The 135,344-nt window shown below is 41.1% G+C and overlaps 2 protein-coding genes and 1 long non-coding RNA gene across 3 annotated transcripts; 1 reads left to right on the forward strand and 2 right to left on the reverse strand.

Annotated features, from left to right (window-relative positions):
* The first annotated feature begins 16,798 nt into the window (after positions 1 to 16,798).
* LOC124288879 lies at positions 16,799 to 70,013 on the forward strand. Its single transcript, XM_046725456.1, has 3 exons — positions 16,799 to 17,118; positions 54,525 to 54,686; positions 68,152 to 70,013. The coding sequence occupies exons 1-3, from the start codon at positions 17,061 to 17,063 to the stop codon at positions 68,364 to 68,366; spliced, it is 435 nt and encodes a 144-aa protein (XP_046581412.1). The 5' UTR covers positions 16,799 to 17,060; the 3' UTR covers positions 68,367 to 70,013.
* A 10,715-nt stretch (positions 70,014 to 80,728) lies between these two features.
* On the reverse strand, positions 80,729 to 111,441 carry LOC124288880. The gene is made up of 3 exons (XM_046725457.1): positions 111,027 to 111,441; positions 84,250 to 84,402; positions 80,729 to 83,683 (listed from the first exon to the last, which is right to left on the reverse strand). The coding sequence occupies exons 1-3, from the start codon at positions 111,097 to 111,099 to the stop codon at positions 83,466 to 83,468; spliced, it is 444 nt and encodes a 147-aa protein (XP_046581413.1). The 5' UTR covers positions 111,100 to 111,441; the 3' UTR covers positions 80,729 to 83,465.
* Positions 84,871 to 99,821, reverse strand: LOC124288881. The gene is made up of 3 exons (XR_006901539.1): positions 99,810 to 99,821; positions 96,870 to 96,872; positions 84,871 to 84,960 (listed from the first exon to the last, which is right to left on the reverse strand). It is a non-coding gene; the product is annotated as an uncharacterized LOC124288881 (long non-coding RNA).
* Positions 111,442 to 135,344: the final 23,903 nt, after the last annotated feature.

Genomic DNA, 135,344 nt, shown 5'->3' on the forward strand with positions numbered 1-135,344 from the left:
GAGCGCCAGCACTGTAAAACTCCGCATCGTTAATTTCTTGCTTTAATGTCATGATTTCCCCCGTTGTCCAAAAACAATTTCAAACATCTGACATTGGGATATATTTTCATATAATTTTATTTCAAAAGGCATTTACAATTCTTTCAGTGGCATTTAGAAGCTGGTACGATGAAGAGGAACTTCAGCCATGCAATAGATGCTAATAAAGATCCATAAAATCTTGTCCCTCTTCATCATTCCAGCTTCTAAACGCCACTTAAAGAAGTGTAAATGCCCTTGGAAATAAAAATGAATGATCATTCTTAAAGGCCTTAAAGCAGTTTTAACCTCTTATCGAGAATAAAACATACCAAACATATCACCAGAACATTTGTAAAGCATCTTACATGGCAATTCAGAATTTGAATTAAATTTAATCTTTGGAAACCATCTTGGTCCTTCATCAAAGGCAAACAGAGTTTTGTGACAACCTTTCCTGTTTTTCTCGATGTACTAAATATGAAGCTGTCTTCATGCTTGCCGATGTCCCCATTTTCTTTGACGCTTTATTCCAGCGACCTAATTAACTACTGTGAGCGTGTAATTGGCCAGAGTGAAGATTAATCGATAGGTTAAGACAGCGGTGATAAGGGCATCATTTAGTACATTGTTCAATCAGGATGGTCGCTCAGTAGACACCATGGTAACTATCGATAGAAGATACCCACATAGTTAGGATAGTTTAGAGTAGGGAGAAGGACATGTTTATTCCATGATGGCCTAGTATGCTAAAGACCTCTTTATTCTAAAGTGACCTAGCTTATTTCGACCAAATTGACTTGGTTAAAATGTCCCCTATTACATCTCGGCTGACTGAATCTTCCATTCCTTTGGGCTTGGGGACTTCAATCTTCCCGTCAAGACTATAGGCTCATTGTACACTAAACCGGCAAGCGTTTGTGTGTTCTAGGGTGTTGGAATAAGAGGCACACAATCTTTTCCGTATTCATAAGAATTCTTTTCTACAATCTTACCATTCCGACTGTATCACAGTTTAGGAATCACTATACGAATAGCGGCTCGACTATACTGAAGACTTAGCAGTAGTATACAGTGGTAGTACACGAATTTAAAGAATGCCAAATTTAGTCTGTATTAGCCTTCACCAGCCTAATTTGGAATCGAAGCAATTCGGTGTATTGTTGTGCGACGTTGAATGGCATCGAAGAAGCTCCCAAATATAAAACCTCATCGCCATGGAGCTATGAGTCTTAACCTCTACTGAAACATACTCCATTGGCCGTACAACGCAATAGCGACGAGGACTAAATGGATGGATCACTGGAAAAAAGATATGACCAACACGATCTTTAAATGATGGCTTCCAGTCAGCGCTTGACACTGTTTACCACCATGAGAATTAAGCACAGTTCGTGAATAAATACCTGCTCTTTAAGAGAGCATGTTGTATTTTCACACCTTATTTCTCAACAAATTATCCGTCTTCAGAGCATTACCCTACTCTCCTGGTACTGTATGTAGGCGAGAGAATGCGAAAGGTCAAACAGTTTGATCACGGCTAGTTAGTTTGATGTAGGAGAAAAGTCCGAAGAGACATTTACCTCATCTCGTGATGTGATGTTTTTTTCGTAAGAAATGACGGTGTCCGCGACAACGTTACGACATCGTTGCGACAAAACAGATCCAATGCTCGTGCCCAGTTGATACAGAAAAAAGAAACTGAATTCAATTCGAATACCTCCTCTGCGTGTTAATGACATTTGATTTGATAATGTGAAGTAAACGTGATTATACAGAATTACCTCCGTTCCTTAATAACAACAAAGACATACATGCACGCCCGCACATCACCTCGGCGACCTTCACGAGGCTGGAGAGTATGTGATAATTCGATTTCACCATCGGTGCCAGGAGCCCCCGAGCGAAACAAACATTTGCAAAACAAACTATTTCTCATCTACTGAAATCTCGATTCATTATGAACATGTGTAGGCGTAATAGTTTTCTATTCAAAGGAAAGTAGGAAGTTTTGTCTCTTATTGAGACTGTGCTATATAATGTCTTCATTTATACAACGGCCCGACCTACCAATACCAATTCCTAATACGCACTGTTGGACTTACTTGGAACTTAACATTCTAGGTTCAGGGATTTTCGCTATGATGTATTGTGATATGTTCTTTGCCAATATTTTTTAATATAGCCAGGTTGTTTATTGCCACCTAATACGTAATGTCACTTCCGACGGAGCTGACGTACAGAACGATATATCATACTAGTGCTCTCAAACAGCTATTTCTGATGGACTCAAGCAGGATACCACACCAGTGACCTTGAAATGCTGCTCCTTCACTGGCAGAATGTGATTTTACTGAAAAAGTCAATGAGAATATTGTCCACTTGAGAAATGATACTTCATATCGAAAATTTAGAATCGTATCGTTTAAACTGAAACTACAGTAAAAACAGAAGATACAATAGAAGTCTAAAGATGTGAAGCTCAGTAAAGCAATGTGATTGGAGCACGATCCACAAAAGTGAGTGAGTGAGTTTAGTTTTACGCCGCTTTTAGCAGTATTCACGCATTATCACGGCGGCGGGAACCAGAAATGGGCTTCGCACATTGTACCCATGTGGGGAATCGAACCCGGGTCTTCGGCTTGACGAGTGAACGCTTTAACCACTAGCCTACACTCACCGCCTCGCTCAATTATTTTGACTGAGATATGTTGATGTCGTTAAGTAACTTCCCAATGTGATACAGCACGTAGTCACTCAGGAAACATAAAACAGGCACAGTTAAGTAACCCCGACAGAGAGGCGTTAGATGTGTGCCGTGCTAGAAAAGAGTAACTCAGGGGCGTTTCTTGGGCTTCCTTCCTGCTCAACACTGAAACAGTTATTTCCTAATTCTAAATGGAAATCTGTTCACTTAGCAATGGGTACCTCGTGGGAGTAGATGGAAATGTGAAAGGTGTAGCCTTTAAACACTGGCTATGAATATGTGTTGTGTTGGAGTTAAGGCTCTGGAAACTTACACATTGTTGTCATAACTCTTACCAATATCTTGCAGAGTATAATCACATCTGCTGTTGTTTCTGGAGACAAATACTGTCCCTCTTCCTGGGCTTGCTTCTGTTGCAGATATTTGCAAGCACTGTTGTAGTGGAGGTTGTGACATCCGCATGATGTCATGGTGCTGTCACCTGACCTGTCAGCTTTCATGATCAGAAGACATAATTAGATACAGACACATAGATATACATGGTTATTTGTACAATTACATTGTTGAGGCAATAATGGACATACAGGAATAGCATGGCCGATCTGGTTGTAAATGTATGTTTTAGTTGACATCGAAAGCTTTCACTGACAATTTCAGCCATGAACATGAGATATGGTCGGTTAAACCACTCACACTTACAAACCCTCATTACCTATTAGCAGCTGTCCACACACCCAATGTACACATGGGATCTCGTCCGGCAGCCCTCGTGATTCGGGATTACGCGAGACCGCGTTGATACCGCTGAGACAGGCACGACAGTTTCAGTCGTGTTGGAAGCCGCAGTGAACAGACTGTGTGCTCAAGTCGGATTGAAGTACTTTTTATGGACCATTGGTTGTGGGAAATGAGTCGACTGGGATATAGTGTTGACAGGTCGGACTTTATGCGCTGTAAGTCCACAGATCCGCTTTATATGTTCAGCAAGATTTCTGTCTGCCGTACACAAACGCCGTCCGCGTGATCGCACTGCTAACGTGTCCAACGCAACTTGTGTCGTTATAAAATCGAACTTGGTGTGAGCGATGGTAAACATCCGTTGTTAGATATGTGTGTATATGTCGCCAATAGACACAAAACAAATGAACGGCTGAGCAGTTCAGATATACAATATTAACAAATCTTCAAAAGGTAGTCAACGAATAATAAATTACTAACCAATATTCTCTCTAGTAATCGAAAAGGGTGAAAAGCGTAAACTCTAAATTATTACATTCCGAATTCAGAATCTGACACACTTATTAAAGAATTATTGCAACGTAAATAAAACAAAGACACCCAACAAGAGACACTGGTAAGCAGATTCTTCTATTTCGGTGCACCAACAATCCAAGTAACAGTAAAACCATTACCCATTTAAAAGTCTGTCTTCCAGTATACAGCAACGTTGAACTAAATGTTCATCTAAGCGTTAACTTATATACACTGCACGAGACAACCTAAAATCATTTGTCCATGTAAATACTCACCCCGATATTCCTCAGTGTCGATCGTGCACAGACAAATGGTGACTAAGCTAGTTCCTTTCATACGTTCAAAAGTATCATGAACTGCCTTAGTAAAGATGCTATTATGTTAGACTGACTGACTGACTGACTGACTGACTGAGTTTGGTTTACGCCGCTTTTAGCAATATTCCAGCAACATCACGGCTGGGGACACCAGAAATGGGCTTCACACATTGTGCCCATGTGGGGATTCGAACCCGGGTCTTCGGCGTGACGAGCCAACGCTTTAACCATTAGGCTACCCCACCGCCCTATTATGTTAGAACATCTGTGCGATGCGGTGAGCATATTATTGGTGAAACTGTCATCCATATACAAGACAATCCTTGCAAATTTAAGATTTATCATGTTGTATAAATGCAAGCCATCACCTTGATGAATGCGGATGTGGCAATTTTTAAATCTTTCTGTTTGTTCGAATTTGTTAAACCACGATGAACACTTGCAAATAGAGGCTGATTATGTCCGTAAACCCACGTTTAACGCTGAAGTGTAATAGTGGAAACTTCCCGAAGTAGTTCAATATATAATTGTGCACTCATACCATGAATCATGCTTGTGTTTCTAATGATGACGTCATATGCATTGTGACGACTCATGTACTGATGTTTTGCGTCATCTGTGACTACCTTAGCGTTTTCATACAAGCATAGGTATCTGAACTGTATTTGGTTATGTTTAATGTTTACACACCTGAAGACATCACAACCAACTCCTTCCAACGAAGCTGTATACAATGTCTGAACTAAATGTGTCACAGCACCGTCATAATGTCTACAAACTATTTCTATTCTAAAACGATCATATTTATTCTTACACTACAGTAGGCAATATACACATCTCGTGAGACGCGCGGAGCTTGTGCTCAACTATCTGAATGTATTGCGATGTGAACGAACGCCTACTTTCTCAAGGTACGCGAGCCATGAGATCAATTACAGTCAGCATTGCATCATGGTAGCTCGCAAAGCCAGGTAGCCACATGTTCTTGTATCCAAGGTGTCAATCGATTGATTAACAAAAAACAACTATAAAATACATGTAGGACCTGAAAGCATCTTGGAAATGCTTCCCCAAGTTTAAGTGCTTATCTGGATTGTACGATTGTAGTGTATGATCACGTGGATGTGAATTTTCAGAACTCTAGTGAAATGGGTTTATTTTCAAAGGGGACTGATGAAAGTGTACGTGTTCTGATGCAATAAATATTCCGTACAGAACATTACTCAGCTGGTGGTGGTGTCAAGTTTCATTTTTTTACGTACGCGATGGGTTTTCAATGCCGTATTTGAATAAACTGATTTTCATTTACAGCATGCTTTTATCGAGAGTTTTCATTAGAGGGAGGCTAGAGGCAAGAGTGGCCCACTGACTAACAATCAAACATCAACACTGTAAGTACTGTAAAGTGGGTACTCGACGAAGAATGAGCAAAATTACTTACAAAGTTTCACATCGAAACCTTTTTAAAGTCTCTTTGAAGAGTCAGTGATGACAATAGGTGTTCAGAACACATTCAGCCTTTCTGGCATCAGTCACGTGTGACTGTCATGGCATTATTCAGTTGGCTTTTTCAAAACTGAAAAGTAAAACCAGGTCATTGAGAGAGCCCTGGCGACATTCACCGGAGGAACTCCGAAGTAGGACTCAGCGTCAATTAGCATATATATCCTTGATCACAAAGTGTAAGATGTTGCAATGGCAGGTAGGTCCTACGCTGTGGAGAAGGTAGAGTGACAGTCATGAATTTCCAAATTGAAACAAAAACTTGCCCCAGAAAATCTCTACGCAAAATAATTCAGTGGGAAACCAACAAACGATACAAATACTATACAATTCACAATTGTATCATAAAAGTCACTAAGTTTGCTAAATTCTTAAAGTAAAAATATTAACAAACTCACAAATTAACTTCTGACGATAAAACCAATTATTACAAAATTTCTCATCACGATTCATAAAAGGTAAATAAGACTTACGTGTTTTCGTAAGGACTTAAGTTGATAGTGACATAATGTTTTTTTCACTTCAGGATATGCCAGTTGTTTCTCTGGAAGGAACAGCTAATTCCCAGGGTGATGACGATTCTTGAAGCTGTACATGTTGCAGCGTTTAATAATTGATGGGATGCACAATAGTCAGTTTACTTAGTGTGCAAGGGCGGAATATATCAACGATGTCAAGATTCGACGTTTAATTAGGCCAAGAAATAGAAATGTAACATTGTTAGATTTTCCCGGTTACATCATTCAGTTCTTAATGTAATGGTTCTAGGTCCATTATTTCCACGTGAGTCGCTTGAAGTGTCTCCGTGGCACCGTTGCGCACGGAACTGTGCGTTAACGACATTCCTGCCAGAACAGGATAAACCTTCAATAGACAGGAAGTCTCACAAAACCAAAACCACTGCAAACTTTAAGTATTGATTTTAGCTTTATCAAGTTTTAATTTCCATGTTTTCTAATGACCAAATATGACCATGTCTAGGAACAATACTCTTAGGGCACCATTTATCCAAAGTGCAAAGAATGAATGCGAATATCTCATAGTGATGAAACTGAATAATAGAACAGTAATGTTAAGAGTATGACTTATGAATGACCTAATGTAGTCTTTAAGAGGCCTCAATGAAATTAGAAGAGATGCATTTCATCAAACTCGGGTTCTTTTAGTGAGTGGGTATTGATCTCTATAGCCAAATGATTCCAAGGACGAAACTGGTATTGGCAGCCTGGCAGCTACTGAGACGGTCTTCAAGACTGACATCTTTGCCCCAGAATGTCACTGTTTACTCGGTCTGCTTGACATTGCTGAGATGGCGTGCTAGACTGTGTACAGGGCCCCGTTCCACCGAGCGATCGTAGAGTTAAGATGATCGTACCTCCCATACTTTAACATAGACTTAGATGGCCGTAGTGCTGCGGTCGCTTTGTGGAACAGGACCCAGGTCTATTGTACGGTGGGGAGAGGTAACCGCTCTTTCACAGAGGCAATACGTTAGTAGACTTTATGTAATAAGTTTATCCATCTTTACTACCATTCAATGAGAAGCTTCCGGATCAGTCACAAATACAGCATCCTTGTCATTGTAACCCGACTAGATCAGGTATATACTACCCATCAAAAGTTTAGACTCACTAGTGTAAATGTAGCCACTTACTTGTCCACTGTTCTAAACTAGCTTTTTGCAAAATATTCCATACTGTTTAAAGGTACTGTTTAGTTATGAACTGGTGTATTGTAAAACATATTCGTAACATTGAAAAGATTATTGTCATGAGTTCAGTAAATGATTAAAATCTGTGAAAATTGGCGAATTCTTAACAAAACTTTACACCAAAACGAATCTGTTCACATGCACGACATTTGCTCATGCCTTTCGCAATTTGAAGCATCATCCTTGTGCAATTCATCTGCATAAGGTTTTCAGTTGGTTCCCCCAATTTGGTGGAGAAATTCATCTTCGATGTAACCACATACATATACATAACATATAGTGAGTGCTTTAAGTGAGTCTAAACTTTTGATGGGTAGTATAGATTGGCGCAAACTGATGTTTAGTCCCAGAAATATTGTTACCAGATTCAAACATATAACTGCACAATTAATAATGACAGTAAGATCCGAAAGGACCCAAGGACTAGTATTCCTTAAATTCTAGACTTGCCTAATTACACTAGACTTGATTTTGACTCGTTATAGAATATTTTCGGGGATCTGGGAGACAGCTAAAGGTTGATCAGGAGCTCTTGCGTGGCTGACAGTGTACACTGTAACCTGGTGAATTGTTGCTCTTGATTGTCACGACACAAATGGATTCATACCTGTTCACGAACCTTCACGTCTTCAGTAGTATGGCTGCTGCTACTACTATTTTAGGCTGCCATGGAATAAGTGAACTTCCTGAGAGTTATCAATTTGATATCCATGACGTCAGCATTTCATTAGCTGACAGCAGCTCCTGGATAATTCTCAAATGTCTCCATGGATGTGCACGTCGAAAGAGTCGACTGAACCGGTTCAGGTGACTTGGTTGATAAGACTTCATAATTATTGGACTGCATTGTACTTCTCTCCTCTGCATAAAACAGCAAACAAAGAACATGTGATGTCGTTCAAGTGTGGAGAGGAGACAGGTGGCAACAACAACCGAACCATGCACATTTATAGAACCTCAACATTAAACAAAATTTGATATTAGCGAATGTCCCAGACAGACACAGAGGGAATCATACACATCAGTTATTGGTTCTCACCTAGTTAGCGCCACACAATTCCCTACTAGCTTCTCAGTGTCCCTCCATTCCTGGTGTCCCCCGCCGTGATATTGCTTGAATATTCCTAAAAGCGGCGTAAAACCCCACTCACTCACTCAGTGTACCTTGTTCAGTTGTTTTTACCGTGAGTGTGTATTTAAGCCTATTTTATGAAGTTTCCTGTATCTCTATATTCATGAAAGCAGAAAATAATCATAAAACATATATTGCACGATTCGGACTACATCATAATCTGGCTGTATTAATAAAAAAAGTTAAATAGTGATGATGCCAGTTTTTCACGAAATAGTGGCTATGTCTTAGTCTGCGGTGGCACCGTCACAAACAAACACATGTATATGCTGGTTACTTGTTATCACTTATCGTTGACTCTATGACTCTCCTTCAGACCTCCGTAGACAAGCCACCCGTCAAGGTCCGGGTTAGAATGAACCTTCATGCTTGTCGTAAGAGGCGACTAACGGGATCGGGTGGTCAGGCTCGCTGGCTTGGTTGACACATGTCATCGGTTCCCAATTGCGCAGATCGATGCTCATGCTGTTGATCACTGGATTGTCTGATCCAGATTCGATTATTTACAGACCGCCGCCATATAGCTAGAATATTGCTGAGTGCGGCGTAAAACTTAACTCACTCACTCACGTAGACAAGCATGCTCAATTGCACCTCCAAAGTTGTGATATGTAGACACCAAATGTTAGAGCAGCTGGAATATATTTCGACATAAAGGAAGAGTTGACTTCATCCTTGTTGTCAAACTGTCTTGTGTGTTTATTTGGTCATTCTTAATGTTAAAGCATTGATCTAACTATGACTAAATGAAGCAGTTCAGTCAAGTATCTTGTAATTCTAGCTCAGTTGGGTAGATCAGTGAAAAGTAATTAACTACTTGGACATTATTGAACGATATCAGATCATCTATATGTACCTGAAGTTGAAGCTTAACCATCACATTTTCAGTTTGTTGTGATTGATTTGTCAGCCGAGTGGAAATTCTGACTCATATGTCTAAAGAAACAAATCAGCATGAAGGGAAAACAAGATGGCTTCCACTGGGATACCGGGATGTTCTTTCCCCAAACTCCACACAGATTGCTTCCAAGAGGAAGTGCCACATTTGGCATATTGATTTCTATGTAAACTTCAATGACATTTGCTTTCATTTTGAAAGAAATCTTGAACCTTTGAAGATAGAAATGAAACTATATGTCCGGTCATCACGTGACGACTTCCCCATGGAAGAAGGGATGAAGTCACTGTGTTGTTTGTGATGTTGTTTAAGTCTTTGTGGGCTATATGGGCTTATCCCCAGTGAATCGAATTAGTAGCAATGTAATGTATTATGAATGTGTGACCATGTTCGCAGACAACATAAAGTCATAATAAATTCGTAAGTTAAGGTTTTACTAACAGACTGTAAGATATAAATTATTATTGCTCCACTACTGAATCATAGCTTCCATATATATTCGGAACGTATTGTCAACCTCTTTACAAAGAATTAAAGTGAAAGAATCTACCCAGAATTGTGCTGCAGTGATGATTCAAACGGACATAATTATGTTTTATAACTTTCCTATACGTTTTATTACATATATACGTAAATTAGAAGGATTTAAACGTTTTACGCATATTGGATATTTTTTATAACGCAGTGTTAAGAAGCTTTTAGACGTTGCAACCAGGTCAAGCAAACAACTGAAGTTAGGACAACCCGGAAGCGCCTGCAAGAGTAATGTCGTCACTGCTGGAATTGATCGGCATGGCTTACATGTATATAGGGCACAAATGTGCCCCACTAGGGGCAGGACATGCGTACCCTTATCGCAAGTAATTTTCACAGTTCTTTTGCCATTTCCTCCAAAAGGAATCTGTTTCTGATGATGGGTATTCTTTTGCAATGCCGTTGGATGTTCGACATGACATGCCTCCTCAGTAGTATCCATACTTACAGACGTTTACGAAACCTAGATCATACCATAACATGAAAAATTGAGGCAGCGTCAGAAAACTAGCACAAACGCTTGCACCAACTTCTGCCGTTCAGCCTGCTGTTAAGCAACGCATTCACATTGTCAATTACCCTAATTAATCTTCTATACAGACAAACGCCCTGCAAGATGGTCCATTGCCAATACCAAGTAATGTATTGACGTCAGTGGTGATACAAGTGTATTTTACTACATACAATTCATCCTTTGGCTCCATGTAGAAGATGTCATTAAGCGAGTGTTGTTACATTCAATATAGGCTATATCAAAGCAGTGACGATTCTTGAGGATACTTCACACATCTATGAAGACGATGCCATAGCTCACATAGACTCCGGCAGATGAGACACCGCAATCTTCATCAGGTTAACGTCATTAGTTTCTGTGAAAAAACATTGCTGTCGTTTTCTTTCTGAAATAAATGGTTTGAACGAAAATTACTTCCCTATTCGCCACTCGTTATCCATGGTTCCAGATTTCAAAGTCATCTCTGTGGCAAGGCTTTGCGGATCAAACCTGATTAATTAAATGTAAATCCGCTCTGCTCCCATCCATGCTTTGATGAGCGAGCTTGTAGGGGAATGAAGGAGAACTTGGCACGAGCACTCATACCATATAATGCCTACATAATAATACGGTGACTGATTAAGACATATCTATACGACGCTTGAAGCACGCATATAGGTTAATGTTCAATGAACTTTATTAGGTATGTCAAATAGATGACATTCTGGTGAATCGGATGGGTCTATTTCTTAACATCATTCCACAACTGGTGACATTTTAAGATGAAGTGGAAGATGAAATTAAGGATTTTTTTCCATTTGCAAATTTCTTTAACTGAATTATTGCTCATTAGTAATATGATCATTTCAGAAAGGATCATTTTGTGTAACCCTATTTGAATAATTCAAAGATGATAGAGATGTATTTTTACTTTTGAAATTTAGATAGTATATCATGATTATGTCTGTTGGGGCGAGCAGCCATTTCTTTTAGTGATGATTCTTACACGTGCCATTTTTCATCCATTTGTGCTCGGAGATTGTAAAGATGTACAATTAGCTCATTAATGAATACGTAACTGATAAGTAGCAGTCATGAGACTTTGCGATATCTGTTTAAGGTAGACGGACTGGCAGAAAGCTAGACAGATTGACAGCCTGATGCTTGATAGATTGATAGACTGACAAAAACTAGATACACTTACCAAACCAACAGAAGCTAGAGAGATTGATTGACTGAGAGAATGCTTGACATATTGACAGACCGACAATGGCTTGACATACTAAAAGAATGCTACATACGTTGCCAGAATGACAGAAGACAGATAGGCAGATGCTTGACCAGAAAACACACCTGCAAACATGTATTTATCGATATTTACTTATAGACGAAATCGACACAGAAACACTATTGCAATATGTGTGTTCTGATATTTGGTGCATGTGCCAGTGCAGTATAATTAAGAAATGTCTGATGTTTATGTATGCAACATTAACATAAAAACAGTAAGTACGGCAACTCATTATCCACAACGTATTACTATATAATAATTAGTTTATGGCAAATACTTGTACCTTCCTTTAATAACGATGAAGATGAAAGTTTCAAACTTCCGTCGATCTGGGACTGATTAAAGTGGCTGTGTTTTTGGAAGACGTGCTAATTCCTCATGTGATGAATTAACCTCGTCGTACCACGGCCGAAACACCCAATTTCCACACTGAGTGACTATGATAGCATGTACGTTTGAAGATTGCATCGTTACCGAGCTGCTATACCCGGATGGCCAGGTCTGTTAGTTTTGGAAAAGAGCAAGTGAATGGTATTATATTATATGCTACTTACATAAATGCAGGTAAATACAACCTGACAATCGAGTATCACAAACCGATCAAGGCACATACTTTCAAATGACAATAGACCACGGATAACTTTGGCATCCTTTGGAACTATGTCGAGGTACCCGTAGTTGGACACAAGCGGAGTAGCAATTCAGACTATATTCCCAAACCGAAATCTTAAGACCGTGATATTAGATATTTTTTTGTGCTCCATGTCTTTGGGGTTCTGAGATGCCACTCTATTGCTAAAAACTGGTCAGCCAAGGCGCTTCAGATGTGATGATTGCCAGGCACTTTAATGTGCATCCATCCACTGTAAGTCGACTCAGACAACGTTTTCGGGCTACCGGAAGTGTTGCTGATCGTCCGCGACCTGGTGCACCACCTGTGATAACAGCTCGACAAAACCGCAATATCCGAGTTTCACACTTGTGAAATCGGTTCCAAACAGCTAATGATTAGGCAAGGAGGACAATTGGGACAAGTCAACGTCATTTCAGCGCCCAAAAGGTGCAAGGACGCCTTGCTGCCTTCAACATCCGGTGTCGTCACCCGTACCGTGGTCAAACCTTATTGCATCGCCACAGACTTGCCAGACAGCGATGGGAAGCAAATGGGGCCAATCTTGGCAACAGGACATGGCCAGATGTCATTTTTTCAGATGAATCCAGGTTTAACTTATCCTTTGCAGTTGGACGTCAACAGATTTATCGACGTAAAGGAGATAGACTTGCGCCAAACTGTGTCCTTGAACATGATCGTTTTGGAGGGGGTGGTGTCATGATCAGACAACAGACCATCAGAGGCTGCAGACCATCCAACAGCTGTTCCTGAGAAATGTGTGTCTTCCAATGCCCCAAAGACTGCGAGCATGTCTTGCAGCGCACGGTGGACACACACGATATTGACTGCAAGTAACCCCTCCTTTGTTTGATGTCGTTGTTGCGTCACTGATGTTGTTGTTGACTGGACATTTTCAGATGAAATTATTCACAGATGTTCACTTAAAACCTATCTGTCAGTTAGATTTATATATGTTGAAATTAGTTTGAGTAAAGTAAGTATGAATGTCAAATTGCGTTTTTAATGGCTTACAGTATAAGATGGAAAAACTGCATTGCGTTTACGTCTAATGTAAGATGGAAAAACTGCAATAGTGTGTGTGTTGTTGCGTTTACGTCTAATGTAAGATGAAAAAACTGCAATAGTGTGTGTGTTGTTGCGTTTACTTCTAACGTAAGATGGAAAATCTGCGATAGTGTGTGTGTTGTTGCGTGTACGTCTAATGTAAGATGGAAAATCTGCAATAGTGTGTGTGTTGTTGCGTTTACGTCTAACGTAAGATGGAAAATCTGCAATAATGTGTGTGTTGTTGCGTTTACGTCTAATGTAAGATGGAAAAACTGCAATAGTGTGTGTGTTGTTGCGTTTACGTCTAATGTAAGATGGAAAAACTGCAATAGTGTGTGTGTTGTTGCGTTTACGTCTAATGTAAGATGGAAAATCTGCAATAATGTGTGTGTTGTTGTTGCGTTTACGTCTAATGTAAGATGGAAAAACTGCAATAGTGTGTGTGTTGTTCCGTTAACGTCTAACGTAAGATGGAAAATCTGCAATAGTACGTCTCATGTAAGATGTGAAAATCTATAGTGTGTGTGTGTTGTTGCGTTTACGTCTAATGTAAGATGGAAAATCTGCAATAATGTGTGTGTGTTGTTGCGTTTACGTCTAATGTAAGATGGAAAAACTGCAATAGTGTGTGTGTTGTTGCGTTTACGTCTCATGTAAGATGGAAAAACTGCAATAGTGTGTGTGTTGTTGCGTTTACGTCTAATGTAAGATGGAAAAACTGCAATAGTGTGTGTGTTGTTGCGTTTACGTCTAATGTAAGATGGAAAAACTGCAATAGTGTGTGTGTTGTTGCGTTTACGTCTAATGTAAGATGGAAAATCTGCAATAATGTGTGTGTTGTTGCGTTTACGTCTAATGTAAGATGGAAAAACTGCAATAGTGTGTGTGTTGTTCCGTTTACTTCTAACGTAAGATGGAAAATCTGCAATAGTGCAATGGTGTGTGTTGTTGCGTTTACGTCTAATGTAAGATGGTGCGTTTACGTCTAATGTGTTGCGTGTTTGTGTTGTTGCGTTTACGTCTAATGTAAGATGGAAAAACTGCAATAGCGTGTGTGTTGTTGCGTTTACGTCTGGAAAATGTAAGATGGAAAAACTGCAATAGCGTGTGTGTTGTTGCGTTTACGTCTAATGTAAGATGGAAAAACTGCAATAATGTGTGTGTGTTGTTGCGTTTACGTGGAAAATGTAAGATGGTAAAAACTGCAATAGCGTGTGTGTTGTTGCGTTTACGTCTAATGTAAGATGGAAAATCTGCAATAGTGTGTGTGTTGTTGCGTTTACGTCTAATGTAAGATGGAAAAACTGCAATAGTGTGTGTGTTGTTGCGTTTACGTCTAATGTAAGATGGAAAATCTGCAATAGTGTGTGTGTTGTTGCGTTTACGTCTAATGTAAGATGAAAATATCAGTTTTTGTTAACCGTATGGAATCTGTGTATTAGTAAAGATGATTGACTGCTGAAAAATAGCTTCCTTATTAACAGTCAGAAACTTCAGATCGGCTATTGTCTCATTATTATTGTACTCCTGGTCAATTGGCATCACCTCAAGCATCTATATCGCCTGACTATGGTTAAATAGCTCATACATAGCCAGTCACGTTATGATATTGTCCCACAATAGGCTGCATACAGAGGATAATTGAAATTGATCCATTAATCCCGAGATAATTAACCCTGAAGGTACCATTGTTTCTCGAACAAGTTCTTTCCTCCCGAGGGTTCTAGCTCTCTGCATGTTCATGTATATCATGTATCGACACCTCGTCGCGGCTTGCTTCTGGAGTCGAATGTGAGAATGGCATCAAAGTGATGCATAATTTATTCCTCCGGCAATATAAGCAAAACGGTTGTTACTCCCCTCATACTAATGGAGCATGAAAGCTTATGACGTCATAGGGTAGCATGCTTTAATACCTTTTCGTACAGACCGCCTCCGTGGTGTAGTGGTTAGAGCGTCCGCCTGGAGAGCAGAAGGTCGCGACCGCGCCATACCAAAAGACGTTAAAATATGGTACTTGTTGGCCCCTGCCTGGCGCTCGGCATTCATGGGTACAGCAAGGACTGTATAATGTGTCTGAGTGGGGTATTCATGCTTCACTGAGGCATGGTATCTCAGTGAGCTAGCACGATAAAACCAGCTTAAGTCTGGGCTAGTACAAGTAGCCGCACATACACATACATACGCATGCACGTCGTCATATGAGCGAAATATTCTCAAGCACGACGTTAAAAGCCAATTTCACCTCACGTCACCTTTTCGTACAACATATTGGTACCAACCGCAACAGTTGTTGCTGTTAAAGGTCGCCCTGATGGTAGGTAACTTTCAGATATGTTTTGCATAATTCGTCTGGCTTTGACAAAGCACAACTAGCTTTAATATTCCCCTTGAATTATTGGCTGTGTCCGGAATGCCTTTCGGTCGCACTGGAGATTAAATACGTTTTGCAGTGCAGAGTGGGTAATTTAGCCGTGCTTAATTAAATGAACAGACAGACTGACGATCCCCAAGTGTCTGCGAGTGGAATAGTTACCTTATCTTGAAGAATTACACCCACTGTGGCGGCGATGGGTACATCTCCATGAACAGGCATGACGTCACTGACAACTTCCCTTCCGCATTCAGTACACTATTTTTGTTCTGTCTGTGAATTATTTAAAATTTGGTAATCAACGTCGCACAGATGGTTATAGGGACATTCTCTGAAATTGCAGTTGGATGGTTGGGTGAATGCATGGATGGGCGGGTGAATGTATGGATGGGTGGGTGGATAAAGCTTATAGTTTTATGATTGTGTTATTATATTTTATGTTTTTGGCGATCCTCTACCATTTGATCTCAAACAATGGTATCATTATCACAGTTAGATGCGCTAGGCATTAGAACTATGTATTGTGGTTTTCTTTGAGATGATAGCATTTATTAAATTAAATCATCATTTTTCGTGGTTTAATTTTACACCGAGGCGTTTGTTTGATTTTACTTGTATCACGTGAGTTCGTTATGGCAAAGGAAATTAAGACGCACGAAAACAGTGATTGTATCTGGCGTGACTTCAAGTCTGAGCTTAATGAGATTTCTCGAATATAATTGAATGAAGGGCGAAAGGGAAAACCAAACTGTCGCTTGAAATAAACTTTATCTTTTCACAGAAGCAGGTTCTAGATTCCACATATTTCGGGAAGTAAAATGGTTGATCACGCGAGACGTAGAATGTGTCGTCTGCGAGAGCACGCGGGTTGTCAGAGCAGACGAGAATTGATCGCTTTGAAAGCGAGGCTGAGGAGCGACATCACATCCCAGAGTCTGAAACATTCACCTAGGAGCTTGTGAGCCAGGCATGGTCTGGAACAGCCAAAGGATATACCAGCTGAAATGTTAATATAAACATCTTTCCTGGCTTCGCCGTAATTGTCGATGCTGGTGTAACTGATTTGAAGCAGCAGTGGAGGAGTGAATCGTTCAGCTGATGAAGAGAGCGTGACGGCTGGTAAAGTGGAACATGCTACCAAACAACAATGGGTTCGATAATTGATAGCAGAGTGCTGTGTTTCCTGGTGACAACGATAGCTTCAGGTAGGAACAGTTTCTGAATCTCCCCACATAAACCCCTCGTCCCCATCCTCCCACCAAGGCGGGGTCACACCCGCCAACAAACACTTGTGGTACATGCCATTGATGCCCAAACTGTATCCGTTCCAATACATACGCACTGTTGCCGTTCTGGTAGGGTGTGATACTTCTTTAAGTAATATAGGCCACGATATTGAGCGTATAATAACTGACTGTATTGTATTATTGTCTCTCAGGTGCTTTCCTTGATTACTAGTCAGAGTAAACTGATTTTGAGTTGCGTGATTAATATAAAGGTCTGCAGGGATGTGAGCGAGAATTGATTTTGTGTTGTATAATCCATGTTTACACTTGTCGTTCTGCCAGAATAGCAAAGCTGGAATCTCAACCTGTACAGCTAACACAAAACCGAGTGCTCAATTAGGGCTGGTCATCTTCATAGCACACATGTCAGTCAGATAGAAATCATCAGATGTCGATCGTGATGCAGATGCGTTGTTTCATAGCCGTTAGTCATAGCTCATCACAGAAAAAATATCAAACGTTATAACTTCATTCCTCTCACATCAGGGGGGGACTATGGAAGGTCACCATATTCCATACTGTGAGCACCTTGTAATGTTGTTTGCAAAATGGATTGTCCTTTATTGAATTGTTCGTAACTCACAACGCTCGATTGTACACCTTTCAGATGCACTGTTAATAACGGGATTGTTGTAGTCCCCAAACGCCCCAAATCACACCGCGTTAAGCTGTCTCAGTAGATGCAGCGGTATTGGCCATTCGGAGTCTGTCGGAATTCTTCCACAGTTTCCGGACTGGATATCGTGTAAACTAGGGATGATCAATCGAATTGGATTGTTATTTTGCTTTAGATGAATACTTCCTTGAATGAGATACCCTGTACTTGAATTAGATCGCTGAAATAGGTTTAGTTTTTCAATCATGATACCACATTTAATGCCGAAGGGCTTGGAGAATTATATCTCGGTCGAATGTAATACATGTAAAAAAGCACTGGAGTGTATTAGCTCGTGAAGCAGACAATGTTCGTTTTTTTGTAGTCCTATTGTTAACAGGGGCTTTAAAGAATACCATGTATTTGATGAAACATTTAGTAGACAGTATTGTCTCATGAATATTTGATGAGGATGTTCGCGTTCGTCGTGAAGTAACGACTAACGAACATTTAATATTCCGTGGAGCTCGGCACAGCACAGATATACTTGACTCCCCGAGTTCATGACAGAATGTAAGTGCTTTTTGCTCGCCCCGCCCCCTGCTATAGTTGACTGGTGAGTTGGTTTATTCACCTTATCATTGCTCGGTATCGAGGACACATACTACACTTTACACACAATCGCTCACACATTATCAATTATTCATGTGATTACTGTGCTAGTTATCGTGGTGGATTGTGGAGCTGTCGTTGGGTTGATTGTCGTGTTTGTATGCTTATTAGCTACAGCTGGTTGAAATTCTGTTTCAAAGTGAAAAGAAGTGAAACATGAATTTAGTCGAAACACTTTTATGTATAAAAATGTAAAGGCAGTTGAAATGATGGAAGACACGTGAGTTTCTTGTATATTGAAGTAGCCAGTAATGAAGTTTTATGCATGTGCTTCAATTTCATATTGATATAGTTACACCATCGTCGTTCAGCAAGAATAGTGCGACAAATAAACGAAAATAGTTAAAATACAGAGATATGAGCTTCAGTGTAGGTATGGGCTGTAATGAAGAATAAGTATAGGATCCTTAAACAATACCTCCTTGTGTGAAAGTATAATACAGACGGCAGACAACCACCACACTCTCTCTCTCTCTCTCTCTCTCTCTCTCTCTCTCTCTCTCTCTCTCTCTCTCTCTCTCTCTCTCTCTCTCTCTCTCTCTCTCTCTCTCTCTCTCTCTCTCTCTCTCTCTCTCTCTCTCTCTCTCTCTCTCTCTCTCGCTCTCTCTCGCTCTCTTGTGATAATTATACTGCTTATACACCGATACTACGGTCATGTTTCATCATGGAGTAAAGTAGATGCAAAATGGCATCTGTGATGCTGAAGCCACCACTGGAAAGTACAGGCCGGACAATACGGCATACTGACAATGCAGTGTACGCACAATACGATTTCTGAAGCTAAGATATTACAAAGTTCGTCACAACTCATCGATCGAAAAATCTTTACTTTTCAAAGTTGACTGCTTGTCTGTGAAATACGAACACAAACGTTAGTAAACATTGTATGCTGGCTTATTGTTTGACATTTGAGTATGAACGCTTTGAATATCAAGGTTGTTTATGTTCCTGTGCCGTCTGCCCGCATCATCTGGTCCATGTGTTCTCTCCGCGTCTCCCACTTCTAGAGTTTACATCTGCAGGTGAAGTTACCTCAAGATGTCTTCATGCTGAGTCCATTACTTGTAGAGTGATGGCGCTAGATATGTCTGTTCCATAGCTATTTGATAACGGTATAACCTGCAGATAACACGCATGTTATATAGACCAATAACACGTATGTTGTTGAGAGAACATGTATATTTACTACGTAGGTTCTTTACATCGGCATTCTTTGACATGATGTGTTGTTGATACAGATGACACGCATACTAATTAGACATATCACACGTGTACTTTTTGCACATATAAGACGTGTACGGATCGGATATACAACACGTATACTGGTCGGATATATAACACGTATACTGGTCGGATATATAACACGTATACTGATCGGATGTGCAACACGTATACTGATCGGATATACAACACGTATACTGATCGGATGTGCAACACGTATACTGATCGGATATACAACACGTATACTGATCGGATATACAACACGTATACTGATCGGATATACAACACGTATACTGATCGGATATACAACACGTATACTGATCGGATGTGCAACACGTATACTGATCGGATATACAACACACTAATGATATTGAAGACGAGTACTTTTTTGTCTTGACACGCCATTGTATAAACAGTTACGACGTCATCATATTAAGCAACAGTATGACTTAACACCGTCAATGCTAAACTATACAATTACATGTATATCAATGTGAAAGTATGCACATAAAAAGAAAATTAACGAAATATGCTTATAAGGCGTCGAAGTTAAAAAACAAAACAAGTCATAATAATTGTTAAAACATATCCCCTCCAAGTAAATATTTGTAATGTTAATCTTGTCTGTCCATCCCAAATCAACTACAGATATAACCAATGACACTGTACTGCGGCCAGAGGCCAATTAAGGATTAAGCCAATTAAATTTGTCTGTCTATTACTCGAGTACTGATCGGATATATAACACGTCCTGTGCTGTTTGGAGATATAACACGTATGTTGTTTGGAGATATAACACGTATGTGTTGTTTGGCGATATAACAACGTATGTTGTTTGGAGATATAACACGTATGTTGTTTGGAGATATAACACGTATGTTGTTTGGAGATATAACACGTATGTTGTTTAGAGAAATAACACGTGTGTTGTTTGGAGAAATAACACGTATGTTGTTTGGAGATATAACACGTATGTTGTTTGGAGATATAACACGTATGTTGTTTGGAGATATAACACGTATGTTCATACGGATAACGCGTATGTGACTTAAATGGACAACCTGTATGTTGTTAAACCAGCTGTACCTTTGTATGCGGCGAAAATGACGCGTCATCAGATCATTACATTATACACGATGTACAGTCATGGGACATAAGTAATCGTCAGTCGGAAAAATTCTCATTGACTTGCATGTTATTTTAGTGTAGCTGTAATAATTTTCATTACTTCAGTTTTCGTTATTTGCTTGTCAAATTTTGCAGGTTGTTAGGAAATCATCTTGGTCACAGATACATAATTTCCATGTAATGTTCCCTCAAGTATTTTCCGCATTGTAGTTACATGAACAACATATATACAACATTGTGTATTCTTTCCCCATAGACCGCCATGTTAAAATTGTCTTAACCATGACACGCATCAATCAAAGTGCAGTCATTCTTGAAATACTAAATGGAAAATAAAATGGAAATTATGTCTTTGCAGCTGAGATGATTCATGACACATGTGCAAAATATAAACAAGATCAAACGACAAATAAATTCAAGATAATTTTTCTAGCTGCACCAAATTAACATGTAAGTGTATGGAAATTATGCACAGTGACGAATACTTATGTCCAATGACTGTATGACTTGCGGCAATGATGACGCGACTTACCAGTCAATTGCATGTGACAGACACGATGACAGTGAGAGTTTTATGAAAACGCATGTTTAAAACCGAGCTTCTATGGATGGTGAGATTAGCAGAATGATACAGCACTGTAATATTTAGTAAACACCGAATCCACAGACAGGCGAGAACACTGTCCCAGAAAGCAGTTATCTGAGAGATACTTCTGCACCGGATAACCCCACATCGTGTCTTTGCGAGGATTACTGATTAAAAAATATTGTTTTTGAGATGACCCCCGACTCGAAATGTCGACTCAAAAACTCGAGTCGGGGGTCATCTCAAATTTTTGTATATATTTTATAAAATGCGTTTGAAAGGATTTTATTTTATAAAATCTTTAAACCTCGCAAAGACACGAGTGGTTAACCCCTCTTTTTTCCCCATGTCTTTAAGCCTGCTCTTATACTTTGTTTGTTATTACTTACCTAAATTAACATTTCATGATCTTAATAACATGATATATAGTCACTGCCTCTCACTATTTCTGAGAATACAATATGTCCAAATACCAAAATCGCGGTGGCTGAGCGGGTTAGGCGGCTGACTTTCTGTGCTGGCGATTTGGTGCCTGCTGGCGAATTTGGTGCCTGTGGGTTCGAATCCCGCATGGGAAAGTACTAGAATTTGTACTTTACTAAGAAAGTGTAATCCCAAATATAACATATGTTACATTTGACCACTTTCTAAATGACATTGTGTAATCACCAAAATTACAAGTTTATGTAGTATGCAAGCTGAGGTGAGACGAAGTAGGTGGAACTGGGTTAAACATCGGGTTCAGGATTGTTGCAGTGTCATAGCGACGTTGATGAACTTGGCTGAGTGTTTAAGTCAGGTACCAGGGCGGTTGTACAGTGCTACGTATACAGTTTAACATCGATGACCCTATTCAGACAGTGTACTAACTCCATGCTTACAAGTTCATATTTTCCGAAATCATACATTGGAACAGGTCATTAATTTAATTTAGTTTAGTTTAACAATGAAATTACCCATTATGAATACAATAAATTATTACAGATGCTACAAATTGATTAGCTGAAGCCATAATATATATGAAACAGTTTTGAAGATATTACAATTAAAGTGAACTATATAGTAATGGATGTAGTGGGTGCAAATTTCAGATATCTTAAAAGACCCGTCTGGTTATAAATATGTAAAATTTAGGAAGCAGCTGACAGCAACATAGCGCTTCCAAGAAGGGACATCTTTTATAATATCAATATATTGAGGTCAGTCCTCTCAAACGCATTTCATGATATCATGAACTGTTATATTGATGACATCAGTATCTCATTTCACGATATCATGAACTGTTATATTGATGACATCAGTATCTCATTTCATGATATCATGAACTGTTATATTGATGACATCAGTATCTCATTTCACGATATCATTTGATATTATTAAACCATCAGCAAATCTTATAGGAATATAATCTTTATCATTCCATAGATCTATTATATATATGGCTGTAATATTTCCAATGTGACGTCGACCCGTGAAGATCCGGGTTAGAATTGATCTTCAACGAGATATGCTTGTCGTAAGAGGCGACTAACGGGATCGGGTGGTCAGACTCACTGGTTGACACATGTCATCGTATCCCAGTTGCGTAGATCGATGCTCATGCTGTTGATCACTGGATTGTCTGGTCCAGACTTGATTATTTACAAACCACGGTCATATAGCTGGAATAGTGCCGAGTGCGGCGTAAAACTAAACTCACTTACTCCAATGCGACGTCAAATGTTACCTGATGCACCCTCTTGGAAAAAAATAGAAAATAGAAAACTATCTACGATAGTACTTATCACGTAAAACTATCCTTAAATACTGCTGTACAGCTTGCATGCATTCGTGTAATCATTAATGATGCACAAAAAGTAAGGATGACATATACAGATAGCTCTTAAGGTGAAAATTGATTGCCTTGATTTCGAACTCGACAGATGGGATAGATCTGGTCTTCATGACTCAACCCAAGCTGGGTTACCAGGCAGCGCTTTACCTTCCAGCTACACGTGATACATATCCTGCCGTCCAAACTTCAATAGCTATGTTTATATGTGTGCACATGAGACTCCAGAGGTACGCATTCAACCTTTTCACTGCCATATGCCGAAACCTCTGCCTAATTTGATATAGAGTATTGGATTGTGACTCGTTGCATATAGTGTGGAATTCAATCGGATTTAAGCGATTCAATTTGTGAATCCGTGAGGCGATCACTTTTAAATGTGATGAATATCAATAATTTGACAGGGATGTTCTTTCGGCCGTATGTATAAACACGCATACACGCACGCAGAGGCACCTTTGAGCTGTCAACACCATGTACTTGGAAGACGGCTTAAAACCTCCAACCAGACAATACAGATAAATCGATCGTGAAAGTTGACCTTGACCTATCTACTCATCAAAACACCACTTTGCACATGTCCCTGTGGAAGTTTTGACTTTAAAAAAACCCACTTTGGCAGCTCATCATGGCCAAGCAGTGCCAAAACACAATCGGAAAACGTTTTGCGTGTATTAACGACCTCGTCCGCTCGGGAATTAACGGATTAACGGAGTCCAAAGAAGACAGCTTTACGACAACCAGAGGTGAACACGCTTTGAAACCGTTCCAGAACCACTGCAACAAGTGTCGATAAGTTTCCTCCGAGCGAAACAATATTGAATTACCTGAAGAGGAAGCGATCAAGAAGGACAACGTTAAGGAATCGCCCCCCTGACACATGACATCTCATTGATTGCCTGTCACCGATGGAACGGTTCCAGTGTGGATGCCGAGTCTGTTGATGGTATCAGACACGATGATGCACACCGATACCCAAGCTTCTAGAGACCATGGCTTCTGGAAGGAGTCAATAGATGTCGTAAAAAGAATTAACGTAACATTTCCACCCTTATCGTAATAATTTGAAGGTTATCTGTTTTCCGTCAGTTCACAAACTTCTTAACCACTGTGGAGGAGTTGAGGTTGATCACTCCGTCACACTGAAAGGTCAACAGTCCTGAATTCATGTGCTGGTCAGCGATGTCTGTGACGGTTATTTTTATAAAATGCCTGTGGTTACGAAGGTGACTCAGATAGCAGTATTTATTAATGGGCAACGCACAAATACATTCACTATGACTGGAAGGAAACATCATGACTACCACCATGTAAAGGTTGCGGTTAGCACCTGTCTGCAATGCTCTTTCAGCTGTGAGTGAGCTTTAAGAACTTCCCAAAGGGTTTTACAAGATTCCCCTCTCTGTCTGTGTCAGCATCAGTGCCCTGTGGGGAGTCTCACAGTACCCAGTGACGGGTCAACATGCCTAGGCAAGTTTCGGTCCCACAGATGAAACGCCATCGCAAGTAACCTACTGACATTTCAGCCTCCGACGGCTATACGTATATAGACGTACGTATGTTGTTGCAAGTGGATACTAACTTATAAATATACATTTTGAATGACTTAAGAATATTGTAGTGTTTACCATCTTCCTGAAAAGATAGGATAAACATCGTAAAAAATATCACCTAAAGCAACGCAGGCGCTCTTTGTGAGAAATCATCACTGGCGTTGTCCGATGAAAATTATCACTGGTGGTGTTTGTGAGAGATTATTGCAGGAGTGGGTTAAAGTGAAGGTGTGCAAAGTGATACTGAAGAAAGATCTGTCACCAACAACTATGGCATTCCGCAGACAATAGAACTACTCTCTGAGAATCATAGAACCATAGTTATTGAAACATGATGGATCAGAAAACCAAAACCTTTTTTATCCGTCAGTGACTGATATTTCCACACAACTGGGTGAATTGCTCTCTATGTTATAAAAACCAAAGCCAGTTTCATTGAAACCACTTTTTTTAAAATCAAGGAACACCACAGCACATTCCCCTAAACCAGAATGTACCTTTCTAGTAATATCGTCGACAGACGTTTAGATTGCCATGAGGATTAACGAACCATTAGAATGGAGTAATGCCTTCATTGTAGAGACTGTCGTCGATGAGGTTTGGGTTTGGGGTCAAGGTTAATGGGGTATAATCTTCGACATTCTAAAACGATTGCTATACAGTCTAGTATTCATAGTTTTTGTAAAGGAATGTTTTGGCATGGACGCGGTTTATTATAGAAAAGATTCACTTCACAAATCAGGGGTTTTAAATGGAAGGATTTATGAGAATCCACGTGCTTTGTGAAAAGTCCATATAAACCCACACTGACGAGTTACAACAATGACACCGGGTGTTGTGAAAGCTGATTAGCAAGTCTTAGTTTCAAACTCCATCTTGATGTAGAAGCAGGAGGTGCATTAGATAGACCAGATCCCGTGGATAAATGAAGAGTTCTTGGTGTGGGTGAGGGCGTAGAGGAGGGTGTCACGCCATTCAGTTTCACGCAAGTTAATAAATGTTATCCGTGTACGGTCCAGTCGTCCTATTGGTTTAACTATGGTTATATTTAAAATCATCAAAGATGGTTCCTGTAGAACCGCACTAGTTCACAAGTGGTAATCAAGGAAAGGACGTTTTATTTCCCCAGTGCTCGTGAAGTACAGACAGACTTGGTGGAATATTTTATTTATTTGTCTATGGCTTGTATCAGTGTTTACCTGTTTTATTCGATAAGGCATTGTGCGCTATCCCGTCGCTGTGAGCGGCCGAGTACATTGATGTCCCGAAGTTTCACATGAAACGAGATTGGGAAGAAACTGGTGAGATTGGAATTTGGAAAGCCGCACACGATGACCACACCAAGCGGCAGATGACGTAGTTTTTACTCTAATTTATCAAACATACCGTTATTTTAAATGTTCCTTTTTCATATACTTTGTAAATACAAGTTGAATTTCCTATCGAAGGACTCATCAGACTATATAGCCATTCAATATGATACTTGGACGAATCAATTAAATATTTAATTTAATTAAACAAAGTTAAGAGGATCTGCACAGCACTTCGGCAAATACAAACGTTCTAATCAAAATCAATATCACTAAATCCACATGTCTTACTTGGCTTGAGATCCGGAAGTAATGGCCCATTAAATCTTATAATTTTCATAGTGTAAAAGTATTTTCACGTTGAGATGAAAATGACATGGCATCGTTCCAGATCTGCCAGAATGAACGTAAGCATTTACTGTATTAATCCATCTCCAAATGTACAGCACTGAGTGGGAGTTCAGACAGATTCTGTACATTTTGGTTGTCATGCCATTCACCTTTTCCGTAAAATGGAACTTATTGGTTTTTTTATTTTTGTAAATTGCTACAAACAATTTTGTTACAAAATAAGCAGAAACAATGCTACATATTGTTTGAATAAAATATAGAAATAATATTTAAAATCACATTTCCGAAGGTAAACTCTGATCATATAAAAATGCTATCAAATTGTAATCATACATCGTCGGTTGTTGCATCTGTAATTTGCGTTCCTTCACCATCCCATGATACCTGTGGGTATCCGCTGATACCGATGTAAATGTCTTGGATGTGAGCATCACTTCGGCGTCCCCTCCTACGTGTAACTGCTATGAGGCATTACGCGAATACAGAGGCTAAAACTGACAAACTAAACTGACTCGCTGCAGGCACTATTCATTCGGCCTGACAGACGAGTTGATGGTCTGCCATGCGACATTACGGGGAATTAAGCAAATTTGATAGGTTCCATACCCTCAACATGTCTCCTGAAACGAGATATATTTGTGAAGCTGATACAGAACAGGACGCTGGAAATGTATACACGGACATATCAATCTGGGATCTGTATGCAAAACACAGTTAGCTTCTAATTTGGATCAGAAGACACGTGTCGCCCAAGAAATGACGCCATTTTGGATCAAGGTTTACAAACTGTATTTTATTCCTTTTACAATGGCAGTAAGTAAGGATCGGAACTTAGCAACAAATATTGCCCTATAAGTCACCTGAACATAAACATCCCATTAAGTAAATCTGACGACGTCGCCAGCTGGTCGCCAACGTGTCTTTACCTGTCTGTCATCAGTAATGAGTAATGGCCAAGGCCACGGTGCAATTAGGCAAAGGAAACAAACGGATGTCAACGTCATGTGAAATACCTCCTGAGTCCAGAAATCGAAATTCAGAAGTCTGCGGGAAACAATTGTCAATATCCTCAGTACAGAATAATATCGGTACTTGAGACTGGAGGTCTTCATTATAAACCATACCCATCTGTATCAATATGTACAATACTTTCTTACTTGGATTCACGTGCACGCCCGTATTAATTAGCAGCATGACTTTCACTGTACTGCTACCTTGGCTAATGAGGGTGAATATGCAAAAACTACAATAACATACTGTCATTAAGACGATTTAATTACAGACACCTAAGTATTATTTCCCTAACCGGCCCGAGTTCCATTGAATCGTCTCAGCACTACGACTGCCGTAAGCATGAGAGGAAGCTCAGACAGTCTGAGGAATACGATCACTTTCTTGCCCGGAACACTGATCATGTTTCTCATGATAGACAATATCTTAATATCTGACCTATTGTTAATGTTATCTATTGTATTACAATATGAAAAACCCACACATGTCTATCATTATCTTTCGCAAGTACAGGGTTAGCAACAAACAACGCATGACAAATGTCCTACGTGTTATATATACACAGACACCTGGTTAATTCCGAAAGAACACAATCCGAACTTTTCAATGCATTTGAAGAGCAGCGCTTTCTATGATTCGTAAATATGGCAAGTCCTTGTAGTGAATTTAACACGTTGACTGCCACCGTAGTATACTCGTAGTATCAATGGCCGGATTTGCCACTACCAGTTATATCTCGTAGCTGCATCAATGATATTTTGAAACAAGTTTCACATGTTGGCAAAACAGGCACAAGAAGCAATCGTCTCCTGGCGGTAACAAAGCAGGCCAGGAGACGTTTGTTTCTTGTGCCTATTTTGCCAAAATGTGAAACTTGTTTCAAAATACCATTTTGCCACTACGAGATATAACTGGTAGTGGCACATTCGCCCAGAATGGATACTACGAGTATACTTCTGATAGGCAGTCAACGTGTAAAGTTCTATATACAGTTCTGAATAGTGAAATATCGTTAATCTGGACGACTTCAGTGGAACGGCACTGTCGGAATTAACCAGGTTTTACTACACACGCAATGACACTGAACAAAGACAGACAATTGTTTATTTGCATGTAACTTGAGTGTAACAACTGCCTTAATTCTGTTACATGTACACATATATTACAGAACAGATTAAGACACGCAAGTGATATGTATGAAATAGTTCAAAGTAGTTGTGTTGTGTATACAATTCCTCCTCCTAGGTTCAGTATTAATGAACAGCTTTGGGAAAATTCAGAAACAAAACACTTTCTAGATGGTGGTAGTAGTGCGGACAACTGACAGCAAAATTAACTTTGTCTGATAACGTCATCATGGGAAGAACAGCTAAGTCACCCAAGCTCCTCGTGTTCGACATGGTATAAACAATGACCGCACTTTCTGCTACCTACTTTCGACTACATCGCCCAGTTCTGCACTCAGTGGCGCTACCCCAAAATAGATCAACAACATCTGGTCATTCTGCATTCTGCATATAGATCCTGTTTCGATGTTCTTAGTTTGTTGGAACCTTAAGCTTGTCGACAACCATCTCTTTTCAAAAGATATTTCCAGTTCTGTACATAATCGCCCCTACTCTCTGTTTTCATGTGCCTACGTTTTGGTAAAATAACGGGATGCGTTGAATACACCTAACATAGCAAATAATCTTAATTCCGTCTTTAGCATTCATATCAATTTATAGATATAAATCGATTTCACCTTTATGGCACACGTCACTGTCGAACTTAAGGTGGTACCCAACCCATTCCCCAGTGTAGGTTATACATACCCCTAAAGATCAGGGTTAGAATTGATCTTCATAAAACCCATGCTTGTCCTACGAGGCAACAAACGGGATCAGGTGGTCACTGTCAGGCTCGCTGACTTGGTTGACACATGTCATCTTATCCAATTGCGTAGATCTTTATATTGATCACTGGTCCAGACTCGGATATTTACTGCCGCCATATAGCTGGAATATTGGTGAGTGCGGTTTTAACAACAAACCAACCAACCAACACAATGTATATCAACATATGTTTCGAGGTAAAATCTAATGGCTGTCATTAATGGCAGAAATCTCAGCATCAAATTCAGGTTTTCACACCACAGGCGGCAATAAACAGGTGTGTGTTAACAGAATTGTGCTATACAAAGCAACTCAATTCCAGAATCCCGATCAATTGTGTTTAAGATGCTGCAGCCAACAATCCATGAAGTCTCGAAGGAACCTGTGTGCGAGAATGACGTGTCGGTGTATAATGAAAGAAGTTGGTTTGACTTTACTTCCGACTGCTGCTTACTGTACCGGACCAGACACATAAAGACGGATCTGCTTCCTATACTCACACAGTTGTTTCATGTACCACAGGGCATATGCATCCAAGGCTTGTCTTATCAAAGATCTGTTTTTTACATCTCCATAAACATCAAAGGCAATGAATTCCTGTCTTAATTACATTCCTTTCAGTAGATGTCGGCTTTATGTGCGCAATATCAACTTTAATGTTCTCCAGTGCATTAGTATCGCTGATATACGGCACTGGACAGCCAAATAAGGTTTTCGTGTTTCCAGATGTTCCCAGCGTGGTCTTATTGCATCCTGGTTTACGCATACATATATTATATAATATGTGCATAACAGTGATAACCAATCGTATTTATCACAACAGCGATCAGTAACACGAAAACACATGATACAGGTTTATTTTAGGCTTAAAACTTGAAATACGATTGAAGTGATGAACGGTCGTCTCGAGGAACCAAGACCAATATACATATACACGACACAATCCTTACCACATCCACAAGCCAAGAGCAGAATCGACTATATCGTGAGCATGCGATTATGAATCTCTATCAAATAGGGATGATACTAGGTGTTCGCGGAAGGGTGAGCGCATCCTGCCCCACCGGTGGCATCAGTCACAAACACATGCAAAGGCAAGGCAAGTTTCTCCTGCAAAAGAAAAACGGGAACCTGTGCTTCAAGTCCAGATAATGAACGGCATTGGACATAATCGGAGCAACAACCTTAGTGTTAATGAAACATTGGTATGGGGTAATATCCCTTTGTTTATATGGAGTTTGATGTGGTCGACCGGGACAAATTGTTTCCTGGCTACAAGGTCCGAACTCCGAATGGGTTTTGAGAATCACAGAACGCTGTGTGACAATTGAACAAAATGAGACAGAAGTACGATAGTGAGCTTGCTGTATTATGCTTTGAACTGAGAGTAAATTTCATCAAATACCGTAACTGTTACCTATTCGCTTGGCTTACCTTCACCACGACGAGTCTACAGTCCCACTTTCACGTGTTTTGTCCATTTGTAGTTAAATGTGGATTCAGAAAAATAACCCAAATTAACTACGCGTCCATTGCGTAGACGTGTAAAAGTAAAGATTATGTTACAACAAGCAGCCTCGCTACCTCTTGGTCCAGGAGCATATATTCCCCCTTCCTTGGCATTATGGGGTAGTATGCATGACCACTAGACAGCTGATCGCCTCTCGGACATATTGTTCTCAGGAGTCGAACAATTACCCATGTCGAATTAGACTCAGAGGTGTTTTTCGAATCCTGGAACGAGCAAAAAGGTTAACAATTCTATAATTCCTCGATGCCACTTAAACACTCCTATTTAGCTAAATACGAGTGTTTTTGAAAGTCTGGAATGAACAAGAAATTCGAAACTCTCCAATTTTACCATATATACATGTACCACAAACGACATGTGATGGATGTTGTCAAACTTTGTTAAACAGCTAAACTACCTGCGAAAGACGATGGCCAAAGAAATCGATCAATGTGAAGAAGGTCAAAGATCGTAAGACCAGACCACAGCTTATTTCCGGACAATAACTTAAACTATTGATGTATCTGAACCATATTCTGTTCGTGGACATGGTATGCGACGTCGGCAAATTGTGGCAATATATAAGTCTAAAGGTCATGAGATAAGTGGCAAAAGTCGACTCTGTTCTTCATGGAGTTTCCAATACTTACCCTTTAGTGTCTGAACGGAGTAGGAATCCAACATTCTGATAAATGGTATATGGGCACCATACCCGTGGGTTTCATCAACACGTTAGCGTCCTGTCTGTCTTTGGATTCAAATGAGGCGCTCTTACATTGTCCTGATTCATGCCATAAACAATCCTAAGAAAATAGTTAAAAAATATATTATAACGTTAAATGGTCTCTGCTTTCTCAGGGTATATGCTGCATAGAATTAACTTAGTCGTGTTGAGACACCAGAGGAAGCTCACACACGTTGTCATTGATGTGCTTGGGGGCTTCATTAGGGTTCTCAGAATTAACGGGAGTTACTACAATGGCTCACCATCGTCCAATTACACGTCTACTTTATTGATTTTCTTGCATCGTAGACAGAGAATTAATTTGAAATTGTCTTAATGGCTGTTAGTTGTATATTTTTTACTTTAACCCTTCCGCATATATCAACAGATTATGTCTACAAGACGACAAATGGTATAGGAATGATCTGATGACAAAAACCTTTTTTTAACTTGTTTATGTGAAAAGTGTTTATTTTAGATTATAACAAAATGAATAGTGATACATGAAAAAGGAGGACAATGGGTACTCCCGTAGACATCCAAACATAGGAGTGTGTGTCATTGACAGTTAGCATTCCTTCATAACTGCCTCAGTGAAGTAAGCGCTGGATGCAGATAATGGGCTCATTATATCGTAATTATCCCGTATGCCACAATGTATTGATTACTGCCTCACTGGTAAATAGTAAAGACACTAAATCGACATATCTGTTTATAACAGAATATTACATTTGATATTCAACTGGAACCGTTTATATACTCTTCTGTTGTGGTAGTGTTGTTGCTGGGGAACATGCTTAAGTTTGCGATGTTTACAAATAGTTTTTCCTTCAATTAGGTATGTAGTGAAAACAAAGAATTATACTTTACGGGTATTAAAGCTTCAGATTCCTGGTCTGACTGAATGCATGTCAAGGGTTGGGGTCGTGGATAGTTAGCTGTACTTTCGGTCACCAGTTGGTCCAATTGTCCAGGGGCTGAATATTATTAGCCTCTCAATATGAGCAACCGTTAATTATGATGCACTTGATTAAAATGTATTAGTGCTCTCTCTCTCTCTCTCTCTCTCTCTCTCTCTCTCTCTCTCTCTCTCTCTCTCTCTCTCTCTCTCTCTCCTCTCTCTCTCTCACACACACACACACACACGCGATGACTCACTCAGAGACACGCGCGAGGACACACACGCATCCGTTTCAAACGTGATAGTAAAACTCATTTAACTTCACTTCATACCACAAGTATTTCAAAAGTTCTTACATAATTAGATTTGTATTCATCACCAAATATATTGGTCACCCAAAATATCGGTGTCATTCAGCTGTACTGAAGAAGTAATGCCACCAGTTTTAGATCACACCTCTCCACAAGTGATGTAACACCCGGTGGAATCACACAAATGATACGGGACACAAGATTCAACACCGCTATATGTCGAGTTTCTTTTGACATGCACACCATGGAGGGTCTTAAAGTCTTTGAAGATCTATCAGATGTATGTACTGACAACCAAACAAGGTCTGAAAGAACAGAACACGGGTTCTGGCACACAGAACATGTATACATTGAGCCACTTTGACAAACTACTGGGATCTAGATCGATGGAAGCTCGCCCATTTAAAAGAGAGACCAAATAAGACTTTGGCCCAGGAGAGGCATTTAAATGCACAGTGAATGCCGGAACGGTGAAACTAGAGACCACTGTTGATTAAACTTCTCCTTTTATGAAGTAGGATGTGTACATGTTATTCATTTAGAGACAGCAACAATTGGCATCTCTACAGATTGGGCGTTTACAGCATCCTCAGATGTTAATAGCGTTATAGCCCTTGACCTTTCTCTAAATGTGGGAGTTTGGCGTCTTTGAATAATTCGACAATGTGTGACAGAAATGCTGACTCACCAATAACTTAATAAATGCAATCAATAATCACTTAATGGCCAGCTTTCTTTGGTAATTTTATTTAAGCAGTTAAGCTATTTGAAATTATGTTGAAAATGGAATAATTACTATTAACCTTGAATTCCCTAAACGACTAATGCAGCAGAACAAAGAATGTCGTGGATCAAATTTCTATTGACTGCTACTTAAATGTTATTTACAACATAGCTCATCGATACATTGAACCTGTGAGGACGGGTCTCATGCATGGCCAAACTTTAATCTAACCCCAGTGTAGAAGAAGTGATTCGGGTAAAGTTGCGTACAAATATGTGGAGCTCGACTCTCTTCTCTCTTCTATGTATAATGCATTCATCACAGTTTGGAGTGTTCTCCTCGCACGTCTAATTAAGCAAACAACATATGAATTATCAAACACGATTGGCTAATATGTGAAAATGTCGAGGCGTACCGACATTATTTTGCCAGCAATGTTTGTATGGACGTGATGCGCTGGCTGATCAAGTATGTCTCAAACAGGTTTTGACAGCTACGTCATATTGATTCAGTGGTAAATCTGCCGAATAACCTCAGCGAAAATAAATTGCTTCCAGAGTCTCTTCCTAGGCGAACAGCATGCACTATCGGTTCCACTATAGAGCACAAATAGTTCCGGGAACGAGAAAGTCTCCAAATGACATTTAATTAGATACATGTAGATCTATGTGTGCAGTTTTTTTAATTCAGTTATCTGCCGCAGAGAGATGATCTTGTCGAGATAATATGTCCCTCCCGATTTACCCCCTCCTCCTCCAAGGTGAAGCTGGGTTGAGCAAAACCAGAATCAAGGGGGCGGAATTAGTCCGAGACTTCGCTTCAAAGGCCATGGTTCTCTAAGGCGTATCATGGCTCAGTTGTTGATTTTCAATCCCACCAAGTTCCAACTTCTAGGGGGGTGATAATGATGTCCCTCTTTTCTTAGACGTTAAAAGCAACAGAAGAATGTAATACTGTTCAGAATACATTGCCACCGACAGTTCTTGGGGTGTTAGGACGGGTTCACGGGGATGAGGCTGGTAATCTGATTTCAAGCAGGAAGAAGAGTGAGACTATCACAATAATCATTAAACCATCTCCCCTCGTTTGCTTGTTGATGAACTGAATGGTTCATTCACTTGTAACATGGGTAATGGAGACAAACATTGCTGTAAGAAATGTCTTCATTTCGAGAACTGGCATCTACAGAATAGTCTATTAATAGTGTAGTTTGAAAGCTTAGTGCTAGTTGCTTTTTGAGATGCCAGTCTTTGAAAGAAAAACAGTCCGACTAGGAGTCCCCCATCCAAATTGTGCACGACGTATATTAAACTAATGACACCATTACACATTATGAAGCATTATTCCTAATATAAAGCGTACAGCTTTTAAGAATTGATTGATGATGCTTAATCGGTCCTAGTCGGATCCCTTGTCTGTAATTTCGGTACACAATTACTATATGTCTAAACTCGCGGCATTTTATGAGTTTGGTCCCTTTTCGGATGTTTCTATTCCCTTTAGCATTAAAAGAATTATTACTAATATTTGTAAGTTGGTGGTTAAAACATAATTGGTAGGGGTGACTATTGAGGGGGGAAACAACTATTGCAATAGCGATTTTCTATTGCAACATACTATTGCGATAGCGATAGTCTATTACAACATACTATTGCAATAGCGATTGTCTATTGCAGCATACTATTGCAATAGCGATAGTCTATTACAACATACTATTGCGATAGCGATAGTCTATTACAACATACTATTGCGATAGCGATTGTCTATTGCAGCATACTATTGCAATAGCGATTGTCTATTGCAGCATACTATTGCGATAGCGATAGTCTATTACAACATACTATTGCGATAGCGATTGTCTATTGCAGCATACTATTGCAATAGCGATTGTCTATTGCAACATACTATTGCGATAGCGATAGTCTATTACAACATACTATTGCGATAGCGATTGTCTATTGCAGCATACTATTGCAATAGCGATTGTCTATTGCAACATACTATTGCGATAGCGATAGTCTATTACAACATACTATTGCGATAGCGATTGTCTATTGCAGCATACTATTGCAATAGCGATTGTCTATTGCAACATACTATTGCGATAGCGATTGTCTATTACAACATACTATTGCGATAGCGATTGTCTATTGCAACATACTATTGCAATAGCGATAGTCTATTACAACATACTATTGCGATAGCGATTGTCTATTGCAACATACTATTGCGATAGCGATAGTCTATTACAACATACTATTGCGATAGCGATAGTCTATTACAACATACTATTGCGATAGCAATTGTCTATTGCAACATACTATTGCGATAGCGATAGTCTATTACAACATACTATTGCGATAGCGATTGTCTATTGCAACATACTATTGCGATAGCGATAGTCTATTACAACATACTATTGCAATAGCGATTTTCTATTGCAACATACTATTGCGATAGCGATAGTCTATTACAACATACTATTGCGATAGCGATAGTCTATTTCAACATACTATTGCGATAGCGATTGTCTATTGCAACATACTATTGCGATAGCGATTGTCTATTGCAACAGACTATTGCGATAGCGATTGTCTATTGCAACAGACTATTGCGATAGCGATAGTCTATTACAACATACTATTGCGATAGCGATTGTCTATTGTAACATACTATTGCGATAGCGATAGTCTATTACAACATACTATTGCAATAGCGATTGTCTATTGCAACATACTATTGCGATAGCGATAGTCTATTACAACATACTATTGCGATAGCGATAGTCTATTACAACATACTATTGCGATAGCGATTGTCTATTGCAACATACTATTTCGATAGCGATTGTCTATTGCAACATACTATTGCGATAGCGATAGTCTATTACAACATACTATTGTGATAGCGATTGTCTATTGCAGCATACTATTGCGATAGCGATTGTCTATTGCAGCATACTATTGCAATAGCGATTGTCTATTGCAACACACTATTGCGATAGCGATTGTCTATTGCAGCATACTATTGCAATAGCGATTGTCTATTGCAGCATACTATTGTGATAGCGATTGTCTATTGCAGCATACTATTGTGATAGCGATTGTCTATTGCAGCATACTATTGTGATAGCGATTGTCTATTGCAGCATACTATTGCAATAGCGATTGTCTATTGCAGCATGCTATTGTGATAGCGATGGTCTATTGCAACATACTATTGCGATAGCGATTGTCTATAGCAGCATAATATTGCGACAGTCTATTGCGACCAACTATTCCAATACTATTGCAACAGGGGTTTTTTCTTCTTGAATTGTCTCATTTGAAGTCATTTCCCAAATGAATGTATAGTTTATATGAAATAAAAAAGTTGAAGTAGCCATAGTCTATTTTAATAACTGACAAGAAACTTGAAACCCAGATCAAGTAAACAGTTAAAATATATTCTCCCAAAAAAGAAACGCATCATGAATATAGCAATTTCATGTAGCAATGAATTAAAACGTGATTCATTTTACAAAAGGTTTTGCTCTGTTTATGAGTCCTATGGTGTTTAAGGTTTTGAAACATCACAACAAAACGCACCATCCGTAAAATACCCGTATTTAACAGCATGATTTTCAATTTCGGCGTGTAGTGTCACAGAATACACAATTCACATGCAATGCACGTGAAAGTTGGGGATCAGATAGTCTCAATGATGGGTATAAAAGGTTGATCGCTGTCTGTCGATTATTCACTGTATTTGGAATATTGTTGACGAACGCAAAATGCCACGTCTAAGTGAAGCCAACCGTCATATCGCCATTGGTTTGCTTGAAGCTGGCCAGTCTCAACGTGCAGTTGCCCGACGCATGAATGTTCACCAAAGCACCATTTCACGGCTCTGGGAGGGATATCGCCGGCAGAATTCGGTAGCAGATGCCCCTCGTAGTGGGCGACCTCGAACGACCACTGCAGCGCAGGATCGCTACATCCGGGTACATCGCCTGCGTCATCGAACAGCTACGGCGACCAGTACCGCTCGACAAATACCCGGATTGAGGAGGCTTTCTGCACAGACCGTCAGGAACAGGTTGAGAGAGGCTGGTTTACGTACCTTATTTTGGCCCTGTGCTTCGACAACAACATTGTCGACATCGAGTTCAATGGTGCACCAACGTTCAGGCCTGGAACCTACCGAATTGGCGCTGAATCTGGTTCAGTGATGAATCACGATTTCTATTGGAACGACGCGATGGAAGAATGCGGGTGTACAGACGTCGACGTGAACGTTTCGCCGACGCTTGCGTTCCCCAGGTGGACAGATTCGGCCGGGGAGGTGTTATGATGTGGGGAGCGATCGCCTGCCGTAGGAGATTTGGTGATGATCCATGGCAACCTGACAGCTCAACGGTACTGTGACGAAATCCTACGCCCACACCTCCTTCCAATCATTGATCGCCAGAGGGACAATGCCAGGCCCCACACAGCACGTCACACTAGAGACTTCCTCCAGAACCACAACATCAATGTGCTCCCCTGGCCCTCAAGATCACCGGACTTAAACCCGATCGAACATCTGTGGGATGTCCTGGACAGACGGGTGCGACGCCGTAACCCTCAGCCCCAGACACTTCAGCAACTCGCACAGGCACTACAGGTAGAGTGGGCTGCGATTGGGCAACATGAGATTCTGAGACTTATTCGTTCGAAGCCGAGGCGATGCCGTGCAGTTCTGGATGCCCATGGTGGTCACACGAGGTATTGACTTCAGCGCCACCACACGTCTCCATGTGACACTCAAACTGACTCTCCTCGAGTTGGTGCCAAAGACGGATAAGTCTGCATTCCCAGTGTGCAATTTCGCTATATTTCATTGACTCATAAAGCCTACAAGATGTTTCAAAATAAACATAAAAATACAGTTGAAATTCCTATATGCCTTTCTTTTTGGGAGAGTATATAACCTTATTGTTATACACAATTTCAAACTCCCAGTCGCAGGTCGTGTTTACCGCCATGTTTGTTTAATAGGTAACAGGGGCGGATAACTCTCAATCAAAGTGAACGAATCTGGTACTTCCTGTATTTTGCGGTGCGCATTTATCAACGGAAGTCAATTACTAAACCATCACACATACTATCGATGCATCGATAGTTTTTCGTTTCTACAATCGATTAATTGCTATCGGGGACTCAACAATTGCAATCCATCGATAGTTCCATTCATCGTTACAACATCACTAATAATTGGGCCATCCATGATAAACTGTTGGATGGTATCAGATTGGCTAGCACACACACGCGCGCACACACACACGCAATCACAAACATACACACACACACGCTCCCACAAACACCCACACACATGCGCGCGTTATAATCGTACGTGAAGTAGCATCTTTTTCAGTTTGTCATTGAGCCTAATGTATTAATTCACTGGTGACTTTATGAAAGAATGCACAATTAAGTAATGCACGATCAAGTCACACACATACATTGTAGCGCTACGACAGTCGTAAGTCGATATTAAAGTATGGGAGTTACGATCATCTTACTGCTACGATCGCTTTGTGGAACGGACCATTAATGTGTAGAAGGTTTCCAGATTGTCGTGACCCCTGTCCGGTGCGAGTCCTCAATATACCGACATTGTCGTCCAGTATTCAGGAACAGCTTCTCACTAACGTGTTCTTTTATTGTAGCGTAGTATTGCTGTGGCTCTGGAGACAGTATGTCAGTTTGTTTAAAGAGTTTCCCTGTTTAATATTGACGCAGATAACAGAACCTAATCACTTTGAACTATACCGAACACATCTGGCTTATTTCAAATCCTAAAAAACGTTTTACAGTTCGAAGTGAAAAAAAATCCCAGCCAGGCAGATTCGGAAAGTACCTATTTTCAGTGTCTAAAACCACTTCAAAAGACAACACTGCATAAATGATGAAAATGACACGATTTGGAAACACTGATAAAAAATATCATTTATATTGATTTTAGAAATAAAACAACAATACCTACTGCAGAGGTAACTTAAAGTTAATAAAGGTGATAGTAGAGGTTCTCAGAACGAATGAATGAATGAATTAATTAGTGAACGGTGGCAACGCTTTGGTAATGATCACAGCAACCATAAACAGGCTTCAATACTTTTAAGATTACAAGATTTCAAGATTGATTACAGCCACAATTGTCTTAATTAATTACTTCATCATTGACAGCAAGACATGAAAGTGATGCACTATCTAGTGCATTGTTGCACGGGTGTGAGAAAGTCCTAGAGAGTCCTTTCCTTGGCTGAAGCTCTAAACGCAAGAATTAAAGGGTCAATTGGTCTAAAGCATTGTGAAAATCCTGAAGTGTGCTCTATAACCCAGACTGAAGAAGATATACTGAAATCGTCGGTAACATACATGACCAAAGTTTTCTCCGATCTCCGGGAACATCCGGGCGGTGATATTGCTGGAATATTGCTAAAAGCGGCGTAAAACTCACTCACTCCGGGAACGTTCATTACTCACTGAAGCGATATGGTGCTCTGAGGATATTATTGCTCCAGTCAGCTGATCAGTGCGCCCTAGATTTACATTCTTGTCTACCTGGGGAGTATACAACCTGAGATGGAAGGATATCAGGTTTCATCTCATCCTACCGGGTACCCGTTCACTGCAGGGTGAACAGACACACTTCAAACAAAGTCACTTGCCTAAAGAGACACAGCATGTAACATTTGCTTCAGTGTGGGGCATGGCACTACAGGCGTCAGTTACTGATGAGTCATCTGATCATAAGGAACTATATAATAGGAGATATTGCACTTACATACAAACAGAATTCAATAGTTTGATAAATGGTCGCCAAATGACGAGAATCCAAAGTGGAAGATTGTCTGTAATGAGTTTGAGCAAATGGTTTTGAACGTGAAGGACTCGACCTCTGTCGGAATGACAAAGAAACCATTACTGCTGGAGAAAATTGATTAGAACAAATGTTCAAATTAATTGAAGAAGCCAGACAAAATCGGACATAAACAGGGAAAGTGACGTTTTCATGACCAAATGACGCAATTGTAGATAAAAACAACAGATATGTTTTTAACGATGTTTCCTCGTGAAGGCAGCTTATGGCAACATAGCAAAACCACTAAAATACCAGAGCTGTGCCGAACATAAGCATCCCGTTCAAAATACTTTTAATATGTTTACCTTACATTTACTGAGAATGTTTCTGGTCTCAAGAGTTGCTTTTCATGTCATTTATATTAGTTTATTTCATTTTGAACATCAGCATCATTATCGTGCCATTGTGAAACAATATGATGTGGTCTTTTGTGGTCATTATCGTTGCAGATGACATATTATAATAAGATTCCTCCCGTCCTACACGAACGATTTTGAAGGTGGTGAAATGTATCTAAGACATTGCTTCATGACGGGTAGATGGACAAGACACCAGCTATCTTTGTTTCTTAAGTTTGGTTACCAAAACATGGAGTCTGTCGCTGTCATTTGGACTCCATTTACTCATGGAACATATATATAGTATGAATAGACAGACACTGTTGATTGAATATACTTTACTATTTGACACACGGTTAGTGTTAAGGATAAGTAGATAGTGTAACGTATCAGGTTGTTGACTCCTCAACGTGATAAGCTTAGCTGAGAAGCTCGTGTGTGGAGAAATCATCCGCTAGTTTACCTGGCTTCTATCAGTATATTCTAGCTGTATATATGGTCCTCAGTAATAAACACATTTCCAACCTCCCTCCATGTCTTACTCATTGAAGCCAACTACCTGAATTGGTAGACTAAGTATAGATACGTGTATCAATACATGTAGACCACGTGTCAAATTATGTTATGTTTGATGCACACCCCACGTACTAAACAACAGATATGACTCATTTCTCCAAGGACTATGATACAATCATACGGCTCTCTACAACAGATATAACACAAGCCTGCCTTCTTTCTCTACATGTATAAGCCAACCTTGGTTGGAGTCTGCCTTCCTCTACAACTGATATAATGCAAATAACTTTCCTCTACAACATATATGACACAAGTCTACCTTTCTCTACAACAGATATGACACAAGTCTACCTTCCTCTACAACTGATATAATGCAAATAACTTTCCTCTACAACATATATGACACAAGTCTACCTTTCTCTACAACAGATATAATAACAAGTCTACCTTCCTCTACAACTGATATGACACAAATATACCTTCCTCTACAACATATATGACACAAGTCTACCTTCCTCTACAACATATATGACACAAGTCTACCTTCCTCTAAAGCAGAAATGACGCAATTCTAAATTCCTCTACACCAGAACTAGCAAGTATAGTTTCGTCTACAGCAAATATGTCCCGTGGGTGCCTTCTTCTAAAAAAAGAAGTGACGGAATCCTACATTCGTCAAAACTATGACACAAGCTTAACTTCCTCTACAGTTAGCATGACACAAGCCTACGTTCCTGTTCAGTAATGTGTAACAACCTTATCTTTCTTTTAGATAATATAAGAAACCTTACTATATCTAAAATGAATACGTGTTAAGCCTTCGTTTTAGATGATTTGGCCACATCCTACTTCTGACCGAAGATAAGACTCGGGCTATGGTACTCCTTACTTATTAAATGATATGACACTCGCCCATTTTTGGATATGAAACTTTTGAGTCTTCTTTTACTCTCCGAAGACTCGACACTGGTCCAAGTGGAACAGTTAGTTAAGTTCCATGATTATCAAGGTCTAAACTGTCAGTCATTTCAAGTTTGAACAAAGAAATGATGAAAGTCTCTGGTATTATGGCTGTTTGTAGTGTTACAGACACTTATTTACACAGCGGACAAAGTCTGTAGGTGTAATTTGAAATATGTTTACCTAAGCAGCACATGGTAAACCTCAAACAGTTTGTTTAACTTAATGACCCAACCCACGCCGGGGACAATGCCATGCTCCTTGCATATAATTCTTCTGTAATATTTACTTATTACGATGCTTGGGGACGTTTGTTGGATGTCTGTGGTCATGGCAACATATGATTATGATTAATAAGGAATGACTTTTGGTATTTACCGACGACGGAAGAGTTCGCTTGCGTTGTTTACGCTGCCGTCGTTCCCACCGCCGTCACCAAATGCTCGAGAACAAACACCGCTATGCCGTTCGCCGTGCATTCGCCCGATCATGTACTGTCCGTGGCAAGAACTGATATGGTGTTAATATTGAGAGTGGCAAAACATCGCTCTCTGCTTGTAGCTTCGCCGTGTTGATAGGGTTAACATACTATTACCACTACATTTCCATTAAACGAAATTAGGTTCTAAATCATATCTAGAATGCCTTATATTTCATAGGAAAGAAATACATTGTGTGCTCCGATTACCCGTAAGTCAAAGCATTTTTAATAATCAATTGGATGGATACTTCAGCGTATAGAACACAGAATTGAACTGTAACACAAGTGCGGAATGATATGAAGATCTATAAATAATGAAGACAATATTTTAATTGAATGTGCCAGTGAGACTGCTGCAGATGATGGTGTATACAAAAGATATATGATGTATAGCTTAGTGACCATTGGCAAGCTGTAGAGACCATTAACAACTACACAGAAGGTTACTTGACAAAACAGATGGACATGTGTTGGTGTGTAAGTGGATAAGAGAACGATAGAACGGAATAGTAATATGGATAGACAGAATAATTATAATGTGTAGGTTATGTTAGACTTTGGATAGCTAGAAGGAAGTGTTGATGGTCGGACAGTTAGAGGGATGCATGTATGGATGTAGTGATGATGGGTGGATGTAGTGATGATGGGTGGATGTAGTGACGATGGGTGGATATAGTGATCACAGGACGACGGAGTGACGACAGGATGGACAGACGACACAGGATGGACAGACGGACAAGGACACAGGACGGAATGGATGGAGGACGAAGATGGATGGACGACAAGGATGAGAGGACGGACACGGAATGGATGTAGTGATGATGGGTGGACACAAGGATGGATGACACAATGGACAGCGGGATGATGGGTGGAGGATGGATGGACAGTGGATGGATGGACACACAGGATGGACTGACAGTGATGGACGGATGGATGGATGGATGTAGTGATGATGGGTGGACACAGTGATGATTGGTGGACACAGTGATGATGGACACGGACAGGACGATGGATGGACACACACAGTGGATGATGATGGATTGGTGGATGTAGTGGATGGATAGGTGGATGTAGTGATGATGGTGGATAGGATGACAGTCGGACAGAGGAAGGATGTACAGTGTATACAGTGGACAGTGATGGATGGATGGACAATGACAGGACAGATGGATGGACACTGACATGGTGGACACTGGACGGGATGGACACATGAGGATGGATGTGGACAGATGGACACACAGTGATGGATGGTGGATGGATATAGTGATGATGGGTGGATGTAGGAAGATGGGTGGATGGATAGGATGATGGAAGAATGGATGGATGTGGAGTGGATGATGGTGGATGTAGTGATGGATGGATGTGGATGTAAGGATGGATGGAAAGGACAAGTGATGATGGTGGATGGTTAGGGATGCATGGATGGATGGTGGATGGATGGGTGGATGTAGTGGATGATGGTGGATGTATGGACAGGTGGAAAGGATGATGATGGATTATAGATGGATGGTGGACATGGATGGATGGATGGACAGTGGATGGATGATGGATGGACAGGGATGGATGGTGGATGGACAGGAATGAGGGATGGATGGTGGATGTATGGACAGGTTAGAAGGATGATGGATGGATTGTAGGGAAAGATGGATGATGGTGGATGATGATGGTGGAATGGATGGTGGATGGATGACAGGGTGAAAGGATGGATGGTGGATGTATGGAGATGGAAGAGTGGATGATGGTGGATGGTATGGATGGATGGATGATGGGACAGGATGGTAGTGGATGGTGGATGGGATGGATATGGTTGTGGATGATGGTGGAGTGGAAGATGGAAGATGGATGATGATGGATGACAGGAAGATGGAGATGGATGGTGGATGTATGGATGGTGGAAGGATGGAATGGATGGATAGGATGGATGGTGGTGTATGGATGGTGGATGGATGAAAGGAAGGATGATGGTGGATGGATAGTGGATGATGGGTGGATGACATGGAAGATGGGTGGATGGAAGGACAGATGGGTGGATGGATGAATGGATGGAAGGATAGGATGAATGGGTGGATGGATGGATGGATGGATGTTGGATGGATGGTGATGATGGATGGACATGAAATGAAGATGGGTTATAGTGATGATGGGTGGATGTGTGATTGATGGGTTATAGTGTGATGATGGGTGGATGTATTGATTATAGGTTTATAGTGATGGATAATGGTGGTGATGGTGGATGATATTGATTATTATGGTTATAGTGATGATGGGTGGATGTATTGATTATGGGTTATAGGTGATGATGGGTGGATGTATTGATTATGGGTTATAGTGATGATGGGTGGATGTATTGATTATGGGTTATAGTGATGATGGGTGGATGTATTGATTATGGGTTATAGTGATGATGGGTGGATGTATTGATTATGGGTTATAGTGATGATGGGTGGATGTATTGATTATGGGTTATAGTGATGATGGGTGGATGTATTGATTATGGGTTATAGTGATGATGGGTGGATGTATTGATTATGGGTTATAGTGATGATGGGTGGATGTATTGATTATAGGTTATAGTGATGATGGGTGGATGTATTGATTATGGGTTATAGTGATGATGGGTGGATGTATTGATTATGGGTTATAGTGATGATGGGTGGATGTATTGATTATGGGTTATAGTGATGATGGGTGGATGTATTGATTATGGGTTATAGTGATGATGGGTGGATGTATTGATTATGGGTTATATTGATGATGATGGGTGGATGTATTGATTATAGGTTATAGTGATGATGGGTGGATGTATTGATTATGGGTTATAGTAGTGATGATGGGTGGATGTATTGATTATGGGTTATAGTGATGATGGGTGGATGTATTGATGATATGGGTTATAGTGATGATGGGTGGATGTATTGATTATGGGTTATAGTGATGATGGGTGGATGTATTGATTATGGGTTATTGTGATGATGGGTGGATGTATTGATTATGGGTTATAGTGATGATGGGTGGATGTATTGATTATGGGTTATAGTGATGATGGGTGGATGTATTGATTATGGGTTATAGTGATGATGGGTGGATGTATTGATTATGGGTTATAGTGATGATGGGTGGATGTATTGATTATGGGTTATAGTGATGATGGGTGGATGTACTGATTATGGGTTATAGTAATGATGGGTGGACGTAGCGAAGATGGGTTATAGTGATGATGGGTGGATGTATTGATTATGGGTTATAGTGATGATGGGTGGATGTATTGATTATGGGTTATAGTGATGATGGGTGGATGTATTGATTATGGGTTATAGTGATGATGGGTGGATGTAGTGATGATATGGTTATAGGTTATAGGATTATAGGAGTGATGATGATTATGGTATTGTTATAGGTTATGTGATGATGGGTGGATGTATTGATTATGGGTTATAGTGATGATGGGTGGATGTATTGATTATGGGTTATAGTGATGATGGGTGGATGTATTGATTATGGGTTATAGTGATGATGGGTGGATGTATTGATTATGGGTTATAGTGATGATGGGTGGATGTATGATGGGTTGATTATGGGTTATAGTGATGATGGGTGGATGTATTGATTATAGGTTATAGTGATGATGGGTGGATGTATTGATTATGGGTTATAGTGATGATGGGTGGACGTAGCGAAGATGGGTTATAGTGATGATGGGTGGATGTATTGATTATGGGTTATAGTGATGATGGGTGGATGTATTGATTATGGGTTATAGTGATGATGGGTGGATGTATTGATTATGGGTTATAGTGATGATGGGTGGATGTATTGATTATAGGTTATAGTGATGATGGGTGGATGTATTGATTATGGGTTATAGTGATGATGGGTGGATGTATTGATTATAGGTTATAGTGATGATGGGTGGATGTATTGATTATGGGTTATAGTGATGATGGGTGGATGTATTGATTATGGGTTATAGTGATGATGGGTGGATGATGATGGGTGGATGTATTGATGATGGGTTATAGTGATGATGGGTGGATGTATTGATTATGGGTTATAGTGATGATGGGTGGATGTATTGATTATGGGTTATTGTGATGATGGGTGGATGTATTGATTATGGGTTATTGTGATGATGTGTGGATGTATTGATTATGGGTTATAGTGATGATGGGTGGATGTATTGATTATGGGTTATTGTGATGATGGGTGTATGTATTGATTATGGGTTATAGTGATGATGGGTGGATGTATTGATTATGGGTTATAGTGATGATGATGGGTGGGTGGACGTAGCGAAGATGAGTTGATTTCGTGATGATGAGTGAATCTAGTGAAGGGAGGATGGGTGGACGCACGTAGTGATGACGGGTAATTGATGAAGGGTGGGTAAATTACGGATGGATCCATGATTGTTGAGTGAACAGAGAAAGTTATTTAACAAGGATTTGTGAAAGGTACTGGTTAATAGATTTGTGATAGAAAGTACTAGTATGTAAGACTATTGAGGTGAGTGATGGACGCTGGATGTCGTGATGATAACACCATCATTATGAAGACATTCAAAATCACAGCCGACATCATTGGATCGTCAGCATCCCTGTTTTCATGAGTGAGTGTCTGTGATGAAGCAATTACCCATGGCCAGACACTGCGGGACTCCCTCATCACTGACGTCTCATGTATCGCCGCCACCTGTCGCTCTGTTTTAATTACGCGCAGCCCGTCCTGTGGTCGATGAGCGACATCAAAGATGAAGAGTTTTAAACATAGTAATCCACTGATGGTTTAAATAAGGCTGGATCACAGGGAGCCACTGCAATGCAATTACCACATTGATGTATGTTTTATTAAAGGTAATTCATTAACGAGACGCCACGCTCGTGGCTCAGCAGTTACAAATCTTTCCCCAACTTCCTTGGTCATGTAATTAGAAGTTACATGCATGTACTCTTTAGGGAAATATTGGAAGAAAAATATTGATCATGAATCAAAGCTAAATGAAAGAAGTTTTTTTGTTAATTGAAACTTTATTGTGCGGTCGAATTATCATTTAAGAAGTATTCATATTAAACATTTATTCGTGATGTGATAAGATGGAGATGGTAAAAACGAAGCCCGTTGAAGATGTCATATGATAAGTGAAATGCATCATGGGACAAAACAAGCACAGCACGTGAACAGCAAATCACAGTAATAACAAAACCTTTCGATGAGGAAACACTATACAACCAATTTGATACTTGCGGTCTCGTATTCCACTCACGAAGAGCACGAGTCCAGCTTGGATGAACGACCGTAAGTTACAACATCGGCATCTCTTTCAAAGTTGTGGATAGTTCTGTTGGGCTGACATAATTATCATACATAACCAAATTCCATTAAACATCCAATACGGTTTCAGATTCACACACAGAGTCGCACTGTCCGGTGTGGTGAAAGCATCGTTTGAATGTTTGAATTAAGTTTGATGATAAGCTGCAGCAGTCCTACAGAATGGTGTGAATGACAAATTTGGGAGGACGAAGACATGATTGCATAAGAAAATGTTACTTAGTTAACATAAACTTCTAATGCATCTAAGGTATGTTTTAGGGAGTTCATTTGCAAAATATAGTCCGTTATCTAATGTATGTTTTAGGGAGTTCATTTTCCAAATGTAGTCAGTTATCTAACGTATGTTTTAGGGAGTTCATTTGCAAAGATAGTCAGTTATCTAATGTATGTTTTAGGGAGTTCATTTGCCAAATATAGTGAGTTATGTAACGTACGTTTTAGGGAGTTCATTTGCAAAATGTAGTCCGTTATCTAATGTATGTTTTAGGGAGTTCATTTTCCAAATGTAGTCAGTCATCTAACGTAGGTTTTAGTGAGTTCATTTGCCAAATATAGTCAGTTATCTAACGTATGATTTAGGGAGTTCATTTGCAAAATGTAGTCAGTTATCTAACGTATGTATTAGGGAGTTCATTTGCCAAATATAGTCAGTAATCTAATGTATGTTTTAGTGAGTTCATTTGCTAAATATAGTCAGTTATCTAACGTATGTTTTAGGGAGTTCATTTGCCAAATATAGTCAGTTATCTAACATATGTTTTAGTGAGTTCATTTGCCAAATATAGTCAGTTATCTAATGTATGTTTTAGGGAGTTCATTTGCAAAATATAGTCCGTTATCTAATGTATGTTTTAGGAAGTTCATTTTCCAAATGTAGTCAGTCATCTAACGTACGTTTTAGGGAGTTCATTTGCCAAATATAGTCAGTTATCTAACGTATGTTTTAGGGAGTTCATTTGCCAAATGTAGTCAGTTATCTAACGTATGTATTAGGGAGTTCATTTGCCAAATATAGTCAGTAATCTAATGTATGTTTTAGTGAGTTCATTTGCCAAATATAGTCAGTTATCTAACGTATGTTTTAGGGAGTTCATTTGCAAAGATAGTCAGTTATCTAACGTATGTTTTAGGGAGTTCATTTGCCAAATATAGTCAGTTATCTAACGTATGTTTTAGGGAGTTCATTTGCAAAGATAGTCAGTTATCTAACGTATGTTTTAGGGAGTTCATTTGCCAAATGTAGTCAGTCATCTAACGTACGTTTTAGGGAGTTCATTTGCAAAATATAGTCAGTTATCTAACGTATGTTTTAGGGAGTTCATTTGCCAAATATAGTCAGTTATCTAACGTATGTTTTAGGAGTTCATTTGCCAAATATAGTCAGTTATCTAACGTATGTTTTAGGGAGTTCAATTATCTAACGTATGTTTTAGGGAGTTCATTTGCCAAAGTAGTCAGTCATCTAACGTACGTTTTAGGGAGTTCATTTGCCAAATATAGTCAGTTATCTAACGTATGTTTTAGGGAGTTCATTTGCAAAGATAGTCAGTTATCTAACGTATGTTTTAGGGAGTTCATTTGCCAAAATATAGTCAGTTATCTAACGTATGTTTTAGGGAGTTCATTTGCCAAATATAGTCAGTTATCTAATGTATGTTTTAGGGAGTTCATTTTCCAAATGTAGTCAGTTATCTAACGTACGTTTTAGGGAGTTCATTTGCCAAATATAGTCAGTTATCTAACGTATGTTTTAGGGAGTTCATTTGCAAAATATAGTCAGTTATCTAACGTATGTTTTAGGGAGTTCATTTGCCAAATGTAGTCAGTTATCTAACGTACGTTTTAGGGAGTTCATTTGCCAAATATAGTCAGTTATCTAACGTATGTTTTAGGAGTTCATTTGCCAAAATATAGTCAGTCATCTAACGTATGTTTTAGGGAGTTCATTTGCCAAATATAGTCAGTTATCTAACGTATGTTTTAGGAGTTCATTTGCAAAATATAGTTGCCAAGATAGTTCATCTAACGTACGTTTTAGGGAGTTCATTTTGCCAAATATAGTCCGTTATCTAACGTATGTTTTAGGGAGTTCATTTGCCAAATATAGTCAGTCATCTAACGTATGTTTTAGGGAGTTCATTTGCCAAATATAGTCAGTCATCTAATGTATGTTTTAGGGAGTTCATTTGCCAAATATAGTCAGTTATCTAATGTATGTTTTAGGGAGTTCATTTCCCAAATGTAGTCAGTTATCTAACGTATGTTTTAGGGAGTTCATTTGCCAAATATAGTCAGTTATCTAACGTACGTTTTAGGGAGTTCATTTGCCAAATATAGTGAGTTATCTAATGTATGTTTTAGGGAGTTCATTTGCCAAATGTAGTCAGTCATCTAACGTACGTTTTAGTGAGTTCATTTGCCAAATATAGTCAGTAATCTAATGTATGTTTTAGTGAGTTCATTTGCCAAATATAGTCAGTTATCTAACGTATGTTTTAGGGAGTTCCTTTGCCAAATATAGTCAGTTATCTAACATATGTTTTAGTGAGTTCATTTGCCAAATATAGTCAGTTATCTAACGTATGTTTTAGGGAGTTCATTTGCCAAATATAGTCAATCATGTAACGTATGTTTAGGGAGGTAATTTATCACATACAGTCAGGCATCCGACGTATATTCTATGGAGTCAGTCAGTCACCCAATGTAATATATATTCTAGAGAGCTTGTTAAGCATTGTCATGCATCCAAGGTATATGTTCGGGAGCTGGTTAAGCACATAAAGTCAGGCATAAAAAGTATATTCTAGTGAGCTGGTTAAGCACATAAAGTCAGGCATCAAACATATTCTAGGGAGCTTGTTAGGCACATAAAGTCAGGCATCCAACGTATATTCTAGGAGTCAGGCATCAAACGTGTTAGGAGCACATAAAGTCAGGCATCAAACGTATATTCTAGAGCTTGTAGGGAGCTCAGGCATCAAACGTTAGAGCACATAAAGTCAGGCATCCAACGTATATTCTAGGGAGCTTGTTAGGCACATAAAGTCAGGCATCAAACGTATATTCTAGGGAGCTTGTTAGGCACATAAAGTCAGGCATCAAACGTATATTCTAGGGAGCTTGTTAGGCACATAAAGTCAGGCATCAAACGTATATTCTATGTTAGGCACATAAAGTCAGGCATCAAAGTCAGGCATCATAAACGCATATATTCTAGCATCAAACGTATATTCTAGGGAGCTTGTTAGGCACATAAAGTCAGGCATCAAACGTATATTCTAAGCTTGTTAGGCACTCAGGCATCAAACGTATCTTCTAGGGAGCTTGTTAGGCACATAAAGTCAGGCATCAAACGTATCTTCTAGGGAGCTTGTTAGGCACATAAAGTCAGGCATCAAACGTATATTCTAGGGAGCTTGTTAGGCACATAAAGTCAGGCATCAAACGTATATTCTAGGAGCTTGTTAGGCACATAAAGTCAGGCATCAAACGTATCTTCTAGGGAGCTTCTAGGGAGCTTGTTAGGCACATAAAGTCAGGCATCAAACGTATATTCTAGTATCTTCTAGGGAGCTTGTTAGGCACATAAAGTCAGGCATCAAACGTATCTTCTAGGAGCTGCTAGGCACATAAAGAGCTTATTAGGCACATAAAGTCAGGCATCAAACGTATATTCTAGAGAGCTTGTTAAGCATTGTCATGCATCCAAGGTATATGCTCGGGAGCTTGTTAGGCACATAAAGTCAGGCATCCAACGTATATTCTAGTGAGCTTGTTAGGCACATATAGTCAGACATCCAACGTATATTCTAGAGAGCTTGTTAAGCATAACGTCATGCATCCAAGGTATATGCTCGGGAACTTGTTAGGCACATAAAGTCAGGCATCCAACGTATATTCTAGTGAGCTGGTTAAGCACATATAGTCATGCATCCAAACGTATATTCTAGGGAGCCTCTTAGGCACATAAAGTCAGGCATCCAACGTATATTCTGTGAGCTGGTTAAGCATTGTCATGCATCCAAGGTATATGCTCGGGAGCTTGTTAGACACATAAAGTCAGGCATCCAACGTATATTCTAGTGAGCTGGTTAAGCACATATAGTCAGACATCCAACGCATATTCTAGAGAGCTCATTGAGCACATATAGTCAGACATCCAACGTATATTCCATGGGAGCTGGTTTAGCACACGTCAGTTCTATATTCTACCGAACAACAACTTTGAGTACGATGGCATCATCTGGCATGTTCAAGTAGGTTTACACCCTCAGTCAAGTTAAGGACATCTAAAAATATAAGTTAATGTAAGATTCACACATTAGTAGGTTTGGTCTGTACTATCAAAGAGACAGTCAAATGAAACTATTCACGATTGGTAGATGTACTGGAATACTCAATTTGACAAACGGCGTAATTTCTTTAGGTTGTGACATTTCTGTACGAACCATGAAAGGAAAGTCTAGCTTCTATTCAATGTAAGGTGTCAATGTAGCCAACAATATTCCATCCATACCACGAGGGCGTTTTCACTGACACTGAGTCTTTACTTTTTGTATACGTATGGAGAAATCGTCGGTTTTATGTACGCAGGTAATGGTGCTTCTGTCGCTGAACGGTTGCTACCAACAGAATGTACCTAGGTGTATTGTCCTGTCTATGTAGGGCCATCTCTGCAGTACTTGTAAAGGATATGACTGTATTGTAGGATATGCTTCTGTCGCTGAACGGTTGCTACCAACAGAATGTACCTAGGTGTATTGTCCTGTCTATGTAGGGCCATCTCTGCAGTACTTGTAAAGGATATGACTGTATTGTAGGATATGCTTCTGTCGCTGAACGGTTGCTACCAACAGAATGTATCTAGGTGTATTGTCCTGTCTATGTAGGGCCATCTCTGCAGTACTTGTAAAGGATATGACTGTATTGTAGGATATGCTTCTGTCGCTGAACGGTTGCTACCAACAGAATGTACCTAGGTGTACTGTCCTGTTTATGTAGGACCAACTCTGCAGTACTTGTAAAGGATATGACTGTATTGTAGGATATGCTTCTGTCGCTGAACGGTTGCTACCAACAGAATGTACCTAGGTGTATTGTCCTGTCTATGTAGGACCATCTCTGCAGTACTTGTAAAGGATATGACTGTAGGAAATGCTGATGCAGACACAAGTCGATATGTCACCGCACCACCCAACAGATCTATAACCATGCATCACAGAAGATGTTGACTTTTGAGATGGTTGTTATTAAGAACAATGTCCAGCTTTTACTCAATAAATTGATATGTTGTGTTGGTGCATTATTAGAACTGAACCCTATGCCACTATAAAACACTATTATTTGCAATTTTCTTAAGATGCGATCGATGTGCGTTTAAATATTTAAGCGTGATCCCGGTGCCATGTATGTATGCGTTCAAATACTGTCTCCGATGTTCGACTGCTCATTTTCATTAGTAGAAGAAATAATGAACCCGAGCTAACATGCTCGCATATTTTAAATGTTGTTGGTCAGGGAGCCTCGCATCTCCCAGTTTCCTCTGATTGTCATGTTTGTGTGATGGCTCGTTGAAAACAGCATGTGCCACGACTTGGGATTCAGAAAAACACCCTCCTTTGTTTAGTTTGAAAGATATAAGCTGTCGTGTTAAAATAGTCAAACTCCATGAGGACCTGTATTGGAACAGAAACCCAACCCTACTGCGATGATAACCAAATCGAATTAAACAAAGAGGTTGTTACACCTCCAATATCATTATAGGAGGCGGTGATAATACTGCAAGATTAATTTGTTGAGTGGAAAGAGTGCTTGCTCTTCAGAAAAAGAAAAAAATATTCAATTGGAACAAAATATGAAGGAAATTCTTCAATCGTCTGCTGTAGGGTTACCCGAAGTCTTGTTTGCACCAACGTTTGGTTACGCTCGTCCTTGAACTAACGTCCTTGCAATTGAACCAACGTTTGGTTACGCTCGTCCTTGAACTAACGTCCTTGCAATTGAACCAACGTTTGGTTACGCTCGTCCTTGAACTAACGTCCTTGCAATTGAACCAACGTTTGGTTACGCTCGTCCTTGAACTAATGTCCTTGCAATTGAACCAACGTTTACAAAGTCGCTATTATACCGAAAACCATACATAACCTGCTGATGTTTAGTTTGTTTCTTGTTTTACGCCGCACTCAGCAATATTCCAGCTATATGGTGACGGTCTGTAAATAATCGAGTCAGGACCAGACAATCCAGTGATCAACAGCATGAGCATCAATCTACACAACTGGGATACGATGACATGTGTCAACCAAGTTAGCGAGCCTAACCACCCGATCCCACCTACGAGAATCATGGGTTGCTGGAGACCAATTCTAACCCGAATCTTCACGGATCCTGTCTATGTAGACAATCACACTATGTGGACAATCAGCTTTGAAACTTTGTCCCCAATCTAATTAAAATACAGTATCTTGCTTTGTGAAGATTTGACATTATATATGTGCTTTTGTCTGTTTCAGTATTGGCCATTGACTGCTATGTCTGCACGTCTGTGGACCGGTCCAATCGTGACTGTGAAGACCCGTTCAACCATACTCGCAAGACCTTCCATCTGATAGAGAGGCGCTGCATGTATGGCTTCTTCGAAGGAACACACTGTATCAAGCTGAACGGACATAGGGGTAAGGATGGGTACATGACAGGGAGATTGGCGGGGACATAGGGGTAAGGACGGGTACAGGACAGGGAGGTTGGCGGGGACCTAGGGGTAAGGACGGGTACAAGACAGGGAAGTTGGCAGGGGCATAGGGTTGGGGACGGGTACAAGACAGAGAGATTGGCGCGGACATAGAGTTGGGGACGGGTACAAGACAGGGAGATTGGCGCGGACATAGAGTTGGGGACGGGTACAAGACAGGGAGGTGTGATTGGGGACATAGAGTAAGGACGGGTACAAGACAGAGAGATTGGCGGGGACATAGAGTTGGGGACGGGTACAGGACAGGGAGGGTGGCGGGGACATAGGGGTAAGGATGGGTACAAGACAGAGATTGGCGGGGACATAGGGTTGGGACGGGTACAAGACAGAGAGATTGGCGCGGACATAGGGTTGGGGACGGGTACAAGACAGAGAGATTGGCGCGGACATAGAGTTGGGGACGGGTACAAGACAGGAGATTAGCGGTGACATAGAGTTGGGGACGGGGACATAGGGGGTGGGGACATAGGGGTACAGGTACAAGACAGGGAGGGTGGCGCGGACATAGGGGTAAGGACAGGTACAAGACAGAGATTGGCGAGAGACATAGGGTTGGGGACAGGACATAGGGACAGAGATTGGCGCGGACATAGGGTTGGGGACAGGTACAGGACAGGGAGATTGGCGCGGACATAGGGTTGGGGACGGGTACAAGACAGAGAGATTGGCGCGGACATAGAGTTGGGGACGGGTACAGGATAGGGTGGGTGGCGGGGACATAGGGGTAAGGATGGGTACAAGACAGGGAGGGTGGCGCGGACATAGGGGTAAGGACGGGTACAAGACAGAGAGATTGGCGCGGACATAGGGTTGGGGACGGGTACAAGACAGGGAAGTTGGCGGGGACCTAGGGGTAAGGACGGGTACAGGACAGGGAGGTTGGCACGGACATAGGGGTATCGACGGGTACAGGATAGGGAGGTTGGCACGGACATAGGGGTATCGACGGGTACAGGAAAGGGAGGCTGTCGCGGACATAGGGGTATCGACGGGTACAGGAAAGGGAGGCTGTCGCGGACATAGGGGTATCGATAGGTACAGGAAAGGGAGGTTGGCGCGGACATAGGGGTAAGGACGGGTACAGGACGGGGAGGTTGGCGCGGACATAGGGGTAAGGACAGGTACAGGACGGGGAGGTTGGCGCGGACATAGGGGTAAGGACAGGTACAGGACGGGGAGGTTGGCGCGGATATAAAGGTAAGGACGGGTACAGGACAGGGAGGTTGGCACGGACATAGGGGTAAGGACAGGTACAGGACGGGGAGGTTGGCGCGGACATAGGGGTAAGGACGGGTACAAGACAGGGATGTTGACGCGGACATAGGGGTAAGGACGGGTACATGATAGGGAGGTCGGCGCGGACATAGGGGTAAGGACGGGTACAAGACATAGAGATTGGCACGGACATAGGATAAGGACGGATGCAGGACAGGGAATTTGGCGTGGACATATGGTAAGGATGGGTACAGGACAGGGAGGTTGGCGCTGAAATAGGGATATCGACGGGTACAGGATAGGGAGGTTGGCGCGGACATAGGGATATCGACGGGTAAGGATAGGGAGGTTGGCACGGACCTAGGGGTATCGACGGGTACAGGATAGGGAGGCTGACGCGGAAATAGGGGTATCGAAGGGTACAGGATAGGGAGGTTGGTGCGGACATAGGGGTATCGACGGGTACAGGAAAGGGAGGTTGGCACGGACCTAGGGGTATCGACGGGTACAGGATAGTGAGGCTGTCGCGGACATAGGGGTATCGACGGGTACAGGATAGGGAGGTTGGCGCGGACATAGGGGTAAGGACGGGTACAGGACAGGGACGTTGGAGCGGACATATGGTAAGGACGGGTACTGGGCAGGGATGTTGGAGCGGACATAGGGGTAAGGACGGGTACAGGACAGGGAAGTTGGAGCGGACATATGGTAAGGACGGGTACTGGGCAGGGATGTTGGAGCGGACATAGGGGTAAGGACGGGTACAGGACAGGGAAGTTGGAGCGGACATAGGGGTAAGGACGGGGACAGGACAGGGAGGTTGGCGTAATTCTGCGGTAGACATTAGGAGTATAATAGCGGTTTTGTTATGTTGCAACATATGTGGACTTCCGTCTGAAATCATTCCGGGCAGTGTGCGTTCTTTTCACTTTCGCAAGGAAATCACCAAGTCGATGCATGGATGTTATAGACTTGAAGCGATAAACGAGGAAAGGTTCATATTTAATTCATGAAAGTAAAATGAAGACACTTGATGAAAAGAAATGTAATAACGCCATGTCGAGCATACTAACGGCCTGAAAATAACAGTCTCGCTAAACACAGAAAAGTGAACATTAAACACTCCCGAAGATAAATGGGAATCAAGTACGGTGACTGGACTTTTTGGTGTTTTAGTATACTGTTTCATGTTTGGTTTTGCGTATCATTTGCTATTCAAGTTTTACTTGCAAGTTATTGTTTTTCAGTATGCACCCTATCGCATTTTCATGTTATTTCAAACAAATTTGAGAGATGTTACGAATGCGAAAAACAGAACATGGACCGACAGGACACATCAAGCAGAAACTCTTTATATTACTACATTCCTTGATGGCTTTGGGTGTATGCGTGAGTGTTCTTGGTACTCTCGTCATAAGTAGTTCATCTCTAACTATAGAGATTATTAACCTCGTTTGTTTCCGTATCAATAATATCATATATTAGGAATAGCAATTGTATTATGAGAGCCTTTGGCGTTTTGAGAAAGTTTTGAGAAAGTTTTGAGAAAGTAGTTCGTGGATTGACGTAATTATCATAGTTATCATATTTGGATACCAAGTTTATCAGACTGCTTTATTGCGCCGATAACACCCTCTATTAGATGATAAACAGTTGATACCATTGCAGCCTCGGACCTTTTCTGTATAACGTTTTGTGGCAAAGTGATCAACTATCAGTAGAGTATGAGGTAGAGTATTCTGCAGGCCATCAATGTATAATTCGGTAAACACTTATACCAGTATTCGCAGGCCGTCAGTGACACATGACAAGCCGACCCAGTAGAGTCCATACACTCAAATGAGCATCTAATAAAGTCTGGATGACATGATACACGGTGTCTTGTGTGGCACAGCAACGACCGACGCACAGACCAATCTGAGCCCAAGTGTTGGGTAGTATTAACATGTGAATGCATTTTGCTAGTTGATAAAAGATTGCTCCGATTGCAAGTGACACTCAATGAAATGTGCCCGTGTTTGTCAAGGAGGTGATGATCGTGTTGGTGCCAAGCTCGTAACAAATTCATACATTCATCATATTGAAAGCCCCTACGGTAGCCGAGAATAGGATTTTTAAACACTCTCATCCCTTCAGTGGTGTAATATATCATGAAATAGCACGTGAGAGTGTAAAAAAGACGTTTTTGCGATGTGATGTTTATGGCGTATTTGCAAATTATAAATACTTTTCAAGAAAATACTGGCTCAATTCAGGAACACTCACTCATACATTCAAAACCATCAATTAAGGTAGTAATATAATGAGCTTTTGCTTGATGTGTCCTGTCGGTCCATGTTCTGTTTTTCGCATTCGTAACATCTCTCAAATTTGTTTGAAATAACATGGAAATGCGATAGGGTGTACATTGAAAAACCAACTTGCAAGTACAACTTGAATTGCAAATAATACGCAAAACCAAACGTGAAACAGTATACTAAAACGCTGAAAACTCCAGCCACATGTTTCACGCAGCTTTAATAGAGCCCGGAAGTAGTAACCAGTAATGATTTTTTAATATACGCCTGTCACCGGAAATCTGGTACCGGAAGTAAGCTGGGTCCCGTCTCGCATATTGTTAGTTTGCGCGCGCAAAGGGAGCCGGGAACAAGCTTAGTACCGGATGTAGCGCCCCGCGAGACTTGCAGGCCCTGTAAGTATTCCTGTTATAGCTGGACGTCTAAACTCGCCGTTGGAAGAAAGTCCTACGTGAAAACAAAGTGCACGGATATTGTATTAACAAACCCAGAAATATAATCATGCAGCGACTTCTGGCGTGCCCAAGGGACGTAACTCTGCGCAGTAAACAGCCGCTACATCGACGACTGAACGGTACGTCGGTGGGTCTGTTTGTGTCTTTGTCAGGCTTGTTTTGATGACAGTGAACATTATTTTGCAAACCTTACAAAGAAATATAAATTATGTGAATACAAAATATACAATATTCCTTTATTGAAAAATTATCAAAGACCTATCATGTTTCATATGCACGAACACATTTCGCCACATGTGATGCTTCGTTTTCCTTGTCCACAATGGATGTAAGAACATGGAGCACCGGCAATGCAGCATATAAAATCATTTCACCAATTCATAACAACCAGGAATTGTTTAGGCATTATAATGGATGCCTTGTAAATGAAATATGGAAAAAGTTTCTTGAAGGAAATAGACTTTTGAGAAGTAGTCAATTTCATCGTCTAACTATTGTGTAACTGTATAATATTAACGAAACCTTTTTCGTTTTAACTATCTCAGTAATGAAACATTGTCCCAGACATAATAACGTCATTTATAAATCGCTCGTAACCTGAAACGTGGAGACAAAATGTTATCTTAAATGTTTGATTTGAAACCGATCATAAATACGCTTCAGGGTACAGACAGGGAGAACTAATCTGATGAATGACTGAAATCCTTGTTGATGAAACCATCTGGGAGAACAATCTGCAGTTTGAAAATATTGCGTTTTACCGTTATATTTGTTAACTGGAACCATTGTGAAGGCGCGGCCGGTCATTACATACGTCAACCACACGTGAAATACCATTCCATCATCTGTCACGAGATATGTCTGTTAATTCCATTTTCATCAAACAGTTTTAAACACGGAAATGAGTTTATCGAATACCCCCTCCTCAAACAGTTGTCGCGCGATTCTTTATCTTAAACAAACACCCGGTTTGGGAATAAACATTTTGAAAATAAATCGACTGGTTGTAATTTCTTTTCCAATTGATAATGACGATGGTGATCGGGTGACACTACGTCAGTAAAGAGGCAGGTTATTATCTTGTGAAAGACAAACCATATATGTTTATTGTAGGTCAGTCTGGATACCAGTGGCCGACTGAGTTCACCCTGACCGTGCCAACACAACAATATGTGCGTCCCACTTAGACCTCTCATTGTGATTCAGGTATTATATAAATCGTTCATAAACCCTAAAGGTTGCCAGGTGTCGCTTATCGGTTTTATCAGCGTTGGTTTCAGATCGCGTCTGTGGAGGAAAAATAAAGAATACAAAGTATTTTGTTGTAAAGGGCAATTTAGTTGAAAACGAGAACTCGCCTTCGAGATGAAAATAGCACATGGATGATATAGAGATCGAATGAAAGAATAATGTTCATTTGTTTTTTAGAATACGAGTATATCAGACGAAATCCCTGAAAGGCACCTTTGTTTCATATTTCATTACTGATGAATAGGATAATAATAATGTGTTACTTTGTGATGTTTATTTATATGAAGGAAGACACCTCCACATAGTTTGAAGACAGGTGATGTAAGTGCAATCCTCTATTCCATGAACTATATGAACTGCCTTATTTAATACACTTGTCAATCTTATTAGCACGAAAATTGTCGTTTTGCGATTTGATAGATGTTGCAATGTCTGATGAACTATGATAAATGTATAAAATAAATGTAAAAAGGTGGGTAGGAATCAGACTCAGCAAACATATTTTCATATTGTTCATTCATGTCCAACATAACAAAACGGTCATAATAGAGTGAGTGTATACCGCGAGGGAGCGTCCATCAGTTTTGTAACTATTCCTGCGTGTGCTGGTTCAGTGACAATGTGAGAGTAAACCTGAAAAAGGTGATTTGGGGCAAAGATATATTTTGTTACGAGGTGATTGAAATGCCGAGGTTAATCAACTGAAAAGGAAATCGTTCCGTGCAGATATAGACTGTAAATCAGTAAATGACCACACGGAATCATTGAATATTTAACAAAAAATATTAAATACATTAAAACATTATGATACTTCAGCAATCACCAAAATGAGTCAAGTGCCAAGGCTTATAAGAAGCACTCCGTATGATATGTCACTCACCATGTTCCACTGAGTCTGGTCTTACTCGGTTCTGTAATCCAAAACAGTGTCGAAGGCTGGCTAAATTCGCTGTTTTCAGGTGTGCCTCGAATCACGCCGCGTCGCTCTTAGGGTCAGTTCATAAATTATGGCTTGTCGGGGAAGGGAAGGAAGGGGAATGATGATTTTTATGGAGAAGCATGTACAATGTGAATGATCCCACCTAAATTTTATTTACAAAATAAGTGACCCCCTTGCATGTCATATACAAAAACAGTTCCCCCCCCCTCCCGTTCCCATAATTTCTAAGTATAATTTTAAACATATTTTTATGTACAAAATTGCTGACCCCCTAGTACGTGTGTACAAAATTGCTGACCCCTAGCTCCCCCTTAAAAACATCATTCCCTCCACCCCCTAAGCCATAAATTATGAACGGTCCCTAACAGGGTACAACCTACCTTCAAGAAACTGCGCCGTGCCGAATCTTCTCCACCAACCACGCCTGACCAACTTGTTTTAAATGTATTAGGGGAGGTAGATCTAAGTTAGGCTTCCCTCACTGCTGCGGACCACACAAATCTTGCCATCGACATTTTACTTGCGATTCATTTGTTTGCTGCCACCGACAACGACAAATAGAGCAATCTCTTCTACCGCATAGTAACAAAAATGGAGGGAAGGTGGGGTAGCCTAGTGGTCAAAGCGTTCGCCAAAGACCCGGGTTCGATTCCCCATACAATGCGTAAAGCCTATTTCGGATGTCCTCGGGTGTCCTCTGATATTAACAAGAAACAATAACAGCTATGATAATATTACAGAATGAGCTGAACACACAGATTATTAATAACGTGCCTTGTGGTTTCATTATCTGTTTCCTTGCGAGTATGCAAATTAAAACTGCCTTGCAGGCACTAGAATCCTTTCCATTCATATTATTTCATCCCACCGGGTACCCGTTTGCTACGTTACGGCAGCTGAATGTATCATATGTTGGTCTTATTGTCAATGTTGTTAGGACTCTTAGATAGAAATCTTCACCGGAGTGTATTTGCTCTGAGTAACATTATGGATCTTCGGATGTAAATTCATGAGGAATTAACGAAAATCATTCATCCATTCAATATTTCCAAGCACTGCCAGGTGATGGAAACCTTTAGTGACGTGTACGGGTGGTAAAGCTGCTGATGGTGCTGCACAATCCCCGCCCCATGCATCAGGCGATGAGTAGGCATGCACAGGCAGTTAGGGGCTGACATGATGGGCTGAGTGTGGTAACCTGAGACTAGCCAACCGCCACAAGGGGGCTCCAGCCTCCTTCTTCAAAGCCTGCAAATGGCACAGGGTGGTAAATGTTGACTGAGCATGGATCCTTGAGGTGTGTGTAAATGTGACATTGAGTGAAGGTATTGATTGGAAATGATCGTAAATGTAGCAGTTGACGACAGATTTGTTTAGCAGGCGACTGGATGTGAAAGAACGGGTTGTTTAGATCGACTGTAAATAATGCGTTGAGTGTATGTATCGAGTGACTGCGGACCCGGTGAAACTGGGAAATGTCGATGGAAAATACCCAGCGAATAGGCAGACTCGTGTTGTTTACAGGAAACGTCTCCGGGATGGGAGACAAGTGATGTGAAACTCGTGTTATTAAGAGAAAAAACAGACGAAATGAAACACCAGTGAAAATGTCAACAATTGTTCTTGGTGAAAATATCGATGGAACGAAACATTACACTGTAAAGGCTGTGCAACATTGTCAGCAAGTGCAGGGATATAATCCGGAATGTTCTTGGTGAATGTATTGATAAAAGGAAAACCAAGTGACGATAAAAGCCAATGGTATTTTGTGGAAGTGAAACCTGAATTCTTGTCACTTAAATTAACGTACGTAAAAGAGGATCAACGTAATGGAATGTTGGAGCGGAAAAGATAAAATATAAATATGAAAACATAGAACGGATAGATATACGACTCTTGTGATAAATGCAGATGGGGCTTAGCTGTGAAATGAGGACATAAAATATAAACAGACACAGTGAAGACTGATAAAACTTCTCAACTGACGAAGATGAAAGGTGTTGAAAACTCCTTATTTCAGAGGACGTCAAAAGACGATAATGGACGAATAGAATGTTATGTCGTGCCAACAGCAGCTGTTGTCTATACTTAAATCAATTTTGAATGTTTTGTTGTTTGTCGAAGGTGCAAAACAGCAATGTGAACTCTCAGCAATACTTAATTTAAAAAGGCTTCGTAGTTTACATGAATATGGGGAATCGATCCTGTCGGCTTATCGACTACGAGAGAATCCATTGACTTGAATGGAGACAGGGAACTGGTTGAATGGTTCACGAATGTTCTGGGCAAGAACGTATAAGAGAACTATTACAAATCCCAGTTCTACAGCTATTATACATGTTGTACTTGGAATCAAGTGACGAGGTAACTATACACTTGCCAACTATTAAATCTATTTCCTATCTGCTATAAACTGACAGTGGACTATAGCTGTAATCCAATAAACAGCATAATGATACTCACTTGCATCAATCCATCAATCTGGTCTATCTCAACTGTCTCCCAAGGGACTTACGCGGCCGAAGGAGGTATAGGAACACGTGTCCTCTAAAACACAAGGGTGGCTTGTATCCGACCTGAGATCAAGAATCTTACGTTTCCTTAAATAATAATTATGCTATCATGTGTGTTTTCACAGAAGAACAAGCATTTAGTGCCCAAGTGAATTAAAATTCCAGTTAATAATTTCCCATTGAATCGACAGTCATTTTCCTGCAGACTTAGTTCTAGTGCAGTGTGTGCATCGTATCAATTCGTTAATTTTAATTTGCTCGCCATGGAACACATACTCCTAACCCTCGCGCTTAGCAACGGACAGGCATCCCTTATTCCCTCCCTAGTAACAGAGTAAATTGATCAGCTGTCAAATGTACCCTTAGAGCGAGATCCATTCCGGATTCCAACATATACGCAGTGTCAGCCAATCGTTAGATGAATTCAATGTGTGTTGATTGAGCTATTTACCCGCGACCAGCCTGGAGAGAGATTAAGCTATATTTCATGGAGCATCGTTTATAGTCAAGGGTTTAAGGTTTATAACTGATATTCGTATTTTTAGACAATCAGCGCAGCGCCAGTGCAACAATAGACATTGATCATAAATGTGCCAATAAGTACGTATTAGACAATTACAAAATGACTTTGAATGACAAGCTAGCAGCTCCGACCTGATTAATTGTTATGATATTGATTGACATGGCGTGGGCCTCGTACTATTAGCAACCGTTCTGTATACGCCAATCAAAATGTAATTGACATGACTTCCTGTCTTGCACGTGAATCCAAATCACATGTTCAATGCTCCGCAGCCGTGGTCGTAATACCGCGTTTTGAAAACTATTTTGATGTTTGTTTCGCAACACTGAATGGAAATGACTAAAAATATTCGGCGATGAAACTTGATTGAGCTCTGTTGCTAGTTGATGACTTGTGTTTGTTTCTTTGTATGAATCATCTATTGAAATCAGACTCACGGCATTGATCTGTTTGGACCCTTAGCTGACTGAGGATTGTATTCCAAGTGCATATCGAACACTTGAGTTAGCGGTAACCGGAACCATGGGACGTTACTTAGTTTGAAAACGGCGAGAGAAGCGGCTGGGGGGTGTTCGGGGTGGGGGTGCATTCCTCTAGGGGTTGTCAATGACATGCGATTTACTTTGGCGTTACACTAGGGCGTATCAGTGATATTTTCATTACTGTTTGGTTTGTCAGTTGCATTGGTATTACTCAAGAGCTTGTCTATCATAATAGCACTACCCTAAGGCTTATCAATCATAAAGGCATTTATCTAGGTTCTGTCAATCATAATGGCATTACTCTAGGGCTTGTCAATCATAATGACATTTCTTCAGGGCTTGTCAATCATAATGACATTACTGTAGGGCGTGTAAATCATAATGACATTACTCTAGTGCCTGTCAGTCATAATGACATTACTCTAGGGCGTGTTGATCACAATGAGATTACTCTGGGGCGTGTCAATCATAATGACATTAGTCTAGGCGCGTGTCAGTCATAATTACATTAGTCTAGGGCGTGTTAATCATAATGACATTACTCTAGAGCGTGTCAGTCATTATGAAAATACTCTAGGGCGTGTCAGGCATGGTGACATTACTATAGGGCGTGTCAGTCATGATGACATTACTCTAGGGCGTGTCAGTCACAATGACATTACTTTAGGGCGTGTCAATCATAATGACATTACCCATGGGCTTGTCAATCACAATGACATTATTCTAGGGCGTGTCAGTCATAATGACATTACTCTAGGGCGTGTCGATCACAATGAGATTACTCTGGGGCGTGTCAATCATAATGACATTAGTCTAGCGCGTGTCAGTCATAATTACATTAGTCTAGGGCGTGTCAATCATAATGGCATTACTCTAGAGCGTGTCAGTCATGATGACATTACTCTAGGGCGTGTCAGTCATGATGACATTACTATAGGGCGTGTCAGTCATGATGACATTACTCTAGGGCGTGTCAGTCATAATGACATTACTCTAGGGCGTGTCAATCATAATGACATTATTTTAGGGCGTGTCAATGATAATGGCATTACTCCTTGTCTGTCATGTTGGCAGTACTGAAAGACGTGCTGTGAGGTATATTAACTTTGCGTTGTAGTAAAATGTAAAAATACCTTTGCATTGATACCTTTGTGTTCATACTAACATGTGTATCCCCGGAGTCTCATTCCACAATCATCCCCTTCTCAGTTCCTGCATCCTAGAATAATCCCCATAATCACGTTTACATCTAATGTCCTGAAATGACGAGACACCAGGGTTCCGTTCTAATGGACGCCTCCTTAATACAATTATGTTTATTAACCTAGATCATAACTTTATTTCGGCGACTGTATGCTAGTCTACTTACGAGACACAACACACAGAGGGGCCACTGCCATGTGTAAATACAGAACTGGGAGGCCAGTACAAGGCCCTACCGAAGAAAATATAAGAAGTCAAACTCGAGTCCAGAATGATTGGGCAAGTCTATATTGCATCAGGTCTCTTGAAATTTAAAATTGTTCTTGGAGTAGCTATTGGAATAGATATATTTATATATCTGTATAGGGAGACCGGCAGGGAAGGCAAATAGTCAGGAAGTCGGGGGCAGGTGTAGGCAGATAAAGGAGATTGTACGTGCGACTCGCGCACTCTTCTGGAGCGCAGTCCATCGGTAGAAAGGTCACAAGATTTGTATCGGTTTCATGCTGAAGGGTACATACTTGAAGCGATCGAAACTAACGTCGGTCCTTAGGCCCAAAGCCGACTGAAAACCACTCGGACCCACAGCTTTTGTTTTCTGCAGCTTTTGTTTTCTTCCCCAATAACTAAGAGTATTATTTTCCAGAAACTATCCTTCAGTAATTTCTAGTTGTTTTTTTTCTTCTGTTGTTGTAAATGAAGACTAGTCAGTCACTAGAGTTACATTAAACTCTTTAACTCAGTTTGCTATTTGTCACATTTTTTGTTTGCTGGGAGTTACTCATATTGTAGCTAAAACATCGGACCTACACATTCTGATCAGGGCCCACAACTTTTTATGGTTCTGGGTCCTTAGGGCCTGCAGCTTTTTCAGGGTTAAGGGCAAACACTACAAACTTGGTTGATCCATTAATCAATGTCAGTATATGCGTTGCGCGAAGGATTCTTGTCAGACTTGTCGATTGTGGACGTGCATCTTTCTGGTGTTATCATTCACTACACAGAGCCCCACCACGTGTCTGATCTATGATATGGACGCCACAACCAATATAGCTGGTTTGCAACACGATGTATTAACAATTGCCACATTAAGAAGTTCTTACTTCGATTCTTTTCCTGGTCCATATTCCCTCATGAAAGTGCACCCTTGCTATCCTTGACTCCGTATTTGGTTCATATTCCTACATGAAAGTGCACCCTTGCTATCCTTGACTCCGTATTTGGTTCATATGCCTACATGAAAGTGTATCCATGCTATCCTTGGGTCTGTATTTGGTTCATATGCCCATATCAAAGTGCTATCCGTGGGGTCATATTTGGTTCACTCCGCACAATATCCTTTAACAGAACTATTAACATATTTGCCCAAGTTCACATCCACGATAACCGTGACGTAACTATGCAGTATTAGTTTCTGGCAATACTTTGTTGCCACTGTTCAGAATTTTGCTATCTACCTAATTTTAGAATGATTCCATTGAGATCAACTTTTCTAACGATTTCCTTTCGCGCGCCACAAGTCACCTCGACTCGGCTTTGGGCACAATGTTACATTACGTTACCCCGGACAATGAAAACTCTGTTTCAAAACTAGTTCCAGTTCCAACTGTGTCTGCTTGTGAACTGTAATCGCTTATATTCTCCTCTGTCCGATTCGCTGGTATAGCCCTCACCGCGGGTCCTCACTGAGATCGACTCCGCTTATGATGATGACTCTTTGGGAATAGGATCGCACGATAAAATGTATACCTTCAATGACACCAGTCATTTTCGTCTTCTGTCAAATAGAACTTTCATACGAGTCCAAATCTACCCTGAATTTGAACTGTTACCCCGGCGCACCGCTAGACCCGATTTCAGATGAACCAAACCTATTCTTGGATCCCGATTACACCAGGAGAGCTGGTGTGTTCTTGTCACGCCATACACCGAGTTCGAATATTACAAAATTGCCGTGAAACATCACTCACTCACTCGGAATGGTTATACGTGTCAAGTCAAGTCTTTTATTGTCTATAGGCCACAGGCCCGTATAGAACAATTTTACATAAATTTACACATGTATATACCTTAACAAAGTTTGAGTTTACAATCAATAGATATAATGGTACAGTACGTGGAGAAATCATACACAAATATATATCTGAATGAAATGGCAAGTATTTTGATTCTCTTAGTTTGTATGCATGGTGTTAATATGTACATAATTTTCTTAGAAGTAGAAGTGTTTCGTTACTATTAGTTAATGGGAATTTCAACCTATTATAATTAGGTTTTTGACATACAGATGGTAAATATTTTGATCTAAGAGCATTATAAACATTACTAACAAATAAAAAGTGGTACTCATCTTCTTCTCCTAAATTGCACAATGGACAGTTGAGTTCCGTTACATTGATATTTTACCATCTACCTTCATTATACTTTAATCTTAGCAATCGACATCTAAATGTAATGATCAATATCTTACGGAGTATTCTGTCTACAACACATGTCCTGTCTGTTTCAGAGGATGGATCCCACATTCTGGTGCGACATTGCAGCAACGACAACTGGGGAAGTCACTGCGGTCTCATCAGATTCGAATACGAGAGGAGTACAGAGAAGATCTATGGGTGTCTGGAGTCATGTGATCACGACGGCTGTAATGGCGGCGTAGGTGTCGCAGCGCAAATAATCACAACCCTGCTGTCGAGTATTGCAGTTGCCTTCGTGGTGTGGTGAAAACAATCCAATCATTTAATCATTAAGGGGATTCTCCAACTCGATCAAAGAACGCACTGAGGAGTCTGTTCCCTACGTTAACGGTTGTGACTGGAGATACTGTAAGCACGTCAACATTCCGACTCCGAAAGCAGATCCACATCTATGCATGGGACTTTTGTTTCATATGCACTATATTTTTTTTGTATACGTTACCTCCTGTCTGTGGTATTGTCGGAGGGGAGTGAGCTCAGTTGGTTGACTTGCTCCCCCGCTGGAGATAGTCAAAGCAAGTGTACTATATCTGTGCGGAGTGTGATGGATTACCGTTACGTTTGTAGTTAAGAAATGGATACGGTAAAGGTCCCATTGTTCTCCATCGGAAGACAATCCAGACTGATAAGAGTCGGTCCCCCATGCCTGCAGCGCTGGAGAAAAGTTGTAAATTCTAGCGTGTTACAAAAAGGTACACATTCTAGAACTTCTGGCTCACATCGGGTATATTTGTCACATCGGGTACTTGTGATGGGACGGAACAGTATAGTATCCAGTATGATATGGGTGGATACTCGACATAGGACTGTGTCCGTACGCAATCATGGTTAAAGCTTGTATTCAGTAGCATGCATACACCCAGCATTGATAAAAGGATCGACCGATATCCTGTACACTTACAAAGGAAACAACTGCAGTATGGATGGGCTCCTCAATTCGAAGTAATTAGCATGGAATATATTCCGTCAACGTGACAAATACACATTTGTTTGCGTTTCTTAAAGACGTCTTTAAAGCGTAACCATGGCACATCTCGCCTATAATATTTGAACCGCAGTCAAGAGGAATTCGAGATCTTTTGAGAATTTCAACGAGATTGTTTGCCAGAACTTGGCGCCAGGACTTGATCCGATTTTATTCTTTTAAGTCAACAAATTATGTCATTGTGTGTCCATCCGTAGCAGCTAGTTCCCGAAACTCAAAGAAAGAATCACTGATGACAGATCAATCATAAATCACGGCTTACTCCACAATGATTGCTCATTTCCTCCTGGAGATTGGTTCTGTTTGTGACCTTGACCCTTTGGCAAAGGAAGATCACTTTGGGTCTCCTGTAGATACAGTTGTAGATGAAACATCGGAATTCATTCAGCGGCAGAAGCAACAGAATCATCATTGGTTAGACATTGAGTCGTGTCCACAATACCTAACCCTGGTAGGAACCCTCACTGATGCAGCACCTCCGCACAAATACAGACAATGATGGCTCCCTGTTGATGATGTGATTTTGGGTTCCGTTACACGTCTTGTTGTTGAATACTAGTTGTCACCATAGAAGAATTCACCTTATGTTTCCAAGGGCTTTGTGTTTGGCAGTTGCAGAGTCACTCTATTGTCCGACTCCCCCACAGTACTACTTACTGACAAATAACGCCGTTAAACAATACTTTTTAAATACGACACCCGCAACCATACCGGAAAGTCTTGTTCATCAAACCAGCATGAACTCAATAATTTAGTTTACCATTTTTCGCAGTTTTTCAGTTTAATCCTGGGATGTAAAGGATACCCGATGAGACTTTATTTGCGACTGAAAGTGAAAAGAATGTCTATTCAAAATGTAATTCCACTTGTTTATCAACCACCCACCCCCTTCCCCAAAAACAAACAAAACAAGAGTTTTCGGTATTTTTTTCGGCCCCAAAATAGTTTAAAGAAATCAGCTCTTTGTTCAGTATGTATATGGACATTACATGAATCTGTTGAAATAAGCAGCTCGTTGTAGCACTCAGTGTTGCCACTTACTGCAGGGCGTGACAGTCGACCTTGCAGGCAATGGGTGGCATAACACTATATAACAAATCAGTTTATGCACCTATATACTTGCTAACTATACTAATGCATATTAATCATGTGTGGTCACAGTGCTAGATAATCTACTAGTCGGTGTGGCGGACGGAGTGTTGCTTCAAACCCTGGTGCTACGACCAACAGCGAATTCACCCTTTCTTTTAGTTATTTTTGTGACTTATATGTGGCTAGTTTGATGTTTAATCTTTCACAAAAAAAACTGCCACATGTGTAAAATCTCACAATGGGATATGTCGTGTTCATCCTCTTGAATCACATGTCCGTTACATGTGTTCATTTTGCCCAGTCACTAATACGGGTCTACACTGAGGACAAAGTGGCCTCAATACGTATTGTGGGTGGGTCCACTATGGTAGGGAACTGGTTGTGTCGATACAGCGTTACACCCCTAATGAGTGCGGTCCGCTGGTTGGACTCTTCCAGGCCACCGCGTTGCTGTCGTGAGAGACGACTGACGTAAAACATCTTCGCTGTCCACGAACCAAGGGTGTTCATCTTTAACTTGTTACTTACATTCGGTACTTCTTGTAATCACCTTACGCTATCGCTGATGTCACTATGGATACTTTTGAGATGTTACCGTCATCCCTCGACGCCCGCTCTCCTTTCTCTATTATTGTGTTCTCGCATTTAAACTTTTTGCAACTTATTCAACCCAGTTATTGTTGGATGTTAGCAGTATGATTCCATGTTTTATTCTACCTTTATTCGTTAGTTTGTAGTTCTATTTGTTATTTTTTTCATATGCAAGTATTAACACGATTCGACGACAGAAGTGTTTCAAACGAGTCACAAAGTGGGACATATCCGACTACTTACGGAATGACGCTCAACGCTTACGTCAGTTTATCAATGTTTACAACAACATAAAATAAACTGAAATATTGCATGCCTTTGTACTTTGCCCGAGATGACTGTCCTATTTATTTATACCCATAGTCGATTTAGACTTTTGGGTTTTTTTGGTAAATGTGATACTCGTTTTTTTGACAATGTTTGTGAATGCCCCACCCACACCTTCAATGTCGTCAATTGATATAATAGTTATCGTGTATTTTCACCGTTAAGTTTCAAATGTTTATTATTTCCAACCTGTGATCGCACCGTGGTTGTGTGTCGTGTTCTGACAAGAGTTGCCTCCCCTACACCACTCACCGCCCGCATGTTCATCAAGACGATTTCCCCACAAAATGATGTTCTGTTGATATTGAAATTTGCTTGTGTCGCATTTCAGAAATTCATTCAGTTTGTTGATGTGAAATAAAATTATATACATGACACGCTATCTGGTCTGTCATTATTAATATCAAGCTGGTTGTCGGATGTGACCGTCACAATCAGTCCAGTACGTGGTCCCTGATGCAGACCAACATCTGGAATGTTTTACAGAAAATGAAACAAAATTATTTTACAAAAAGCTTGAAACCGCAGAAAAGAAGATTTGTCATATATCATACACTTATATTGGCTATATTAGGTATATTTGTTTCTGGGTCTGTATGACAGACTATACCTGATGGTATCATCTTTTAAAGTCGGCTCGTGTGCTTCGTTCTCTTTCATCTCATTGTTATCGTTCATATATTATTTATAGCCAATCAGAACCCTAGTTTCTTTACAGTGCGGGGTATTTGTAGAACAAAGTCGTCAAACTGGAACTAAGCAAAGGTCAACTGAGATGAAACTCATTGTAGCATAGTGTCTGTGTGGACCCGTGAAGATCCGGGCTAGAATTGGTCTTCGGTAAACCTGCTTGTAGTAAGAGGCGACTAACGGGATCGGGTTGTCAGGATTGCTGACATGGTTGACACATGTCATCGTATCCCAATTGCGTAGATCGATGCTCATGCTGTTGATCACTGGATTGTCTGGTCCAGACTCGATTATTTACAGTCCCCCGCCATATAGCTGAAATATTGCTGAGTTGGGCGTTAAACAACAACAACAACAACAACAAACCCAACAAAATAGTGTTTTTGTGTCGTGGATAGAATTGCGATGGGCAGGCTTACAGTTGCGAATGATTCAGCGTGTTTGAACGTATTATGTTTGTGTACTCGATCAAATGTATAGAAATTTGATATAAAAATAGAGGTACAAATTTTGAGCAGGGACGTTTTGCTGAAAATCTATATTTTGAGCTTTTGACGAAGCTCTCTCCCCCCAAAATAGCTTGATGTTTTCTAAGCCTCATTATGTAGATAAATGTACTGACTTCGGGTAAGAATATAGCCTTATAGCAGGGGCGTAGGAACAAAAGGGGGGGGGGGCTTAGCCCCCCCACACTTTTTTCAAGACGAAACCATATCTACCTTACCATAACTACAATAGCATTTTGATTTTCAATACTTTTCATAAATTCACACACACACACACACACACACACGCACGCACGCACGCACGCACACACACACACACACACACCGCTCTGAAAACCGTTCCTACGCCCCTGTATAGAGATGTTTACAGTCAGCTGTCTTCAAGTCTGCCTTGAGGGAACTGGGCGAGTTTACCTCTTTATTCCCCTCCCTTACAAACAGCCCTGACACTGGTGGTGGCCATATTTCTGATAGCAGCTACACTTTGCGTTACAAGCCCTTGTCACTCGTACTGACGAAGAGTAAAATCAATGAGGCCTTTCCGAATGCCTCCGATATTTGTATAACCTATTCAGAGGCACGCGTTCCTCGTCTTCATCCGACCTCATGACCAGGTTATCTCTGACTGATTCCTGGATGAAATGACCGTGATCTTCCCTTGAAGTTTACAGGAGTAGGGCCACCACAGCGACACTATTTCTTAAGTACAGTGTCCTTCACTCTGCATACACATAGTTGTCGCCCTTGACCCTGTTGGGAACAGTTGCTCGGGTTTCGAATCCCAGATTCGTCACAATTCAGCACTGTCAGCATCATTCCGTTGCACATCACAAAGTGGTCAACATTTTCAAGTATTCCCTGCAACACTCAAGATTTTCATCCCACAATTACGCCATATTATAACTGAAATATTATTTGAAGCAGCGTAAACGCACACTCCTGCAGAGGTATTCATCAACAGGCGTTAGAGGTGATTCTATCGTTCCTGCTTACCATTCAGCTCTATATGTAAATATATAGAGTTGTGTTTAATGGAATCAGTTCTACAGCTGCGTGAATCTGGAATTCCTGGAAGGCCTGCGTCACACGTAAAGATGTCATCATCTTTACTAATGTTTGAGTATGTGAGTGACTGTGGTTTTACGCCGCTTTTAGCAATATTCCAGCAACATCAAGGCAGAGGACACCAGAAATGGGCTTCACACATTGTACCTCCACCTCGTACCCATTGTACCCATGTGGGGAAACGAACCTGGTCTTCAGCGTGACAAGCAGACTTTGGCAACTCCACCGCCCTACTTCTGCTTTACCCACACATATCACCCTATACGTCCTACGTCTAGGACTACCTTAATGTTTACACAGACACGTAGTAGCAACACAGCTGCAATAAGACCACCATCCTCTATGCCATGTGCAGAAATTCGTTATAAAATCAATAAAACGATTTCTCGGATACCCAAGAAACTTCCGACAGACCAATTTGATTGGTTGACGCTTATTGCCTTAATTTGCCGAATGCATGAGTAGTCTATCATGTCCGGGTCAAGGTATAGGAGTTCATCTTTAAGTGCGAGGAGGAAATATCGGTGGAATAGAAGTAGATACAGTGTTTGCCTGAAGAGCGAAGATCGGTCGTCCGATATCCCGTCAGGTGATGCTGAACGGGATTAAAGATGTTAGTTGTTGTATTCCTGCGCTCGTCATATAGGACACAGAGTAGAGACAAGTGGGCTCGGGTGGTATCCACTGGGACGTGGTATCTCAGTGGCCTTGCACAATAAAACCAGCGTTGGTCTTATCTGTCACAGGCGAGTACTAAAGCACGTCGCTCTTTAAAAGCAATCATCTTGTGGTCGACGTTAAGCTCCACCTCGACTTCAGTGGAATCAGCTGAAGAACTACCCCTCCGTATCGAGGTCGACTTCGTGCTTGTGAGGCGGTCACAGAATTATTGCTATCCCCCTAATTGTTCAGAAGGTAGCTGAAATGTTCCGCTTTGTAAATGATACCATGGGAAGTGGAGGTCTGGCCACATTGCATGACTTAGTGTACTTCGTATGACATGGTTGGTTGTTTAACGCCGCCATGATATTTCTGGAATATTGCTAAAAGCGACGTAAAACCTTACTCACTCACTCATTCATATGACATAATAGTTGATTTGGAGGTCTATACAATTCGATTTGAAGACTAAAACATATTAAGACAACAGTAATAGGAGGTTCACGACTCCTGGTATCAATTTCTGTCAGACGAACCTAAAAAACGGTCCTATATGTATATCTTCCGCCCTTATAATGGTTTCATATGTATCGCATATCAGCAGTTGGTTACGTGTAACTGTGATCTATCATTGTGCTATATCTGTTCGAGGTGTTCTGTCTTCAACAGCTCCATTGTCTTTGCAACATGTTCCATGTATCCGTCCTGTTCTAATTATATACACAGTTCGCTGTTGAACTTGGACATGGGCACTATATACACATCGTACCGATGTTCCAATATACTCAGTAAAACCTTCATTGATTTCTGCTGTCACCAGAATACTCGCCTTATATAAACTACCATCCACTGTCTCCGTTATCAATCGATATCGCACCGTGCGTATATGGTGAGCCAGAGTGTATCATAGAGGTTTGGTCAAGGCGTCCCGGCGGCAGCGCATTACAGCCACAGCGACAGTTTACTGGCCCCACAATCGGACGCTTCGGACTACAGACCAGTGACGTGTTGCACGGTATCCATGTTGTACAGCACAGGCATTAGTGAAAGGTTCTTGCAGTAATAAACAGGCATACAGCACTATATAATTATGTGCCGAGGTCATGCAAACGGCAGTACCATGGCGTGGCCGATAGCAATTAAAACAGACACGTGTTCGTTGTCGATATGTGATTTTATTGCAACTAATCGATCAGATCGGATCGATCAAGACGCCTGTTGGATGGAAGCTAGGGTGGAGAGACACAACATAGACACGATCTCGAGATACACATACATAATACATGAATACAGAAACACAGGGCGTGCATGCTGAGCTCCAGCCGGAAGTCAACAATTGTCTTCCCTTAGTGCCTTTCAATGCAATGACGTCATATCCGCTCTCAAATGTGCGACGTATGAGTAAGTAACACATAAACTTCCCCGCTCAATCCACTGTATAGTCAATGCTGGTCTGAAACGCGCATTGGTTACTTTCAGCGAGTTAGAGCTCAGATGTTCGTGTGGAGGTCGGTTACTATATCCTTTACCAGCCTCCAAACGAAAACTGCCTCTGTGTTCTGATGTAGAATAAACAAACTATTCATACAAATTCTACTAGTTCTAAGCGTGGTCGATTACAACGGTTACATCTCTAAAACGGGCCTATTTAAAATAAATGTCGCAATATTACGACAAAAATAACAATGGCGTAAACCTAGTGGACGATGTCCGACGACGTGATCCTGCCGGGTCAGAAGGTGTGTAGGACCCCTGTTTACACACGACTGACCGCTGAAGCAGGACAGCTGTCCACCAGTCGTGACCACTCGCGTCAGTCCGGGACTAACCGAATGGCTGGTTACGGAAAGGTGCGAGTGGTGACGAAAGCATGTAGACGTCACAAATCGGTTTTGACCAATCACTATCTGCCGCATGACTTGACTCCAAATCTATGTCTGAATCTGAAGTTCATTTACATGTGGTACAATTCTGAAGTTGGTCGAAGAGAAACACGTAATTTTTTCAGGATGGCGACATGTTTGTGGTCCCCCCTTCCCATCTGCTAATTGACCTTTAATTTGCAGCTCCATGGGTACTGAATTGTCGCTGATACATGAAAATAAGGAAGCTTTCTTCGGTATCCTGTTGCTGATCACGTATCGACTTATTTAGTAGCACGCTTTTAGCTGGCGAGTGCTGTTGAATTAAAGGATCTCCACGACATACTTTTCTTGAAGCAATAATTCATGAAGTAGTTCACCTGTCATGTATACTTACACGATACCTTAACGTCACTAGCGTCATTTCCAATCTGTACTATATATGTCAGAGATATAGGGCGCATTGGCATAGATCTATGTATCGCATGCATACTGAACAAAAGACGGATTTTGAATCGAACTGTGAATGGACATCTCATAGGGTGAAGATCAAAACAGAAGAGCTTTCTTCTAACCCGTACAATAACACAGGCGGCGTTTACAAGGGAAAATAGGACCAAGCCCACCTGTTTCTGTCTATATTGAACACACTAATTTATTTCGATCTGGACGTCTTGTTCAAGAATGGCACCACGTGCCTTCAGAACTTTCTAGCGCTACATCGCTCCGTAGCCCTCATCCGCAATGTGTTGCTAACACATGATGCTGTCTTGCTAACACATGATGCTGTCTTGCTAACACATGATGCTGTCTTGCAATCACATGATGCTGTCTTGCTAACACATGATGCTGTCTTGCAATCACATGATGCTGTCTTGCAATCACATGATGCTGTCTTGCAATCACATGATGCTGTCTTGCTAACACATGATGCTGTCTTGCAATCACATGATGCTGTCTTGCTAACACATGATGCTGTCTTGCAATTACATGATGCTGTCTTGCAATAACATGATGATGCTGTCTTGCTGTCTTGCTAACACATGATGCTGTCTTGCTAACACATGATGCTGTCTTGCTAACACATGATGCTGTCTTGCAATCACATGATGCTGTCTTGCAATCACATGATGCTGTCTTGCTAACACATGATGCTGTCATGATGCTGTCTTGCAATCACATGATGCTGTCTTGCAATCACATGATGCTGTCTTGCTAACACATGATGCTGTCTTGCAATCACATGATGCTGTCTTGCAATCACATCACATGATGCTGTCTTGCTAACACATGATGCTGTCTTGCAATCACATGATGCTGTCTTGCAATCACATGATGCTGTCTTGCAAACACATGATGCTGTCTTGCTAACACATGATGCTGTCTTGCTAACACATGATGCTGTCTTGCTAACACATGATGCTGTCTTGCTAACACATGATGCTGTCTTGCAATCACATGATGCTGTCTTGCTAACACATGATGCTGTCTTGCAATCACATGATGCTGTCTTGCTAACACATGATGCTGTCTTGCTAACACACGATGCTGTCTTGCTAACACATGATGCTGTCTTGCAATGGGACATACTCATATAGAACCAATGTTTTTTATTTATTAATGGTGATGTGGATATTTAATTTCTTTAGTACTAAAGGTCAGATCAAACTGTAAGATAGATTGAAAAAATAAACTTTGACTTTATTTAAAATAGCTTGACTTTTTAGATTTCAGGCTATCCGTATGTATTTATGATAAAACCGTTATAAACTGTTGGCCTTTCCATGTTAATTTTTAGACTTTGATATTTGTGTAAAATTAAGATACTGTTCCCAAGTACTCAGATAAGATTTTTTCAAACTTCAGAATCAAATTTAAGTCAGTCAAATCAAACGGCAAAATGTTTCCTTGGCAAGACCCTTAGAGGACAACCTACATGATAGCACCCCTGGCGTCGACTAGGTTAACAGTAGAGTGTATAAGGATCACTTCTAGGATGTGAAAGAAAGATGGGATGGCAGAGAATAAGCTGCCACTCTAACGATAGTCCTTGATGCGGACCCAATATACATATACACCAGACACCGTTCACGAACACAGTTCGCCATTTCACGTCACACCAGTCAAATGAGAAACCATTCAAGTGTTTGCGGTTTGAATACCATAGTGGCAGCTGGCCAATGAAATTCGGACACGTCATAGAATATCGTTGTAAGTATGCATGAGGTCAAATCAAACATACAGATCTTTTCTGTCGATAGGAATTCAACACTTGAATGACTTGTTATTTGAATTACGTCATCTTATGCTTGAGTTGACCTTAAAATTTAGCATGAATTAAACTCACTGCCTGCATATATATTCTTGAGACATTTGTTTTCCAACCGTCCAATGATGCATAAGATGGCGTCACGTGACTATCACGTGGTGTAATTCGTCTAAACATCAACGAACAGTCAAAATGAAAGTAACAGTACATGTATACAAACATCTCCCGTAACGAAATGCAAGAAATATTCACATAAATCTCCGTAAGATTAATAAACAATAGGTACCGATCATCTAACAACACGGTGACCGTAACAAAACGTTACGTGTATAACAAGCAGGTTCGCCGTAACAGTAACGTGTCAGTAAGTAACAGGTATTATCACATACCATTGCTCTACATCCTGAGTAACCATGACTACAAGACAGAACTGGAACCACAACACAGCATATGTACACATAATGTATAGAACTAAACGGGAGTTCTGCATAGAATACTTCGGACCCCAATCTATAGTCTCCCTAAAGTCTTATCATGCCGGCACGAGCACAGTCAATGAAGCAAGTTCACACACAAGCGCGTGGGGGTGAGTGATGGGGAGGGGTGGGCTGGATGTGACTGGACAGGGGGTTAAAGATGTAAAGGGTACGTATAATATACACAGTGGGTGCGAGAGAACATTACACTCACGTGTACAGTGTAAACTTTGGAGGTATAAATGGATTAAGCATTTTAATTTAACATTTTAATTTAACATGCAAAAATGGGTTGAAATATATTATTGTTGAGTAATTACTTGGCTTATAAACATTCTCCGTCAGAGATTCACATAAGTGGCTTCGACTCCCATCGATAATTAACTGCTAAAGCGTATAGAAACACGTGCGCGCTTATAGGAGGGGTTGGAGCACACTCGCTCTGTAGGTTTAGGAGGTAGCGTTCAGTAATAAACTAGCATACTGTAGGAGGTTTTGACTTAACTAGGACGACCGGGCAAATTAGCTGTATCTGAAGGAGCTTGAACGAGTCTGGCACGACCCGCTTCTCAGCTCCACGTTTCGTGGCTTGAAGTCTGGAATATATATTTTATCGATATTTGAATATAAATTTTATAAATGAACTCCATTAAAACTAAAATATGTACACTCTTAAAGGCAGGACGATATACGAGAGAGAAATATATCATTTGTACATCAGCTGTTTGTGAATATCATATATATATATATATAAATGGATATATAACTGTATTGTGTGTAGTCATATTCAATAACGATGAGTATTTTTATGTGAATACAATGTTGTTTTGTGTCATATTAAAGGGGGATATATAACAGTAGGATTGATGTAACTGTTAGAGAGAACGTTGGCGTGACTACTTAGGGGTGGGGGTGGGGTAGGGAGTGCGACTGTGGGGGTAGGGGCGGGGGTAAGGTGGTAGGACGGGGTATCTTGTGATATGGTGATGCACTTCACAACCAGGCAGCATTGTTACGTCTGTGATATCAGTAAGTTTAGTTACAACAGTTGACCGTTACATGTATGACCTAGTGACTGAGAGGAAACATTCAATACACACATGCTACGCGTACACATACGTGTACTGTACACTACAGGACTAGATACCCACAAGCGATATTCAGGGATCCATATATTTGTCATTTTTAACATTACTGATATCTGTATTAAATATGTACTTTAGTAACACGTATATTAAATTTAAACATTTTGTGATAAGAATATTGTTTAAAAATAACCAAAATATGAATCCAAAAATATTTCCTACCAACAGCATTAATTTAAGAAAGTAATGTTATAGTCCATCGTAAGACCTGAAAAGCATATCAATATCTAATATCAATCATATCAAGAAGATAAGGAAGAAAATTCATTACTTGTTTTCCGTTACCCTAAATCTATAATACATGATTGATGACTGCAGAACCAAGGTCGTCACAAGAGAGGGATGGACACATGAGCATCTATTTGATACACGTTAAACATGTCCTACAACACAAAGCACTCATCGTTATAAGAAATCTGAAACTAAATCCTATAGCGTTTCTATATGCAGTCACGTCATGCATACGTGGTTAAGGAGACTACATGTCCCGCATACACTTGATCTAGCCATATCGAATCACTCATGTCTTATTTCCATTAAACAGAATAAACTTTCAGCTTTCCCAGTCGGATACACAACTGTAATGGCTTCCTGTCATGCTAACGGACTTAGTCGCTCACGCAGATTCTCACGAAACAGAGTAACACCTCCCTACAAGAAAGTACCCGTTCCATTCTTGAAGCCAATGCCAATAATGACGTCATACTTAGTTATAGACAGTTTCGCAAACCATTTCCTGTTTTAACGTTTTGATAAGTGATATATCAACCATGTATTTCAAACGTTATGAGATCAAATACATATTACCTGGATAGCATCTCACTGCATCTAACATGTCATAGGAACCATCCATCTTGGCCTTAACATCATATCCTGCAGTCACGCAATAATATCATATCCATTGCTCAGTCAACAGTGGTATATCCTTTATGTTGTACCATATCCATTGCTCAGTCAACAGTGGTATATCCTTTATGTTGTACCATATCCATGATTCAGTCACAGTGTCATATCGTACTCACGGCCTGGATTCATTTGACAGTGACATATCCTTTGCTTGTATAATAGCAGTGTGTCCTTTGCTTTGTCAACAGAAGCATACAAGTGGTCAGTCCGTGGTGGCATATCCTTTGTTCCAGTACTGGCAGCATATCCTTCACTCACTTCCTAGTAGCATATCCACAGTGGACACAAAACTCCGGCATTCACGGAAGATATCCATTTTACAAAAACGTATTCCATTCATCTATCCTTTCCTTGAATTGAAACAACGGTCTTCATGGAACCATATCTTCCTGTACTGTGCAAGGGAACGCTATCTCTATGAAGATGGCACAAGTTAGCGAGTACTACGTCCTTCCTAGGCTCCAACTCGGACACTGAATGGTTCCAGATAACCATGGAAGCATTGGTGTTAAGTGTCGATGGATTTACAACCACAAGATCTTGGAAGAGTGGATACGGTGTTATACACATCATATACACAATGCACGTCACCCACTGTTTGATACATGCATATTTCAGGTCGATATCACTGTTCACGTGCAGGTGGTACTGAGACCATATGGAGTATGTTGTTATATATACATGTCAATAACACGTAGTTGATGAGTTTCTTACAAACACGTGCAGAGTAATGGATCCATGAAACATTCATTAGGATGTATCTACGTTTAGATCATGGAGACAGTTGCGTGAAGTATATAAGCTTGTTTATATGGTATTACACGACCTTCTCCGTGAGAAACTGAGTCTAGGCTTGTAGCTGATTGTCGCCATGTGATCGTAATGTTCAACAATGTAGTTGTGGCATAATAAAACGTGCTATATGCACAACATAGGAACATAGGCAAAATGATGTCGCAATAAACACGATTGATATCAAGTTCAACCTTTTCCCCAAAGAGATTCTTCTGAATCAATATCCATAATAGATGACAAGTGAACCTGATGATGATCTGTCTGTCAATATATTCGTTAGATCACACAAGGGCCACGTGCAAGACCACGTACACACATCTGTGCATCTTGAATGTCTATAGTCAGGATTGTTCTACAAGATCAATGATGCAAACACATGTACTAGTCAAGAAGTCATTAGTGACTTAGTTCTCAGCCAATAAAGGAAAACATAGCTCAACAAACACGCAAAGCAGCCTCAATTTAACCAGAGTCCTTTGTCCCAGAGCGTTATTATTAATGAGCTATGAGAAGAGAAATGCTCTCCTGTACCCCAAAGTGTAGCTTACCTGCCCCCGAGGATTCAAGTATGGACGTCACCTCTCCGCACACCAATTACTGAGCTCTCCGTCGCTGGAGGTTCATGTTTGGTAATATTCTACACACGAACCGTTGCAGATGCCCGATAGCACATCTTGACCCCATACTGAATTGTTGCCAATACTTTAATCAGGAACTTATATTAACGTTCTGGTTGCACATTGGGTTAGTTCAGCTTCTTGTCTTCCTGTTTAATAACCATCATATGCTGGATGGATGTGTTCTGGCAGCGGGAACCTTTATCTACTTTATCAATGTCACAACATATAGAAATATACATGAAACTTCATTATCTAATCTCTTTAAGAATATACTCCACTTTACTGTACAAATACATCAACATTCCAAATCAAATCTAATCCATGATCGCTTATCACAGTGTTGCCATCTGAACGGTAGACGCATGTACTGCGCCTTTGTGTCATAACTTGAACATAGACAGCATTGACATGCTTCCAAAAATATCACCTATCCCTGAGCCTTATACCTACACGATTAGCCTTTGCAGCAGCAGGATTTCATCACGTTTATAACAACAAAGTAGTGTATATTCCCACACACGTTCCGCCCTCGTTATACTGCTGCACCTGGCTCAAATCTGCATTCAGCTTGGATTTCCAAAGCCTTGCACTTTCAAATATTTGACACAGTAAGACGTTGATAAAAACATCTTGAAATGTGCCTGTTTCGATACTTCAAACATAAATGGTACTGATACATTTAATACATATGTACCATGATTTTCATAAGTAATATAACCTTAATTCGAGTTACTGAAGACTCATTAAACTCATTCGCTGAAACCAATGAGTCAACATTACCATGGTCCGACAAGATGGACATCACACTAATTTTCTCAAACTTATCTAAGCTGAAATTTGCGATAAACGACATTTCTCTTATTTTACTGGCCGAATGTGTTGGGAAAACAGTATTAAAGCTTGACTGTATAACTTTGGTTCTGAGGTAACTGAAACGAACATAGTTGTATTAGATATGGCATTAACATCAATATGTTGTGAATACGGAGTAACTGATCACTACGGATGAACGGTGTTTCTGATAGGGTGTCTATATATGATTCGGTCATATGCTCTTTGTAGGAATGTGTCCGTGTGTGACGTAATCAGCTTTATTTCGCGTTATAATGAAGTGTTTGAAGGAACCGAATGACAGTTTCAGCAGCCTGAAAGAAGCACTGTGATGAAAAGCACTAACGCCGTCTGGTGGCGTTCCCCAAGGGGGTTAATCCCGTATCGGCTACATCTACTATGATTGCATCTGGGTATAACTGGATACGGCATGGCGTCCATCTACTATGCTGGACTTCCGGTTTACATCCATGTTAGCTGCTTACAAGAGATCTTGACCTTGTCAACAGACGTGTCAGTGATTGCTTCATTCCCGTAGTTTCTGGTAGATCCGAGGAATGACAAACGTTGCTATGGCAATTGTGAGATACGTGGGAAGATGAGGTAAGAGAGCTGGTCCCTTGTTACAAAGCGAGTCCTCGCAGTGACAGTAGCGGATGCGAACACCCCTCGTTCCACTGCGGGCCAGGCACCCGGGTTTACCCATCGATCCACACTGACGTACAATACGGACTTCACCCGGAACTGAAAACAAATCATACGTCATTATTATCGACAACTTTTACATCATCTGAGTTGGAAGATTGTTAAACCCATCTTGATATGAAATATAATTATGATGAATGTTTTAAATGACAATCGTTTTATCCGGAAATCTGTCTGACGTTAAAGTGTTAACTAGTATCCTGTACATACGGACTCGCCAACTAGAAGAATCACTACATAAAACTGTTGCATAACAAATTAGAACAGGAAACGGCCATAATAAAATCGAGATTATGTAGGTAGACTTTCGTTATTCAAAACATACTCGGTGTATTGTTAATGTGAAACGAAATAATTTCTAATGCTTAACTTCATTTCTTTGCATGGCTGTCTTCGATTACACAGCACTAAATTTGAAGCAGATTTGCCTAAACAAAACACAACATGTACCAAACGGTCAACTTAACAACGAGTGTTATTGACGTCTCAAGATATACGCTGTTGGGAAGCGATCAAACAAGCGCTTGTCTGAAGGAAATTATCGATTGGACTCCTTTGATTCGTTAAGGGTTTCGTTACAAAGGGAGATAATTCTGTTTACTCACATTCTTGGACCATTTTACGGCAGACGGTGTACGTCTTGTTACCCTCAAGGAAATCACACCTCTGCTTGTACATATATTGTTTCTCTTCCGGCAAGTTCCGACAATCATCGCCGTGAAGATAGGAATTACAGATGAAACACTCGATGGCGAGTCCTGCAACAGAAACAAACACCGTTAGGTGGCGCTGACCCGTCTGAGAATGTAAACTCCGTGGTAAACTCCAGGTTGGCAACATCTCGTGGATGATCTGCACGTGCACATTTGATTATCACGTGCAACGTGTGGTATTTCCTCCAGGTGGAAACTCTGAGCCTCTTGACATTTCGGCTTAGAGGATTTGGTTCAAATGAATAGAATTATTTTGTGGGATTTCAAAATAAAATTACTGGAAACAATTTTACATTTTTTATGCCATGACGTCAAACACACATGAATACAGTGAAACGACGTATTCGGGACTATCGTGGAACGAAACCACCTGAAATAGCCTTGATTCTTTATTTCAAGGTCGTGAAAAGAGTCGAACATGTTAAAGTTTGTGGACATGCATCACATAAGCAACGGGCAGCTACACAAGGAATAAGTTCCGTTGGAAGTTGAGTGTAGAAATATTACTGTAAGTATACGTAGAGAAACATATATAGGAACACAGGAAAATTCAAGCGTTCCTTTATTATTTTCCAGTTTTCAACACCACAGCGCTATTCAAAGCTGATGATGAAAACTAGAAATCATTACAGGACCACTTGAATTTTTCTGTGTTCCTTTATTTGTTTCTCTACGTATATCTTTGCACAAGATTCTGTCGTTGTACCTGTGTGGTGACAACGTCAATCAATGCATATGCTTATGTTAATGTAAACCACTACAACACTCAGCCACATCGCCCTCCACCGCATATATCCCTACCATCACACCACAAAGCATTTCCTTCCAAAACAGCCTTAAAACAAACGAGCAGTGCCAGGCTTTGCCAACTGTGCCCAAAGACAAAAGGGTAATACAAACAGAGTTGACTTAACATTTAGAGCCAACCGGAATAAAGCAATCACCATAAAGCATTATCTTAAACAGGCATTTGAGAAAATTGGGTCAGTGTGAAGATCCACGTTGTGCTATTGATCCCTGTCCATGAGATATCCTCTCAGCGATTGGGCCTGGGTCCGGATCGGCGTGGTCCGGTTGGAAGCACGGACGGGAAAAGAACTTTGGCGTCGTGACGTCACGGGGAGACGGAGGGGGTGGCACGCAAGATCATTCATTAAGTTAATGCCCCAATCCAATCAGTTTGTGGTTATACCTGGTCCTCTGTAGCATCAGTATTGAGTTCCAATGAAACAGTCGCGGCGGATAATGGATTTGGGTTTGTGAAAGACAAGATGAAAAGAGTTGGCAAATATTTCAATTGGTGAGCTTTATTGCGTAAGGGGAACAGCAGTGTTTCGCCTATGACGTGACTGTGTGCAGAGAATCGTTAGATCGATATCAGTCGGCATCTGCGAAAACAGTCCTATTTCTTATAATAATACCGGATAACAAAGGCTTAACTGTACAAGACAACCAATATAATATTGGCGTCGTATGCTGAACAGAAACAAAGCAGGAGAATCGGTATTGCTAAGACTAGGACTAGAATTCGTATACGAGGAGTCGTAGTTAATATAGACACTTTTCCTTTAGGTTTTGATAAACTAGTAACTAAATATATGATTTCAAAATGGCCATGTTAACCCAGATAAAAATGAAACTAGTTGCTTTCATTTTGGAAAAGTTCAAAGGCAAATGCATAAGATCACACCCTAGATATTTCGTAGTAATAGGTGTGTAAAAAGAAGGCTCTTAGGAGGTGGTGGTTCATATGACATCGCATGACCGAATCTAACACATTTCGCCAGTACTTGTTGTATGTTCTTCACGTGATAAGAAAGAAATCATCATATCCATACTAACCAAAACCTTTGTCGTCTTCATGTTGCAACAATTGACGTTCATTCGAGCATGCTCTTTCTACGAATGTTTCAAAGACAGACATGTGACTTAGTCATCAGGATGTACCCCAATACTGACACATTGGTGTGTTTGGCTGGAATGGACAGATTCTTCTGGGTTGGAAGCAGAGACCCCGTCTCTCGGTCTCTATTATCCTCTCAACACCTCCTCCTCATCTTCCTCTCTGAATATAAAGTGATCGGTCCCAAATACCCTATCACATCATCACCAAATACACAAATGGCCATGGGAAAATGCTGAAACACTTTAAAAATAATCAGCAGAGCAAACCTAACACGATAATGAAAATATGCTGTCACGGCAAATACCAGCACTGAATGATGCCTATATGCAATAATATGTAAACCTTTTCCCTCGATACTTCAACCAGCTAAATAGTAACATAATCGTTGTGGTATTCCTACATAAATATTTGCTCCTCATATCAGTAGAGTGTGGGAATCCATTGTCCATTATTGATGTAATAGCACTGGGTGACGTCACGGATCCATAAACATCAGATGAGACTATACCCCAGGCCATGTACAATGATAGGGAAGAACTTCCTCATCCGTAACGTTAACACCGCTTGTCATCGTTCTTCTTGTCTCAACAGGTTGTCGTGAAACATATCTTCCACTTTGTTGGGACATATGAGTGTATGCAAAAGAAATGATTTATGCAAAAATGAAAAGAAAATTAGCCAACATTTCTTGGAAGGAGGTGATGAATATAAATGAAAGTTCCTTTTACGTGCAAAGGAAACGAATGGTGTAAACTGTCCCTTTAAGAAGAGTTGCATCCCCTCGACGTGTCAGGAGCCGTTAGTCTGGGTTCGAATATCAGGTTCCCCCCAAAATACGTTCTCTGGTCTGTGAGGATTAAACCTTTCTCGTGGTTTCATACAAATCTTTACACCCCACCTTTACGGTCGCGTCGGGAGTTACTTCAGCGTTATGTTTAACCGCCAAGGCAAAATAGATGATGACGTTCAACCCCGTTCAACCCCCGCTTGTTCTGTGACACCAAAGTGACAACCTGGCATGTAATGCATATGTACGATATCTTTTATACATAAACTTCAGAATGCTCGTCATTCGGGACATGATGACACCGTGCTGCCAGTTCCTCAGACTGTGGGGGATCAAGTAACATGGAAAGGGGCCTGCTGACACCGTGCTGCCGGTTCCTCCGACTGTGGGGGATCAAGTAACATGAAAAGGGGCCTGCTGACACCGTGCTGCCAGTTCCTCAGACTGTGGGGGATCAAGTAACATGAAAAGGGGCCTGCTGACACCGTGCTGCCAGTTCCTCAGACTGTGGGGGATCAAGTAACATGAAAAGGGCATGCTGACACCGTGCTGCCAGTTCCTCAGACTGTGGGGGATCAAGTAACATGAAAAGGGGCATGCTGACACCGTGCTGCCAGTTCCTCAGACTGTGGGGGATCAAGTAACATGAAAAGGGCTATAGAAGGACTCGGCATCAATATCTCATCTCGCTAAGGATTCAACAAAGCTTCCGACGAATGGGGCTTCCCTGAGCACCTCGCTGTATACAATTTGAATATCATATTCATTCAAACCGCATTCACAACCTGATTTATGTCTGACTTCAGGTTCTCTGGAGAACTGTGGAGTTAAATCGTAAACATGTTCTTGTTGAGCTTTCTTGTATTCATAACCGCCATGAATAAATTCCCTGTAGTCGGCAGAACATATTGATTAGTCTGTGCCTTTCATCTCTCCATGCTCTGCACCTCCACGCCCCCTATCACAATCCCCTCCACCGTCCACCATCTCTACTTTTCCATCCCAACCTCGCCTTCCTACTGAAACCCTCTGCCCCCAACCGCCTGCCACCCATACTCCACCTTCCAACTCAATCCCACCCCTCCTGCTATCCTTATTCATCCACCTGCCCAGATTTCTTCCCATGTCCCCTCCTCCCAGCGATGGTGACGCCGCCTCTAGGTGCACCAACACTGTGTAATGTGCAAATGAATTGGGTTAAACTTTTCTCACAAAACAATTTTTATAACATTCAGTCTTGATAGAATACATCCAGGCAACTAGACGATAAAAGTAAAGCCATGTAAATATTGATAAATTTGCCATGAAATTCATCATCATCTTCCACGAGAGGATAAAGCTGGAAAGAGTAGGAGGAGATAGGAACTAGCGCTGCTAGTGTGTTACACATGCCCATAAAGGCCCTCGACATGCTCATGTTCACGGATAAGTCTAAACTCCTAGGCTGAGTCCACTCAATCAGACTGTGGGTAGTGGCTTTGGGTTGTTGCGATAGCAAACAAGGGGATAATTAGATTGGGAGTGATTTGTAAACAAATGCATTCATCTTTGCCAGATGAAACAGGATCAGCATGGTGTTGGTGAGAGGTTGGAAGCACCAGGGGACATGCAGAGAGGCCACTTCTGTGTGGTATAGACGCGGGATTTCAGCTTCTCTTCCAGAAACAGTTAATTCATATGCCAGAGAGAATCACACACACACACACACACAGTAATAGACGTGAAATACAGGTGCAGGACACCCAGCCTTGTGGTCCCATGTGTCTGTGCACCATCTCCCTAGCAGTGATTACCCAAAGGATTGTCCTGTGTTGTCCTGTCCTGTGTGTTTCCTCAAAATCAGTCGTAGTTCAACTGTGCATAACTTAACAAAATTATCGTTTCGTCCATGCAATGCAGCCTTCCTTCATCCTGATAAACAACAGTTTACAGTCCAATAGTCAGGATGGGACAAAAATATACAGTCAAATAGTCAGGATGGGACAACAATATACAGTCCAATAGTCAGGATGGGATAATATATACAGTCCAATAGTCAGGATGGGATAACAATATACAGTCCAATAGTCAAAGAATGGGATGGGATATATACAGTCCAATAGTCATGGGGATGGGTCAGGATGGGACAAAAATATACAGTCAAATAGTCAGGATGGGACAACAATATACAGTCCAATAGTCAGGATGGGATAATATATACAGTCCAATAGTCAGGATGGGATAACAATATACAGTCCAATAGTCAGGATGGGATAATATATACAGTCAAATAGTCAGGATGGGACAACAATATGCAGTCAAATAGTCAGGATGGGACAACAATATACAGTCCAATAGTCAGGATGGGATAATATATACAGTCCAATAGTCAGGATGGGATAACAATATACAGTCAAATAGTCAGGATGGGACAACAATATACAGTCAAATAGTCAGGATGGGACAACAATATACAATCCGATAGTCAGGATGGGACAACAATATACAATGCGATAGTCAGGATGGGACAAATACAATATACAAATATACAGTCAAATAGTCAGGATGGGACAACAATATACAATCTGATAGTCAGGATGGGACAACAATATACAATCCGAGAGTCAGGATGGGACAACAATATACAATGCGATAGTCAGGATGGGACAACAATATACAATCTGATAGTCAGGATGGGACAACAATATACAATCCAATAGTCAGCATGGGACAACAATATACAATCCGATAGTCAGGATGGGACAACAATATACAATGAGATAGTCAGGATTGGACAACAATATGCAGTCCAATAGTCAGGATGGGACAACAATATACAGTCAAATAGTCAGGATGGGACAACAAAATACAATCCAATAGTCAGCATGGGACAACAATATACAATGAGATAGTCAGGATTGGACAACAATATGCAGTCCAATAGTTAGCATGGGACAACAATATACAGTCCAATAGTCAGGATGGGAAAACAATATACAGTCAAATAGTCAGGATGGGACAACAATATACAGTACAATAGTCAGGATGGGACAACAATATACAGTCCAATAGTCAGGATGGGAAAACAATATACAGTCAATAGTCAGGATGGGACAACAATATACAATGCGATAGTCAGCATGGGACAACAATATACAATGAGATAGTCAGGATTGGACAACAATATGCAGTCCAATAGTTAGCATGGGACAACAATATACAGTCCAATAGTCAGGATGGGAAAACAATATACAGTCAAATAGTCAGGATGGGACAACAATATACAGTACAATAGTCAGGATGGGACAACAATATACAGTCAAATATTCACAATGGGACAACAATATACAGTCCAATAGTCAGCATTGGAAAATAATATACAGTCTGATAGTCAGCATGGGACAACAATATACAGTCCAATATTCACAATGGGACAACAATATACAGTCAAATAGTCAGGATGGGACAACAATATCATTCACATGGGACAACAATATACAGATCAATATACAGTCAAATAGTCAGGATGGGACAACAATATACAGTCCAATAGTCAGGATGGGACAACAATATACAATCCGATAGTAAGGATGGGACAACAATATACAGTCCAATAGTCAGGATGGGACAACAATATACAGTCCAATAGTCAGCATTGGAAAATAATATACAGTCTGATAGTCAGCATGGGACAACAATATTCAGTCTGATAGTTAGAATGGGACCAAAAATGCAGTCAAATAGTCAGGATAGGACAACAATATACAATTCAATAGTCAGGATGGGACAAAAAAAATGCAGTCCAATGGTCAGGATGGGAAAATAATATACAGTCCGATGGTCAGGATTGGGAAAATAATATACAGTCTGATAGTCACGATGGGACAACAATATATAGTCCAATAGTCAGCATGGGACAACAATATACAGTCCGATAGTCAGGATGGGACAACAACATACAGTCAAATAGTCAGGATGGGACAACACTATACAGTTCGATAGTCAGGATGGGACAACAAAATTGAGCAATTTTGAAACAACAAATCCAATATAAGGGAATAATATTGCTTGTCATGACAATATCTTGCAGCGAATCCATTAATGTGCCATGCAACCGTGTGTAACACACATGTAACATGTATGTAACCGTGATTAACACAGACCAAGGCAAACAAAACACTTTCGATATTCTTGTTTCGTGACGATGTTGATCTGAATAATGAATGGATGTGGCTACTGTTAGGGAACGCCCAGTTAATCTTGTGACTGTATAACGATATAATAAAACTTTGCATTGTACATTACATTACATGTTCACAGCAAGAGAAAATGGTTAAGCATAGTCAACCATCGTTCTTCGCCACTATCGCTCTTTGCGGTTTCTGACAGAGGAGACTACAGGCATACAGTTCCTGTTGACAATAGTCAACACGGGACACTCGGTACGCTGGGAACCTGATGAAGACCCTACTGCATCATGGGACGGATCTGATTGATCGTCTGCTCCCCTTCGAACAGCCGACAGTTTGAATGATACATCTCTCGATCTAAACCCCGGCATAGTCGGCCACAGTGGTGCAATCATCACGTAACGACTTCAATCATCAGTTGCCCAGTGACACTGTACGAGCTGCTACTGAAATTGCCCATTAAGCATGTTTTCCAATGACCCATTGACTCTGCCAGAAAGATTTCTAATGGTTGTCCATCTATAAAGCACTTATGTGTTCGGGCCATGTGTGGCTATTCTATACAACAGTACTGCGTGTAGTACAGCAATTGCTGAAGCTGTTTGAAGCTTGCTCTTACGTTTAATCGCTTTATGCCGCATTCCCAATTTTTCTTTCCAGTCGCATGTCTCACATAGACAGAAGACATATAAACAGTTAAAGATCACGTTTGCTTCTTAGGGACGTGGATACCTGTGTCCTTAAACGAATGATATGCAAGTCAGTGTTATTAGAGAGACCAGACTGTTTTGTCAGTACCAACCACTGACACTTAAAACTGGTGAAACGGCAGCGTGGACTTTGAGGTAGTGTTGCTGAGTGAGCAATCAATGCAGACATCCGGGGCTTTATTGATATCTCCACAGCCGACACTTTACATTTCAACATGCATGAGTGGTCCTCAGTATCCACAATCATTACCAAACCGAAAATAGTGGAGTCGGTAGGGCGAGCGGGGTGGTGTAAAGTAAGCGTGGTGTTTGTCCACCCGGTGTTTATCTTCAACATATGGTGTCAGTATTGGAACGTGGACGGGGTAGATGTGCAACTTGGTTTAAGGATTGATTATGCTCATATCCGAATGTTTTTGTGTGGTAGAGTTAGCAGTGTTCCATCAATACAGCAGAGATTATAAAGCGCCCACATTGCACTCGGCAATGGTGACAGATGTGTGTCATCCAGTCTGTGGGGTACCAACTGATCTGGCTGTGATGTCCAATGTTTACTTATGTGTGTATGCGTGCCTTCGTGTGTATGTATTAGTGATTGTATGTGTGAGTGTGAGAAAGACGACACACACAGAGTACGTGTGTGTCTGCGTGCCTTCGTGCGTATGTACTAGTGATTGCATGTGAGTGTGAGTGTGTGAGAGAGAAAGACGACACACGGAGAGTACGGGTGTGTATGTGTGCGTGGCTTCGTGCGTATGTATTAGTGAATGTATATGAGCGTGTGTGAGAAAGAAACGACAGAGGGAGTGCGTGTGTGTGCGCATGCCTTTTTGTGCACGTGTACGTGACTGTATGTTGTCAACAATTGTACGAGAGAGAGAGAGAGAAAGTGAGAGAGAGAGAGACAGTGTGTGTGTGTGTGTGTGTATTGAGGGCAATTTCATTGAGATTCAATGCCTTCCAACTCTGAATGTCAACGCAGTGTGATGGACTGATAGTTAGAATGGAGTTCTATGTCTGTTAGCTGAGAAGATCCAATGTCAATCCATTGTGAGGAATTCATTCTTAAAGTCGGTCCATTGTGTAGCATTCCATACATGTACATCATCTGTGTAGTCTCAATGCAAATCCATGGTCTTTGTGATGACAATACAATATACGTGTAGATTCAGTGTCAGTCTATTTTGGGCATTCAATGTCCATCCTCTTATTTCAAGTGAAATATGAACACGTGAACTCCTGACAGAGTTTCTATTATCACCACGTAAGTATCGAAGATCGTTAAGTCAAACATTCACAAAAGCTGCACAATGCTGTCATCGGCGTGACACATGATAATATCGGTGAAACAGCGGACAACATGTTTTCTACTTGCAGTGTCACAGTATCAAAGCGATGTTTGTGTCAACAGCAGAAACTAAATGCGTTACAGTATTCATAAATACTCATAGAGAGAACTAATTTAGTTCACAATATATGGAGGCGACACATTTACATAGATGTGGTCGTCCAATGACCGTGATAACAAGGGGTAGGTTCCACTAGTCATCATCAGTCTAACTGACGCTAAATGTCAAGTAGACGCCGAACCTCCAATAGGCGACGAACCACCAATAGACGTCGCGCCTCCAATAGACGCCGAACCACTAATAGACGTCGCACCTGCAATAGACGCCGAACCACCAATAGACGCCGAACCACCGATAGACGCCGAACCACCAATAGACGTCATACCTCCAATAGACGCCGAACCACCAAGAGACGGCACACCTCCAATAGACGCCGAACCACCAATAGTCGCCGAACCACCAATAGACGTCGCACCTCCAATAGACGCCAAACCACCAATAAACGCTGGTACACCAATAGACGTCACACCTCCAATAGACGCGGGTGCAGTGGAAATACGCTTATAGACCAGCGACTCTAATAGACGCCAGATCAAACCAAACCGTGACAAAGGAGGTCATGTCTCTCATACATACCGGGTCGAAGCCAAATTGATTGAGTAACCGTGTCAAGTAGGCAGTAAATGATTTATCCCCATTTGGAAACCTCATAAGTAAATACATCAATGAACTATGTATAATACAAGTGAACAGCGACGGTAAGATAATGAGAAACTGGCAGCACCAACACAGCGGATCGATCTGTTCACGAAGCAGTGTAGAAACACTTCGGTCCGGATCTACAATAAACGTCGGGAAATGTCCTGATACGTTACCTCTCTCCTTGTATACTGTACTCATCGTGCTGTATCTGACTGTGTATTTCAACTACTACCTCCACAACCACAGTCTCGAACACAGTGTATTTAGACGTGTGACCACAGTAGAGATCTAAAGAAGAGTGAATGAGTTTAGTTTTACGCCGCTCTCAGCAATATTCCAGCACTATGGCGGCGGTCTTTAAATAAAAGAGTCTGGACCAGACAATCCAGTGATCAACAGCATGAACATCGGTCTACGCAATTGGGATACTATGACATGTGTCAACCAAGTCAGAGAGCCTGACCACCCGATCCCGTTAGTCGCCCCTTACGACAAGCATGGGTTGCTGAAGGTCAATTCTAACCCGGGTCTAAAGAAGAACAATTGATGAAAACAGAAGAAGTAAAACAAAACACAAATATCAACACATACCTCTGTATTGATTTTATCTCATCCTGAAATTGAATTACGCTAACATACATATGTATTACGGATCAAGATAACGGTCAATGCAATTGTCAATGCATGTAACTGCACACAGTGTGCCAACAGCTGTGTGCTTGAGGTGTTACTGCCAACTATGTCCATCGACCAGGAAATATCAGATAATGCATGGATAACAACTTCGTTTTTCACGACGCTACAAATTTGTCACCCATGACATTCCAGTTATTACCTACATCGTCGTATAGCGTGTCAATCAAAGGCCTATTACTGTATATTGGTTCCATCTTTCTCAACAAACCTATCATCGCCCCACGTTAGCGACAGGGCCACGTGAGTGCTTTACGTGCCAGATGCTATTGAATCTTCCTCAGGCCGCGTCCCCGCGCTCTTTCAACGTAAATATTTCAATCAGCCCATTGGAGGTTTTACATCCACCAGCAGCTGCAGCTGCAGGGTGAGTCGATAGAAAGATGTATACAACTTCGATAATCACTCACTGATTCGCGTACCCGCTGGGACTTAATTATTCAGCATTTCAACCGAAATTAAACAGTGTTTTCTTCAGTTACCGTTAATGATGTTTCTGTGTAGATTGGCTGTATGCGTCAGCATTTGACACTTGCTGAATTGCAAGGAAGGGAAAGTCGAGAGAGGCGTCGCTTTGCGCCATGATGTGATGTGCCAGGATTTGGACCAGCGTGTACAATCTGCATCAGTTCAGGACAAAGGGGGGCGGTGGGGTAGCCTAGTAGTTAAAGCGTTCGCTCGTCACGCCTTAGACCCGGGTTCGATTCCCCACATTGGTACAATGTGTGAAGCTCATTTCTGGTGTTCCCTGCCGTGATATAGCTGGAATATTGTTAAAAGCGGTGTAAAACTGAACTCACTCACTCAGGACAAAGGTTTTACTGGTAGCAGGATGTTTCGCCATTACTAAGCCGTTCCCCGGGCATCATGAGTTGTTGTGCACAATCAAATATGAAATATAAATAATGTAATTTGACACCTGGTAAGATCAAATATCGTACACTGAAATATCTCGAATATCCGTTGTGTCGAATAAGCGGAGTGTCGACACTGGACCGCAAAGACCTGCAAAGACCGTTCAATCGTCTTCATTTCATAAATGATATATCGTGTTCGATTAACGAAGTTTCATTTAAGATGCAATCGATGCATGCTTTTAGTGATAAAATGACATATCCTATAGTTATTAACCGTTTATTCATCATGTGAGGTTTAGCGTGTTTATTTATTCACGTCAACGAGTCCCTGAACAGGCCATGGCGCTATTTCATTACATTATTGAAATGTTATCATTATTATGCACCTTTGATCTTACCATGACTCGAAAGTCGTATACTGGAACAGAAATGAGCAACATAGAAGAACCAATGTACGTCAATAGAACTCTTTGCAAAACAGCTCCGTATCAAACAAATTGACTTCAGGGTATAAACAATATGCACGTAGTCGGTGTTCTTTAGCACAGTGGAATCAGATGAAGGCACTGTAACAGCAATGTTGTGGGAAGGACGCAGTCGCTTGTCTCCAAGTTTCTAGGGTTACGGATGTGCCCTACATTGAAAAACGAAGACACACGTGATGTCTCCTTGACACGTGACGTTTTACACACTCGCCTCCATTCAACAAGCAGTGAATGTTTATCCGACTCGTAACAGAGACAAACTTGCAGCTTGGGTTGTATACTACCAAATTGATAGCTGGAATATTGCTGAGTGCGGCGTAAAACTAACCTCACTCACCACCAATCTAAGATGAGAATGTGCAGCCGACTTTATGCGGTGGTAATAGAGACAAAATGGAGGTTGGGTTGTATACTACCATATGGAGATGGTAATGTGTATCCAGCTGTAATAGAGCCAAACTTGCAGCTTGGGTTGTATACTCCCAGTGGAGATAAGAATGTGTATCCAGGTGTAATTGAGCCAAACTTGCAGCTTGGGTTGTATACTCCCAGTGGAGATAAGAATGTGTATCCAGCTGTAATAGAGACAAACTTGCAGCTTGGGTTGTATACTCCCAGTGGAGATAAGAATGTGTATCCAGCTGTAATTGAGCCAAACTTGCAGCTTGGGTTGTATACTACCATATGGAGATGGTAATGTGTATCCAGCTGTAATAGAGACAAACTTGCAGCTTGGGTTGTATACTCCCAGTGGAGATAAGAATGTGTATCCAGCTGTAATAGAGCCAAACTTGCAGCTTGGGTTGTATACTACCCAGTGGAGATAAGAATGTGTATCCAGCTGTAATAGAGACAAACTTGCAGCTTGGGTTGTATACTCCCAGTGGAGATAAGAATGTGTATCCAGCTGTAATAGAGCCAAACTTGCAGCTTGGGTTGTATACTCCCAGTGGAGATGAGAATGTGTATCCAGCTGTAATAGAGCCAAACTTGCAGCTTGGGTTGTATACTCCCAGTGGAGATGAGAATGTGTATCCAGCTGTAATAGAGCCAAACTTGCAGCTTGGGTTGTATACTACCATATGGAGATAAGAATGTGTATCCAGCTGTAATAGAGCCAAACTTGCAGCTTGGGTTGTATACTCCCAGTGGAGATAAGAATGTGTATCCAGCTGTAATAGAGCCAAACTTGCAGCTTGGGTTGTATACTCCCAGTGGAGATAAGAATGTGTATCCAGCTGTAATAGAGCCAAACTTGCAGCTTGGGTTGTATACTCCCAGTGGAGATAAGAATGTGTATCCAGCTGTAATAGAGCCAAACTTGCAGCTTGGGTTGTATACTCCCAGTGGAGATAAGAATGTGTATCCAGCTGTAATAGAGCCAAACTTGCAGCTTGGGTTGTATACTCCCAGTGGAGATAAGAATGTGTATCCAGCTGTAATAGAGCCAAACTTGCAGCTTGGGTTGTATACTCCCAGTGGAGATAAGAATGTGTATCCAGCTGTAATAGAGCCAAACTTGCAGCTTGGGTTGTATACTCCCAGTGGAGATGAGAATGTGTATCCAGCTGTAATAGAGCCAAACTTGCAGCTTGGGTTGTATACTCCCAGTGGAGATGAGAATGTGTATCCAGCTGTAATAGAGCCAAACTTGCAGCTTGGGTTGTATACTCCCAGTGGAGATAAGAATGTGTATCCAGCTGTGTAATAGAGCCAAACTTGCAGCTTGGGTTGTATACTCCCAGTGGAGATAAGAATGTGTATCCAGCTGTAATAGAGCCAAACTTGCAGCTTGGGTTGTATACTACCAGTGGAGATGAGAATGTGTATCCAGCTGTAATAGAGCCAAACTTGCAGCTTGGGTTGTATACTCCCAGTGGAGATAAGAATGTGTATCCAGCTGTAATAGAGCCAAACTTGCAGCTTGGGTTGTATACTCCCAGTGGAGATAAGAATGTGTATCCAGCTGTAATAGAGCCAAACTTGCAGCTTGGGTTGTATACTCCCAGTGGAGATAAGAATGTGTATCCAGCTGTAATAGAGCCAAACTTGCAGCTTGGGTTGTATACTCCCAGTGGAGATGAGAATGTGTATCCAGCTGTAATAGAGCCAAACTTGCAGCTTGGGTTGTATACTCCCAGTGGAGATGAGAATGTGTATCCAGCTGTAATAGAGCCAAACTTGCAGCTTGGGTTGTATACTCCCAGTGGAGATAAGAATGTGTATCCAGCTGTAATAGAGCCAAACTTGCAGCTTGGGTTGTATACTACCATATGGAGATAAGAATGTGTATCCAGCTGTAATAGAGCCAAACTTGCAGCTTGGGTTGTATACTCCCAGTGGAGATGAGAATGTGTATCCAGCTGTAATAGAGCCAAACTTGCAGCTTGGGTTGTATACTACCAGTGGAGATAAGAATGTGTATCCAGCTGTAATAGAGCCAAACTTGCAGCTTGGGTTGTATACTACCATATGGAGATAAGAATGTGTATCCAGCTGTAATAGAGCCAAACTTGCAGCTTGGGTTGTATACTACCATATGGAGATAAGAATGTGTATCCAGCTGTAATAGAGCCAAACTTGCAGCTTGGGTTGTATACTCCCAGTGGAGATGAGAATGTGTATCCAGCTGTAATAGAGCCAAACTTGCAGCTTGGGTTGTATACTCCCAGTGGAGATGAGAATGTGTATCCAGCTGTAATAGAGCCAAACTTGCAGCTTGGGTTGTATACTCCCAGTGGAGATAAGAATGTGTATCCAGCTGTAATAGAGCCAAACTTGCAGCTTGGGTTGTATACTACCATATGGAGATAAGAATGTGTATCCAGCTGTAATAGAGCCAAACTTGCAGCTTGGGTTGTATACTCCCAGTGGAGATAAGAATGTGTATCCAGCTGTAATAGAGCCAAACTTGCAGCTTGGGTTGTATACTACCATATGGAGATAAGAATGTGTATCCAGCTGTAATAGAGCCAAACTTGCAGCTTGGGTTGTATACTACCATATGGAGATAAGAATGTGTATCCAGCTGTAATAGAGCCAAACTTGCAGCTTGGGTTGTATACTCCCAGTGGAGATGAGAATGTGTATCCAGCTGTAATAGAGCCAAACTTGCAGCTTGGGTTGTATACTCCCAGTGGAGATGAGAATGTGTATCCAGGTGTAATAGAGCCAAACTTGCAGCTTGGGTTGTATACTCCCAGTGGAGATAAGAATGTGTATCCAGCTGTAATAGAGCCAAACTTGCAGCTTGGGTTGTATACTCCCAGTGGAGATGAGAATGTGTATCCAGCCGTAATAGAGCCAAACTTGCAGCTTGGGTTGTATACTCCCAGTGGAGATGAGAATGTGTATCCAGGTGTAATAGAGCCAAACTTGCAGCTTGGGTTGTATACTCCCAGTGGAGATAAGAATGTGTATCCTGTAATAGAGCCAAACTTGCAGCTTGGGTTGTATACTCCCAGTGGAGATGAGAATGTGTATCCAGCTGTAATAGAGCAAATCTATCTTTAACACGGACTTTACGTCCCTGAATAACAGTCCTGTATAATCACCGAGGTATTCAATACTCCGTCATTGTGCAATGGCAACATAGGACAATGTTAATGACATGTGACGCTAATTCATTGACAAGTATCTTATTATCAGGAACAATCCTAGAGCTTTAATACTTGCTTCTATACTCTACCCTGAAATCTCGTTTACTCGAACTGATTACTGTTTTAAACGATGCAATTGTTTGACCCTTGCAGAAATAATTCTCATATATCGACGCCCCGCTTTTATTGAATTACATATCAAAGGAAATAATATTATGGTCCCCATGACATGGAGGTAACGATGTTATGCCGTGTATGACGAACGCAGTGTAACTATATTATCCGAAATCATCCTGAACGACTCTGTGATTCGATATCAACTCTCCCCCCCCCCCCCCTCCATTGTCTCGAAAAACAGACAAATCGACATACTTCTCGACCACTTATATTCCAGTTAATGTTATGTTTAGTATTTTGAAATCCCCCTCTAGTTTCCCAATACTAATCGCGTTAAGTATGATGAGTTGAATAGCAATCGATAAGTTATGACATTAATGTTGAGGACACTCGTTAGCAAATACAAAATCATCAATACCAACTAACATTATCAAATAGCTTAGGATATCGATAACTTAGTGGCTAGTGACGCGTTTAACTTGAAACAGGCGACCATCCAACGTCATGGACAATGACCTTTATATATAGCTGATGGCCTGGATGTATACCGACAGATCGTTTAAACGGTTCCGGGCGGCGGGGTAGCCTTGTACTTAAAGCGTTCGCTCGTCACGCTGAAGGCCGGGTTCGATTCCCCACATGGGTGCAATGTGTGAAGCCCATTGCTGATGTCCCCCGCCGTGATATTGCTGGAATATTGCTAAAAGCGGCGAAAAACTATACTCACATAAACGCTTTCAGGGGCTGTTTCATAATTCCATAACAAGCTCAGACAATACAATGTTGGACATCCAAGGAACCATTTCCTATTTTACAATAACTTACTGTTATATCTTTCAAGAAATGTTTTAAAGATATTATTTAAGATAAACAACTTCAATTCTCCTTTGAAATGTAGTTATAAGTGTGGCATAATATAAATAGACTTAATTATGCGATGATGATGCATTATTTCATCAAAGGCAACTCACGCAGTTAGATGGAGTTTGTTACATGTCTCATCTGGACTCTTTGATATTGTTCACAGGCTTGTCGAGATTTAATGCGCGGAAACCAAATTACTCGACAAAAATAACTTTTGAGACTTCACTGATTCCAGTTGCCGTACCTGAAGGATAAACAAGCTACTAACTTCTTTTAGGAGATATACTATAGCATCATCTCATTAGATGTCGATACCATCTTAAAAACAACCTGTCGGTCTTTTTCAATAGGTGAGAGGCATCAAGTAGTTTACAGTAGTAAAATCAAACAACACGACATGTGTAAAAATGGTAAATTTAGCTTTATAAGACAGTTTGTTTAGATGGCTAAGAGGAGGTGAAGCCAGCAACTCACAGCGGTATAATTGCTCAGAGCATATGGGAAGGAAGAACGTATCCGTCTGAAGGAAAATGCTTGCCAACTGTATACACAATTGTCAGTGTTCTGCTTTACACGTCGAGTGATTGTCGGAAAACGATTGCCCTGAGAAGACTACGCTAATGTCGATTGAGAAGCTGGTGTTTGTGTTTGGTGTTAGTAGCGTTCAAAGAGAAAAGGCATGGCACGTCACTTCAGTACATCTGGCTTTTGTAACGTATAAATTCTCGAACAACTTTAGCATGAAAATTATGAACATTGTTGAGGTAAGGCCTTCTTTGATAAACAGGTGCGCATGTAATGGAGTTTGTGTGTATGTGTTAAAATGGTAAGGGAAAAGTGGCCGATTGCAAAATTTATTAAAAGTATCCGCTTCCTAAAAGTCTGAGGTTGCAGTTTGTTGATCTCATTGCGTACATTTTCGTATGGGATACAAACCAAACCGGTGAATTTGTTTTGTTATGGTGCCATTGAAAACAAGCATATACAAACATCGGTTGAAACACTTTTTATGACACGAAGTCTTTAATCTGGATATAACGTAGACCTGCAGAAACACCTTTCAGTTGCTGACAACGTCTCCGTTATGTAGGACGGTGCTCCATAAATTGAAAGAAATGAGTGAGTTGGATTTTACGCCCTGATAGCATCACTATATGCGTTATCAGGAGACACCAACAGGTGAGTACTGTAGCTCACTTAAAGATATAATGGCGGCCATGTGTAAAGTCCGATTGGGATTCTGAGCAAATGTAAGACAGACAATAGCTGTGATCGATCAAAACAGTGTCAGCTTCACACACCATATAGTTTCAGAAGTAAAAGCATACAGCATCAGAAGAAAAACTGGGTCAAACGAAGATCAAAGATCTTAGCTAGATCTCATACAGTTTCAGCTCTATAGGTCATGTGGTATATGAGAGGAAACAAACTATTACACTTAAACATGGGTTTAACATGGGTTTAAGGGAAAGCTTGCGTGTGGTGTTACGTCACATTCAGCAATACCCAAGGTATATAACGGCGGTCTGTAAACAGTCGAGTCACATCAGCAATACTCCAGGTATATAACGGCGGTCTGTAAACAGTCGAGTCACATCAGCAATACTCCAGGTATATAACGGCGGTCTGTAAACAGTCGAGTCACATCAGCAATACCCCAGGTATATAACGGCGGTCTGTAAACAGTCGAGTCACATCAGCAATACCCCAGGTATATAACGGCGGTCTGTAAACAGTCGAGTCACATCAGCAATACCCCAGGTATATAACGGCGGTCTGTAAACAATCGAGTCACATCAGCAATACCCCAGGTATATAACGGCGGTCTGTAAACAGTCGAGTCACATCAGCAATACCCCAGGTATATAACGGCGGTCTGTAAACAGTCGAGTCACATCAGCAATACCCCAGGTATATAACGGCGGTCTGTAAACAGTCGAGTCACATCAGCAATACCCCAGGTATATGACGGCGGTCTGTAAACAGTCGAGTCACATCAGCAATACCCCAGGTATATAACGGCGGTCTGTAAACAGTCGAGTCACATCAGCAATACCCCAGGTATATAACGGCGGTCTGTAAACAATCGAGTCACATCAGCAATGCCCCAGGTATATAACGGCGGTCTGTAAACAATCGAGTCACATCAGCAATACCCCAGGTATATAACGGCGGTCTGTAAACAATCGAGTCACATCAGCAATACCCCAGGTATATAACGGCGGTCTGTAAACAGTCGAGTCACATCAGCAATACCCCAGGTATATAACGGCGGTCTGTAAACAGTCGAGTCACATCAGCAATACCCAAGGTATATAACGGCGGTCTGTAAACAGTCGAGTCACATCAGCAATACCCCAGGTATATAACGGCGGTCTGTAAACAGTCGAGTCACATCAGCAATACCCAAGGTATATAACGGCGGTCTGTAAACAATCGAGTCACATCATCAGCAATACTCCAGGTATATAACGGCGGTCTGTAAACAGTCGAGCCACATCAGCAATACCCCAGGTATATAACGGCGGTCTGTAAACAGTCGAGTCACATCAGCAATACCCCAGGTATATAACGGCGGTCTGTAAACAATCGAGTCACATCAGCAATACCCCAGGTATATAACGGCGGTCTGTAAACAATCGAGTCACATCAGCACATCAACAATAGTCACATCAGGTATATAACGGCGGTCTGTAAACAGTCGAGTCACATCAGCAATACCCCAGGTATATAACGGCGGTCTGTAAACAATCGAGTCACATCAGCAATACCCCAGGTATATAACGGCGGTCTGTAAACAGTCGAGTCACATCAGCAATACCCAGGTATATAACGGCGGTCTGTAAACAGTCGAGTCACATCAGCAATACCCCAGGTATATGACGGCGGTCTGTAAACAGTCGAGTCACATCAGCAATACCCCAGGTATATGACGGCGGTCTGTAAACAGTCGAGTCACATCAGCAATACCCCAGGTATATAACGGCGGTCTGTAAACAGTCGAGTCACATCAGCAATACCCCAGGTATATAACGGCGGTCTGTAAACAATCGAGTCACATCAGCAATACCCCAGGTATATAACGGCGGTCTGTAAACAGTCGAGTCACATCAGCAATACCCCAGGTATATAACGGCGGTCTGTAAACAGTCGAGTCACATCAGCAATACCCCAGGTATATAACGGCGGTCTGTAAACAGTCGAGTCACATCAGCAATACCCCAGGTATATAACGGCGGTCTGTAAACAGTCGAGTCACATCAGCAATCAGCAATACCCCAGGTATATAACGGCGGTCTGTAAACAGTCGAGTCACATCAGCAATACCCAAGGTATATAACGGCGGTCTGTAAACAGTCGAGTCACATCAGCAATACCCCAGGTATATGACGGCGGTCTGTAAACAGTCGAGTCACATCAGCAATACCCCAGGTATATAACGGCGGTCTGTAAACAGTCGAGTCACATCAGCAATACCCCAGGTATATAACGGCGGTCTGTAAACAATCGAGTCACATCAGCAATACCCCAGGTATATAACGGCGGTCTGTAAACAGTCGAGTCACATCAGCAATACCCCAGGTATATAACGGCGGTCTGTAAACAGTCGAGTCACATCAGCAATACCCCAGGTATATAACGGCGGTCTGTAAACAGTCGAGTCACATCAGCAATACCCCAGGTATATGACGGCGGTCTGTAAACAATCGAGTCACATCAGCAATACCCCAGGTATATAACGGCGGTCTGTAAACAGTCGAGTCACATCAGCAATACCCAGGTATATGACGGCGGTCTGTAAACAGTCGAGTCACATCAGCAATACCCCAGGTATATAACGGCGGTCTGTAAACAGTCGAGTCACATCAGCAATACCCCAGGTATATGACGGCGGTCTGTAAACAATCGAGTCACATCAGCAATACCCCAGGTATATGACGGCGGTCTGTAAACAGTCGAGTCACATCAGCAATACCCCAGGTATATAACGGCGGTCTGTAAACAGTCGAGCCACATCAGCAATACCCAAGGTATATAACGGCGGTCTGTAAACAATCGAGCCACATCAGCAATACCCCAGGTATATAACGGCGGTCTGTAAACAATCGAGTCACATCAGCAATACCCCAGGTATATAACGGCGGTCTGTAAACAGTCGAGTCACATCAGCAATACCCCAGGTATATAACGGCGGTCTGTAAACAGTCGAGTCACATCAGCAATACCCCAGGTATATGACGGCGGTCTGTAAACAATCGAGTCACATCAGCAATACCCCAGGTATATAACGGCGGTCTGTAAACAGTCGAGTCACATCAGCAATACCCCAGGTATATAACGGCGGTCGGTAAACAGTCGAGTCACATCAGCAATACCCCAGGTATATAACGGCGGTCTGTAAAACAATCGAGTCACATCAGCAATACCCCAGGTATGTAACGGCGGTCTGTAAACAGTCGAGCCACATCAGCAATACCCCAGGTATATAACGGCGGTCTGTAAACAATCGAGTCACATCAGCAATACCCCAGGTATATAACGGCGGTCTGTAAACAGTCGAGTCATCAGCATCAGCAATACGGCGGTCCCAAGGTATATAACGGCGGTCTGTAAACAGTCGAGTCACATCAGCAATACCCCAGGTATATAACGGCGGTCTGTAAACAGTCGAGCCATCAGCAATACCCCAGGTATATAACGGCGGTCAGTCGAGCCACATCAGCAATACCCAAGGTATATAACGGCGGTCTGTAAACAATCGAGTCACATCAGCAATACCCCAGGTATATAACGGCGGTCTGTAAACAGTCGAGTCACATCAGCAATACTCCAGGTATATAACGGCGGTCTGTAAACAGTCGAGTCACATCAGCAATACCCCAGGTATATAACGGCGGTCTGTAAACAGTCGAGTCACATCAGCAATACCCAAGGTATATAACGGCGGTCGGTAAACAATCGAGTCACATCAGCAATACCCCAGGTATATGACGGCGGTCTGTAAACAGTCGAGTCACATCAGCAATACCCCAGGTATATAACGGCGGTCTGTAAACAGTCGAGTCTGCACCAGACAATCGAGGAATTGACATCAAGATCATATATCTTGCAACTGGCATACGTAAAACGTAGTAGCTTTATAAAATATCAGAACATTGCCAAACCATTTTACCGTGCTCCATGTACTCGTTCTGTATGAAAGTGATAACGATGACTGTAGAAATGCCATATTCAAGGTCGGAGTGGATCAGGTTTTAGAAACACCACAATGTAACCAGTATTAACAGGGCGTTCACGTTTTCTCAGGTCTTTCAATGCAACCTTTATCAACTAAATTACTCCATCATCGCCAACAAGACACAATTTAGCTGATTGGTGCTTAAGGAATTAATCAGCTATACGTCATAACAACATTAGGTATGCCAAGTGAAAACACCGTCCTTGAGGACCATTTGTCACAACCAATACACATACTCATCATATCATTACTGAAGGCTAGAAAGATAATATCATCTCAAACAAACGGATAGATTGGAATTGCCTCATGGTGTGAACAGTTTCTATCGTATTATTGGCATTTTGCAAAACATTTGCTCTTGATAGTAAACACGCCATCTGGTCTTAAATCCGATCCCGCTATGACAGACATGGTTAAGTACGGTATATAATCCATGTTGAACTTTCTTTTGTCCTCTTCAACGAGCCATGTCAACATCCACTTCTTCCATCCATGGAGCACCGATGGTCCATCAAGTGCAGGAGAGCGTGTGGTGCCAGTCCCTCAACAACTAGCCGCGGGCGGCCATGGAGCGCGTAGTCATAAACCTTGGATCTACTACAGGTCAGGTAGAAATAAATAGCAAGAATATTTTCATAAACTGCTCAAATTATCGAATAAGACTTCAAATAAACAGTTGTGTTGAAAGCGAGGGCGACAGGGCAATATTTACTTATGCTAAGAAGTTCAATATATATTGAGCCCCATGCAGAGAGTCCCCCATAGCGGGATCAGATCGATAGAAAGGAAAATTGACTTCCGTGGTTACTGTAAAATCAGCTGATGCTAAAAATAGGGGGGATCGACCAAACAGAAGAGTTAAATATGGCCGAAGTTAAGAATTCTCTGCCGGGCACTTCAAATCCAAATGGTTGCAAGTTAAAGTATGATTAGTTTGCAATATGCGTTTGGTCTACATATACAGCAGGTGTTCATTCCTGTATCCCACCTCTATGGTACCCGTGGGTCTGTGGATCTAGGTATAACACGTGTGTTCCGGTCGAGGGAGATGTGGTTCGCGCTCTCTCAGTGCCCATAGAACCATATCTGCCTCAGCTCACACAGACGTCAGGGTCGCTCGCTTCCTCCCTCGTAGATAACCACATCTAACCACCCTATGTCTGTTTGTAATCTACATCCTGCTGATTCGTCAGCTATACGGAGTTATATGAGTTATTCCTGTTACAAGGGATCATAAACAATGAAAATGAAGTTTCAAAGCTGAAATATATGACCATTTTAGGATAACTGAATTACATTGTTTGAATATTTTGACATCAGCTGTTTTCTCTCGTCTATTTCTTAACATGAACTCATCAAAACGTTGGTGTAAAATGTCAACAACCATTATAACCAATCTGTCAGAGATCACAGAGTGGTAGCATTCGGTCTATGTCTGGTTTTCAAATCATCTATGATTAAGTCACTTCCGCGAAAAACGGTCAGATCCTGTACACAATTACACTACATTATGTCTAATGTTTGATGAAATTCGGTTACCATTGCCCCAGTCAACAACATGCCAATCAATATAACAATGGCTTTCAAGTTAATACCAACGAAATGATCCCGTTTAAAACTCCACCCAAAGTTCAACCCACTGACATACATGGCTGACATCCACGCCATGGCGACCTCTTACCAACATCGGATGGATAGCAACACTATTAGCCTTATCTTGTCATTTTAACAAACTCTTCATTGGGATTCTATTGCTGTGTGGCAATTCCCGACTGCCCTGTGTATATTGGGAGGTAACCTGCTAGAGTACGACCCGAGGGATTATGGGAACACCCATCTATTCTATGCTATCTTCGTAAATGGCGTGTATGTCCGACTGAATGTTTAGGTAGATTGAGTAGTCTGGCTGAAGCTATCACCCACTTTCTCGTCTGGTCTTGATTCGGTTGCTTACAGAGCTGTGACATAGCATTAATATTGCTGATTGCTACATTCCTCACTCACTCACCAGATACCAGAGCTGTAGTAACAACCCACTCTGTTATAACGCTTTGATAGATGTGCTTCACATATAAAATGCACTTTACCTCGTTATAACGGGGACGATTGAGAAACATTGAAATGGGCGGCGTTTCGAGATTTAGAGGTACAATAAAGAGATGAATCATACAGTATCACGGCAAAGTCGGCCGTCAATTAGAAACATCTTGATATATACAAAGTATTGGTACTCGGTGCAAAGGATTTATTAATCTGACAATTCCATTTTGAAAGTCCGTACCAACACATACACCGCCCCTACAGGCATTCCGGGTATTCGGGGCTAGCTATGTACTCATCAATCTCTCGAAGAGAATCGAAGCATTGCCAAATGCCTATGTAGAGAGGCACATATTCGCTATGGTTACTGCAAACGCATTCTATTCCCTCAAAGCCATGCGGTTTATGTGACTTATGTAAGACCAGGCGTCGTGGAATGACGCTCCGAAGTACTGCCACAGTGTGAGCGATGGCGACCAGACACCGCGCCGACGTGGAAATACCTAACCCAGTACAATAAGCTACGGTTTGTTTACAGCTTCTAAAAAGAGGCAATGTCTTCAGATACCATCGCCAACTAATGCGACTGCAATGTCATTCGACTGCAGCATCACACAACGGTGTCTGTATCACAAGGCCATCTGCCATATGGGTGTTATATGGACATCGTGCTCGTCGTAAAACTCTTCATCTCCTTCTTCATCGTGAAATTACTCCCCGGAAGTGTACTTTTCTACGCTCTACTTAGCATTGGGTGTGGAGCATATTTCCCCCATGTACTGGTAATTAAACGCGATTAAACATCGCTTTGGTAACGTTTTTCGGAATGTTTCAAATATGATGCTTCTGTTTGAAAATCCCATGTAACAAATCGATGTGACATTTGTTTGGGTTTGTGGTATGTATATTATAATGAACACAAGAATCAGTATTAGACGCGGTGTGCTAATATAGAACTTGTTGATTATAGGTCTACAAGACTCGGCAACACGATAATGGAGGGCTAATGTGACATCGAACCATTACATAAGTCTTTAGAATGTTAAAGGTGTCATGTTTGTACGTGTGAGAGATGGTAGTGGCAATGAAAGCAAGCGTGGATTACTTAATGAAACAACATATTATTCCAAACTACCAAGTTGTGTGATATTCAGACATATGGCATGGAGGCCTAGAACAATCTCAGATAATTCTTCCACATATCAATAATATATTATCATGGAACATGCGTCCAGTGATTCAACCAACTGGAGGAATGAGGTCACGGGGGACTTCGGCTTGATGACTCACTATCTGATGTGAGTATGACCCTCCCAAAACTACATGGCACCAAGTGGATGGTTACACCAGTTAGGCGCACCGAGGAATCCCGGGGGTGAGCAAGGTGCTTGACGAAGGGACCTGTGTTTGGATGAGGAGCCCTGCGGGTGAATCAGTTGCTCGATGTGGCGACCTGTATATACACCGAGCTCATTGACACCATCCTGCATCATATCACGTTTCTTCAGGCCTCTGCTGATTGCGACCAGATGAACTACAGGACTCCCCGCATAGATAAAACAAGGCGTTACTCATACCACACCCACTTCCAGCATGTCGGTTACAGCCTTATATCACAGCAGTTTCATTGCTGCAATATAGGAATACAATTCCTATTGTTTTCACCAGCTGAATACAATCATGTATTTACATATACAGTGAATAGTCATATTCTATATATATCATATTCACACACACACACACACACACACACACACACACACACACACACACACATATATATATATATAGATAGATAGATAGATAGATAGATAGCGATGTCAATGTCTGAGATACATTTTACATCAACGTCAACGTCATTGCCATAGTGGATTATTGCTGAGTGCGGCGTAAAACTAAACTCACTCACTCATTGTCATAGATACATCCCAACGTCAATGTGTGAGATCAAAGTCAACGTTAGGACGTTTTAATGTCAATGCTACTTAATAGTAAAAACATTGTCATGAATATATATAAACAGTATATTCCAAGATTAAGCTTGCATTTCTGTGTAATTCAAGTCGTCGCATATATAATTAAGAAGAAATGGCGTGGTGGGTCAATGGATGTGGTGCTACACTCACCATTACATCAGATTGCAAACAGATCCAACGTTAATACCGTTTTAAATATCTCGCCACAAATATTCTACCTGATCTGGATATAATGGTTGTAACATGTTTTAATGACAATACGCCGACGCTTACCACCATCAGCCCAGACATAAATTCCGACTGTGGCCAAGTCAATAACCTAGTGATGCACACCGCAGCCGCTTGACACTGTTAAAGGAAATAAGAATTGATTTTCTTAAAGTCTCGCTGACCACAGTAGTAGGGAATCTCGTGGTGTTTCATCTGTTGTTGTAACATCACACATGTAGTTCTATGTTCTTCATCAGTTTAAACCCAATTAACGATGAATCCAGGATACGCGCTTGTCTCCTCCCGAAAATTCCTCGAATTACGTAAGCGGCACAGGTACTAGAACCCCTGTAACGTGATGCGTTGCTATCAGTTAATTAAAGTGAACCTATTTGCAGTCTCTGTAGCCTAAGATCGCATTCCCCTTCCAATAACCTACAGGACTTGAGTCAAAGGGACACGACCGACCCAGCCCTTCCGACACCCAACCTCACGTGGCGCGGACGCTGTCATGGTCATCTCGGAGTTTTTTTCTGGGACCCACTTGGTTCGACAGACCTTCCTTGACCTTCGTCCCGATCCCTGGGAGAATACTGCTGGGGTCCCCAACCACTAAAACCAAATTAAATCTGACCTCCACGACAGGGAGAACAGCATTAATATCGTCTGCCGATTGAACTCAGTCCAATGGTAACCGGTCAATATCCTTCATGAAACACCTTGGTTTGATCGGAGTGTAGACACCAGACAAGAAGAGCTGGATTTGGACGAGAGACATGCTAAGCCAGTTGACAGGGTGGAAATGCCGAGTTTAAAAAAGCGTAACGTTAAAAACATTGTCTTTTGGGGCGTTTAAAAGCCATTAATATCGCCACATGAACGCCCTTGGAATAAGGCGACATGCGTATGAATATAAATTGGCCATATATATCAAACTGACGGTTGTGATTAAGTACTGATTCTTACCTTTCTGAATAAACAGGCATACCGCTAGAACTAGCACACACGTCGAGGTAAGCCATTTCTTCGCTGACTCCATTTTCGCTCCTACAGAAATGTCAAAGTAGTACACATCCGGGCATCTAATTAGTGATCTCGGCAGCTGGAACGCTTGATTGCAAACACATCATAGCGCGATCCACGCAGAGAATTGCAGATGCACTCTGGAAACAACCACCGTCTGTCTCGCACGCTGCCACAACATGCGAGTATGTCCTCCGGCGCTGACACTGCGCGTTCCGCTCGCTCCTCGCACGCTCACGCTCTCCTCTACCACAAGAGTCCAACTACCTCCAATGGCGGCCCGCTACTAGCAACATGAGAGACTCGGCTGATATCGAGCGTTAGCGGTTCTGCAGAACGTAATAAGCAGAGAGACCCAACAACTACTGGAGACTGGTGAAACAGCCTAATGGCATTGGCACGAGAAGAGATATATCAGGCAGCGGTCATCTGGGGCACGGACACGGCGGACCAATATTTAATTGTCATTCGGCACAGGGTTGATCTCTTTGCACTGATTAGAACGTTTGTTGATGAAATTCACCAGTTTTAATATATTCAAACATACATGGTTCCAATGTTTAGTTTGGTTGTATGTTTTTTTTCAGTTTAACCCGTGTCACTGCAGATAGTTAGTATGCAAGCGACCCAAGATTAACAAGCGCGTAAACCCACTGGCACATGGTAGGTCAATTGTGGTATCACTGAACCCAAGAAAATCAATTCTATCCCTGCTAAGACCTACAGGTCCTCATGGAACAAGCTGGGCCTTGGTCACCATATGAGATCCTTGTTCGCTGACGACAAACATATAAGGCTATGTGAGGGTAAACAGGTGCCCGTCATCATGGTGTTACCAATTGGACCTTTGGTATCAAGAAACCGCTTGTAAAGACGTTACCGGTACAATTAAGGAAACAATGACTCGATCTAACACCCCGACAACCGGCACTGACCATAACGTGCCTGGTGGCTCCACCATCGTCACGGGGGAACAGCGTTTGTTGCGTTTCTTTAGTGACCTTTGGATCCTTCTGCGTTGTTCGTATTTACTTTTCTTTCTTAATTCTCTGTGCCTTTGAAGTCCACTTTGGGTCATCTTATATTCTTCATAATTGTGTTATAATTTGACTGGTCTTTATATTAAACGCTGGATCAAATCAATGTCCTGTGGGTCTTCGTAATATACCCCTAGCCTTGTGCACACTACTAAGTTTTCTTATTGTTCAGTTCGTCTTCTTACTCATCTAAACCCGTGAAGGTCCGGGTTAGAATGAACCTTCAGTAACCCATGCTTGTCGTAAGAGGCGACTAACGGCATCGGGTGGTCAGGCTCGCTGGCTTGGTTGACACATGGCACCGGTTCCCAATTGCGCAGATTTATGCTAATGCTGTTGATCACTGGATTGTCTGGTCCAGACTCGATTATTTACAGACCGCCGCCATATTGCTGGAATATTGCTGAGTGCGGCGTAAAACTAAACTCACTCACTTACTCTTACTCGTCTAAGGATCATACAATCAGGGTGTGGGTCTGAGTGCAAAATTTGTCCTCTCAGTTACTACTATACAGGTCTTCTACCAGTACAGATGTCAATCACTGAATGTCTGGTATGAGAATCGATTATTTACAGAAGGATTTCATATAGAAGAAAGATTTCTGGGTGTGGCGTTAAAAAGCAACAAGCACACCTGTCTTCTTACTATTGCAAGTGTTCTGTCTGTATCCCTACTAGTCTATGGGTTTTCCACAACACTGTGCACGTCTTTCTTCTATATTATAGGTCTCCTAAAAAATAAAGTGCTCTGCTCTGTTTTGACTACTCTTCACCTAATCACCGTGTCCTACTGTTCTGCGTGGCTTCTGTCAGTAGTCAGGCCTATTTGTCTTACTGTTCTACGGGTTTGCTCCATAGTGTATTCTTAAAGTCCAGATTGCCTTTAATATTATTGTACGAGTCTCGTTATATTTCTCCGGTTCATATGTAATGAAGCCCATTTCTGGTGTCCCCTGCCGTGATATTGCTGGAATATTGCTAAAAGTGGAGTAAAACCATACTCACTCACTCACTCACTCAATATACTGATGTCATCCTCTGACAGTAGAATGAGTGATTGAGTGAGTTAAGTTTTACGCGCACTCAGCAATATTCCAGCTATATGGCGGCGGTCTGTAAATAATCGACTCTGGACCAGACAATCCAGTGATCAACAGCATGAACATCGATCTGCACAATTGGGAACCGATGACATGTGTCAACCAAGTCAGCGAGCCTGACCACCCGATCCCGTTAGTCGCCTCTTACGACAAGCATAGTCGCCTTTTGTGGCAAACATGGGTTGCTGAAGACCTATTCTACCCCGGATCTTCACGGGTCTCTGACAGTAGAACCCCGTCAAGATATATGAATGATCCCTGATGATGATTTGTATTTGTCATAACGGCTAGAGTGAGTGAGTGAGTTTAGTTTTACGCCGCACTCAGCAATATTCCAGTTATATGGCGGCTGTCTGTAAATAATCGAGTCTGGACCAGACAATCCAGTGATCAACAGCATGAACATCGATCTGCGCAATTGGGAACCGATGACATGTGTCAACCAAGTCAGCGAGCCTGACCACCCAATCCCGTTAGTCGCCTCTTACGACAAGCATAGTCGCCTTCATAGCGGCTGGAAACCAGAAACCAATCACTGGAGATGTAGTTGTCTTTGTATCACGACGGTGTGGGGTGTATGTTTTTTGCTGTTTTTTTCAGCCGCCGTCTTATAGCTGAAATTGACTGCGGCGTAAAAATATTTATTTACACCCGTTTCAAACATGCAAAGTAGCGCAGTGCAGATGGATGTGAAGATATGTGTAGCTACCGGATGCTGCACAATATTCGCGTTGGCCGCCGGAAATTCAAGACAGGCCATTTTATTATCCCACTTGAAGTAATGTTACAGAAACATATTATCCGTTTGAGTGCGAGACAGTAAAAACAGTAATGGGATGATTCATGCAAGCACAAAAATAAACCAGTTGTATAAAAGATAAATAACACAAGATTAAGTGCAGTGAGGATCATGTTGCGAATTATACCTCCCCTGAAATATTTACTGTTAATTATTGACGACATTACCGTGCGTCTATGTAAAGCAGTTTCTGTAATTAAACGGAAGTCACGAAAAAGGGTTGATACAGCAAACATGTTGTTTGGGATGATTTGTACAACTTCTATTGTCGATGTTAGAAATATTTATTTATTATTCAAACCATCTCGTCTTGACCGGGGGATATCATGTGACCTCACGCCCGAGTATAGTAAAGACTATTATATTTGTTTATATCTATAGTTATACAGTTACAAAACAAACAAACAACTACACCCAAAACCCGATGTTAGCACTTGGTCCTGAACACAACATGGAGAACACATACCACAAAACACGGGTAGGTGAAAGGATGCAACAATGACTTGACAGCGTTTCGGTTCTGCCCAACATTTTCTCGTAAACCCATGAAGATCCGGGTTAGAATTGAACTTCAGTAACACATGCTTGTCGTAAGAGTCGATTCTTGGGATCGGGTGGTCAGGCTCGCTAACTTGGATGACATATGTCATCGATTATTTACAGACCGCTATATAGCTGGAATATTGCTGAGTGCGGCGTAAAACTAAACTCACTCACTCACCACATTTTCTCGCTAAAACCGGTGACACTGCTGCAACTTGCGACAATAAATATATACTTCATACTTGTTTGTTGTTTAACGCCGCACTCAGCAGTATTCCAGCTGTATGGCGGCGGTCAATCCAGTGATCAGCAGCATGAACCACGATCTACGCTATTTGGATACAATGACATGTTTCAGTTAGCGAGCCTGAGCACCCGATCCCGTTAGCCGCCTCTAACGACGGGTTGAAGAGGACCGATTCTAACCCGGATCTTCACGGGTCGTGCAATCCGTAACGAACATTCCCTCTACGTTCTACAAGTTATGCAAAAGTAGTATTGACATTTATGTCATAAAAGTTTTGATGAAGATATCAATTAATGTTTTTATATGTTAGTAAGTCTGACTAATGCTACTTTATTTGTTTATGATAAATGTTTATGGTTCACTTAATAAAATCACCTGTGGCGAAAGTTGGATAGCTTTTATCTTTGGTACCTTTAAGCCTAGGCTAAAAATAGACATCAGTTTTCAAGCAGTTGCTTCCAACATAAATCACGTCTTGAGTCAGTTTAGAAGGCGCAAAGCTCTTCATCCAGTAGACTGCCTATAGAACCAGTGGTGCGAGGCAGGCCTCTGTACAGAGGGTATAGAAGCGAGCTATCGACGCTGCGTGGAAAAGGTCTACAATCATAATCCCAGGCAACTATAGACAGATAAAGCTGAGGGAGCCCATGCCGCGAGGAAGAGCTCTCCATCATCAACGTGTTCAGATACAACATTAGAAAAATGTTTTCATAGTCGATTCTGTATCGAGAGCATATGTGCCTGTATGCCTCTTAATATATCTGCCAAACCTTTTTGTTTAGGACTTGTCTTTCTGAGGTGTCTCCGTCGACAATCAGAATATGTTTGTCTGACATTTCAGCTTTCCGCTCTGGAACCCACGATTCAGATCTGAGATTATAAATAGTTATAAATAATATTTGTGTTGATTTATCCACTCAACGAAATGTTATTGAAGCCCACATAAACGAAGAATAAAAATATGCATTATCAGTTTTTTAAACATTTTCATCTGGGAATGCCCCTCTTATCAAGAACTCCAGAAGGACCGTTCATTCAGGGTTCATAAAACGGTTGATAATATTGTTTGTACGTGATTATATTTCATCGTTGTGATATATAGAGGCATACCTTAGTGTTTTAACTAGAAACACAGGTATATGCAGTATTACAGTGGACCTTGTCATGCAGACAGACAGACATTTTATTCAGTAATAGGCCACTGGCCCAAAATGCATTCATAGATATGATAAGAGGATCTTGTCAAGAAGTCAATGAAATAGTTGTCGAGTAATCCGAAGCTCGAAACAAACATAGAAAACCACAGAGCCAGGATTCTGGTTGAGCCATAAAGTTACCTCATATTCGAAGATATCTGTAGACAACGGCGTTCGAGTTATCGAGGTTTTGCTCTACAACTATGTTCACTGACAGACTGGGTATGTTCCCTTCTCTCGGTAATTGTCAGTTGGAACAGTCTCACATATAATGTACAAATCAATTCGCAAGATATTCTAACCCTATTACACCATGCAAACATTCCAAGTTACTTTTATCATTTTACAGTTTAATACTAAAACAGGTTCGCGTATGGTCATTTTTATATGTTAATAAATATAAATCAAATATATATATACGCATGCCAATAACGGTTGTCTACCCTCCCCCACCCCCACCCCCCCACACACCTCCACCCCACACCCCTCCAATTAAAAATTTGAAGGGGTGACAACCATTAATGGCATGAGTATACTTTAAAAATTGAACACATTTAAGGATTGGCAGACATAAGGTAGTTCCCTCTTTTGTGGTAAGGCCTGGTAAATGTTCTTGTGTGCAGCACCGATACACCCATGTTCCTTGACGCTAATAGCCACGTGTAAAGAATGCACCTAGCCATGGGGTAAACTGCACGAACATAAAGCCCATGCAGAAAATACGATCAGCTATGCATGTTTATCAAGCTCGACCACCTGCACAGAAACAGTTTCACGTACCATATAGTGCCAGCGTATGGCTAGTCTGTCTCACAGTCCCTGAACCACATTATTGTCCTTACTGCCTTGCTCTCCCTGCAATACTAAAGCCCTAAATAAAGCAAGTCTAGATTCCCCCAGGTTCATTTTTCATCTGACTGGGGCTCTTTTTCAGTTTAAAGGGGATTATTTGTTGCTATCAAAATTATATATATTCAGAGACTAAGCGTTAGTCTAGCGTATGGCCATCAATAGCCTGTGGCATGCAGTGCACGCACGGCGCAGCCACAGATAGTACTTTAGGTCCAATAAACAGGAATCTTCATGAGGCTTCTCTGGTTGGGTGGCGGTTATCAGTCGGCCCTTTTCTATGGAATCCTAGATGTTGCATTGTCGCATTGTCGCCCTTTGGATGGATAGAAAAATATTATTCAAAACGCGACTATTCAAAATAACGGCAATGCGACAAATGGCCGAAATGTCGCGTTGTTGCATTGTCGCGCTTTGGTTAATTTCGCCCTTATTGCTTGTATTTAAAGAGGGCGACAACACGACAATGTCCCTTCTAGGAATCTTTCCTGGCAAACATTCGTGGACTGTAATGGGCCATGGGCCAAACCCTTTAATTGTATAACTTACCTCCAAGTTTAAGGTGAAGAGTGATGTTCACCATAATTGTGCCAGAAAGTGATATATATTTGGAAATAAACAATGTTTTCCTTACAATATATGGAATTAATTATAATTAGTTCTAACTGTATTTATGTCTGTAGTTCTGTTAACTCCGAACAGTTATATCCCGACGTGTCAGCTTAACTTTGTGAACGGATGGCCACTTGTTGAAATCAGATATCACAGGAATTGGGTTGACAAAACAAGGATCACAATCGGATCGAAAATACGATTCAAACCAATGACTTATAAACCATGACAGATAATTGTTTTTTGCATTTCACACGATTAGCATATATAATAAACTATAACGAACTCAAGGAAATACTATATTAGTTCCTTATAGTTAGTTAAATGCATTTCGATAAAGATATACAGGAATCGGGCTGCAAATAGAGTTCGATATATCCTTACCAGTATGTTCGATGTAAACGTATTTTACATGATTTATACACTGACTGTGGCTACTGAAGACATGCATTTAGTGGAACCTCTTTAACTCCAATAACATTATTATCATTTTGGACTTAATCCTCCCCACAGAATCTTAATTGAACACTAATAGCAGTATTCTACTTGTCACAAACTACCAATAGGTCGATATTTATCAACAATACGGAACAATACGGGTTTATGTCAAGAGGCATGGTAAATAATTAGGTAACCTCAAGGACTAAATCCTATTATACTGCAGTCAAAATCAAAGCCATGCTTTGTCCATTTCGGTTAAGGAAATGACCACATGGGTTCTTGAGGGTTAAATGGGGGGTGATTAGTTGATGGTGTCTTGTAACGCTGTCGGTATACACGCCCTCGTCTTGTAGTTAACGAGGGGACTAAGTGATATGGCTTCATACCCTCCTCCACGCTGGGAAGCGTTATGGGTACTGACACTTGTATCAACTCATTATCAGAGGGGAGCCCAAAGTAGGGTTAATGTCATACCTACCCTGGAGATGGTGTTGCCGAACTGAAGAAGGAAAACCTTGCTGTCCTTCTGGTTCTCAATAATTCTCATCAACATACAAATATGTTCAAAGTTAAAGTGATTAGGCGAGTTAATATTAATGCCATGTTGGATGTATAGGATCCTTATTTTAAACTATCTGTGCCATGTTCCTATTTATCAATAGGATAGATGTATATTATTCAAACCTCCTCTCATTTTCTGGGATGATTTTAGACGTGTTGGCGTTAAATATTGCTTTGGTTACTAGACACAACTATGGGGACAAACACCCTTGCTAGCCCGTCGGAAATGAGTGTAGGACGACGTTTTGTCTTTAAGGCGCTGCATGGAGAACTTTACAAACTCCCTCAAATTGCCACAAATTTCCCATCTTGTCCCTATCGTTCTTCAGATCGCTGGGGGACATACCACCTCCTGTCATACTTCAATACCGATCTTAATTATCCCAATTCATTCATTATCATCATAAAATTATTCCTAGCACCTGATATCTTTTACAATTGTTAGTTATATCCGAGTTCCCCTCACTACTTCAAGTTTCATAACAATATTGACCACGAGCCCATTAAGGTTGTATTACTAAAACAAGGAGAGTTATTAAGAGATTTGTGTTCAGTGGTTCTTGGAATCATCCGGAACTCTGGCATCGGTAACAACTGAATGACAGTTGACGAGTTCAATTCCGAATTTGTTACAGATTGTTTGTTGCACCGGCGATATTATATCTGCCATAATGTTTACGAAGCACTGTGGATTGGTTTGCATTGTCCCATCATTGTTATATTGCCCAAACATTAAACTATCAAGACATTGGCACATACGGGAACGACGCAGGAATATTCGTTCGGCATAGTAACGTTCCGGGTTCGATTTCCAGCTTATATGACGTTGAAACTTGGTGTAGCAAGCCATTGGTTAAGAACATTGTTAAAAGCGTAATTAACACACCCTGTCAACACTCACTGTCGCACTGCCCCACTGCTGTCAGATCGCACACTATAAGACATCCTGTTATCAACACAAACATTCTCCACTGTTTTCAAGGGACTCAACAATCAGAAAAGCCGTATTTGAAAATAACGGGTCACAGCGTTAAAATGTGTTTAAAGGGCGGCATCTGTTTTGCTAGTTCTGAAGTGGGGTTATTGTATAAATACTTTCTTGGTGCAGGTTATGATGACGGGGTAAGTGCCCGGGAAGTAATTCTATTCATTCCATCCACCAGTAGACATGACAGAAACGATCATAGCTGCCATTGCTCATTGTTCAGCTGAATCACACAGAGGGCAATAACTTCGTCCATCACGTTAGGATTATCGAATATTGTCTGAGCCATGTGTCGGGCAGTTACCCAAACGGAAGACAAATATATTAGTGAGTATAGAGTGCACAATGTTCCATTTATCATGGCTTTCAAGTAATTAACTAATTATATCATTCTAAAGTTTTTGTCTGAGATTATCTCGTTAAGCAGTCTAAGTTATTGAATAGTCATGTTATCCTCAAATAATAATGAGGACGTGTTCTTGAAGTAATTTCCAAATCAACGATTAACCTAGAAACCGTTACTTATAGAACACACTGAAATGTGAAATACGTACATGACCATATGAGTGCAAAGAACAATCACTAAGTTCCATTAAAACTCATAATTTTATATTTAAAATCAACAAGAAAGGCAATACATGGACACGTGTAGGCTGCAGTAGAAATAGGTCAGGTGCCCAAGTATTAAGTCCAGATAAACGTGCAGTATTTTTTCACTCTCGAATGTCCTGAAACAGGCCTGTTAGTCCGTTCTGGAAAGTGGATGAGAATAAGTGAATAAAAGGTCTCTAATCGCCCCATGTAAGAACCAGACTTCTAGAATCAGTCCCAACCCATAACTCCTGGATATATCAAGTTATCAAGCCTGTCATGTATAAATATCACCATAGGTAGATATCTCCTAATTACTCAGCTGACAACACTCGACATTTTACCACCACTTCAATCAGCTGCTGCCACCGACATTTACTACAACATCACAGTAGCCTGTATTGCCACTTAACAAGCACTACATATATTCTCAAACTACCTCATGGGCATTCCAGACAGAGTAGATATTGGGCACCATTCCACAGTCTCGTTAGATCGGTTTGACCGTTTAACATAGTTAAACATATAACAAGCAACTACATTTTACTAATTAATTAAGTCAGTTTGGACTGAACAGGAAGTTGGAGAAAAGATATAATTTAAGTTTGTTCAAATGACAAAAAGATTGCAGGTATGGTAATGCATTTGAATCTCGCACATTAGTCATGTATAAAACACATCAGTCCCTCAGCCTGTTAACTGTTGAGTTATACTTGTGTAGCATGATAATGTACCATGACTGTATATTTTAGTACATAACATCTGTTCCATTATGTCACATTCACATTGCACTTAAATTATATGCATTTATGTGGGCCAAAGGCTGAAATATATATAATCTAATTTACCATTTGTAATTACAGATTACGGTGGATCCGGTGGTTGTAAGGTGTGGCCTGGCTCCATGTGCACAAACACTCAACACATCATCCCTCATGGAACCAAACACTTGCCACATACATATCGTTTCTCATTAAGCTAAGCACAAAATACATCAGTTCTTATGGAACAGGCACTAGTTTCATCAATCTTCATTGAACCGAGGACTCATTACATATTTCGGCGTGTGTAGTCCACTGCATGTATTATTCACATGGGCATGATTTTTTTTATTCTGACAATTTACACAGAAACTGCATTTGCAATCATGTTTTGGGTGGTCGTTTTGCCACCTTTCTAAGGATGCAGACAATAGTCTCGTATTTTTCCGAAAACCATTTTCAAAGAGTGTGGTGCTTGAGAATATTATTGAAAACCCCAAATCCAAATGACAGTAGCCAATGGGGAGATGACAGCATCTCGGTGAAGTGAATATGATACCACGCTAGACAGTGGGTGTCAGACCTGGTACTCGCCGTATCCTGTAACGTACCATCGGTACCAGATGGTCTCCAATAAGATGTCTACAACATTGTTTCAGGCTACATAACCTTAGCGAACGTTAATCCCAGTAATCTATGGCTCACTATGGATCTGTGATAGCAAGAATAAACCCAGTAAATATAGTTTAGATTGTGGAAGGTACATATTTGGGCAACTAAAGATACAAATAGTTATAAATGGCCTCCAAAAACCGTAAGATATATTGTTGCTACATCCACCCCACCTCTGTAACTGCCATGGTTACAAGATGTGACTGTGATTACGGCTACACTGGACATTAGCACATACTTAACATCTGTCAATGTTTAGTCAGTGTTAATATTACGAGAAGGATCAATTCTGATAATGGGCTTCTGATACTGCAGGAACACTTGCTGCGAACTGAAAACAGGAAAGGAGCACATATTAATTATAAGACGACGTACTATTAATAACCAGATATTATCACTACTCAGATAATGGTTACTGTACACTTCCATGATGACTGTGATCTGAAAGCTAGTTTGTATGTATATAGGTATGTATCCGATACAAATTACCTGTTACATGTAAGTCTTACTGTGGTCCCACATGGAATAATTATATGATGATGTACCATTATTAATCACATATTATGACTACTGAACACTTTCATGATGACGGCGACTTGAAGCCGGTTTGTATGTATGCATGTATTCAACAAGTGCCTCTTGTATGTAACATGTATCTCTTGGGAATAAAAAACTTTTTTTTAAAAGGGAGCACATTATGATAATAATATGAATGTAGACGGACTTCTACCTGCCACAGTATCTGAAATGATACTGATTTCTGAAATGATAGTTTTTTACCATATTTTTGTCCAGCGTTTTCAGAGAAAGCCTAAATTTCCCTCCGGCTCAGTCTGCATCCCCATTTTAACTTTTCAGTTTAGACAAATAGTTGGTTTTATACATTAAATCTTATAGTTTGTCTACACCCCTCTCATAATGCCTACCCGTGAAGGTCCGGGTTAGAATATTGATCTTCAGCAACCTATGCTTGTCGTAAGAGGCGACTAACGGTATCGGGTGGTCAGGCTCGCTGACTTGGTTGACACATGTCATCGGTTCCCAATCGCGCAGATCGATGCTCATGCTGTTGATCACTGGATTGTCTGGTGCAGACTCGATTATTTACAGACCGACGCCATACAGCTGGAATATTGCTGAGTGCGGCGTAAAACTAAACTCACTCACTCACCCACCCACTCTCATAATGTCCGTCTGCATTGTAGGAACACCGACCTCGCGTACGGTTAACAGAACATTATATCCATACCCACTTGGCATGCGGATACTCAAGTGACACTGAAAATGGTTATCAGTTCCAGAGCAATAGATGGCTCACACCTGATAATGGGCTACTGACAATTCAGGAACACTACTAACATGACATAGGAATGCTGCTTAACATAAGATGTCTGTTTCCTAAATCTGCCGGCCACAGTATCTTTGTGTTTAACCACAGCTGTGTACAAATAACACCAAAATCTTATCACATTATATTAGTCCATGGTACACACTTCTCTCCTCATAATAATACATACCTATTTATTCTGTGTATTTCTCCGCAAACTGAAGACACAATCCCCACACAATAATTAACGACCCCTGCTTGTATCATAATAATAATAATGAGAGAATTTGTAACGCGCCAAACACCAAGCCAGCTGGTATGCTCATGGCGTATCATAGTGGTCATCTGTTGCCAACGTGTAACTTTATTGACACATGGCTTTCCAGACACATTTTTCTCTATCACAAATTCCTCCTCTTGAACTTGCTGAAACAGCATCAACCAGCGGTGTGTCTGGTCCAGCCTCAAATGTTTACACACCGTCGTCATCAAGCTGAAAAACTGCGGCGTGAAACAACAAAGAATAGAAGAAGTTTCGAATTTCGTTATCAGGGGCGAACGCCTTTGTCACTCATTCATTAAAACCATTATGGTTTGATTACATTAGCGGCCGGTAGATACAACGACTTCACGCAGAAAAGGCAGGTTAAAACTTAGCCTTCTATAAGACTGAAGAGGAATAATGTTGACGTCTGTTCCGTTGAAAAGAGCGAAGGTTATGCAATGTATTCATCGTGTTGGAAACATTAACTAAAGAAATAATGACAGTCAAAACAATTTTGTGCACAAATAAACACAGGTACACATGGGTTACGTTCCGAACGCCTTGTTTACTGTTTACTAATGCGTTTATGAGCGGAATCATGTCATGCTTACTTCGCTGTTAAGTGGGGAACCCGACTAATGTATCGCGGAAATGCATTTTATATACCATTTGAAAGCTTCCAGCTACTGGGAAAAGGATTCTGTTGCATCTGTTAGCTGCTCTTTACTTGAAACGAAAGTTTTTTTCTCATGATCTTTAAATTGTCATGCCCTTTTTAAGCACCAACACAGATCAACACTTCTTGAGTGTGCAATAGCAAAAGGGTGGTCGGATAGATATACCACAAACAAAGGGCAAATTATTGCATTTGGACAAAGCCATCCAGTGCGATTCTTTTAGTCCTTTTTTTCTTTTTGTCTGTCAGCTTTTTGCTGAACAAAGAGGAAGGTTATCATCCTGGACCTGCTCAGCACATATCCCCAGATCCACACCACCTCTCACCTTCTCCACATCGATACCCTTGAACAACTTGCCAAAAGGGAATCCGCACACAAAAACAGGTCTCCCTTTAGAGTGCTTTTCCAATGACATTGGCATGTCCTTCGGGCTTGCCCTATGCAACATTCTTCATCTTAAACGTGGCAAGGACGAAGAGGGAGAATATGTTCGCCTAAGGCCTTTAGGGACAGATTCCAGAATGACCGAATAAAGGAAAAATAATACAAAGCACAATACAAATGTAGACCCAAGAAAAGCAGCAGTTTAGAGCTAAACTCGCTGAAGAAAGTCAAAGACAGAAATACTTGATATGTTGTACCCATCCTTTAATGTTTTGTTGTTGTTTTGTTGTTGGTGTTGTGTGTGTGTGTGTGTGTGTGTTATCACATGAATAATCTGGTACAGACGATAGATCCTATCAACCTCAACTTTCCCTTTATCTTATACATTCAAGGGTTATAATGGGGTGCCATGGGCGTGGTTTGACTGACGTAGAGGCACTTCATGACACTTGCGCCCACATTCATTTGTCTGATGATTCTCTAGTGAAGCGGGGCGGTGGGGTAGCCTTATTTCAAAAGCGTCCGCACGTCACGCTAAAGACCTGGGTTCGATTCCCCACGTGGGTACAATGTGTGAAGCCCATTTCTGGTGTCCCCCGCCGTGATATTGCTGGAATATTGCTAAAAGCGGCGTAAAACCATATTCACTCACTCACTCTAGTGAAGCATGTCAAGGCTGATGAAAACAAGGCATTCCACGGTTTTCTTAAAGGAAGTTGGACATGATCTCTCATGACATATGTTGATTTTTTTATGAGTCTGTAATAACTTGACGGTACAAAAATGATTGTCAACAAACAGAAGTGCTGTTTCAGAACATGGTCAGTTTTTTGTTTGTTTTATTGTTCTTGTTCTTTGTTTGTTTGTTTGTTTTGTTTGTTTGTTTTTTGTTTTGTTTGTTTTTGTTTTTTTTGGGGGAGAATTCTCCCTGAAAGACCAATGCATCGAGTTTATGTGCAGTCTGTTGAGAAAGACAGCAACCCTGCAGATGCCATCACTTGGACGATGTCGGCTGGCCCGAGGAGGCAAACAGAAGGCTTCCTCTTTGCTGCTCGGGACCACTCGACCACTTCCTACTCGTTTCCGTCTTCGCCATGCCTGTGGTTTTAACTCAGAGGTCCATCAAAGGTATACCTATACAGTGATTGGTCATTTCACTGTATTCACAAATAGGCTAGACATTTCAGGACATGGTATTACATGGTAATGTTTTAATATGAAACTGGAGATTCCATTTGATGGGGGAAGGCGGATTGTTCCACAACAGACGACCTGAAGGAGAAACGATTATGAATGAATGTTTTCACACGTGTTGCTGGTGAAGTCATCACTTGCGTCTCTGAGAATATCTTGAATGAATGTATTCCTTAAGCAAACTTGATAAGTGTGTTGAAGTTGTTCTGTTGGTAGATCATGTGTAGGATCTTGTGTTCATCCACAGCATGACGGAGGTTTTTCAAGACATGTGAGAAGTTGGAAAAATTGCTGCTTTTGTTGATTATTCGAACAGCTGTTGTTTCTGCCAGCTACAATTTGACCAGCAAGTCATGCCTGGCAATTCAGAGAGACAATTACAATTTACTTATGGACAGGCCTTGACTTGACTAAGTGATGTTTTGCCCTCCAGCAGCAACCTAACGTGTTCTACAAATGTTAGCAACTTAAGTTTCCATAGAAAGGATCGAATCAATATAAACAGCCAGATTCATCACTTTAGTACTGGAAGATGGTGTGATGGATGACCCTGGTATAACTTCCTGATCACATCAAAGGTAGCTCTGTTTACAGATCAACAGATAGACAATGCCACGCTTAATGCTGTTCACTTGTAGCATGCTTCTGACGATCCAACTCTTCACAGTGGAGAACCACTCTTGCACCAGTGTCAACTGGTTATCCTCGGGTTAACAGTGATAAAATGGGCATGATTGCTGAGTATCCTCTCGAGACTTGTGTAATAATATAATGTAAACTGCCCAGGCCTATGGATAGATTCATGCGGCACAGCACATGTCACTTCTTGCTGTCTGGTCAGGACGATCTGAGTTGGCTTGGGTTGTTTTGGTGTGATAAGAACCAATGTCATGCCTTTCCGTCCAAACCAATCGTGTGACATCCCGCTCTGCTTGTAATCTATCTACTGCGCATGGTTCAACAGATGTTTCAGTGCTATGACCTACCCTATAGGTAGCTCATACAGGTCGTTTCCTTTGTCATTGGCAGAAGGGTGGGTCTTCATAGCCACAAGAGACGTAGACTAAGGCTTAGTCTCTGAATATATATAATTTTGATAGTAACAAACAAGCCCATTTATATTGAAAAGGAGCCCTAGGGAGACCAGACTGAACTTGAGGAAATCTAGACTTGCTTTATTTAGGGCTTTAGCACTGCAGAGAGGGCTTGGCAGTAGGGAAATTAATGTGGTTCGGGGACTGTGAGACAGACTACAAGAGACGTTACGCTTTCAGTTTCAAGTCTACCATTCTCAAGTAGCTGCTTGACAGTTGGTCGACAGGTACATCTGAAACAACATGTTTATCAAGCATAATTGTATTGACACTCCGTTTTTATCACGAAAATAGGTATTCGAGACTTATTCCACTGTTCCACTTATTTTAATGCAGTGTTTACGAGATGTACCAGATGTCAAAATGAGCTGTCCCTCATCGTGACGTACAACATATATTGCGGTTGCAGATTGTCGGTATAATCTTCAGTTCATTTATAGGAATTGGAATATACACCCCTTCATCCAAGGGCGTCTTTTTTAACAATACCCTCCAACAAACGTGCTATAATGATATATGGAGCGTTTTGATAGTCCATACTGGGTTATTTGTTATCCCTGACACTGTTCCTAACCCTCTGTTTACGTGCACATAAAACGATAATATGGCGTTGTGCGGATATTTTCTTGCTCAGTATATGTCTTACTATCTAAGAACCTGTATGTCCTAAACACAATTGTGTAGAAACAACAACACCTAATCTCATTATCCTATTTCAGTATACAGACTACTCCTTCATATTCGACACATACATATCAGATGTCTCTGTGTATTTTTCCTGAAACTGAAGCCTAAATCCCACACACATCCATCAACGATATGGATAAAGTAAACATAAATAGTATCGGTAATGTCGGTGTCAGCTGCGTCTAACTCGGCGGGTCGTCGCCGTCACACTGGCCGTTGAAGGATGGGATGTTTGTGTATGTTTATGTTGAGTGTTGAACATGCATAAACTCGTGCGGCAAATAGTTCCCCTACGGCGCGTTTTGACATTGCCTTCAGAGGAAGGGTGGTTGTCCTACTGATAGTTTATTATCCCCCGCCAGGAACTGAGGTGGGGGATATTGGTGCCGAGGTCGTCCGTCCGTCAGCCCGCTTCTCAGTGGGGACACATTTGTCTAAAAACTCAACATGTAAGCTGGAGTAATGAAATTTTACAAACTGATGTGACTGGACTCTGAAGTGAATTCTAAAATTTGGATCTTAAAACACTCTTTTACAGAGTTATGGCCTTGCCCTATGCTTTTTGGTTTGGCTTTTATTGGAGTTCTGACCCTTGCCCCGTGCTTTCCAACTTAGGGCAAGTTTTTTATAAAATCTAAGTTAGAGACCATATATTTCACACACTCATGTTACTGGTCACGATATAAAATGAGTTCGAAAATTGGCGTCTTGCATGATTTTTGTCAAATTAGCAACCCTTGCTAGGTGCTTTTTTAGCTTTGGTCACGTATTGTCAGAAACTACTTAAGTTACATGATTGAAGTTTTGCATGCACATTGAAGAGATAATTATCAAGCCTGACCTCGAAAAGTGGGGCCATAAATTATTCCGGAGTCAATGTCTTTGCTACATGATTTTTTACAAAATACATTTAAGCATAAGCATTGATAGACATAGTGTATGACATTGCATTCTCAGAAACTACTGATGTTACATGAAGTTACTCAAGACTAAGCTGGAAAACTGGTGCCATAACAAAAAAATCAGAGAATGGAGCATCGGTAAGTATTTATTTCACGTTTAATATTGTTTTTTCTGATAACATAAAGCGACCCTTATGCTTATGTCCCTTGTCTGTTCTCAAGGCTTTATGTGCCTGCTTCTTAGATTTACTGCCATATCATTTATTACTATTTGCTCAAACATAATTCCGCTGTGCCCTGTGGCGGAGCATAGGGATAACGTTTACATCTGTTGGTTTCTGTAAAACCCTGTTATTGTCGACATATGTATAGTGGCCTTCAAGGCGAGAGTTTGATGAAACTTGGCCGATATATACAGTCCGCAAAAAAGGAAACGCACAGGCCAAAAATATTTAAAATGTATTAAAAGTATAAGGAAATTCGACACACGGATGAATATATGTAGTGTTGTCATTGTCAGCATTAATTCAGTTCACTCACTGCACATGTGTAGACACAAGGGGGCGTTCAGGTCACTATCTGGTGACACCACCCCTTGCAGCCGTCACTGTTCGTCACCGCCTTGGAAGGGATTGCACAAGTCGTCGTATTTTTGTTTGGGGAATTAATTCTTCGCCATTCCTCCTGCAACGCAAGTTCTCCAAGTGTCTGAGGACGATGGTGACGTTTACGGACGCGTCGATCAAGTTCATCCCATAGATGCTCGATCGGGTTCAGATCAGACGATTTGGATGGCCAGGGAAGGACATTGACGTTTGCATTGGCGAGATAGGCACCTGTTACACGAGCTCTGTGGGGTCGAGCGTTGTCGTGTTGAAACAGCTCCCTCTGGCGGTTAGAAAGTGGGAGGAGGTGAGGTGGCGAGGTTTGCTTGATGTAGCTCTGATCTACCTGTGTAGGGCATGATTCCCCACACCATGACGCTTTCTCCACCAAATATGTCTCCCTCTCGAACGCAGTTCGGCGCAAAACGTTCGTGTTGACGTCGATAGACACGTTGTCTCCCATCCCGTCGTTGCAGGAGGAAACGCGATTCATCGCTGACCCAAACGCGTATCATGCGTTCCCCAGGTTCCATGCCTGTACCCTGTTGCATCGTCGTTGTCTGTGGACACGTCGTGGTCGGTGTAGTCGTGTCAGGACAGGTCCAACTTTTGGTCGATATGCTCAAATTCCCACTTCTCTCAGACGATTTCTGATGGTTTGGTCGGAAATTCTTCGAAAACCAGGCACATGTCCTGCAGTGTCCGTTGCTGTAGCAAATCGGTGGCGTAGGTGAAACGCCCGGATGAATAGACCCCGAGCAGGAGAGGTCACTTTGGTCTTCCTCGTTTGGGACGATCTTGGATCGAATTGAAGCGTGTATATCGATGTCATAATCGAAATATGGTGCTGTTGTGGACGTTGAAGTGTCTTGCAACGGCAAACTGGGAGTCCCCTGCTTCCAAACGTCCAGTGGCGATATTTGGTTCAGTAGCATTCAATCATGGCATTTTTTGTCTTCGTTTACGTTGTAAATTTATATTGAAATAATGAATTTGGTTTGGCCTTTTATAGTCAATGTCTCTGCTCATTTGTCCAACACATTGCACGTGCATTACGTGGAAAACGTATTCTGCATGCACTTTTCATGTATCGTTTTTATTTTTCATCACAAACGGTTATATTGCTGATAGTGGCGTAAAACTAAACTCACTCACTCACTCACTCACTCACTCACTCACTCACTCAAAAGGCAATGGGGTAGCCAAGTGGTTAGATCCTTCGCAAGTCACGCCGCAAACCCCTACACGGGTACAATGTGTGAAACCCATTTCTGGTGTCCCCCGACATGATATTGCTGCAGTATTGCTCTAAGTGGTGCAAAACCATACTCACTCACTCACCAAATCTCCAAGGACCTATGGGTTGCAGAGAGGAGGTGTATGTTCGGCTTGCTATTCTAGATATACCGCGTTTGTCTGTAAACAATCGAAACAAACTAGTGACTGACTGTATGAACAAACGATCCACGTCATCGGGGCAGGATGACACGCAACCAGCCTTGACACCGACATGACCAACTCTTACAACAAGCAGAGAGGACTAAGGTCTGTTCTTCTCTCACTAGACTGACACTTAAGTTAAATTTTTAAAAGAAATAAAGAAAAATCGTATTTAAAAATATAGGTTTCAAAATATAGGCAACAAACATTCCAAAGGAGACCAGACCAACTCTTAATCAGACCAAGAGGCAATCTCGGCTTGCGAAATCATTCTAGATTGGAGTTGGAATCCTTTTGAAATGCATTCTCTATGGTCTCGGGGACAAGTTATCCCCTCTCCACAGGGCATCAACTATAAACCTACAGAATAAGAGTTGCTGTATTGGGAGTTCCAAATATGGGTAATCTGGTGGGTATTTAAGGATATTCTCATTTTCTTTACGTTATTTTTCATAGATTCCCCTGTCGGAAAATCATCAAGCAACGGTTTGTAATTGCAACATTTGAAAAATAGGTTATTTCACTGTACAGTTTGCATGTTTTATCTGAAACAGTTACATGATATTTGGCAGGCGAAAGTTGCTTCTGAGAACTTACTGGAAATATGGCAGTTTGGTGTTCACGTAAACATATGACGTCAGTGTTACATTACAGAGTAAGATCATAGTATCTGCTGACAGACGATATCAGTTTATCGTCACTCTGCAGTGAGGGAGATGTATTACACGTATAGATTAGGTTATCTCTCTGCCAGTCGTGTCATAAAACATTTTTAAAGCTTTATCATCCATCTGAGAGCTTTTATTATTTTGATCGTAAAACTAGTTTATTCAACTCTCATATACACGTCATCCTATTCCTATAAAAGGTGTACAATATTTGGGTAATGTTGCATGAAGTGATTTATATAACATCACATAAATGTTTCTCTGGCACTGACGGATTTTATTATAATATATAAAGGGGGAGGTGTGTGTGTGTGGGGAGATAGCGTAGCCTTGTGGTCAAAATATTCGTTTGATTTGATTCCCCACAAGGTGCAAATATTCCAAGTTCCATCGTAGTATCCTACTGTGTAGATCGATGCCCATGCTGTTGATCACTGGATGGTATGGTCCAGACTCGATTATTTACATACCGCCACCAAATAGCTGGAATACTGGAGAGTCGCGTTACAAACAGACAAAACATTCGTGGTATCCCACACCTCATGTCGGTGCAATATTATCGATCACTGGTCCAGAGATCATTGTTTACAGGCCGCCCTTATCCAGCTGGAATGATTGAGTGTATGGTGTAAAACAACAAAGAAAAAAAGATGGGGTATCTCTAACAGTGGAAAGGCATATACAAAAAACCTTTCTTATTAAATAAGCGGCAATGGGTGTTATACCACAAACTCTCTAAAGGCAAGATACAATTTTGCTACTTTGAGGTATAATGTTGACGTATGTTTCGTTGAAAAGAGCGAAGGTTATGCAATGTATTCATCGTGTTGGAGGTTAGGTGAGGTGAGGTGAGGTGAGGTGAGGTGAGGTGAAATTGGGTTTTAACGTCGTGCTTGAGAATAGTTCGCTCATATGACGACGTGCATGCGTGTGTATGTGTATGTGCGGCTGCTTGTACTAGCCCAGACTGAAGCTGGTTTTATACTGCTAGCCCACTGAGATACCATGCCGCAGTGAAGCATGAATACCCCACTCAGACACATTATACTGACTCTGAGCCGACCAGTCCTTGTTGTACCCATTAATGCCGAGCGCCAGGCAGGGACCAACAAGTACCATATTTTAACGTCTTTTGGTATGACGCGGTCGGGGATCGAACCCGCGACCTTCCGCTCTCAGGGCGGACGCTCTAACCACTACACCATGGAGGCGGTCTCATCGTGTTGGAAACATTAACTTAAGAAATAATGACAGCCAAAACAAGTTTGTCCACAAATAAATACAGGTACACATGGGTTACGTTCCAAACGCCTTGTTTACTGTTTACTAATGCGTTTATGAGCGGAATCATGTCATGCTTACTTCGCTGCTAAGTAGGGAACCCAGCTGATGTTTCCCAGAATGAAGGTTTCGCAGAATGAAGGTTTCACATACCAGCTTCTCGAAACAGGCTTCTATTGCATCTGTTAACTGCTCTTCATCTGACACACAATTTTATCGCTAGATCTTTTTTGCGTTTTTTTCTTACGTCAGAAAGCTTAACGCGTAATAAGGTCGCCGGTATTTTTATCTCTTGTTCGTTTTTGGTCAAAAAAAACAACTCCACAGGAACAAATAGAATGAATTACGAATATGTTCCTCGTTACAGTTAGTTAGACAGCAACCGGTAAATGCTTGCTACACAGGCTGATTGTTCTGTGAGATACCCTATACAGGACATCTGTTAGCCTAGACATAATCTGGAAGTCTATAGGTACACAATGGCCTATATGTTTACGGATGCGTCTTCAATTATGTCGGGGTTTCTTTTTTTCTTGTAGCAGGTTTTACCTACTTATTGAACGTGTAAGTATGCATGTTGTTTAACGCCGCAGTCAATATATATTCCACCTAGTTAAAGACCCCCTTTAAAGAATCGAGTCTTCACCAGAGAAACCAATGACTGATATAATGAGCTACGTACCACGCCTTCGGGAATTATGACACGCGACCAACCACGTCACTGAGGGTCACCTCCCGTGCTATCTAGAAGCCTCTTACGACAAGCAGAGGTTGATGGAAACATTTGGAAATCCGAAATCACCATATAGGACTCAGAAACTATTTCTGCTGCTGATACACATCCCGAGATGTGTATAATGTATACCGCATTTGTCCAAGGACAAATCCGTGTGGGATCCACACCTCACGATAGTTCATGCATACCGGATCTGAGAGGTCTGAGTTATGTTGATATGATCAGAACCAATAAATGCTTTACCACACAAACCAATCATGACTCTGACTGTGATATATCGAATACCAGACCAAGAGCAGTTTCGGTGATATGAACGGTCCAGTAAGTAACTCCTACAGGTCGTTCCCTTTGTGATGTCAAAAAAGGCGGATCTTCATATGCACGGGAGAGAAAAATGTCAGTTTCAAGTCTACTTTTCTCAAGTAGGTGATTCACAATGGCCTGTTCAAGACGTACAGGAACAGCTCAAACTGATATAGTCATAGTGAATACTGATAGAGACGTTCCCTTACGTCCAAGCATAAACCTTGACATGATCCAAAGCTTGCTCTGTGAGTTTGAATTCAAACAACTGTATGTCTGACTTCTTAGATGGCAAAAGTGAAAAGTATCCAGTGTGTCCGAAACTTGAACTTGATAGCCAAGGACTTGGCCATGGTCCACGGGGAACAGAATCCTGTTGGTCTTATCAACGAAATTCTTCTGCAAGCAGTAGCTATCAGTGACTTATTCGACACAGATTCTATGCAGTTTTCATTGATTTTCAGAATCCGATTCAATATAGTTCTTATGAAAGATGTACCTGGAAAATATTAAGAATGTTGAAAGATATGTATGGCGAAATGTAAGCATGTAGTGGAAAGGAAAATTCGAAAACTTAAATATTCACATTATGAGTACGCCCTGGAGCCTTGTTTTATTAATATTTGTATTAAGAAATGAAGAAATGTGGAGAGAGAGGCGTTTTTCTCAGAAATACACTAACGATATTATGCTACTCTTATTTGTAGACAAGGTACCGGTACTTAATGTGTTAAAATGCTGTCATAACAAGTGGGACCCGGAGAGGTTCCTAGATATCATGTTGTTCTCAAAAAATTGTGGAACTACAAAACAATGCACGTATAATGGTTTGAATGTCGTCTCTCACTATAAATTCCAGGTGTCATCTACACGTCCAGATTAATTTGGTCAAAAGCATGTGAAACATTAGCACTACAAACTTGAAAGGTTGTATTTCCTATTTTTAAAGGAAGATCCGATCATTCCTCTGAAAAAGGCAGGGACAATATTTCACAGTAAAGTATTTTTTTCCCTCAAACGGTGTTACTGTGTTCATATACTCATGCCAATAATGGTTGGCACCCCCTTCAATTTTTTTAATTGGAGAGGGTCTGTGGGGTGTGGGTGTGAGGTGTGTGTGGGGTTGGGGTGGGGAGGGGGGTGACAACCATTATTGGTATGAGAATATAATCTGTGTACCAGTATGTGTTGGGATGGTAATTTTCGTTATTACGTTTTGTTGTGTGATAAACGACAGCCACAACTGGATGACGTTTATTTGTTCCCTTCTTTTGGAAACTGAATAGTACAAGGTCGCGGCGATACATCCAGTGTCATAAAATATGTTTTTCAAGATTATTTCTATGTCATTATTCCACATATAGGTTTGTACCCTAACTACATTTTCGAGTTATGTCCAAATAGAAATCGTATTAGTAAATTTCTACGTCTGAGCCATAAACTGATTATTCAGCAGTTTCTTTGCAATGACAAAGTCACTGACTAAAGGGCATTAGATGTAGTCTTAATACAAATGACGATGAATGTCATTTCCTTTTATTTATTTTTTTTACATTTTATGAAAACAGAAACGTATACACCCTTTAATACTATTATATGTACAGGTATCATCAGGAACAAAATTTAATCATTTTTAGCAACAATATTTTTTTAGAAATTTTGGCTTATATTTAATACAAAATATAACGTAATACAAATACTTTTGTGAAATGACAACATTTGTCCCACATTTGTCTTATGCATTGTTCTCTTGGCAATGTGTTTTTTAATACCATATACATTTCTTTTTCTTCTTCAGCTGAGATTCGTTGTGACGTTGTGAAACTGCTTGATTTTTGCACACGCATTGTAGCTGCTCATGGGACCGATTAGTGTCATGTTCCATTACAGTTCGATGTACATGTATTTAGCATGGTCTGAAAGTACCTGGGTTGTACAGTTGTGTTGCCCTTAGTTCCTCTTCACGGAGGTGGTGAGGTAGGCTGGTGGTTAAAGCGTTCGGTCTTCTCGCCAAAGTCCGGTTCGATTCCTCTCCCCACCTAAGTATAACGGTTAAGTCCATAGATGATGTGGTGCTCTTGCTGGAACATTGCCAAAAGAGGCATAAAACCATTACCTACTAAGTCACATCGTAGTAGCATCACAAAGATCTTATTGTGACTCGTGTATAGCTTTAGTGTATTAGGCGGGAACAAAACCGTGTATAAATAGACTAAGTGTATCTCCAAGCACATATCTGTCTCACCATATGGTTGCTGTCAGTTATTTTTAAGTATTTTATCTTTTTCCGCCTCGATATATTCC

This window comes from Haliotis rubra, unplaced genomic scaffold (genome assembly GCF_003918875.1).
Source record: "Haliotis rubra isolate DU_JTF1 unplaced genomic scaffold, ASM391887v1 Scf428, whole genome shotgun sequence".
Classification (NCBI taxonomy): domain Eukaryota; kingdom Metazoa; phylum Mollusca; class Gastropoda; order Lepetellida; family Haliotidae; genus Haliotis; species Haliotis rubra.

Excerpts from the sequence above, each read along its gene's own strand:
- LOC124288879 (XM_046725456.1), top strand. The coding sequence starts at position 17,061 with ATGGGTTCGATAATTGATAGCAGAGTGCTGTGTTTCCTGGTGACAACG. Across the intron at positions 17,119-54,524 it reads GGTGACAACGATAGCTTCAG|TATTGGCCATTGACTGCTAT; the intron begins GTAGGAACAGTT and ends TGTCTGTTTCAG. Across the intron at positions 54,687-68,151 it reads CAAGCTGAACGGACATAGGG|AGGATGGATCCCACATTCTG; the intron begins GTAAGGATGGGT and ends TGTCTGTTTCAG.
- LOC124288880 (XM_046725457.1), bottom strand. The coding sequence starts at position 111,099 with ATGGAGTCAGCGAAGAAATGGCTTACCTCGACGTGTGTGCTAGTTCTA. Across the intron at positions 84,403-111,026 it reads ATGCCTGTTTATTCAGAAAG|GACTCGCCATCGAGTGTTTC; the intron begins GTAAGAATCAGT and ends TTTCTGTTGCAG. Across the intron at positions 83,684-84,249 it reads CCGTAAAATGGTCCAAGAAT|TTCCGGGTGAAGTCCGTATT; the intron begins GTGAGTAAACAG and ends ATTTGTTTTCAG.